The sequence below is a fragment of the Schistocerca piceifrons genome, chromosome 4, assembly GCF_021461385.2.
Source record: "Schistocerca piceifrons isolate TAMUIC-IGC-003096 chromosome 4, iqSchPice1.1, whole genome shotgun sequence".
NCBI classification, from domain to species: Eukaryota; Metazoa; Arthropoda; class Insecta; order Orthoptera; family Acrididae; genus Schistocerca; species Schistocerca piceifrons.
This window is the reverse complement of record NC_060141.1, coordinates 259471303-259615481: the sequence shown is the minus strand read 5'-3', so window position 1 is coordinate 259615481 and position 144179 is coordinate 259471303. Positions and strand designations below refer to the sequence as shown.

Here is a 144179-nt window from a genome sequence, read left to right as displayed (position 1 = left end):
GATAGCCATTCAAATTGCAACACCAGATAGGATAGTAAATAAGAAATTTATCTATTGTGCATATAATAGGAGGAATACATTATTAACATGAACGATCGCCTTCAGTCAAAATTGTGAATTTACTTCAATAGATGAAGCAATTTTAGCTCTGGGGGCTCATCTTCAGGTGTTTTGACAGTCCTCATCGAATTGTTCCGCAAATTTAGCTTAATTCTGTTGCTGGAAAGATTACATTGGTATATTATAAAGTGGCACATGAATACATGATTTTGTAGTACATTATGACTAGACATGTTCATGTACAGTCGTGCTCAAAAGTATCCGAACGACCAGAATTGCATTTCGCCTGATTCGCATGCAACCCGCATAACACAGCTGTCTAGCAGGTCCTCTAATTGCTCCTCGGTACAGTCGTTTGACTGTTGAAAATGGTTCCAACCAGTCACTACTAGAAAACACTGCTCTGTATCGCAATAACTCAAGATGTAAAGTAATACCACGATACTACAAATATCAGGGAACACCTTATCACAGATAAGACTATCCTTAAGGCTTGTAAGCTCACATTTATTACAATAAATGACATCCTGAAATGTTACCACTCTCATTATTACGTCAGATAGGTAATGCACGTAGTAAGTTCGTCGTATTTATGATTTCCTCTTCAAAGTAACATACAGTACTTATTATTTAACACAGAATGACATCAAAAACTTAAGTTATTCACGAGCAGCTAGTTGAGAATATGTATGAACTTCAAATGACACCACGAAACGTCTCGTTCTGCATATGGATTCAAACCCAGGTCATGCAGACTAAGCAAAGATTTCGTGACTGACAGAAACTAAGTCATTCTTAACTAGGCATACAGAGAGTGATATACCTCGATTTTAACAGTATCTGTTAGGAAATATCAACTTTAAATTACATAACGTAAACATTTTTAACGGACGCGAATTCCTACCCAGCATCTATTGTCCCTGTTAACGAACTACGAGAGGTGTTAAATATTGCTTTTTCACAAGTAACTTACTTGAAATGCCGTGAGGTGAAGCTTTGTGTTGGACAGGAATTCGAACCCAGAACCTAATCGGATTGTTATCGAAGCACAATCAACTGTGACATATCGGATTTTCTCGGCAGTAGCTAGATGTTTTAACTGAAATGACGAGACGAAACATTAAATTTTTCCTTCCCAGGACTCCAACCCGGCACCTATCGCTGTTATATTCTAGAGAAAACGAACGTTAAATATGGGTTTGTTACACCAGCAGCGACATGTGAGCAGGTTCGAACTAGAAATAATATGACGAAGAGTTCAGTGCTGACAGGTAATCGAACCCCACACATATCGTTATTGACTACACACAAAGAGACGTCAACTACCGAATTTTTCTCCACCAGCAGCTCGGAATAACATCCTTGAACTTACAGTGATCTCGCAAATAGTTCTGTGTCTCACTGGGAGTCAAAAACGTCAGATATCGTTAGAGTTCACAACGAATGAAAATACATTAAAAATCAAAATTATCTTCCACCAGCAAATAGGTCATAAATACATAATGAAAACTTTAGTGCCGGGCCAGGATTCGAACCCTTTCATGTGCAATATGTGGAGATGTTGAGGAATCTGCAGTTTTGAACAAACAACAAATTGTAGTCGAGCTGTATTGTCACCAAGGGATCAAATCCCGAGTTAAGGGCGGTCTGAGTTGCATTCTCAGTTCAGAACCAATTTTATTGACATACAGAGGCTCGTGTAAAAGATGGAATAAGTGTTCTGTGACCCTACATAGCGTTTGTTTTGTCACCAGAGATAAATAACTAGTATAAGAAAGATTACTGGTGATGGAGTATCTACATGTCGCCACTCCAGACTTTATCGTGGTTCAACCTAACGTCCACTTGGTAGAGAAGGAATATCATGTTTAATGTGAATTTCAGACCACAATGTCATTATACCTTCTTCACTTGGCGTAGCCAGAAGAGAATAGAATCTGCCTCTCCCTATCAAAAATCATCAGCAGAAGTTGGAATTGAACCCAGACCATAAGTATATGAACCTATCATCAATCAAACAGACCACCAAATCCTCTTCTCTATGACTTATTTTTCTATCGTAACGCTGTTACGCCACACTGGATGAGAATTCTGACACACAGGCTCCCTGTAGTGGTTCGCAGCATGTTCAGTACATTCATTTACTTGGTTGACCGAATCGCCATGAACTAGCTGCCTCTGCTACCCAGTGCATACATTCGACTCTATTTTGTAATCACCGAAATAAAATCACGTAACTGCCACCTACACAGAACTGCCAACAGTGTTAGGATGCAGACATTTAAATAGGAAGTGTTCCTTTCCACTTGAGCTACTCTATTGCGCTATCTGTTTGTTGAAAACATCGTGCAGTGCAAAAGAAAAGCTGTAACTGTCTGTCTCTCAGAAGTCTAGATCCGGCCACATGCATTATCTCACAGCACTGTGGAATTCGGAAGTTCTGGAGGAATTGTTGTTGACTTCTGGAGCTGCCATAGCTACGTGTCAGCTAGTATCATAACGGTAAGCGCCGTGCACCTGTAGATAAGATGTCGCGAGTTCGAGTACATTCACTGCTGACAACAACTGAAAATCACAACTTTTCCACGTTTTTCACTACACCATGAAATAATTCGTCGATTGGGTGTTTGATTCTGCTTATTTCTAACAATCCTTTTTATACTTGGTTTGCTGTCCACCAATGCATGTACTAAGTCACGTGACAGGTTCATTCAGTTCATCACTTTTAGTTTGTTTGCTAACGTAAACAAAAGTCTATGTTCACACCTTTAAGTTGTGTGTGGAAACGGTTTTCTTAAAGAGTTCTTTCTAATAATGATAGCTACTCATCACCGACCTTTCACTAAAATAGTACCAATTATATTTCAAGGAAATCTGTTTGGGGCACGTTCCCTTTTTGACGTAAGAATTTGTGCTTTCCGACGAGTTGCACTTTCTGGAAGTGTTCTTCATTCACAGAAAAAAAAACCGTTGCTATTAGAATTTATTAACGAAGAATATTGATAACTACTACCACTTGACTGACAGTAAAAGAAATAAATGTTCTCGAGTGCTGTTGCTAAAATAAATAAAATTTCTAAATGACGCTCTTATTGTATATGAAACTCGATGTTTATAAAGAGCTCGTATTACGGGACTTTTACTCACGATATTGAAACCTGATCTTTTAACACAAAAACCATTCAAAATTTGGAGCGCCTCAGCAATCTATGGAGAGATAAGCGTGGCAAATTACCGTCAGAGGCAGGAGAGCAAGTAAATGGATTAGTTAGTTGCACGTTCCATAGATCAAGTGAATGATTCTTTTATGGAAATGATGTGGAACGAGTTAGTTTACAGTATATGTACACAGTATATGATTAGTGTTAACATTAATGAACACATTATTATTTTAGTATCTAAAATTAAGAACATACTAGTTTTTAAGCAGAAATTCTCAATGGAATTGAAGCAGTTGTCCAGGAGAAATGATTTTAAATTAGATTTAAAATTTACTTCGCTACCGGTCTACCATTTTATGTTACTGGGAAAATGACCAAAAGTTCTTGCTGCTGCTTATTGAACGCCTTTCTGAGCCACTGATAACTTTAACAATGGTTAAAATTGTAGGTTTGAGCATCACTGTTCTTCTCAAATTGTGAAGGATTATTAATGAAAAATTTCATTAGAGAATGTATTTATTGTGACAGCGTATTAAAACGCCTAGCTCCTGGAAGAGATACCTACAAGACATTATGGAACAGACTAGAGTGGAAGGCGTTGCTATGACAGAGACGAAAAAAAGTGGAGGTGGGCTGGACAGTAGCCGGGCACGAGCAACAGGGAACCGTACCGGTCAGGATCGCAGCGCATGGAAATACCTAGAGGGAGCTTTTATCCAACAGTAGACGTCAAATGGCGTATGAATATCCTGATTCATTCATGATGGTCTCCCGTAATAGTGACTACTTTAAAAAAATCATAGTAGTCACTAAATCATCATTGAACCCATTTTGGCCTTAACTCTCAGAAAATTTCGTTTTACTTTTCAGGGGATAATTATTCCCCAGGTTGGGAGCCAGTGCTCTACACCGATTCAGTCCAGTCTTCGATATGGAACAGTTGCGTTTCGAATACAGTATTTGCATTTCTCATTAAAAAAATGTTGTGGGTGGGAATAAAGAAAACCTTTCTGATTTAGGCGGTGGAACCCATAGAGAATTCATACTGTCATCACTGCTCTCCCTACTTGCTAAACGACTAGTCTTTATCCGCATTACGAGATAATCTGTCAGTTTGCTGAGAAACTAAAAAGGCAGACAGAGTTTTTCTTAGAAAACGACTGTGCATGAATATTGAAATGACATTCTCCATGTGTGCCACTGGGACAGTGTCAACAACTCGAAAGGGCATTCCTATTGAGCGAATAGGCCGACGCACACTAATGCTTACGCTGAGAATCCATTAAAAGCACGGCACGGCAGGCGGAAGCAAATTATGTACAAACGTGGTTCACGCACTGCATTCCTGTACGGGAAAAAAGGCCTGGATTTGATGTCTCGTCGACAACGAGATTATAAGAGACGGAGTTGAAGCTGTGATTGGAGAAGTATGGGGAAGCACACCGGTGGTCGGACATGGATTTGTACCGGTGTCCTCCCGAATGCGAGTCCCGTCTCTTACAATGTGTCACATCGTTCGAAACCTGTGCGGGAAGACCTGGTTTAAAATCCTGGTTAAGCTATTCACTGACATATTGCGTGACCACCCTAGGGAATACTGGGACGGTTCCCTCTACAAGACTTGTTTCCCCGGACTTGCGCATCTGATTTTGTTCTGTGAGCTGTCTCTCGTGACGAAGCTGTTGCCGAACGATAAATCTGAAAACATCTACATCTACATCTACATTGATACTCCGCAAGCCACCCAACGGTGTGTGGCGGAGGGCACTTTATGTGCCACTGTCATTACCTCCCTTTCCTGTTCCAGTCGCGTATGGTTCGCGGGAAGAACGACTGTCTGAAAGCCTCCGTGCGCGCTCTAATCTCTCTAATTTTACATTCGTGATCTCCTCGGGAGGTATAAGTAGGGGGAAGCAATATATTCGATACCTCATCCAGAAACGCCCCCTCTCGAAACCTGGCGAGCAAGCTACACCGCGATGCAGAGCGCCTCTCTTGCAGAGTCTGCCACTTGAGTTTATTAAACATCTCCGTAACGCTATCACGGTTACCAAATAACCCTGTGACGAAACGCGCCGCTCTTCTTTGGATCTTCTCTATCTCCTCCGTCAGACTGATCTGGTACGGATCCCACACTGATGAGCAATACTCAAGTATAGGTCGAACGAGTGTTTTGTAAGCCACCTCCTTTGTTGATGGACTACATTTTCTAAGCACTCTCCCAATGAATCTCAACCTGGTACCCGCCTTACCAACAATTAATTTTAAATGATCATTCCACTTCAAATCGTTCCGCACGCATACTCCCAGATATTTTACAGAAGTAACTGCTACCAGTGTTTGTTCCGCTATCATATAATCATACAATAAAGGATCCTTCTTTCTATGTATTCGCAAACGTTCCTCTCAATTATCCTTTGAGAAAAAAAAGAGTGCGAACGAAACAAAGACGAGAGAATGTGAGTGCAGAAACGGGTAATCTGTCTGATCTGTGCCGGCCGGGGGTGGCCGAGCGGTTCTAGGCGCTACAGTCTGCAACCGCGCGACCGCTACGGTCGCAGGTTCGAATCCTGCCTCGGGCATGGATGTGTGTGGTGTCCTTAGGTTAGTTAGGTTTAAGTAGTTCTAAGTTCTAGGGGACTGATGACCTCAGCAGTTAAGTCCCATAGTGCTCAGAGCCATTTGAACCATTTTTTTGTCTGATCTGTTTCTTCTTTTGATTTCCTGATATACAGGCAGATGGAAATGTCGCTCTTACTGGGTTATACTCTTCGACATTCGTGCTGTGATGACGTAAATGGGCTGTAAAGTTAGCTGTCCAGAATAGCTTAGGCACAAGTGGAAGGTAATTACCGTAGGAAAATTGGGCCTTCAGTATCGAATATCCGTCAATAATAACATTTGTCTTGCACTTCCAAAAAAATCTGTGTAAAACTTTATTCTCCCTGGTTAAGGTTCTTTACACACCCTCCTCATTTCCACCTTAATCTTTGTCAACCAGTGGACCTGCTTACTGCATTATTCAATGTGCATGGTGTTTCTCAACTTTCTCCTCTCCTTTTCTTTATGTTTACGAGTACCTGGCGACATCCGCGCATAGTACGCTAATTTTAGTCAGTAAGTCTATGGTTTATTTCTTTTTAAACTGAAGAATAAGTCAATCACGAATCTTGCCAACATCCTATTTGCATACATCTATAGTCTACCATCCATTTTTTGTCTCATTTACTTTGTTTCTTCTCCCTAAGTCTATAGCGTGTAGCCGTTAATGTTTTAAAGTTTCTAAGCATAAACGCCTTTTATTAAACTTTCAAACATGTCACACCATACGTAATGTCGAATCACTTCACGAGACCTACAAATAATTACAAATATAACTTAAAGAAAATCGACTCCCTCCTTGCTGACCAGTGTGACTACCCAACATCGATATCCCGACTGTTTCTGAACGCATCAAACTCTTCTCATGCTGTAGGCTCTTCTTATATAAACTATTTATCATCCATGTTTCACTTCCATACACGACTACCCTCTATACAAATACTTTCAAAAACGACTTTCTGACACTTAAATCTATACTCAATGTTAACAAATTTCTCTTCTTCAGAAACGCTTTCCTTCCCATTGCCAGTCTACATTTTAAATCCTCTCCATTTTGGTCATGATCAGTTATTTTGCTTTCCAAATAGCAAAAGTCATTCACTACTTTAAGTGTCTCATTTCCTAATCTAATTCCCGCAGCATCACCCGATTTAATTCGACTACATTCCATTATTCTCGTTTTGCTTTTGTTGATGTTCATCTTATTCCTCCTTTCAAGACGCTGTCCATTCCGTTCAGCTGCTCTTCCAGGTCCTTTCCTGTCTCTGATAGAATTACAATGTCATCGGCGAACCTCAAAGTTTTTAATTCTTCTCCAAGGATTTTAATACCTACTCCGAATTTTCCTTTTGTTACCTTCACTGCTTGCTCAATATACAAATTGAATAACATCGGGGATAGGCTACAACCCTGTCTCACTCCCTTCCCAACCACTGCTTCCCTTTCATGTCCCTAGACTCTTATAACTGTCATCTGGTTTCTGCACAAATTGTAAATAGCCTTTCGTTCCCTCTTATTTTACCCCTGCCACCTTCAGAATTTGAAAGAGAGTATTCCAGTCAACATTGTCAAAAGCTTTCTCTAAGTCTACAAATGCTAGAAACGTAGGTTTGCCTTTCCTTAATCTATTTTCTAAGATAAGCCGTAGGGTCAGTATTGCCTCACGTGTTGCAACATTTCTACGGAATCGAAACTGACCTTCTCCGAGGTCGGCTTCTACCAGTTTTTCCACTCGACTGTAAAGAATTCGTGTTAGTATTTTGCACCAGTGGCTTATTAAACTGATAGTTCGGTAATTTTCACATTTGTCAACACCTGTTTTCTTTGGGATTGGAATTATTATATTCTTCTTGAAGTGTGAGGGTATTTCGCCTCTCTCATACATCTTGCTCACTGGATGGTAGAGTTTTGTGAGGCCTGGCTCTCCCAACGCTGTCAGTATTTAAAATGGAATGTTGTCTATTCCCGGGGCCTTGTTTCGATTTAGGTCTTCCAGTGCTCTGTCAAACTCTTCACGCAGTATCATATCTCCCATTTCATCTTCATCTACATCCTCTTCCATTTCCATAATATTGTCCTCAAGTACATCACCCTTGTATAGACCCTCTATATACTCCTTCCACCTTTCTGCTTTCCCTTCTTTGCTTAGAAATGGGTTTCCATCTGAGCTCTTAATATTCATACAAGTGGTTCTCTTTTCTCCAAAGGTCTCTTTAATTTTCCTGTAGGCAGTATCTGTCTCACCCCTAGTGATATGCGCCTCTGCATCCTTACATTTATCCACTAGCCATCTCTGCTTAGCCATTTTACACTTCCTGTCAATCTCATTTTTCAAACGTTTGTATTCCTTTTTGCCTGCTTCATTCACTGCATTTTTATATTTTCTCCTTTCATCCATTAAATTCAATATCTCTTTTGTTACCCAAGGATTTGTCTTTTTACCTGCTTGATCCTCTGCTACCTTCACTATTTCATCTCTCAAAGCTACCCATTCTTCTTCTACTGTATTTCTTTCCCTCATTCTTGTCAATGGTTCCCTAATACTTTCCCTGAAGCTCTCTACAACCTCTGGTTCTTTCAGTTTATCCAGGTCCCATCCACTCTAATTCCCACCTTTTTGCAGTTTCTTCAGTTTTAATATACAGTTCATAACCAATACTTTGTCATCAGAGTCCACATCTGCTCCTGGAAATGTCTTGCAATTTAAAACCTGGTTCCTGAATCTCTGTCTTACCATTATATAATCTATCTGATACCTTCCAGTATCTCCAGGCTTCTTCCATGTACACAACCTTCTTTTATGATTCTTGAACCAAGTGTTAACTATGATTAAGTTATGCTCTGTGCAGAACTCTACCAGGCGGCTTCCTCTTTCATTTCGTACCCCCAATCCATATTCACCTACTATGTTTCCTTCTCTCCCTTTTCCTACTCTCGAATTCCAGTCACCCATGACTATTAAATTTTCGTCTCCCTTCACTACCTGAATAATTTCTTTTATCTCATCATACATTTCATCAATTTCTTCATCATCTGCAGAGCTAGTTGGCATATAAACTTGTACTGCTGTAGTAGGTTCTGGCTTCGTGTCTATCTTGGCCACAATAATGCGTTCACTATGCTGTTTGTAGTAGCTTAACCGCACTCCTATTTTTTTATTCATTATTAAACCTACTCCTGCATTACCCCTATTTGATTTTGTACTTATAACCCTGTATTCACCTGACGAAAGGTCTTGTTCCTCCTGCCACCGAACTTCACTAATTCCCACTATATCTAACTTTAACCTATCCATTTCCCTTTTTAAATTATGTGACCTACGTGCCCGATTAAGGGATCTGACATTCCACGCTCCGATCCGTAGAACGCCAGTTTTCTTTCTCCTGTAGATTTAACATCCCTTAAATAAGAGCCTATTACAGTCTCAGTTAAATGGGTACTCTCTGCACAGAGACCCATAAGTACGCTTAGAAGAAGATTCTCATATTTAATTAATTAGAAAGCACTCAAATGTATGGCGAAATTCCTGTTATCGTAGACAGTCAACGATTGAGGGACCAGCAGACAGCGCTCGTTAAGTAGGAGTGAGACCACACACACAAGTGATCATGAACTAATGCGAATATGAAAACTGAACGCAAAAAATTGTGGACAAGTGAGAGAAATTCTTTCTTGTGATGCTACAAGGCAGCAGAACGTCCAAGATTGCATCTGTGGCGGCATACATACGTCGGTGAGGCAGATGCAGTCACAATTGCGAGTTGGCAACGTATTTATTTATTTATTTGTTTAGGGCGATCAAGCTCTCTCTCTTACATTGGGTTACGATTTCACACATGCGTATATTTCTACCTTATAGGTACCTAAGAAATAACAATACGAAAAACAGTAAATATGATATTAGTGTCCATTAGGACAGTGTGATTAAATACTACTGACTACGAACTAATAAAGTTAATACTGGCAGTCCTTCTACTACTGATGCTGCTGCCACCAATAGTGATGATAATAACAATAATAATAACAGTAATAATAATACTGACAATAATAACATTACTAGTAGTGGTAGATATTAACAGAAGTTATAGGTGTACGAAACAGATGTTTTCTGAAATAGCAAGAAGTTCTTGGAAACAAGATTCAAGGAGGCTGCACCAACTAAGAATGCAGGGAAATGAGGAAGTTCTGGTTGGAAAGTAGGATGTTCAGGAGTAACGAGTGCGACAGGGGAACGGTAATCATTATTGTTGCTTTAGTAGATAAGTCATTAACTGCCTTCTGAAAAATGGTTCAAATGCCTCTGAGCACTATGGGACTTAGCATCTGAGGTCATCAGTCCCCTAGAACTTAGAACTATTTAAACGTAACTAACCGAAGGACATCACACACATCCATGCCCGAGGCAGGATTCGAACCTGCGACCGTAGCAGTCGCGCTGTTCCAGACTGAAGTGCCTAGAACCGCTCGGTCACCGGGGCCGGCCCTGCCTTCTGAAGCTGGAGGCGTTACTCGGCTCTCTAATATAGTGCAGGAGGTTATTCCAGAGTTGGGTTGCCGCTACTGAGGACTTCGAGGAAGTGGCTGAACGATGGAGTGTAACAGAAAGGGATTTGCTCTGATGTAAACGAGTGTTTCTGCCATGTTGTTCAGACAAGAGCGTTAAGGCCGAGGAGACATACGAGGAACAGTGTTCTTTGATAAGACAGTAGAGAAGACAGCGTATGGAAATCTCTGCACACGTTGCACCCAGGACAGCTGTGTATATGATTGTGAAATATGATCAGAAAGTCGAACATCACAGATTGACGAACACAGGCATTCATGGCCAATTCCGGGAGTCGAGAGCTTTCCTGAGAAAGATCTATCAAAATAACGTCGCTGTAATCAAAAACTGGAAATACAAATGTTTGTACAAATTCTTTTCAGATCAAGAGAGAAGAGCTTTTTATATTTCTACAGGGCTTGGAGAGATGCCGATGCCCTCTTGCACACTACGATTAAGTGCTCTGTCCAATTTAGATTTGCATCTAGTATTACTCCTAGACTCTTTGCTGAGGGAGAGAAGCTGATATTTGTTCCATTTAGGGTTAAAGATGGTATGGATTGCCGATACTTCGGGCTAATGAACCGAAAATGACCAGTCAGTTTCACTTGGGTTTTGGATGGGTTGAGCTTTACCCCTATATTGTGCACCAATTTTGAAAGTGCGAACACTTCGGTATTGAGATCATCAAAGTTGTCTTTAGTTTTATTGGTTTTCCACTTGGACACAACTGGAAGTCATTAGCGTACATGTTCTATTTGCAGTAGGACAAAACTGATGGTAAATCATTGACATACAATCGAAAGAGTATACGATCTAATATCGAACCCCAGGGGACTCTTGCTACTACTTGCCTCCATTGTGACTTCATGGCGCCGGACATGAAGCTCTCTTGGCGAGACGACAGGTATGGGTGAAACTATGCACTGCGCTTTGCGAGAAATTTGGGCTGCTAAGTTTGGCAAGTAAAATGTCGAACTCGACAAGGTGAAAGCTTTTGCTGAAGTCTAAGAAGTACATGATAGTCGCCTCTTGTCCATCCATGACAAGCTTCAGGTAATCTGTTACATTTGTTAAGGCAGAAGTTGCGCTGTGATGTTTACGGAAATCTGATTAGTTTTCGTCTAGTAGGGTGTTTGTAGTTAGATAGTTTGCTAGGCGGTCGTGGTCTTTATATTCTAAGGCCTTGGACAGTGCAGGAAGCATACAAATAGGTCGGAAACCAAAGGGTGCTGTGGTGTGCATCTCTTTGTTGTGACCAACAAGCAATGAGATTGTAAACCGTTTTACTCGACAAAATCGGTATCCTTCCCAGAACATGTGAGGCTTTAGATACAATCATCTAAACTCCTACTGCAACCTGGCGCCTAAGCTGTAGGTCTATGTGGCCTGGAGGCTGGCTGTACTAACCATTGCCTGTAGACAATACCCACCAAGCTGAAAGTGAGTGCTGACACCGGGTGCTATTTAAAACCTTGGCATTAAAATAAAAAAGTTGAATGTTCAGAGGGAGACAATATCCTACAGACAATCTAACTGAATTCATTTTTACAGCTTTTTGGAAAGCTACTCAGACCCTGTAAGTTGGCACACACAGACGTCTAACTGCTGAAGCGGACTCTCTGTAATACCGTGTGCGAGGCCCCAATCAACTGGGAGTTGCTTTTAACAGAAAGTTCGAAAATGACTAACTTCTTAATTATGTGCAATAGGATCCGCAAAACAGATGCGGGGTGGGAACTGTAGTAATGCTTCATAGAGCAATATTTTATTCTTCTGAGACCTTCTCAAAGTTCAACTTAAATAAAACTATTTCAGTTTCACAAGAAGTGCATAGATTGCACATTCGTTATCGTCTCTGAGTTGACTTGGGCGCCTCGCATTTGTTCTTAAAATCTATGGTCTACTACTATTGTTCTATTGTACCGTGTCGAGAACGAATTGAGAAGAGCAGCTATTGTAAAAATGTTTTTACATTTGTTCTGAAATAACAATTAACATTTTAATTTCAGGGGTGTCATTAATTTGAACTTGTCACTTGTAGTCAATGTGTCAGTTGACTTAAGTGTGTAATTGGATTCGAAGTGTGTTTTAGCAGACTGTAATTTAGTTAAGAGCCTGTTTGGTGTTTGCGAGCGCATCATCACTGATAATTCGCCTCGGAGGCACTAATGTAACACTGTTAATCGAAGCTACTACCCGTTACGTAAGTGTCTGAAATACAAAGCTCGATTACTATTCCGCCAGCTCACTTTCTCACTTGTGACTATTTTATATTCCTTAGATAACGCAACATCAAGCTGGTTCAGCCGGTTGTTATACTTCATGACGTCTATTGATTTTGTTCACAGAGCAAATAAAATTATCCGGTATCTCTAAATTTACCCTCGTCTCTACTCTCTTTGCCGCCACAGAAAAGATAGCATCATAAAACAGAGTCAGCGTTTTGTAGCATCGTTCCCACCACCGATCGCCGTATTCTGCTTTGGAATCGCGTGGAAGGCTTAAAACAAAGGCTCAGACGATTGTTTGACGATCTTGGATGCAGCTTCATCGACCTCTACTATCAAGCGGAGAATTGTAGACCCCCTACTCCATTTGTGTGCACATCTGGGTTTCTTAGGACAGAGTAATCCCTCCATAGCCCGTTGCGACACGTTGCGATTTCAGACAGGGAAGAATACTATCCTCATTAATTAAAGAGAGTAGCATTCGCCATGCCACTTAGGACAAAGAAAATGTTAATATAGTATTAGTTAACGGCAGGAGCGCCTGTGGAAAGGTTCCAAAACTAGTTTCGTTTGTACACGGTAAAATGCCTCGTAGTAACAGGGACAGAAAGCAGGCTAAAATCGGATGTTAATAGCAATGAAATTTTTAATTCAGATTGTATTGTATTTCGCAAAGACAGGTTAAAAGCAGACGGTGGAGGCGTGTTTATAACCGTACAAAAATACAAGGAGGACCTCCAACAATTTTGTCAATCAATATGAAGCAATGAAATTTTAAATTCCGATTGTATTGTATGTCGCAAAGATAGATGAAAAGCAGATGGTGGAGGCGTGTTTATAACCGTACAAAAATACAATAATATACTAAAAAATTAAACTCCGCCCAAACAGGCCTTGGAAGTTTATCAGTAAACACTTCCGGGCTAAGTTGCCGTGGTCGATCTGTAGAAATTCTTCTCCCTGACGTTTCGTTCTCAACTACGGAGAACATCTTCCGAGGTGAGTCGACTCATCTCGGAAGACGGGCCTGTTTGGGCGGAGTGTATTAGAGTCCTGTGAGCTGAGGATGACACGGCGGCCGGTCGGTACCGTTGGGCCTTCCAAGGCCTCATCCCATGTAGGCTTTCACGGCCGGCGTCTTTATCAGAAAACACTTCCGGGCTAAGTTGCCGTGGTCGATCTGTAGAAATTCTTCTCCCTGACGTTTCGTTCTCAACTACGGAGAACATCTTCCGAGGTGAGTCGACTAATACACTCTAAGACAAAAAAAGAAACGAAGTATCACGAAGGAATTATCCGAACGGGACGGAAATAGGTAGATGTGATGTACATGTACAGACAAACGAATTATTACAATTTCAGAATTATTGGATCATTTATTCAAGAGACATAACATCATAAACTGAGCGTGTCGATAACGCTTTGGTCCACCTGTGGTCCTTATGCAAGCAGCTATACGGCTTGGCATAGATTGACAGAGTTGTTGGGCGTGCTTCTGAGGGATATCGTGCCAAATTCTGTCCAATTGGCACCTTAGGTCGTCAAAATTCGGAGATGATCGGAAGTTGGGGAGAGATCCGGCGATCTTACTGGCTAAAATTGGGTTTGGCAAGCCTGAAGTCAAGCAGTAAAAACTCTTGCCGTGTGCGCGCGCGGGCGTTTTCTTGCTGAAATGCAAGCCCAGGACGGGTTACCAGGAAGGGCAACAAAACTGGGCGCAGAATATCATCGACGTACCGCTATGCTGTAAGTGTGTCGTGGATGCCAACCTCAAAAGGATCCTGCTGCGAAAAGAAACTGCACTCCAGACCATCACTCCTGGCTGTCGTGTCGTATGACGGGAAACAGTCAGTTCGGTATCCCATCACAATCCAGGGCGTCTCCAGATACATTGTCGCTGGTTATAGCGGCTACATTCGAGCTGAGACTCATTACTGAAGACAATCCTATTCTAGTCAATGAGATTCCAAGCCGGAGATGTGTCTGGAGACACCCCAGTCGGCAGTGGGGTAACGACCTGACTGTCGCCGGTCACGGTCGCAGGTTCGAATCCTGCCTCGGGCATAGATGTGTGTGATGTCCTTAGGTTAGTTAGGTTTACGTGGTTCTAAGTTCTAGGGGACTGATGACCTCAGAAGTTAAGTCTCATAGTGCTCAGAGCCATTTTTTGTCTCCGGTCAAACGGCCCGAAAACCAAGACTGATGGTCTGGGGTGCCATTTCTTTTCGTAGGATGTCGCCTTGGGTTGTAATCCGCGCGACCCTCACAGCACAGTGATACGTCGACGACGTTCTATGTCCCATTTTGTTTCCCTTCATTGCAACACATGCTGGGCTTACATTTCAGCTAGAAAATGCCCACCCCCAAGCGGCGATTGTTTCTACTGCTTGTCTTCGTCCCTGTAAAACCCTACCTTGGCCAGCAAGATTGCCTGATCTCTCCCCAACTGAGAATGTTTTGAGCATTATGGGCAGACCACCCCAACCATCTCGAGATTCTGACTATGTAATGCCCCAATAGGACAGAATTTGGCACGATATCTCTCAGAAGGGCCTCCAACAACTTAGTCAATCATTACGAATTCGAATAACTGGTTGAGTAAGAGCCATACGTGGGCCAACGTGTTACTGGTTCAAATGGCTCTGAGCACTACGGGACTTAACATCTGAGGTCATCAGTCCCCTAGAACTTATAACTAGTTAAACCTAACTAAAGACATCACACACATCCATGCCCGAGGCAGGATTCGAACCTGCGACCGTAGCAGTCGCGCGGTTCCGGACTGCAGCGCCTAGAACCGTGTGGCCACCGCGGTCGGCCAACGTGTTAATGACTTGATAATCTGTGAAGATCTTTGTCTTAAATAAATCATTCAACGTATCTGAAATTGTAATCATTTTTCTGTACATGTACAGTCCGCCCCGATACCTGAGTGGTCAGCGTGACGGATTGCCGTCCTACGGGCCCCGGTTCGATTCCCGGCTGAGTCGGGGATTTTCTCCGCTCAGGGACTGTGTGTTGTGTTGCCTTCATCATCATTTCATCCCCATCCGGCGCGCACGTCGCCCAACGTATCGTCGAATGTAATAAGACCTGCACCAAGGCGGCCGGACCTGCCCCGCAAGGGGCATCCCGGCCAATGACGCCAAACGCCCATTTCCTTTAAAAAAAAAAAAAAAAAAAAGATGTACACCAATCTGCCTGTTTCCGTCCACTCGGATAATTTCTTCTTAGTGCGGCGTGTATTTTGTCTTAGATTGTATCTTGTTAGGTTAGTACAGATTACAAATGCGAAATAATTTCGCTGAAGATAAGTGTTCGAGGTGGAGCAAACATAGTCGTAGGGTGTTTTTATAGATCCCCTGCCTCAGGAGCTGTAGTGGCAGAAAATTTTAGGGGAAATTTAGGGAACGTTTTGCGTATAAACTTCTGATCATGTTATAGTATTACGTGGAGATTTCAATTTAACAGCTGTAGACTCGGACAGTCAAGTGATAACGGTGGATAATAGGGATAGAAAATCACTTGAAACTGTTCTAAATGATTTATCCGAAAATTACCTGGAGCAGCTTATAAAAAAAAATGGCTCTGAGCACTATGGGACTTAACATCTATGGTCATCAGTCCCCTGGAACTTAGAACTACTTAAACCTAACTAACCTAAGGACATCACACAACACCCAGTCATCACGAGGCAGAGAAAATCCCTGACCCCGCCGGGAATCGAACCCGGGAACCCGGGCGTGGGAAGTGAGAACGCTACCGCACGACCACGAGCTGCGGACGTAGCTTATCAGGGAACCAACTTGTGTAGGTAACTTTTCGTCTCAGCTTAGGACAGGGAATCCGTGGTTATAAGGCCATTACCACATCACTGAATACGGCTGTAAACGGGACTGTAAATAAAGGTAGGACGATACTGATGTTTACCAAGAGCAACAACGAACAGATCTCAGATTATCTGAGCAGTCAACATAAAAGTTTGATCTCCAGGACAGAAAGTGTTGAGCTTCGGTGGACGAAGTTCAAGAGAGTTGTACACCGCAGACATGTATGTGCCGAGCAAAGTTGTAAGGGATGAAAAAGACGCATCGTGATTCAACAGTTACGAAAGGAAAGAGAATTTCTCTGCAAATTTAAACGTATCTAAAGCCTCAGAAACAAACACAAACTGTACGAAACCAAAATTAGCGTAAAGAGACCCAACTACTTCGCAAATAAAACCCTATTTACCGACCTGACAGAAAATCAGAAGAAGTTTGTTCTTAATTTAAATCAGTAAATAAATCGAAGGCATCTGTCCAGACACTCAGTAAGCTTAATGAATCGAAAAAAAGAGAGAAATCCAAAATCCTAAACGTCTTTTTCCAAAATTGTTTCACTGAGGAAGATCGCACTGTGATTCCTCCTTTAAATCATCGCACGAAAGTCAAAATGACAAGTGTCGAAATAAGTGACAACGGAAAAGAAAAGCCTCAGAAAACTCACAAAGGAAAGGTACTGGACGTGATGGGATACCAGAACGATTCTCCACAGAGCATCCGAAAGAACTTGTTTCTCTTCTAGCAGCAGTGTGTACCGTAGGTCGCTGGACGAGCGAATCTTTGAAAGTGACAGGAGAAAAGGGCTAGTCATTTCCGTTTTCAAGAAGGGTCGTCGAATAGACGCATCAAACTTTAGGGCTATGCCCCTGACCTCGGTCTGTCGTAGAATTTTGGAACACGTTTTATTCTCGCGCATTATGACATTTCTTAGGACCTAAAACTCCTCTGTTGGAATCAACATGGGTTCCAAAAACAACGATGGTGTGGAACACAATTCGCTCTGCTCTTGCACGAGATCCACAAGGCGCTCAGGTAGATCCCGTGTTCCTTAACTTTCGGAAGGTGATCGATATAGCTCCGCACTGACGCATAATGAACAAAATACGAGCGTATGGAATATCAGAAAAGCTTTTCTAGCAAACAGAAGACAGCAAGTCATTGTCAACGGAGAAGAATCTTCAGTCGTAAAAGTAACTTCGTGCATACTCCAAGAGAGTGTTACAGGACCATTACCTTTCATAGCATAAAATATCAATTACTTATTGCATAACGTTGGAAGTTCCATGAGGGTGCTGTCGTTTAAATGTTCACATGTGTGTGAATTCCTAAGGGACCAAACTGCTTAGGTCATCGGTCCCTAGACTTACACACTAAGTAAACTAACTTAAACTAAGTTACGCTAAAAACAACACACACACACACCCATGCCCGAGGGCGGACTCGAACCTCTGGCGGGAGTGGCCGCGCAGTCCGTGACATGGCGCCTCTAACCGCGCGGCCACTCCGCGCGGCGGTGCTGTCGTATACAAAGAAGTTGGAACGCTATAAAATTGTAGCAAAGCACACGAAGACCAGCCGAAGATTGACACTTGATACAGGGATTGTCAATTGACCGTCAACAAACACAGTTATAACGCATTGCATACAGATGTGGGGGAGAGTCAAGTTGCAACTGAACACCCACCACAAAGGGATCATGGAATCGTTCCATTCAAAAATAATCACCGCACACATTAAGACATTTAGCCCACTGACATACGAAACAATCAATTCCTATTTCGTAGAAAGCGGTCGGCCGCTGACTGATCCACAACCGCACTCCCCCTTGCACTTCCTCATCCGAATACCGAGCGAGGTGGCGCAGTGGTTAGACACTGGACTCGCATTCGGGAGGACGACGGTTCAATCCCGCGTCCGGCCATCCTGATTTAGGTTTTCCGTGATTTCCCTAAATCACTCCAGGCAAATGCCGGGATGGTTCCTCTGAAAGGGCACGGCCGACTTCCTTCCCCATCCTTCCCTAATCCGATGAGACCGATGACCTCGCTGTCTGGTCTCCTTCCCCAAGCAACCAACCAACCTCATCCGAATGAAACCAACTTCCACGGACGTCTTTCTTCACGTTGCCAAAGATGTGAAAATCGCATGGTGAAAGATCCTGGCTGTATGGAGGATGTTGCAGTGTTTCCCAACCAATTCGCTGAAGCGTAGTCTGCGGTGTGGGGGCGCATGTAATCGTGCAATAGGATGCTTCCTTACAATAGCACTACCAAGCGTTTTCACTTTATGGTGCGTCGCAGTTTCTGCAAAATGTCTCCATAGGGCTGCGCATTGATAGTGGCTCCACGCTCGAGGAACTCGACGGCCACAGGGCCCCTGCAGTCGAATAGGAAAGTCATCATGACCATACCGGGACTTGTGTGAACTGTTTTGGATTTCTTTGGCTGGAAGATGTAGGATATTTCCATTGTTGGGTTTGCTGTTTGCCCTCGGGCTGTCGGAATGCTGTCGGATAGAATCGTCGTGTTGCATGATAAAGCCGACCCCCACATTGCCAATCAGAAGAAGCCTGCGATTTGTTTGGGGGCCGGCCGGAGTGGCCGAGCGGTTCTAGGCGCTTGTCAGGAACCGTGCGACCGCTACGGTCGCAGGTTCGAATCCTGCCTCGGGCATGGATGTGTGTGATGTCCTTAGAGTAGTTGGGTTTATTTGTTTGGGAAACATTGCAACATACTCTATACATTTCGGATCTTTCACCGTGTGATTTTGACGTCTCTTACGAACTGAAGAAAGACATACGTGGGTGCCGGATTCAGTTGGATGAGGAAGTACAAGAGCGCGATTGTGGATCCGTCAGCGGTCGACCATCTTCTACCAAACAGTGAAATAAATGTCTTAAGACGTATGTTGATTATTTTTTAATGGAACCATTCCACGATCCCGTTGTGGCGAATGTTGGGTTTTTTTTTTTGACTGCCCCTCATATTTCACTGCATTCAGGACTAGACCAAACTAAAGACAGATCAGTGCTATACAAGAATTAACTAATGCCACACACTATCTTCATACTACAGTTAAATATTTGTAAAGTCGCTATAAATAAATTATTGTCATTTATTGCTAATCTGTGTTACTATCATTTTGTCGTAGCTATTGCTTAATCCTGTTTGGCCCTGTGAAGAGACTGTAGAGTTAGTGCGTGCAAACAGATCACCTAATAGGCCTAACAGCAACTACAGTCTGTGGTAATGCGGACTCTTCCTGCCATATATTTATGCTTGGCACCAAGAGTATTTGTTGAATACAAGAATATGCTTGGCACCAAGCGTATTTGTTGAATACAAGAAGAACAACAACTGGAAGCAGCAACTTCCAGAAAATATTTAGGAGTATACGTATGACTCGATTAAAGTGGAACGGCCACACAAAACGAACCGAAGGTGAGGCAGATACCAGACACATTCACTACAATAATCCTTATAAAGTGTAGTCCACCCACAAGTAAAGTAGCTCGCAAAACCCTCATTCAACTAATATTAGAATGTTGCTGGTGGGTATGGGTTTCCTAATAGGTCGGTATGGGACCTCTAATGGATAGGATTGAAAGAGGAAATATAAAATATTCAAAGAAAAGCAGCGCGTTTCGTTACAGGTTTGTTGAGTAAGCGTGAAAACGTCATGGTGATACCCAGCGATCTCTAGTGGCAGACTCTGCAAGAAAGGCGTTCTGCTTCACAGCGTAGTTTAGTGTTGAAGTTCCGATAACATACGTTCCCACAAGGGTCAACCAATACATCGGCTCCTTCTACATACATCTTGCAAAAAGGCTTGAAGATAAAATTAGAGGGATTCGAGCTTACACAGACGCTTGCAAACAATCGTTCTTCACACAAACAATTCGCGACTAGAACAGGAAAAGAAGGAAGTTACAGTGGTACACAAAATACCCTCCGCCACGCACGGTACGATGACTTGCGGAGCGTAGATGTAGTTGTAGATGTAGAAGAACTCTTCCATACCTGCATATTTATCATTACTTATTTAGTATCCTCGTCTGCCCTCGCACCAAATAAATGGTTCAAATGGCTCGAAGCACTATAACATCTGAGGTCATCAGTCCCTAGACTTAGAACTACTTAAACCTAACTAACCCAAGCACACACATCCATGCCCGAGACAGGATTCGAACCTGCGACCGTAGCAGCAGCGCGGTTACAAACACAAGCACCTAGAACCGCTCGACTACAGCGGCCGGCCACCAAATAAAATTAATAATAAAAATTAAACGGTCATTGACAAATTCAAGTTTCTACGTTATTTCTGGTCTATTGGCGCCGTGTTTTATACGCATCGGAAACAGCACTGAGTTCTAAAGTTCTGATTATGTATTTCTTGTTCGTTTTAATCCTGTCAACGTTCACTAGACTTTTTTTGATTCTCCTCTCTGTCTAGGAAATTTTACGTGATACAGAAAAGCTGGTTTTACTAATGAATTCAATGGTCAGAATATTAGGTAAATCCAACCATTTACAAACCACATCAAGCCTTAAAGTATAAATTTGTTGACTAGTGTTGTTAATTACGTAATATTTACACAACACGTTTTCCTCGCGCATACGTATACAATAAAATACTCTGCACTAACTTGCATGAGGTATTTCGTTGAATGATAGAAGTGTTACTTACCGATCTGCACCACTTTTGGTTCATTTTTCCGATTTGTACTATGACGCCCACAAACATTCACCACATTGTTGCTTTCCAGCGTAGGGTTCCCATGTGCAAGAAATCCACGGCATTAAAATTTAGGCGAGCAGATTTTGTTCACCCCGTTGTCAAATTCATAGTGAAAAAGTAAGTACAAGATATCTAACGTTCTGCTACAATCTTATCAAAATTTGTAATACGCTCCGTAAATTATTTGAATCAACATACAAATTAAGTTTAAATTCGTAAACAATATAGCTATTATAAGTTTGATTACACTGTCCAGAGACAAATCATCAGCGATTTCCAAAAAGGATCCTACGACTGTAGTGGCAACACCTGCCCAAAAACAGCGTTTTGGAAGAAGCAACAGCAACGAAACAAAATAGCTGATTATGTGCGTACATCGTCTGGCGCTGTGTCTGAATTCCGTCCCTTAAAGTAAATCGGGTATTCCCGGCTAAAACTTTCCCGAAGAAGACGAGAAGCGCAGCAGAAACTGTACAAGGATACTCTGAAGACTAATCCGAATAAATAACAAATCGGCATCGAAGACCATAAGAATATTGTTTCTTATTTCCCTCTTAAAAGTCGTAACGATAGGCTGATGCGTGAAAAACAGTTGCTGAGTGATGGAACAGGCACAGTAACAGGGAAAAAGCCTTTCATTAACATTTTGAAAAATGCAGGGTGTAACAGGTGTTAAGTGCAAATATATTTATAAGCAATACCTTAATAAGTATACATATCAGTGTTTTGGTTGGTTTTTTTTGTGTGTGTGTGTGTGTGTCGAAGAGTCTTCGTGCAAACAACCCACAAATCAAACTTTACGACCTGACGTTTTCTGGACGGTCGCAACTGCACCACAAAGTGGACTATCCCTGACAGTACAGACTACCCATTGGCATCTACCCGTGCACACTTCAACACCTGACGGGTCGTCCAGGGACAAATAAGCATCAACGGCTTGCTCCTGCTGCATGCACTTGGAGGCACTAATCAATCTAAAAACAGACGTAAATACTCTCGTAATGTTGTTCAGTGCACTGCCTGCCTTCAGTCGCCAATAAAAACACTTATACTCATTACATCCTGTACATTTCATGTCAGCATCGATGAGTATACGAGATGCTACGCAGCACACGTGAGGGAACACGGTACGCAGCTGAACAATGCGGATGCAGCAGAGGCGCAAAACAGTCATGAAGGAGCTAACAACGTACACAGAGACGACAAAAAGTCCTGAAACAGCGATATGCACGTAAACAGATTGTGGTAGTATCAAAAATGGTTCAAATGGCTCTGAGCACTATGGGACTCAGCATCTGAGGTCAGTCCCCTAGAACTTAGAACTACTTAAACCTAACTAACCTAAGGACATCACACACATCCATGCTCGAGGCAGGATTCGAACCTGCGACCGTAGCAGTCGCGCGGTTCCGGACTGAAGCGCCTAGAACCGCTGGGTCACCGCGGACGGCGTGGTATTATCGCATGCACAAAGTATAAAATGGTAGTGCACACTGGCTGAGCCGTCATTTATACTCAGGTGATTCGTGTGAAAAAGTTTGCTACATGATAATGGCCACGCGACGTGAATTAACAGACTTCGAATGCGGAGTGGTAGTTCGAGCTAAACGCATGGACATTTCATTTCGGAAATCATTAGCGAATTCAATATTCCGAGATCCACAGTGTCAGGAGTGTGCCGAGAATACCAAATATCATGCATTGCCTCTCACCACGGACAACGCAGTAGTCTATGGCCTTCACTTAACGACCGAGAGCAGTGGTGTTTGGGTAGAGTTATCCGTGCTAACAGACAAGTAGCACTGTGGAAATAGCCACAGAAATCAATGTGGGACGTACGAAGAACTTGTCCGTTAGGATAGTGCAGTAAAATTTGGGGTTAATGGGCTATGGCAGCAGATGGGTGACGCTAACAGCAGGACAGCTGAAGCCAACCTCCTGGGCTCTGACCATATCGATTGGACACTAGACGACTGGCCAGAGCAGATGAGTCTCGCTTTCAGTTGGCAAGAGCTGATGGTAGGATTCGAGTGTGGCGCAGATCCCACGAAGCCATGAACCTAAGTTGTCAACAAGGCACCGTGCAAGTTGGTGGTGGTTCCACAATAGTGTTTACGTGGAATGGACTGGGTCCTCTGGTTCAACTGAACCGATCATTGACTGACACAGCGGACTGTGTAATTTCTGCCCTTTTGTTCGTGTCACGTAGACGTTCACATTCTTATCTGACACTAGCACTTTACTTCTTTAAATCAGTCTACACAAGTCAGTGCGTACTTCCTTAGTAGTCACTATTGTGATGAAAGTTGCGGCACATCAGGAGCTCCCAGAGAAATGGTTGACTTCTGTTCCGGGAAAGCAAAACAAGCACTTGTACATCTTCGCATTATCAGTCACGTGATATTCGATGAATTACGTGCGACTCACTCTCACAAATTCAATCTACAAAATTTATTGCAAGCACTGGGAAACTGTGGCCTGACATGTACCAAATGTCTTTATGTTCAGTGGCCCATTACTTTCTGTACTTTGTTGTTCTTGAGAACTGCGCATAAAGTATTCCCTCACTGCTCACTATCACACATGTTGCTTTATTCGCTGTATTCCACTTATTGACAGTGTTCCTGGATGGTGGTGATAAAGTATCGGCCATAAAGATGATTCAGTTGTGAGTAAGCAAAGTCCATACCGTCAACATATATTTTATATTAACCTATATGGCTTGTATAACTCCGACTGCGGGAACAGAGACAGAACAAAGAAGACAACATTAATATATAGGGTGTAACGGATATAAGTGGCCGGCCGCTGTGACCGAGCTGTTCTAGGCGCTTCAGTCCGGAACCGCGCTGCTGCTACGATCGCAGGTTCGAATCCTGCCTTGGGCATGGATGTGTGTGATGTCCTTAGGTTAGTTAGGTTTATGTAATTCTAAGTCTAGGAGACTCATGGCCTCAGATGTTAAATCCCTTAGTGCTTGGAGCCATTTGAATTTGGGTTTAAGTCCAGATATTTCTATTGGTGACTGAGGACGTTACACTGAACAACATTACATTAGTATTTTCGTCAATTGCAGGGTAATAATTATAGCTATTACGAGTAGTGCGTTTTTAGGTTCGTCAATACCACCGAGTATATACGACAAGAGCAAGCCATTAACGCATATTTTCTCCTTGACAGCTGATCAGTCGGTGTTGAAGTATGGACGCAAAACGGTTAGTCTATACTGACAGGTGCAGTCCACTTACTGGTGAAGCTTCCCCATGCAGAAAAGTCTGTGATGTGTTCATAGGATGACCGACGCACAGGAAAAAGTAACCAACAGACTTCTGTGTGTACACTTTGTGGTACCACATACAAAAAAATATCTGCACTTATACCCGTTGCACCCTGTGCGTTCCACCACACGGAACGCTATATCTCAGTAAATTCTTGGCATCTGGAGTTAGTCATTTCCACCAATAACGACATCTGGCTATCTCTAACTTAAGTAGTCTGAAATGTGACCTCTCGTCTGCAACGACTTTATAAATTCTGTGGAGCCCACGTATCGAAGGCTACCAATGAAAAAGACTTGTTGTTTAGTGCAGAGAAGCGAATCTCTTCATGGAACACAAACCTAGTGGCTGCGCATGATTCACTCAAGGATTTTAGAAGTCTACCTGGACGTTAAGAGCTTTCAGTGCTGGGCAAGATAGCGGAATATCTCAGCCTATCACGCTTTAGTCACCACTCCTGTCCACGACTGACAGTTGCATCATATCATGAATGTAAACAAAACTGATAAGATTCGACGCAGAAGACAATTATGTGGCGGCGGCTCACGTACACATTCTCCGAAAAGCAGTGAGGTGTGTTAGGGGCGCTGACGCCAAAGAGTCTCGTTCTTCACAGGAGAATCGCTGAAAACAAGTAAACATGATAAGGTGGGAGGTGCGACTCTTCGTTAAAACATTCAGCCTAAAGAAATGTTTCACAAACAGTTCCTAGGAACAACAACCTGAAATCTGCGACAGAAAACAGTTTAACTTGTAGCGACCACTTGCTCCGGTTTGCATTAAATAATTTCAGCTTCGTATTATCAATTTTTGAAATTACAATTATTTCAGAAACTTTTAGTTTAATTAAATCCGTAATAAGCATATACAGTACATTCATCTCGAAACATGCTTCGCTGAAAGCATAAAGAAGTTTGGGTTGGTGGATGCACCATAAAATATGTGTATTAACATTCAGTATATTTGGTATTCTTCACTGAGCAGTTTAACAAAATTGATTAAGTTTCATCCAGGAAACTGATTTATAGAAGCGGAGTTGACAGATTTTGTTTTAAACATTACTCAACATTACTCATTTTCATAATGAAAAACAATAAATCTTTCTATCGACAGGACATAACTAAAATCAAAATACTAAATATTAAGGGGACTGATGGCCTCAGATGTTAAGTCCCATAATGCTCAGAGCCATCTGAACCATTTGAACCATTTGAACTAAATATTATAAATGTGGATGCCACCTACGACTCGAAACCATGACTTCTGTGATAATGAACAATTTTGTATACACACTATAGTACTCGTAACTCTGACACTAAGTGCACGTAAGTGGCCAAATAAGGTAACGGAAATTGTATTTAATTAACTCATTTCTGGAATAATGAAGTAATTTCTTTAACTTCCGAAAGCTTCTACAGATTCATCAAGCGTTCTCTACTTCTGATTGGCTTAGATGTACCCAAACAGGTCTCGCAGACGACGTGACAATCTTTAAACCCGTACAAAACTGAAACAAGCTGGCAGATTAAAACAGTGTGCCAGACCGGAACTCTATCCCAGAACCTCGCCTTTCATGGTTCACGTGTAACGCTCTCATGCCATGGCTCACGATCCCACACTCTCACCAATCTCTCACAGCTACTGCTAGCATCTCTCTCCTGTTCTTCAAATTCCAGAGAAGTTTTCCTACTTATCTCGCTGGACTAGCACTCCTGAAAGGAAGGATATTGAGGATAAACGACTTAGTTACAGCTTTGAGCATTGTTCACAGTGTGACTCTTTCACTTTGCAGCTGAGTGTGCTGTTTTTAAACTTACTGGTAGTTTAAAATGAGTCAGGAAGTTGGAACGGACTATAAAGAACTTTCTCTCCACAGCTGGCTTACATGATTCATATCTGCTCTAATACACACTTCAATCAAAAGTAGATTCACAAACAATCCACGAAAACAAATACTGTTTGAGAGGGGCTGCCAAAGCCCTGTGAGTCAACATTATTCCCCATAAGGAGTCAGTTCAGGAACTCCTCTCCGAAATATCATCCGTCTTTTCTCCGACCCTTCTTTCCATTTCTTCGCTTCATTTCCAACAGTTTAAATGGCAATGACAGCACTAGATTTTTAGCTGTATTTTAGAACTTGATACTGAAACAGCGAATTAAAACCACCTTTTCCCCTGAGTTTCTTTGTGGCTCTCCCTGCGGTATCCAATCTGGTCCAGTTGCGACAGATCCGTCCGCGTCCTGACTGAAGGCGATGTTGAAACCTAGTTCTCAAGGCGAAGGAATGACAACAAAAAAAAAAAAAAAAATCGTATACCACACTGACCCATGTCCAGAAATTTTGATTTGTTTACAAAGTTATGGCATTTCGTAAGCTGACATTTCTGTCGTGCTAGAAGCAAGAAACCAACCTCTTTATATATTTTCTAGAGCTCACGAACTTCAATAAATGCTCTCTTCAGCCAAAACTCCTCAAGTCCTTTCCTAAAACAAGACGCTTTCTGCAGTTTTTGCTCAATGAGTAACAGGTCCTCTGAAAACAACTTCAATAGAGATTCCGAGAAGATTTTTGTGTTGGCTCAAAATGTGAAGGGGATAATTAGAAACGCTAATAAAAAGTTGCTTGACATAGAGTTATGGAATATGGAGAGCGGATTGGGATATTCCAAAGTTTTATTTTAATTGTTGGCGGGATTCTGGGAATTGATTAGGCGGCCAGTTTCAAAGTGCCTCTCACAATTATATTAATGAGACGTGTTTTCTAAAAATCGAAACGTATTGTAACGTCTTGTGTGTATATCTACATTGTACGCGTATGTCTCTATACATATTACAAGTGCAGGTGCGTGGAAGGAATGTTGGAAGGATGGAACCGAGTTTATGACATAACGCCCCGTCAATGCTGAGCTCATTATAGACAGTGTACAAACTCAGATTGGACAGTGGTGCTATGAGACGTTGACTGTGGTCATCTTGAAAGAGCTATCCAAGCTATCTCTTTTAGTGAATGTGCAAAACGACGGGAAATCTAAAGCACAATGGCCAAAATGGGATTTGAACTCGGTTTCTCCTGAATTCGATTCCAGTTGCTGTGACCCCATGATCGGTAGTTGCGTACATTTTTTGTATTGTTAGTGCAGACGGCAATGAGTGAAGTCACAGCACATCCCTAAGAAAAATGAGAAGCCAATGGCTGACTCACCACTAGTAATGTGATGGTTCAAATGGCTCTGAGCACTATGCGACTTAACTTCTGAGGTCATCAGTCGCCTAGAACTTAGAATTAATTAAACCTAGCTAACCTAAGGACATCACACACATCCATGCCCGAGGCAGGATTCGAACCTGCGACCGTAGCGGTCGCTCGGTTCCAGACTGTAGCGCCTAGAACCGCACGGCCATTCCGGCCGGCTAGTAATGTGAAATCGATTGTAAAGCTTATTATCGATTACTTAGTGGCGCGTACCTACTTATTTGTTCCACTGAAATGCATGATTGTGTGCTAAAATTCTTCATGTATTCTTGCACAGAACAGGTATAGAATATAGATGTCTTCTAACTCAGGCAAGGGAAATAATTATGATTATTAAGAACTCTTATGAAACAGAATGAGTTCTATATCATTCATTATTCGTCGTATTACAGATTCAAAAATGATTTGAGTAAAATTTCGAAATACATAAACCGTAAGTCAATACTTCTTTCAACCAGAAATAGTATACCTGTATTGTAAAAATACGAGTATAATCAAGAGACAGAGATGATCAGAGGCAAAAACAGAGACAGCAGATGTCGGGTGAGTTGGCAAACGGAAGCTGCGCCCGGCCAAGCACATACGAAAGGCAAGACCACTACAAATTTAATCAATAGTTGATTCGCTAGATCCCTTGGGGCACAGAGGAAGCACCAGAAGAACTCTGAAGAGGTGGCTTGATGGCGTCAAGAAAAAAGTTGAAACCCCTTGATCCTGATGGCACAAAACCTCGTGATATGCAAAACTGTGAAGGAGGCTATAACGTTGCAGTTGTGATACTGTTGTTACAAACACTGAATGTGCATTTCTTACGTTAAATAAAAATAAATCTTACGGCAAACGTTGCCAACAATACATTAGCTGTTCGCTATTCTGTGTTTCGCCGTCTTCCTGTTTACTAATAATCGCCTCTCTCCAAAGTATGTGCTTTCGAATTTTTGAAATCATTTCCAGTTGAGAGTAAGTTGCTTATTTGATTAAGTCTGAGCATCCAGATTTGGGCAAGAGCGCGACGATTCCTTTTTAACAGTACACAGTCGGCTTCCTTCCTCACGCCTCTCCACAACTGCCGTGTTATCCGTCTCTAATGACCTTGTCGTCGACAGGACCCTAACCCTTCTCGTAAATCCTTCTTTACCTTACTTTTGATGAGAAATTCTTGTTCACAGTTGAGGTAAGGTCGCTGAGACGTGAAAGAGTAGTTTCGCACAGTAAAATCCCCACGCTCCCCTCCGTGTCGTAAAACAAATTATGCCCACGCGGGCTGACCCGAGGCTCCTGACGGCTGGTGCAACCGACAAGCGACAGCACGTGTGTACTTCGCCGAGTAACCTTATTCCTGTTTCCGCAGCAATCCAGGCTAATGAAAGCAGTTCGTCATCGGTAGTCAGAGGAGCTAGTGAATTATCCAGCACTTTTCAGGTCAACTTGTGTTGGCAGTTTTGGGGCCCGTGTTACGTTGCCACAGAGGCGTGACCCACGTAATGATCTGTGAGCTGTGCGTAGGCCTATATAAGCTCCGTGAACCTGGTGCAAGGCATGTCGTCCATACCTTCGTGGACAACGGGAGTCCTCTTCGAGGTAAGCGCCGCAAATTATTTCTATCTCTCCCCACACTTTTCGCAGTTTTAACCGGCTGAGTATCAGTCTAGCAGCGGACATCGTTCTCAGTAGCACAGAATGTCTCTCATTCTGCTCCCACGTAAGTTATTATCGAAAACCGGTCTTTGACAGCCGACAGAATGTCTCTCATTCTGCTCCCACGTAAGTTATTATCGAAAACCGGTCTTTGACAGCCGAGTGAGATGGTGTAGTATGTGACGCGATTCTCATGAATTAAAAGATTAATTAAATCAAGATTAATAAAAAACATCGAGAGCAAAAAGGAGATTGATAACGACTAATAGCTAACTCGTTTTCTAACCTAAATGTACACGTTATAGAAGTTGATACTGACATAACATAATATACATTTTAGATTACTGAATGAGACAACCTGCTACTTCCCCTTTCTTTCAGTATCAAACATTTTAAAAATATTTAGTCTGTCATGTAAGCTCACCGTAAAAAAGTTATGACCCCAGAAAAACATTACAAATATCATGTTGCTGTTTTTGTTGTTGTTGTGTTGTTGTTGTTGTTGTTGTGGTCTTCAATCCTGAGACTGGTTTGATGCAGCTCTCCATGCTACTCTATCCTGTGCAAGCTTCTTCATCTCCCAGTACCTACTGCAACCTACATCCTTCTGAATCTGTTTAGTGTATTCATCTCTTGGCCTCTACTGTTTTTACCCTCCACACTGCCCTCCAATACTAAATTGGTGATCCCTTGATGCCTCAGAATATGCCCCACCAACCTATCCGTTCTCCTAGTCAAGTTGTGCCACAAATTTCTCTTCTCTCCAGTTCTTTTCAATACCTCCTCATTAGTTATGTGATCTACCCATCTAATCTTCAGCATTCTTCTGTAGCACAACATTTCTAAAGCTTCTATTCTCTTCTTGTTCAAAATGGCTCTGAGCACTATCCGACTGAACTTCTGAGGTCATCAGTCGCCTAGAACTTAGAACTAATTAAACCTAACTAACCTAAGGACATCACACACATCCATGCCCGAGGCAGGATTCGAACCTGCGATCGTAGCGGTCGCTCGGTTCCAGACTGTAGCGCCTAGAACCGCACGGCCACTCCGGCCGGCCTCTCTTCTTGTCTAAACTATTTATCGTCCACGTTTCACTTCCGTACGTGGCTACACTCCATACAAATACTTTCAGAAACGACTTCCTGAGACTTAAATCTATACTCGATGTTAACAAATTCGCCGGCCGCGGTGGTCTAGCGGTTTTAGGCGCTCAGTCCGGAACCGCGCGGCTGCTACGCTCGCAGGTTCGAATCCTGCCTCGGGCATGGATGTGTGTGATGTCCTTAGGTTAGTTAGGTTTAACTAGTTCCAAGTTCTAGGGGACTAATGACCTGAGAAGTTGAGTCCCATAGTGCTCAGAGCCATTTGAACCATTTTTTGTTAACAAATTCCTCATCTTCAGAAACGCTTTCCTTGCCATTGCCAGTTTACATTTTATATCCTCTCTACTTCGAACATCATCAGTTATTTTGCTCCCCAAATAGCAAAACTCATTTACTACTTTAAGTGTCTCATTTCCTAACCTAATTCCCGCAGCATCACCCGATTTAATTCGACTACATTCCATTATCCTCGTTTTGCTTTTGTTGATGTTCATCTTATATCCTCCTTTCAAGACACTGTCCATTCCGTTCAACTGTTCTTCCAGGTCCTTTGCTGTCTCTGACAGAATTACAATGTCATCGGCAAATCTCAAAGTTTTAATTTCTTCTCCGTGGATTTTAATTCCTACTCCGAATATTTCTTTTGTTTCCTTTACTGCTTGCTCAATATACAGATTGAATAACATCGGGGATATGCTACAACCCTGTCTCACTCCCTTCCCAACGACTGCTTCCCTTACGTGTCCCTCAACTCGTATAACTGCCATCTGGTTTCTGTACAAATTGTAAACAGCCTTTCGCTCCCTGTATTTTACCCCTGCCACCTTCAGAATTTGAAAGAGAGTACTCCAGTCAACATTGTCAAAAGCTTTCTCTAAGTCTACAAGTGCTAGAAACGTAGGTTTGCCTTTTCTTAATCTATTTTATAAGATAAGTCGTAGGGTCAGTATTGCCTCACGTGTTCCAACATTTCTACGGAATCCAAACTGACCTTCCCCGAGGTCGACTTCTACCAGTTTTTTTCCCATTCGTCTGTAAAGAATTCGTGTTAGCACCATGTAATACGTGTAATTCCGCCCCCGGATACGGTTAGGAAGTGGTTCCACAAAGTTGTGCTGGTACGTCGCGTGTAGGTTAAGCTATTCGCTGAGGATCTGATCGCTCACTTCCACCAAATTGCGGGGATGTCGATGTTTGCGTTTTACCCACTGTTACAACATGTTCCACAGGTTTTCTATGGGGTCCTATTCAGATGGTTTTGCAGGCCAGTCGAGACGTGATAGCGTAGCGGAGGGTTCAGAAAACCAGTCACATATTCTTCCAGCCCGATGAGCTTTGCTTTGCTATCGTCGCCATTCTATGCGTGTGTGAGCAGTGGCCTTTTTCGAGGAGACCGGTTGACCGGCTCCAAAGGTTCGTTGCATGCACTCGCCGTCACAATGCTTTCTCGCCAACAGGTTGGGGTGGAACTCCATCCACCTGCTGCCAGCGATTACTGTCGGCCTTGAAAGCGATTTTGATTCACAAGTTTTGAAACGCGTCTCCAGCCCCTCTCATTCAGGATTCCTGAGGGACCAAACTGCTGAAGTATCGGTCCCTGGACTTACACACTACTTAAACTAACTTATGCTAAGAACAACACACACACACACACGCATACCCGAGGGAGGACTCCAACTTCCGGCGGGAGGGGCCGCGTGATCCGTGACGTGGCACCTCTAACCTCGCGGCCACTCCGCGCGGCTCTGACGTCGTGTTTCGTGGCCGTGTGTGTTACACCACTGCTTGTAGACACGTTGAACAATCCCTACCGCGAAACTCCAACAAAGCTAGTAACTTCACACATCATATGGCCAAGGGTACGGCCTAGGATGACTGCCTCTTTTTGCCTCTCTGTCACGTCCTTACATTTACCCATGTTTACGTACAATGTTCGTTTGAGAAACATAAATGTCTCACTGATCGTTACTTCCCTGTGCTCACGTAGAGGCAGAGAGCGAGCGGTTGACCACGTGACTCGATCGCTGCACCCTGTGTAAAGGCGTAAAGACTCATCTGTGTGTGCGCAGTGAGGTGATTATTTTTGTGAGCCTAGATTCACATTTGATTTCCATTTTGGAAATAACGTCCTATGTTACTAACATTTATGAAATTCTCTGTCGGTGACTGACAGAACGTGACAATTACAGTGAAAAGGACTCAATTTTCCTGGTGTTCTGAAAATGCTGTTTATTTGATCACAAACCGGTTTTCGAATTCGTCAAATGAGAACCGACAATTGCCTGGCAAGCCCAAAACCGGTTCGCGCTCAAACAAATAGTATTGTCACAACATCAAGAAAGTTTTTCCTTTCCGATATTACTAACATTTACTGAAAGTCAGAGCGGGATAATGTGTTTGGTGAGTGATAACTGCCGTGAGCCATCACACAGAATCTTATACGGAAGCACTGCGCCAGTCCGTTTTTAAATACTTGTTACAAACAGGTTCTTTACATAATCGAAGTAACTCGATCCATGCATTAGGTTAAAATATTTCGGTTCAGATACCTAGTTTTCCGCACAAGATAGTATTTTAAGTAATATCTATTACTTAAAACATTAATATGAAAACGTCAATTACCTCTTATGTTCTTTGCCTAGATAATATAAATCCCACATTCATATCAAACAGATAAAATGCTATCATTTTATGCTTAGTGGTACAATCAAATTACTTTTTATTTTGGTAATATTATGGTAACATTTTCTGTTTTATGTTTCTAGTTCTACCATCCTTATTTCAACTTATTTCAGTTGCTGTCTCTCACACACGATATGCATGATTAAAAGGATAGGTACGCTTTGAGGAACTCTCTTTTATATCATTAATTACTGAACTATACAGTAAATTGCTCTTCAGCCTAAATTAACAGTACATCAAATATTAAATGACTCTTAAAGCATTGCGTCATTGCGACACTAGAACAAGACGTCACGAACTCCAGAGCATGAGAGCCTGCTTCAGCTGCCGAAGGCTGACATGATGTATGCGACGCTTAGCACTGGTGTATCTGCCAGCGTGTGTGTATTACATACAAGTTACAACACAAATATCAACCATATTGGATTTTTCATTCGATGTCAGCACTGAAGTTTGCTTTCATTTTGAAGCCATAAATGAACAAATCTACGGCTTGATGCGATGTACCTCATTTTATTCATTGGCCTTTTGGTGAAACAAATCCCCAAACCTACAGAGAACTTCACGATCTTTCAACTGAGGATGAGCATAAATAGTAAAAGATACGTTTACTGTTCAGTGAGGCTGTGGATTTGTTGATGAATTTACATGAATGTGAAAATTATTAAATAAATGTTAGATGGATTGTAAGTACTCTAGTTGGGGCTCAGTACTCTCTTCCCGAGATCGGACGGAGTTCGAATCACCATCTGACCATCCAGGTTGAGGATTAAGTTAGTTACCCTGGGTTACTTCAGACGAATACCGCGTCGGTTCTTTGAGTAGTCCACGGTCTGTTTGGTTCGTCATCCTTTTCCAACGCGAACTTGTGCCCCTTCTCTAATAATCTAGACATCGAGGCGCATTAGACACAAACTTACTTCCCTACTTCCTATGTAAAAAGAAATTTTGATTACATACACTATGTGATAAAAAGTATCCGGACACCCTCAAAAACATACATTTTTCATATTAGGTGCATTGTGCTGCCACCTGCTGCCAGATACTCCATATCAGCGGCCTCAAGGCCTCAATAGTTATTAGACATCGTGAGAGGGCAGAATGGGGCCCTCCGCGGAAATCACAGACTTCGAATGTGGTCAGATGATTGGGTGTCACTTATGTCATACGTCTGTACGCGAGATTTCCACACCCATAAACATTCCTACATCCAGTGTTTCCGATGTGATAGTGAAGTGGAAGCGTGAAGAGACACGTACAGCACCAAAGCGTACAGGCCGAAATCGTATGTTGACTGACAAGAGACCGCCGACAGTCGAAGAGGGTCGTAATGTGTAACAGGCAAACATCTATCCAGACCATCACACAGGAATTCCACACTGCATCAGAATCCACTACAAGTACTATGACAGTTAGGCGGGAGGTGAGAGGCTGCTCATAAGTCACACATCACGCCGGTAAATGCCAAACTACGGCTCGCTTGGTGTAAGGAGCGTAAACATTGGACGATTGAACACTGGAAAAATGTTGCGTGGAGTGTCGAATCACGGTACACAGTGTGGCGATCCGATGGCAGGGTATGGGTATGGCGAATGCCCGGTGAACGTCATCTGCCAGCGTGGATAGTGTCAACAGTAAAATTCGGAGGTGGTGGTGTTATGGTGTGGTCGTGTTTTTCATAGAGGGGGTTTGCACCCCTTGTTGTTTTGCATGGACCTATCACAGCACAGGCCCACATCGATGTTTTAAGCACCTTCTTGCTTCCCACTGTTGAAGAGCAATTCGGGGCTGGCGATTGCATCTTTTAACACGATCGAACACCTATTCATAATGCACGGCCTGTAATGGACTGGACTGACCTGCACAGAGTGCTGACCTGAATCCTACAGAATACCTTTGGGATGTTTTGGAACGCCGACTTCGTGCCAGGCCTCACCGACCGACATCGTTACCTCTCCTCAGTGCAGCGCTCCGTAAAGAATGGCTGCCATTCCCAAGAAATCTTCCAGCACCTGACTGTACGTATATCTGCGAGAGTGGAAGCTGTCAACAAGGCTGAGGGTGGGCCAACACTATATTGAATTCCAGCTGTACCGTTGGAGGGTGCCACGAACTTGTAAGTCATTTTCAGCCAGGTGTCCGGATACTTTTGATCACACTGTATAGGACAGGGTCTTCATCATGAACGTGCATACAAGCGAGATAACACACAGCAAGAGGAATAGCACTCCAGTTACAGGGTCTTCATCGTGAATGTGCATACAAAGGAGATAACACATAGTATCAGAGACATATCCGTCATGTCGACAACTATCTAGTAACAAAGTACACGTTATGAAAAGGAATGAACTCTAAAATCGAACAGCTGATTGTCATTCCTGGAAAGAGCTTTGGATAGGTCGATACAACTAGGCGAGAGGAAGAACATGATTTTCCAACGTTTAATAATTTATCCAAAATCTGCTCCTGGTGGAGGCGATCTTTTGAAGGCCACGCAACCCCGCTTTTGCATAACTTGTTGCCCTCCGTCTGGCGGCTTCAGAATGTCTTCCAGGTAGTTCTCTTCAGATCGCCATCCTGGTCCGTATTTCACTCTGCTTGCCCTTCTGCAATGAACAGTGGAGGTTGGTCAGTGAACAAGTTGCCCTCTGAAATGGTTCTCTTCGCGAAGATTATTTACTCTAAGTATTACATTTGCAAGCTAAACGTATTGAAAGTTTGATTAGAATCGACAGTGAAAGTTGGTCAGTAAATATAAGCACGAACAGTTTCCTCATTTCCCACTGAAACGGTTCTCTTCACGATGCTGTTATATTCTACATAATCCATAGTGACGGAAAAAATAGCAATACCAAATAAAGTTAATTTAGGGTAATGAAATTTCGGGAATACATTCGTCTAGGTAAGATATTTAAGTGAGTAACACTGCAAGATCACATAATAAAATATGCGCGTCATAAGCCACTGCAATTGTGAAATTCTGGTACATAATAACCGGTGTAACCCCAGAATGTTGAATGCTGGAATCCAAACGTGCATGCATTGTGTTGTACAGGTGTCGTATGTCAGTTAGTGCGATGGTAAATCAATACAGGATGGTTAACGCAGTTTGTGGATGTCCCTGGAGTTGTAGTCCGATGATACCCCATATGTGCTCGACAGGAGACAGATCTGGTGATGGAGTAGGCCAGGCCAACAAGTCTATACTCCGTGGAGCATGTGTGTTACAATGGCGGTATATGGGCGGGCCATATCCTTTTGGGCAGCACAACAGGTCGAATCACCAGACTGACGTAAAAATTAGCTGTCAGGATGCGTGGGATAACCACGAGAGTGCCCCTGCTGTCATACGAAATAGCAGCCCAGACCATAACTCCAGCAGTAGATCCAGTGTGTCTAACACAGATTGGTTGCAGGCTCTCAACTGGCCTCCCTCTAACCAACACACGGCCGCAGCTTGTACCAAGGCAGAACCAGCTTTTATCACGAAAACCAACAGACCTCCACCCTGCCTTCCCATGAGCTCTTGCTTGACACCACAGGAGTAGCAAATGGCGGCGGTTTGGGGTCAGTGGAATGCACGCTACAGGGCGACCAGGTCGGAGCTGTTCTTGAAGTAACCGATTTGTAACACTTCGTTGTGTCACTGTGGTGCCAACTGCTGCAGATGCAGTACGATGCGCCAGGACCGTACGCCAAACACAATGTACCTCCCTTGTGCCATGGCCATCCGGAGCCCGGTCTTCTTGAGACCGTACGTTCTCGTGACCACCGCTACCAAAATCAGGTACAGTGGCTACATTCCTGCCAAGTATTCCTGCATTATGACTGGACGTACATCCAGCTTCTCATAGCCCTATTAAACGACCTCGTTCAAACTCAGTGAGGTGTTTATAATGGCCGTCTTTGTTGCCTCACAGACATTCTTGACTAACATCAACCCAACATGTCCAATCTCAAAGGTAAGTCACGCTCACAACCGTTACAAGGCGTATTTAAGGCAAACCTGATCCGGATCCTCATTGTGGCGCTACTAGTGCCACTCTTATATGAATCGCGCGAGATCTGAATAGACATCGTTTTTCAGATGTAGAAACACGCCTACCAACTCTCGTTTATGTCGCACGTTTCCTTCTTGGTGTTGCGATTTTCTTTACGTCAGCGTATTTAGAAGATAAACATACTGAAAGCTTTATTATATTGTTAGCTTACAGAGGAATTAAACAAATACATGTACGAGGGTAATCCCAAAAGTAGTGTCACATATTTTTTATAAGTACATAGACCTGTTTATTTGTACAATGGTTTACATCAGTTTACAGCTTGAACATATAGCTATTTTTCGACATAATAACCATTTCTGTCGATGGATTTTTGTAGACGCTGTGGCAGTTCTTTTTATACCCATGTCATACCAGCTAGCCGCCATGCTGTTCAGAAAGTTATGAACCTCTTATTTCACCTAGTCGGCAGAGCTGAATCGCTGGGACCACAATTAATGCTGACATGTACTGTGAGACTCTGAAAAAACTCAAACGGGCAATTCAGAACCGGAGAAGAGGAATGTTGAGCAAGGGCGTAGACATTCTCCATGACAACGCTCGCCCACACATCGCTCGGCAAACCGTTGCTCTCCTGCAACAGTTTCAGTGGAACATAATCACCCACCTACCCTATAGTCCTGACTTGGCGCTCAGTGACTATCACCTGTTCCCTAGGTTGAAAGAACATTTGGCCGGAAAGCGATTCAGCTCCGACGACGAGGTGAAAGAAGAGGTTCATAACTTTCTGAACAGCACGGCGGCGAGCTGGTATGACATGGGCATACAAAAACTGCCACAGCGACTACAATAAAGTATCGACAGAAATGGTGATTATGTCGAAAAATAGCAAAATCTTCAAGCTTTAAACTGATGTAAACCATTGTAGAAATAAACAGGTCAATGTACTTATAAAAAAATAGGAGACCTTATTTTTATGATTACCCTCGTATGTTTGACATACACTGTAGTTCATCATAATTGCAGTCGCATATAGCTATAGAGAGATTGTCTCTATCAACAATTTCAGTACCTAGTACCTAGCGCTACATAAAGACGTTCACGGAGGTGTGGAGAGACATTGTGCCACGCCTCCTCCATCTGCAGTTGCAGTCGGTCAACGGATACAGATGGTGATTCATTATCACCACAAAATTCCGAGACTGATTTTATTACTGGCATATAAGAGACATCAGCGCTGTAACTACGATGGCAGTTTAAACTGACATCTGTGAACAACAGATGCACATTAGACCAGTCAGTTGCGAGCAAGCTGTGCTAAGTAGCAGTCGGGTATTCGTAGCGTGTCAACGATGTTGATTCAGGTCATCAAGACGTTCTTCAAAATGTTTTGAAGAAGAGAAGTTTGTGTGTTGATTCCCGAATACAAACAAAGGTGCGCTGACTCCTGACTCCTGCCGCGACTTGATTGAATTGTAAAATGCGAACAATTTTTTTCTGGGAAAAAATCATCAGGGTGCCGAGACTTGGTGTTATCAATACGAACCTACCAAAAAACGACAAAGTGCAAAAAATTCACATGAAACGTCAACGATTTGACAACATAACCGTCATTCAAACCAATATGATGCGCCAAATAAACCACATTCCAAAGAATGTCTTTCCTAACGATTTCACATGGTTGTATAAACGTTCTGTGCGTTGTACTCAAGAAGGCAGGAGAGAGATTATGTACAAATTCTCAAGCATTCGTACCACCATCTTTACTTTTCTCTATTTTTTATTAATCCAGTTTAGAAACTTTTTGGACTGACGGAGTGTATATCATGGCAGGCAGGTTTTGCAATATGCTGACATTTGAACAAAGGGAGAAGTGTTTACGCAGGTATTGTCCTACTAGAAGAGCGCGTCTCCTTTATGACTGGCAGCAGAGTGGCCTGGATTTCTCTGGCAATATTCAATGTTCGCACAGCAAATACTTTACTACGTGCTTAAGATTGAATATGTAGAGAACAAGAAATATCGGAACCCGACTGTAATATGTAGACGAAGATTAACAATTTCGATACATTTTATCTTTATTACTGGCAATGTTATGTATTTCACTTTTTGAACAGCAGTGGCATAACATGTATTTTATGTTATTTGACGCCACAGTGCTAATATTGCCTTGTAAACTGCTGTAATGGCTAAGATACCTGACGATCTTCAGCTGTGAATATAATGGTACCATTAATAGCTCTTTGCGGTTGAACTACAACTCAACCTTTTCTTTAGATATTGACGATCTGTCGGGTACTACCTTCATTAAATGTAAGAAAATTCAGGAGCAGAGGGGCACAATCGGACACTAACAGCAGAAAACTAATGAGAAAACTGTCGGGTTGCAGTACATGTTGGTACCAGCCGATGGTAAGTTCCTAACACGTGAGAAACCAGATGAGGTGACATATTCCGCTAGCCAACAGTTCACAGTTCAAATAGATCTTGGAGGTATTCTCGAATGGGTTTACAAGATGTGAAACGAGGTTTGATACGTCTCCCATCGTCTGTAACCGACGAACAATGCAGGAACGTACTATTCGTTCACATATATTAGTTTCTTTGTCTACAGCAGCCTTCATGTGACGTGTGCATTCAGCAGGACAAACTGTGTCAGAATACTCCATTAAATTTCGGGCGAGCAGCCGTATGAATTCCACTTCTTCTTCTTCTTCTTCTTCTTCTTATGATATTTTCGGCTGTGTGTCGTTCAGCCATCTTGAGAGTCAGCCTGTCATTCGGCTCACCCTGAAGATAGCTGAACGTTAGCCAGCCGAAACATCAGAAGAAGAAATGGAATTCATGTGGCTGCTCGCCCGAAATTTAATGTAGCAGCCACTGCGCCGCGAAAACGTGAAGATGTGTCAGGATATTTTGAGAACACTGCATGCAGACGAGTGTGGTTGTGTGGGGCCAAAGGCCACACGACCAGAATCGAGCAATACGGACATCATAGGTCACAACGGCTCTGCAGAACTTCGGGTGCTTGTGGAGTCCAAGCCCCGACGAGTCGCTGACGTTATCGAGCCAACTGGGAGTGCTACACGCTCCTAGTTAGATGTCTCTAATTGTTAAACACGATACACCGAAAGTAAGCGAAAACATTGATATGTGTGCCACGGGTAACAACCATAGATACTATTCAAAAAACACAACTCCACCGAAATTGCCATGAACGCATATTTTTACTCGAGGAGCGGTCGGAAGCCAAGAAGACGGTTCAACTCTCAAGCAGCTTCTTGTAGACCACTGGCAGAGCTGTAGCTGTTCCCGTTAAAAAATGATGGTATACTCTTGCAGCTGAGGAGCATAGAACATGCCGGACCATTCAGCGCGAAAACGCTCCTCGTGACTACGGACATCAAGATTTTCAGATTGTTGTCGAATTACGTAGCAGGGTGGAACTGGAATTCTGGCGGTGCGTAGCTGTTCCATCAAAGGAAGGCAGGATCTGAAAGGAGCTGTAGCTCATACATTCATGATTTACTAATAGGATACTGTATCCTTTTATAATTTATATGTGTTATTATGTTTGTACGAGATGTCATCAACTTAGCCTGTACGTCATGGTAAACTCGCCACGCGAATTCGTAAATCAAATGGTTTGTGTGACTCGAATATGTGACAGTGTGATCGTCTGAGCAAACAACAGTATTATCCATATACTGTAGATGGCCATATGATTGTAAATATCACGGCCAAAGACATAATTATCACAAAAATCTGAAGGTACCTGAGAGTTAAAAGGAAACCGTGTTGCCAGAACCAAGTACTCAGACACGAAATAATACCCATCCTGTATATTTTAATGTCGAGAGTCCGGAAACGTGAGTGTCGCTGCCGGTACACAAAACGGCCAATCAAACTGTTTTAGGAACCTTCTTCTGTCTTTCATTTAACGTGCACACAAAATATTCAAATTTTCGTCTACTGTACAATACACAGTTATACTGTTTCTTTTAATCCGGTATTTGTTGACTGTAAATTTATATTTGATGAAAAAGCCATTTTGATGTCCTTCACACAGGACTCCTCAAACCAAGATTGCAGACAAAAAGGTCACAATGAAACTGATTTCTGTACGTTACAGACAACTTGGTGCAAAATCATTTCAAAGTACTTTGTTAAAATGGACATGTTACTACACTTCAGCTGAAATTTACCAAGTTCCGTAGTGTTCTAGAAAACGTATTTAACATTGGATGAGTATTACTTTGCTCGCAGACGTGAAGATGTAGCTGATGAGTAGTATTTACTTGTTTTAATCGTTTGGTTGGAAACTCTCATATTCATATTTTTGCACTAAATATTACGAATTTTCCCATATTTCTTGTAATAGACATGTTTCAAAACTTTTTAATCTGCAGACATTATTTGCTTCCCAGATAGTTTTCCAAGCCCTTATGTGTCACAACATTTATTTTATCCGCGTTACTACTGTTCCGTTTGAACAACAGATTTTCACTTAAAGAAGATCGACTGTAGTTTCGAACCCACGCCACTAGAAACCACAGTGTGAACATCATTTCGAGTCTGGAATCTTTGTCCAGCAGAAAACGTTGCCTAACGAGTGTCATTATTGCGGCTGTCACCTTGTTTGATTAACTGTGACCGATACAATCATCACCCTTACTGGAAACGATCTTCCTCCTAAGTTTGCTTCTCCGATGATGAATCTTTTCATTCTAGGTATCACTTAAAAAAAACATTTCCGTTCGCAAATAGCGCAATTGTTTTCTTTCCCGAGATTAATTCCCGGTATCTAGATTGTTAGTCGAACTGGCTTGAGTGGGTGAAGATGTTCCCACCACAGTTTCGCAATAGGCTTCTCTCTTATCAACAGCGATTGTTTCTTGTATATAAAGCACACCGTTAGTCCTGTGTTGCATCTTGCGGTTCGTGTTCGTTCCACCAGCTTTTCCCGCTCTGAAGCACCGGTAATCGTCTTATACCTACGGGTAGCGCGGTCTTCCTTTTTTTTTTTATCAAACAAGCCAGCTAAGTGAAAGTTTCTGTTTGCAGATGTCGGCAGCGTGGCTCGCTTTGCTCCTGGTTCTCTGGGCTCCACACGACACCTGTGGGGCCAATGAAAGTGAGTAATTTATTCTACACAACAGAATAGTATGAATGAATGATTGGATGTCTACATCAAATGTAGCCTCGGTAATCCAGATCGTACAACACTCAGAGTGTACCGTTAAAGAATAACGTCTATATAAAGACTTTAAGGAGAGATATTGTTAAGTTTATTAACATAGGTGATTAACCAAAGTGTTCACACAATATAGGGCTATATGAACAAGTAAATCAGGAAAAGCTAATTAACCAACTACATGTAGTAGCCTTCTCAACACCATTCGTTAGCGCCTGGTGCATTATTTTCCTCAGTCCACTTGATAAAATAGCGTTGTACACTCCTGGAAATGGAAAAAAGAACACATTGACACCGGTGTGTCAGACCCACCATACTTGCTCCGGACACTGCGAGAGTGCTGTACAAGCAATGATCACACGCACGGCACAGCGGACACACCAGGAACCGCGGTATTGGCCGTCGAATGGCGCTAGCTGCGCAGCATTTGTGCACCGCCGCCGTCAGTGTCAGCCAATTTGCCGTGGCATACGGAGCTCCATCGCAGTCTTTAACACTGGTAGCATGCCGCGACAGCGTGCACGTGAACCGTATGTGCAGTTGACGGACTTTTGAGCGAGGGCGTATAGTGGGCATGCGGGAGGCCGGGTGGACGTACCGCCGAATTGCTCAACACGTGGGGCGTGAGGTCTCCACAGTACATCGATGTTGTCGCCAGTGGTCGGCGGAAGGTGCCCGTCGACCTGGGACCGGACCGCAGCGACGCACGGATGCACGCCAAGACCGTAGGATCCTACGCAGTGCCGTAGGGGACCGCACCGCCACTTCCCAGCAAATTAGGGACACTGTTGCTCCTGGGGTATCGGCGAGGACCATTCGCAACCGTCTCCATGAAGCTGGGCTACGGTCCCGCACACCGTTAGGCTGTCTTCTGCTCACGCCCCAACATCGTGCAGCCCGCCTCCAGTGGTGTCGCGACAGGCGTGAATGGAGGGACGAATGGAGACGTGTCGTCTTCAGCGATGAGAGTCGCTTCTGCCTTGGTGCCAATGATGGTCGTATGCATGTTTGGCGCCGTGCAGGTGAGCGCCACAATCTGGACTGCATACGACCGAGGCACACAGGGCCAACACCCGGCATCATGGTGTGGGGAGCGATCTCCTACACTGGCCGTACACCACTGGTGATCGTCGAGGGGACACTGAATAGTGCACGGTACATCCAAACCGTCATCGAACCCATCGTTCTACCATTCCTAGACCGGCAAGGGAACTTGCTGTTCCAACAGGACAATGCACGTCCGCATGTATCCCGTGCCACCCAACGTGCTCTAGAAGGTGTAAGTCAACTACCCTGGCCAGCAAGATCTCCGGATCTGTCCCCCATTGAGCATGTTTGGGACGGGATGAAGCGTCGTCTCACGCGGTCTGCACGTCCAGCACGAACGCTGGTCCAACTGAGGCGCCAGGTGGAAATGGCATGGCAAGCCGTTCCACAGGACTACATCCAGCATCTCTACGATCGTCTCCATGGGAGAATAGCAGCCTGCATTGCTGTGAAAGGTGGATATACACTGTACTAGTGCCGACATTGTGCATGCTCTATTGCCTGTGTCTATGTGCCTGTGGTTCTGTCAGTGTGATCATGTGATGTATCTGACCCCAGGAATGTGTCAATAAAGTGGCCCCTTCCTGGGACAATGAATTCACGGTGTTCTTATTTCAATTTCCAGGAGTGTATTTAACGCGTTACTGCACTCATCTCCAGAAATGAAATAAGCAAATGGAGTAATAAAACTAACTGGCATAACGTATGACATCTGTGAACTTTATAAAAAACAGGGTCATCTTTAAAAACTCATAGTACGTTTGTAAGCTGCGGTATGTACACTGTTTAGTCAGCACAACAAACTGCCGTGTGGTAACATGAATCATTTGTTTGTGAAGTTGACAAAATTCATACGTCACGCTAATAATAAATTTAGAGAAACAAACGCTTATAATTTCTAGTGATTTGCGGCACATGCTGATAATGTCTCGTTATTATTAGCCATATGACTCAATTACGTTGGCCACATGATGATGATAATACTGTTTAAACTAGTTGTTCAGTAAAGTAAATTCATACCGCAATTTACCGGTGGTCATGTCTTTCTTTTCCAAATACTTTGAATCTCTGGACCAGCACTTCCAGAAAACATATCAGAACCGAATTTCGTACGCAGTGCTATCAATACTATTTTTTGCTTGCTGGTCGATGAAAGGTCTGTTTGAAAGTATCTTTTAATTTGAGATTGGTCTGAACTGTTGCAGCTTTCCTCTCTATGTAACTGTCTCAATACTTCAACGTGATACAAGTTTTTCATTCCAGAAAAAGTGGTGTGCTACTTAGGTAGCTGGGCTGCCTACAGAAATGGAAATGGACAGTTCGAAATAGAATACATCCAACCGGAACTGTGCACGCACCTGGTTTACAGTTTTGTTGGAATAACTTCTGCAGGAGAGGTCAAAATTCTGGATCCATGGCTGGATCTTCCAAGCGGAAAAAGTAAGTCCAATCTGCAAGGATATAAAATGTACTGTAATCATTTATATCCAGAGTTTTGGTGTGCGTTCTTTTGTGTGTGTGTGTGTGTGTGTGTGTGTGTGTGTGTGTGTGTGTGTGACAGAGGGAAAGAGGAAGCTTTTCACGTCCTTAAGCTTCTACCTTTTACTAGATTCTTTGCTATTTCCTGGATATACCGGTGACAAATTTCTTACCTCTACAACAAACGTTTTGAAATGGTACATACGTGCTCCAACTAAGCTACACTAGTGAAACAGAATATCATCTTACGTAGAGTTATTGATTGTCAGTTATTTAAATTGCATCAGCAACTCCAAAACTCGGATGGTTCCTTAAGGAACGCCTTCCCTTCCCTTTCCTCCTGCAATCCAAGCATATACTTCCTCCTCCGCTTCTACGGAACGTAAAGCTTCACTCTTCCTTCCTAATTTTTTTAGTTGCTATACAAAGTAACGTTCAAGATTAATAAATACTACTTCGAGAAGTCGGCAAACACACTCAGCGATTCGATTCTCAAGGCGAATACGTCTTGTAGACTTATCACAGAAACTTAGAGGGATATACATCTACATCTGCATCTACATGGATACTCTGAAAATCACACTTAAGTGCCTGGCAAAGGGTTCATCGAGCCACTTTCACAATAATTCCCTATCATTCTAGTATCGAATAGCGTGCGAAGAAACGGAGCACTTATATCTTTCCGTGCGAGCTCTGATTTCTCCTACTTTTTTATGATTATCGTTTCTCCCTATGTAGGTCGGTGTCAACAAAATATTTTCGCATTCGGAAGAGAAAGCTGGTGACTGAAATTTCGTGAGAAGATTCCGCCGTAACGAAAAATGCATTTGTGAGAAATCCACGAATGCTTTTAGTATATAGAATAGGCAGACAATTTCTTCTCACTATTTTCATGCAAAGACACAATCACTGTTGTTAGAAACGTTGAAGATTAGTGGAAAGTACATTCGGGCGGAATAAGCTTATAGGCTTGCTGAAACAGCTACAATTACACCAGTCCAAAATCGAAACGAACATTCCAGACAGGACATAAAGAAATATCTTCAAGATGACGCTATGGTCTCATCAGTGACCATGACATCGGGTGTTCTGTACCAACTGATTCTTTCTCTTCGCAAATTCACGACGCATATTAGATGATACCACGGTGACACACGCATAGTGGAGCGTATGCTTGAAGGTTGTTATGGGATGCTTCAACATTAATGCATCACGCTTTTAAAGAATAAATGTTTGTAAGGAACGGTCCCAATCCATGGCTAGTCGTAATCGATTATTTGAATTTTTTAAAAGACATCATATTCGCCGTTGACTGTAGAAGTTATTTATTTCAACTACTGCAATTTACACCTTTGGACCATTTTCAAGTGGTGGTGCAGCAAAGGATTTTGCTTCAGCGCGAGTCAGACTTCAAAATACTCCGACATGTATACTTACCCTCGTCAAAAAAAGGCCATTTCACTGTAGAAATTCAGTATCATCAGACGAGTGCGAAGCTGTGTACGCAGTGAAAGACGTAAATTACGTGAAATGTTACCAATGTTAACATCATTCGCATGAATCGTTACAAATCGATGCTATCACACTATTTTCACGTGAAAGTCACATCTTCAGATAGCGTATCACGTTATGAAATGGTATGACTACCAACTACATAGTGAATGTAGCACCCACTTGCTTCCTTGGACAAATACAAGTGCCATCTTTAAGCAGTCTTCTTCGGAATGCGAGTTCAGTATCTCAATCATTCCGCCATCTCTCTCGGCGTCGCGATTCGGTACTTAATTATGACTCATCTTGTTCGTGGAGACGTTGTTGCTCTCTGCTGAAGTAGCTGAGTCACTCTTTATCAGATGTGAACAGTTTTTATTCGCCGTACTCAGTCAGTAGTGTGACAACCCAAAAGAAACGCTGTACATTTTTATTGAAACTGTCAGCTCTAGAAGTTTACTTTGTCGCTAAGTCAAATTAGCTTCTCCATTTATTGGAGAAGTAGAAAGATATTTCCTGTCTTCACCAAAAATGTTTACGTGTTTACGTTAAAACTCGTTTGTTTGTAAAGTCAGTTTCCAACCCTTAAACTTTCACAGAGTAAGCCAATCGTTGCAAACTAATCGCCTAGTATCCTTCGTCCGCAAGGTGTCTCTCCAAAGAATCGTCAGGGGCCCTTGTGTTCCAGCAGATATTGGCAATTAAGTTTTTTGTAGCTGAAGTCACCCCAAACAAATAGTGCTCACACATCTTTCGTGCGACTCCCAGTGTCGAGGGAATACGTCGGTTTGTTTCCCGTTGCAAACAAAAGAATTTTTTATGCGGAATTTTACATGCAGAGTCGATACAGCGGTCCCAAATTAGTCTTGTGTGATATTTGTTTCATCGATATGTATTAACAGGGACAGTACAGAGTGAAGAATAACCAATTTTCCAAGCAGCGACAGCACTGCCCTGGCCAACCCTGATTGCTGCCGCCAAGCATGCAGCGCTGCTGAGTCGCTGCTGTTTGTTTACTTGTGATAATATCCTCCACATAATAATCGTAATTTTTCTGTTTTTACAGACGGGTATAATCGGTTCAACAGCTTGAAATCAGCGAACACAAAAACTCTTATTGCTATCGGTGGCTGGAACGAAGGGTCAACGACTTTCTCAGCTGTGAGTAACAAGAGCGCACCACAAAGCTTCTAGCACAGCCGGTGCCGCGCCTGGAAGGTGAACTCATGCTGTTCCTTTTTGTGACTGCAGGTTGCGAACGACCCCACACTGAGAGCGAGGTTCGCGCAGAATGCAGCTGCTTTTGTGGGCAAATACGGCTTTGACGGACTCGACGTGGACTGGGAATACCCGGCGAATCGTGGCGGAGCTGCCTCCGACCTGGTAATTCAGAATGTCTTAACAGTAGCACTTCTGTTCAACTGTGTCGCACAAAAGCATCCATTACTTGTTTTTGTGTTAAGCTACTTGTGCCAAGAATTGATGCTTTTGTACGCCTTACCAGGATTTATGATTAATTGAGGCTTGGAGACTGATCTTGAATATAAACATTGCAGTTTTTGACGTTGCCTGTTTGTCTATTTCTAGTGATTTTTCTGACAGTTCTTCTTGTGACATATAGCAAAAATAATTTCTTAAGTTTATGATCTGATGGATCATTTTTGTCTTATTTAGTATGCTTTCATTTCTGTGATTTCTACGTACAAGTCAGTTCTCTGTTGCACTTAAGAAAAAGTTGGAGCACTTTCGTCCGTCATTTTCGTAATTTTTCTGTTAAAAATTATCGCCTAGGGCCATTTGTCTCTGTTAAACGGTGCAGCAAATACTTACTTCTTCCAATCACAATCCTTTCTCTTTACGCTTCAGCTTTTTCCCTTTTTCCCCCTTTCTTTATTATTTCTGATCTCACGCTTCTCCACGTCCTCCCCCCCCCCCCCCGTCTCCTATCTTTTCTCTCACGTCCATTGCTGTTCCACCCGACTGTTAATTAACTTTCATCTTCTACTCTTCACGAACAAATATAAACGTCGTTCTTTTTCCGTTATAGCTATTCCAGATTTTACTATTCTCTCTTAATTATTTGTGAGCGACTGTTAGATTTCATTCTAAGATTTTTAACACATTTGTCATAATAATATACTGATAAAATATGAAGAATGCCCGGTTAGCTTAATAGAAGGCTTTATGCCCTAATCTTGGCAGGGTAAATATATCAACAAATAAAATGTACTCTACAACATTATCTACGTAGGCACCTCCATAAACAAAGGCTGACATGAGATATACTTGAAAAAATCTTTTTTATTTCTTTTCATTCTAAGAACCTGCCTCCATTTATTTCGTAGCGCCGTAAACGTCGTTGCAGTTAATATCTAGTTTACATCCAGTTTTAACACACCTGAAATTCGTTTCGAACAGCAACTTCATTCCAGAAAAAGTCAGACTTAAGGTCAAAATGTTCTACCCCAGGTGGCGTTTGTTGAGCTGCTGAAGGCGCTGAGGACGGAGTTTGACAAGTACGGCTACATCCTGAGCGCCGCCGTCGGAGCTGCCCGCAACCTCATCGGGACTGGATACGACGTGCCGCAGCTGTCCAAGTGAGTTCAAATTCACACGTCCGGCTTACGTATTAGATTCGTAGCAGCTTTTTTGTTTATTACCATTACAGTTCACTGCTAGGACATTATTTACCGTGCGTCATCTGTCATTTGGTGCCGGCCGGGGTGGCCGAGCGGTTCTAGGCGCTACAGTCTAGAACCGCGCCACCGCTACGGTCGCAGGTTCGAATCCTGCCTCGGGCATGGTTGTGTGTGATGTTCCTAGGTTAGTTAGGTTTAAGTAGTTATAAGTTCTAGGGGACTGATGACCTTAGAAGTTAAGTCCCATAATGCTCAGAGCCATTTGAACCATTTGTCATTTGGCATTGGGGCTTTTGCGCTTGAATCTACGGAGTAGCGATTTTCTGTCTTATTTCAGTGGCTTATTGAGCGAGGGATAAATCACTTCCTACTTGTCCTAATCCCTCTTATCGCACTCTTGCAGCCTCTTCCTGAGGTACGAGATACTGTCAGCAGGACTGTGGCACTGTCTTCCTCGAATACCTGTTCTCTAAATTTAGCCAACAAGCTGACGCGAGAGCCAGATCGCTTTTCTTGAGAAGATTCCCGATGCGGTTGGCCAAGCACCTAGGTTTTGCGACGGCCATACCATCCTGTTAGGGTCTTCGCTGTGCGCCTCTCATTTCGTTTGATGTCTACTGCCATACTTACTCATAAGGACTCCAATCGATGGACTAATACTTCAGAATTGGTCGCACTAACGTCTTGTACGCCACTTACAGTACATACGCAATGAACTTTCCCATAATCCTTGCAATGATTCTAAGTCTTCCAATCGCCTTCTCTAATATTTTGCGTGTTCGTACCATTTTATATCTCTTTTTAGTGTTACCTTTAAATACAATTGCTATTTTTTCTTCAGTGTCCGACCTGTCGCGAAATGGAAACCACAGAGAAAAATAACAATTTTTATTTGGAACATTTAACTACATCTTCCAGATAACGCGTGGTACCAACTTTCCAATACCCTCGCCATAGAAGACGGCCGCCTGTGCATTCTGCCAATTCTCTACGCTGGTCTGCACCTAATTGTCTGTGCCAAAACACTGTCCTCATAGTCAGCGGTTCGTATGAGCAAAGAGATGAAAATCGGAGGGAGCCAAGTCTGGGCTTTATGGTGGGTAATCAAACACTTCCCATCAGAAACGCTGCAGGAACTTCTTTGTTACAGCTGCAGCGTGTGGCCGAGCATTCTCGTAAAGGACAGTTCTTAATGACATCATTCATCTTCGCATCTTGTTAACTACCGTTTTTAGATGATTTTCTTGAATCGCTGAACAAGATCGTCGGCTGACACTCACTTCCTTCCCTGACCGCCTGTGTCATTTAACGTCTGAACGTCCCGCTTCAAAGTTGCTGCACCATTGTTGTGCTTTGCTGTCACGCATGACAGTTACGTTATGTGGGCTGCATGAAACCAGGCGGAACTCCTCAGTATGAAGAAACTGAATGATGGGACGCGCTTTACGCTTGGTGGGAGACGCTGTTGTTCTAGGAATCTTTACGTGCTCATTGTGCGCTCAGGACTGAAAAGTGCCGCGTGATGTGATAGCCTGGCGTACTAGAGACACTGCGTAACACTTCGGTGCAAAGCTTAATCAGATTTTCACCGTGGTTTTAATCTAACGATCGATCGGACCTTGAAAAAAAGAGCTAGCCCTTATAAAACGATGAGAATTGTTTCATGTTCACCACTAATGGTGTAATTGGATACTATCGGGTCATTTCTCTTTGTTATGAAGATTGTTTTACATTTATCCCTATTTAAAAAGAGCTAGCAATCATTACACCATGTGGGTATCTGTTTCAAGTTTTCTGCCTGTTCTTATGATTGTTCAACGACGATGCTCGACTGTAGACAACAGAATCGTTAGTAATAATCTTATAATACTGCGTATTCTAATTGACTGTTTATGTATATTGAGAACATAAGGTGTCTCATTACTCTGCTTTGAGGCACAATCGATGTTATTTTTGAGCCTGTTGATCATTCGCCACCTGGCAACGCCTTCTGGATCCTAGTAGTCAGTTGTGGTATGTATGGATGATTGTATCTCGATTAATAATCAGCGACATGGTAGTGTCGAAAGCCTTTTACAAATCTACACTCCTGGAAATGGAAAAAAGAACACATTGACACCGGTGTGTCAGACCCACCATACTTGCTCCGGACACTGCGAGAGGGCTGTACAAGCAATGATCACACGCACGGCACAGCGGACACACCAGGAACCGCGGTGTTGGCCGTCGAATGGCGCTAGCTGCGCAGCATTTGTGCACCGCCGCCGTCAGTGTCAGCCAGTTTGCCGTGGCATACGGAGCTCCATCGCAGTCTTTAACACTGGTAGCATGCCGTGACAGCGTGGACGTGAACCGTATGTGCAGTTGACGGACTTCGAGCGAGGGCGTATAGTGGGCATGCGGGAGGCCGGGTGGACGTACCGCCGAATTGCTCAACACGTGGGGCGTGAGGTCTCCACAGTACATCGATGTTGTCGCCAGTGGTCGGCGGAAGGTGCACGTGCCCGTCGACCTGGGACCGGACCGCAGCGACGCACGGATGCACGCCAAGACCGTAAGATCCTACGCAGTGCCGTAGGGGACCGCACCGCCACTTCCCAGCAAATTAGGGACACTGTTGCTCCTGGGGTATCGGCGAGGACCATTCGCAACCGTCTCCATGAAGCTGGGCTACGGTCCCGCACACCGTTAGGCCGTCTTCCGCTCACGCCCCAACATCGTGCAGCCCGCCTCCAGTGGTGTCGCGACAGGCGTGAATGGAGGGACGAATGGAGACGTGTCGTCTTCAGCGATGAGAGTCGCTTCTGCCTTGGTGCCAATGATGGTCGTATGCGTGTTTGGCGCCGTGCAGGTGAGCGCCACAATCAGGACTGCATACGACCGAGGCACACAGGGCCAACACCCGGCATCATGGTGTGGGGAGCGATCTCCTACACTGGCCGTACACCATTGGTGATCGTCGAGGGAACACTGAATAGTGCACGGTACATCCAAACCGTCATCGAACCCATCGTTCTACCATTCCTAGACCGGCAAGGGAACTTGCTGTTCCAACAGGACAATGCACGTCCGCATGTATCCAGTGCCACCCAACGTGCTCTAGAAGGTGTAAGTCAACTAACCTGGCCAGCAAGATCTCCGGATCTGTCCCCCATTGAGCATGTTTGGGATTGGATGAAGCGTCGTCTCACGCGGTCTGCACGTCCAGCACGAACGCTGGTCCAACTGAGGCGCCAGGTGGAAATGGCATGGCAAGCCGTTCCACAGGACTACATCCAGCATCTCTACGATCGTCTCCATGGGAGAATAGCAGCCTGCATTGCTGCGAAAGGTGGATATACACTGTACTAGTGCCGACATTGTGCATGCTCTGTTGCCTGTGTCTATGTTCCTGTGGTTCTGTCAGTGTGATCATGTGATTTATCTGACCCCAGGAATGTGTCAATAAAGTTTCCCCTTCCTGGGACAATGAATTCACGGTGTTCTTATTTCAATTTCCAGGAGTGTAGAAAGCCGGAATCTACCCATTAAGCTGCATCTACTGTTTGCATGACATCGTGAAATCAGTAAAACTGAAGAGAGTTTATACTATTTGACATTTAAGGAGTACAAGATGAAGTTTACGGTATATTGACATCAAAAGAATGCTACAAGCATCTGCATCAGCCCAGTAGAACAGATGAGGCACGAAACCAAATGAACCATTTTTGCAGGTATCTTGACTTCATCAACTTGATGGCATATGACTTCCACGGTTCCTGGGACCAGAAGACCGGTCAGAATGCCCCTCTGTATGCCAGCTCAGCCGACACGACCGAAGCCGAACGTCAGCTCAATGTGGTGAGTTTCTGTTCGGTTAATGTTACATATCAGAAAATATGATACGGGATCAATGCAAAATACTTATTTTTTGTTGATTCCAGGACGCCAGCGTTCGCTACTGGATACAGAGTGGTGTCGATCCTTCTAAGCTCATACTGGGAATGGGGACCTATGGGCGGACGTTCACTCTGAGCAGTGCTGCCAACAGTGGCGTCGGTGCGCCTGCCAGTGGTCCTGGAAACGGTGGGCAGTACACCTACCAACCTGGCATGCTGGGATACAACGAGGTAAGCACCCACACGTTTCCGGCTTTGTGGAAGAAACACCTGCTAAGCGCAGTTTTCGAGGCAACTGTACCACCAGTACGGTATAGTCGATGCCAAGTTTTCATTTTCTCATCTTGAGGATCCCGGCAGGTTGATATATTCCCTTTATATTTCACCAACTGGCCTAGTGGACGTTTTCCCGTAATGCAAGCGATCGCCTTCTAGGTGATCGCTTACATGGGCTCTAACCTGGCGGTTTTGATGGCACGACACTAAAACGGAATAGACACCCGCAAATATGTCTTCCCTATTAAGTCGTGAAAACCTCAAAAATTACGTTTTATTAAACTGTCACCCACTGTACCTGCAGCACCAATCGACTCGGAATTTTGCGAATGACCCCAGAGGACATCAATTATGGAGGAGCAAAAACATGATTCAACCATTCAGTCACGTTGAATGACTGTCGGAGGAACAGAGATCTATTGTTCGAGTTGTTGAAGTATGTTTGCTACCTGTCCATTTGCACTCAGGACTCCAACTGATCTAAAATTAGGCAAAACTTGATCAAGCAGATCATGGGCACGCGTTTCATTTCTCGGAATCCATATGTATGTCTCATGGTAGACGTAAGGGAACAATGCTGGTAATAACATGGATCCTCTGGCACGAAAATTTTGGAAAGTATACCGCACATGTCCACTTTCCATTTTGTCATTTTAGTTATTTGCCTCCACCCACCATTCGCCTCGCCAAGGACTCAAAGAAATCTGGTACATGAAGACCCAGGTTCCGCCCCGAGATCTCCATTGCATTTTTCTTGTTTGAAATTGCGGTAATGGTTCCACTTTAAAACTCGACACCGAAGGCCGAAAACACGTCCTGCTATTTCGCTGCAAGTCCCACATTCCAAAATGCTTGCGGCAAGGAGTGAGCAGCACTCGATCGGTAGGCCAGACAGGATGACAGCAGTGTGTGGCACATTTCTTTTCACTGTGTCTCTTCTAACAATTAACGAACTTCAGTAGATGATCACCACAGGATACGTGCCTCTGTAGCCGATGTGGTGTTATATCTGAACAGTTCGAGTCCTGAAACGAAATGAACTTTCAGTGTGGGCAAGGGGAAGAGAGATAATGGTACAAAACCGCTGATCTCCAAAATGCAAATGGCTCCAAGCACTATGGGACTTAACATCTGAGTCCATCAGTCCCCTAGACTTAGAACTACTTAAACCTACCTAACCTAGGGACATCACACACATCCATGCCCGAGGCAGGATTCGAACCTGCGACCGTAGCAGCAGCGCGGTTCCGGACTGAAGCGCCTAGAACTGCTCGGCCACAGCGGCCGGCGCTGATCTCCAGAATTTCCTCCAACGTCCGGAATGAAATTCCAATTCACTCTGCAGTGTCTCAAGGAGTGAGGGCATGTGACACTGTTGATGTTAATCCCTCCTCCGGAAGGAGACATCAAGCAGCCTTGGTGCTATACGAGAAGATTAGGCTACGAGGCGGCACCAGGTTTCATTCTCTCTCTTCTCTCAATCAGCGACATCAGTCATCAACACTAAAATACGACACCAAAACTTGACATGCACACATCACAGTCACCTACACTCAACAGATATACGTAAAGATACCAACTCCACACTTCCGTGAAGGAAAGGTCCCGTTATGAACGAAGAAAGAAAACTTTCCAGTTAGGAGCTGAACCTATTTCTAGGAACCTCCCACGAAAATGCCGTAAGAATGTACTTCACTTTACCGGAAAATCACTGTACTTGATAGCCAAAGGCGTTAGGAGCTTCAAGTATTTGAACTAATTAAAATCCTAGAATAACCAGAATTTCACAACATAGAGCAGATCTGATAATGGTATATCATATAAATAAAGAGCTATTTCTCTTACAACATCTTGAACCTGAAATTGAGTCAGCATATGGAGAGATATCATATATAGCCAGTTCTCTTCTACCTAGCTCAAATTCAGATTTTAAAAATGGAATCATTAGATTTTCAAAATTCCATAATTCACCGCTGATTGCTGCGTATTCTCTTAACCTAACTGCTGATTTAGGGAATCGATTCCAATCTAATCCAGGTTATCTACTGCAGAATAACTTGTATTTTGCGTCGCCAACTTGAATTGTAAAAAAGAAACGCCCTCAGTTATCAAAACAAAAGAACCAATTCTTCAAAGATTTTGCTTCACTGTTTAATTAAACGAATGTTTATGCGTTTAAAAGACACACCATCAAAGTCTGTCAGCTGCTGTAGGACAATGTCAAGACGCTCAGTATAGTTCTGTAGAACTTCTCGAGTTACGGATAGAACCGCCTTTGTGGTTAACCAATTAAATACAGCTGTGTTCAGCTATAAAATATAGCCATTTAAGGCAAAGTAGTGTTAAAAACCTGTTGAAGTTCATTCGAAGCTTGTGATTTTAATCTAACTGATGCAAATTGTTTATGATATCTATAGATTGTAACTTCTAAGAAAACTGTTTCGGGGTTTCACCCAGCGTAGTTCACTTTATTTCAAAGAGAATTTCACGCAATATGTATAAGATACGTATAAATTAGAAACCGCTAACAAATTAAAGCACTTCAAATTTTATGAAATATTTTACCGACCTAAAAGTTGCAATACTTTTGCACAAAGCATATCTTTCATTATTAGCAATCTGAAACTCACGTTACATCAAAAATTCCTCTCATTTTTAATGAATTGCTTTATCTCGTATTTGTATAGTAAATAATTAATTTCAAACGGAAAAAGGTGTGAAAGGAGGCTAGTCAACGACAGTTCCATTATTTAAACCGGCGAAGCATACACGCGACCAGACTAATTTTCATTTAGTGCCAGTGCTTCCCAAAGAACTTTTTATTGCCTACTTTTGTTTTCTGACCTCAAAACGTTGAACACGTTGTAGTAACACTGTTTTGCGATTAATTCTTGCAGATATGTGAGAAAATCATGGCAGGAGGCTGGACGGTAACGTGGGACGACCAGCAGAAGGTTCCATACACGGTGAGCGGCAACCAGTGGGTCGGCTACGATAATGAAGAATCCATCAGAATAAAGGTAAGCTACTCTTAGTATAAAACCAAGTGTCCGGTCCTTCTTTAGTACTTTTGTTACAAAAAGCACACGGTAACTGAAGCTACAGTCTTAGTTGTCCAAGCTTACTACTTCTTGCGGACTTCCACATTATGTCCCATAAGTAAACTATCTAGTGACTTTTAGTCACTTGAGAGCATATGACAGTAGAACTTCATGTGAGCTGTTTTTGAAAGCTTTACAGAGAACGTATCTGTTTGTTCACACAGACTATGAATATAATATTATCCCTCTCACTGCATCGTCTGTCGTTACAGAAAACCCATTTATAAAACTGGAATTTTACGGGGAAAAAAACTGACTGGATTCTTGAAATGCAGATGTAGACACATTGAAACAGTGTTTTCTGCGAGTTAACGTTCCAGCGACCAAGAAGCAGGCAATATATCTGGCTGTCATTCGTTTTCTATCGATTCACCTGCTCCATTAAGATAGAGTGCATGGTATCTATGGACTACAAGCATTTTTCATTGGTTCTACGACGTCCCAACCAGAAGTTGGTACTTCTCACAGCTACGTGTCACTTGTATTACTTCTGGTGACTGGAATTTTGACCCCTTATTGTAACATATTAGTCTTTGTAACATGTCCCATAGAAATGTTGCGTTCATTGGACATGTACCGATCAGCAACAGTCTGTAGCTGATAATATACTCCTAACCTGCTATATCTTCACACAACAATATTCCGTCTCTAACGACCTAGATTTCGTTGGGACTTTAAAAACTCTAATCTTCCTTGCTTCCTACAACAATGCTGTCTTATCTCAAGGAGTAGTGCACTCGGTAAGTTCACACGCATAATTTCATAGAACAGATACACTATGTGATCAAAAGTATCCGGACACCTGGCTGAAAATGACTTACAAGTTCGTGGCGCCCTCCATTGGTAATGCTGGAATTCAATATGCTGTCGGCCCACCTTAGCCTTGATGACAGCTTCCGCTCTCGCAGGCATACGTTGAGTCAGGTGCAGGAAGGTTTTTTGGTGAATGGTAGCCCATTCTTCACGGAGCGCTGCACTGAGGAGAGGTATCGATTTGGTCAGTGAGGCCTGGCACGAAGTCGGCGTTCCAAAAAATCCCGAAGGTGTTCTACAGGATACAGGTCAGGACTCTGTGCAGGACAGTCCATTACAGGGATGTTATTGTCGTGTAACCACTACGCCACAGGCCGTGCATTATGAACAGGTGCTCGGTCGTGTTGAAAGATGCAATCGCCATCCCCGAATTGCTCTTTAACTGTGGGAAGCGAGAAGGTGCTTAAAACATCAATGTACGCTGTGCTGTGATAGTGCCACGCAAAACAAGAAGGGGCGCAAGCCCGCACCATGAAAACCACGACCACACCATAACACCACCGCCTCCGAATTTTACTGTTGGCATTACACACGCTGGCCGATGACGTTCATCGGGCATTCGTCATACCCACACCCTGCCAGTGGATCGCCACATTGTGTACCGTGATTCGTCACTCCACGCAACGTTTTTCCACTGTTCAATCGTCCAATGTTTACGCTCCTTACATCAAGCGAGGCGTCGTTTGCCATTTACCGGCGGGATGTGTGGCTTATGAGCAGCCACTGGACAATGAAATCCAAGTTTTCTCTCCTCCCGCCTAATTGTCATAGTACTTGCAGTGGATCCTGATTAAATTTGGAATTCCTGTGTGATGGTCTGGATATATGTCTGCCTATTACACATTACAACCCTCTTCAACTGCCGGCTGTCTCTGTCAGTCAACAGACGAGGTCGGCCTGTACGCTTTTGTGCTGTACGTGTCCCTTCACGTTTCCACTTCACTATCACATCGGAAACAGTGGAGCTAGAGATGTTTAGGAGGGTGGAAATATCGGGTACAGACTTATGACAGAGGCGACACCCAATCACCTGACCACGAGTTCCGAGGAGCGCCCCATTCTGCTCTCTCGCGATGTCTAATGATTACTGAGGTCGCTGATATGGAGCACCTAGCATCAGGTAGCAGCACAATGCACCTAATATGAAAAATGTATGTTTTTGGGGGTGTCCGGATACTTTTGATTACATAGTGTACATAACGGACCAGACATGCCGTTAGGAGAAAAGTAATAAGATAAACTAATGCCTCAGAGCTGTCATTTCTCTTTTAGTTTTGAATGCGTACAATTTTCCATACATCTATGCATCTATCTATCTGTCCATCTATCTTCTTCTACCTTCTGCCTATACAGATATGAAATAAAGGCTGCCCCCGCGATTTCTGTTGTACGTTTGGGTTAATCTCAGGTATTATTACAGGGATACAGTTTTCTCTAACAGATAGAGTGATTTACGAGGAATATTTGTGACTGTGTGCTGTCCAGTCACATTAATGTGGCCACCTGTCAAAAGGCTAAATAACCACTTTTTGTATTGCGGACCGCCGCGAGACGTGCAGGAAGAGTCAATAAAGTTCTGGATGGCACCGACAGGAATGTGGAGGCATGACGACCCCAGTGCCGTGGCCAGTTGCTTAGGTTTCCGGTTGAGGATCCATGACGCGAACAACTCCATCGAGATGATCCCAGATTCACGATTGGGTTTTAATCCAGGGAGTTTGGTGCTCAGGGGAATGCGGTAAACTCATCCTGGTCTCCTTCGAACCACGCACGAACACTGCGAGCTGTGAGGCGCGTTGCATTGTCCTGGTGGTAGATGCCATCATGCCGACGAAAAAACAAACTGCACATAGGAGTGGACATGGTCCTTAAGTGTAGATGCATACTTGTGTGGTCCATTGTGCCTTTCAGAACGACGAGTTCGCCCAGGGAATGCCACGAAAACATTCCTCACATCATAACGCACCCTCCTCAGACCTGGACCCTTCGGACAATTTTGGAGGGCCGTACAAGTCAACGATCAGTTCTCCGATGCATCATAAAATATGATTCGCTGGGTAAGGCCACCTGTTGGTGCTCTTCGATCGTCCAGTTGCGGTGCTGGTGAGCTAATTCCAGCCTTCGTTTCTGAAACAGCAGTTAGTGCCGTTGCATGACCCAGCGCCTGGACCATGCGGAGCGCCATATGCAGCAAATGTTCGCTGAACGGTCATTGAGGAGGACGCTTTTGGTAGCCCTTGATTCATCTGGACGATTAGTTGCTCAACTGTTGCACTTCTGTTCGCCCTCACACATCTCTGCAGATGTCGTTCACCTCTGTCATCTATGGCCTGTGGTGCCGGTTTTGGATAGCGCCATTTTGCCATTGCACGGTATACTTTAACCACGTGGGCACGTACACAATTTACAGCTTAACCTTTTCGAAAATTCTCCAACCCTTGGCGTCAGACAAATAGCCCCGCTTCTGCATTGTAACAATGACTGCGTCCCTCCCGACACGCTTTATATACCCTCCACTGCTAGTGCTACCACATGCCGTCTGTGAGTGGTTATTGCACGTTTTGGTCGAACATAGGTCGTGGTCGCATTAATGGCACTGGACTGTGTACAAGGGGAAGTCAAATGAAAACGAGACACAGGGAAAAAGTAAAGTGTTTATTATTTCAACAATAATCGCTGTAACTGTTAATACATTTATCCCACTGTGAGATAAGACGGTAAGTGCTTTCATGGAAAAATGTTCGCAGTTTCCTACCGAACAATGGCTGTACTAATGCGTGCACCTCTTCGTCCGAAACAAATCCTTCGCCACAAATTTCTTTGTTAAGGGCTTCAAAAATACGTAAATCTTAATGGGAGACATTGGCCCGCTATGGAGGCTGTATTAGGGGTTCCAAACGATAATTCTACAGCGTAGTCGAAACAACGTTGGCAACATGTGGGCGGGCCCACTGTGGAAACGATGTCAGTGGCATCTAGCACTAAAGGACAGAAGACGCTGAGGCTGTCCTACTGCAGCACATAGCCCGCGAGGGCTACCGCTCCAGGTAGCTTGCGCGAGATCCCGCCTACTTCCTAAATGTACACTGCTGGCCATTGAAATTGCTACGCCAAGAAGAAATGCAGATGATAAACGGGTGTTCATTGGACAAATATATTATACTAGAACTGACATGTGATTACATTTTCACGCAGTTTGGGTGCATAGATCCTCAGAAATCAGTACCCAGAACAACCATCTCTGGCCGTAATAACGGCCTTGATACGCCTGGGCATTGAGTCAAACAGAGTTTGGATGGCGTGTACAGGTACAGCTGCCCATGCATCTTCAACACGATACCACAGTTCATCAAGAGTAGAGACTGGCGTATTGTCACGGAGCCAGTTGCATGGCCACCATTGACCAGACGTTTTCAATTGGTGCGAAATCTGGAGAATGTGCTGGCCAGGAGAGCAGTCGAACATTTTCTGTATCCAGAAAGGCCTGTACAGGACCTGCAACATGTAGTCGTGCATGATCCTGCTGGAATGTAGGGTTTCGCAGGAATAGAATGAAGGATAGAGCCACGGGTAGTAACACATCTGAAATGCAACGTCCACTGTTCAAAGTGCCGTCAATGCGAACAAGAGGTGACCAAGACGTGTAACCCATATCATCACGCCGGGTGATACGCCAGTATGGTGATGACGAATACACGCTTCCAATGTGCGTTCCCCGCGATGTCGCCAAACAAGGATGCGACCATCATGATGCTGTAAACGGAAGTTGGATTCATCCGAAAAAATGACGTTTGCCATTCGTGCTCCCAGGTTATTCGTTGAGTACACCATCACAGGCGCTCCTGTCTGTGATGCAGCGTCAAGGGTAACCGCAGCCATGGTCTCCGAGCTGATAGTCCATGCTGCGGCAAACGTTGTCCAACTGTTCGTGCAGATGGTTGTTGTCTTGCAAACGTCCCCATTTGTCGACTCAGGGATCGAGACGTGGCTGCACGATCCGTTACAGCCATGCGGATAAGATGCCTGTCATCTCGACTGCTAGTGATACGAGGACGTTGGGATCCAGCACGACGTTCCGTATTACCCTCCTGAACCCACCGATTCCATATTCTGCTAACAGTCATTGGATCTCGACCAACGCGAGCAGCAATGTCGCGATAAGACAAACCGCAATCGCGATAGGCTACATTCCGACCCTTATCAAAGTCGGAAATGTGATGGTACGCGTTTCTCCTCTTTACACGAGGTATCACAACAACGTTTCACCAGGCAACGCCGGTCAACTGCTTTTTGTGTATGAGAAATCGGTTGGAAACTTTCCTCATGTCAGCACGTTGTAGGTGTCGCCACCGGCGCCAACCTTGTGTGAATGCTCTGAAAAGCTAAACATTTGCATATCACAGCATCTTCTTCCTGTCGGTTATATTTCGCGTCTGTAGCACGTCATCTTCGTGGTGTAGCAATTTCAATGGCCAGTAGTGTATATGGAGGAGAGGCCAGCTATTAGCCTGATAAGAACATACTTTTGATGTAGAGTTAATCTTTAAGGGGCGTCAAGGGAAATGTGGGAAAAAGTCACACATAAAAGTAGGTCGCACCGGACTGGGCTGGAATCGGGCAGCCAGCAAGTGGCTGTATCCGACGCTACCTACACTGACGCTAAAGTCGGTCGGACTGGGCAGCGTGCAAGTCGCACCTCCCACCACTGGCACGAGATGTCACTCGAAGCGTCGACTAAATAACATTTGTACCTCCTGAGAAATTTTCTGACGTACGCTGAACGGTTAAGCTATACCGAAGTAATGATTTTCAGCTACTTAACGTTGTCCTCTGACTTTGAATCGTAACTCTAGTTTGTCTTTTAGTCGCAGTACGCCCTCGCGATGAACCTGGGCGGCGCCATGATCTGGAGCCTGGAGACAGACGACTTCAGAGGTCTGTGCGGCGCCGGGAGGTACCCTCTGCTCAGCACCATCAACGGCGTGCTGCGAGGAGTCAGGTCACACAACAGCACTGCTACCGCGGTAAGTCTGCGGGTCCCCCGTAACTCGAATTATTTTGCTTTCACGGGTACTAGCTTACTTGGCATCAAATCTCATAACATTCTGGTTCAAATGGCTCTGAGCACTATGGGACTTAACTTCTGAGGTCGTCAGTCCCCTAGAACTTAGAACTACTTAAACCTAACTAAACTGAGGACAGCACACACATCCATGCCCGAGACAGGATTCGAACCTGCGACCGTAGCGGTCGCGCGGTTCCAGACTGTAGCGCCTAGAACCGCTCGGCCACCCCGGCCGGCCATAACATACTAATTCAGTAGCCTCCGTCTCCAACTCAGAAATAAATACGAGTGCTAACCAGTCAATACCTGAGGGCAACAGACGCACATTGTTAGAGCTGCAGGTATCTTCCAGGATGACCAGCAAGGTATAGTCAAAAAATTACTTTGAACATCACAAGCGAACTAAAAGTCTAATGAAGTTCATACTGACATTTTACTTTAGCGCTCCGAAATGCCAACAGTAAAACTTTATTTAATTTCTATAATAATGAGTAAGATCACCAACGAGTGCGATCTTTTTACAGTTGTCAACACTTTTCAGCCACACTGAGACATATACCGTTTCATTTATTTTACGATGATTCCTGGTCCTGAGGACCAAAGGCATAGTCGACATGTAATACAATAAAGGAAGATAAGGATTAAGGATAAGGAAGGGAACTTTATTTAATTTCTATAATAATGAGTCAGATCGCCAACGAGTGCGATCTTTTTACAGTTGTTAACACCTTTCAGCCACACTGAGACATATTCCGTTTCATTTATTTTACGATGATTCCTGGTCCTGAGGACCAAAGGCATAGTCGACATGTAATACAATAAAGGAAGATAAGGATTAAGGATAAGGAAGGGAACTTTATTTAATTTCTATAATAATGAGTCAGATCGCCAACGAGTCCGATCTTTTTACAGTTGTTAACACCTTTCACCCACACTGAGACAGATTCCGATTCATTTATTTTACAACGATTCCTGGTCCTGAGAACCAAAGGCATAGTGGACGTGTAATACGATGAACCCTTATCTCTGTTGTACACTTCACAGATCTGAAATGTCCGATAAGCGATGACGTCACGTGAATTGAAATTATCTAGCCAGTTTACTTTATCGACTGTTGGTCCACGTACAAGAGCAACGGTAACCCAGCCGTTACCGTGTTCATTCGTATCCTTGTTAGCGAGAGTGAAGTTCAAAACTCCACCGCAAAACACCGACGGACCGTGCAAGATGACTTGGGCGCCTACTAAATCCTTGTTAGTAATAGAAATTTTGTCTATTGCTTTAAAAACTGTAGCACGCGCACGCCTACTCCTCCTAAAGTAGCGTGGCATAACTAACCTATCTGGATGCCGCTGCACGCGCGGCTGCTCGACGATTGACGCTGTCTTTCCAGATTCATTACTTATATAGCTGCCAGTTATCAAACCACACGGAAAGAGTCAAGTGTATTCGGTGTGGCATTCAGACGCAGTTTCTTGGGGTGCCCACACTTTCCACCCTACTTACTGACAGTTTCCGCGTTCGGGAGGGGCGGGGTTCAAATTCTTTTTGTTTCCCGTGGTTGTCCTGAATCGCTTAAGGCAAATGACAGGAAATTCCTTCGAAAAGTATGCAGCCGATTTCCTCCCCTATCCTAGTCTAATCCCAACTTGCCGTGAACGAGATATTAAATCCATATCGTCATTCTTTTAGTGGTTACTGGTCATATCCGAAAGGAGGAATGGTTAAACATCAGCTAACTATGTGTAACAGACACACGATTATGTTCACCAGTGATTATGTCTCCATAGTTTTGGAGAAGTACTTCACATTTATCTGTCACACTGCCGTGCACCACTCAGATTTTCCAAATTCCCGTCGTATTCTCAGAACCAACACAGCCCGTCTTCACGAGACGTAATTTAAGAAATGAGGCAGGTGTCCGTATACACAAGGAGCTGAATGGTGAACACTATGGAACTTGATGATGCATACACATGTTGACGCTTGTTCGTTAGGAATATCTACTCAACATCTACTAAACATCGTCCTCACCCCACCCCATCCCCCGCCCCCCAAACACACACACACTTTCTAGACATCTAGACATACCATCATCACAAAGTGAGGGGATAGGAAACAACAATTAAATCCTGAACGCACTGTTCTTCGACAGCAGCAATAGTAACTAGTCGTTCTGTGAGCAGTCGTCCGTCCTGTGAAGCCATTACTTGTGTAAATAAACCGAATTATTTGGACTTCCTTTTCAACAATGTTCTACTGTTCGCAGAAAATCAGATTCCTCAGATAAATTAATTTTTCTGATTTTTTTATATATCCGTAAGCCTTTCTCTACGCGAGAATGGCTGGCCGATTTGAAGATAGTTATTGCACTTAACGTCACAGAAACAGCTGTATCACGACGAGTTTATGCTGTTAGTCAACAGAATATGTAAACATTTCTCCTAGAAATACATTCAGTCATTTTTCCAGAGGTACTCTATTTTATCCTTTACTAGCTATTGTTCAACGGTAACGGCGAGTCAATACACACATCCTTCACCACATATAATGTGATAGCTTTGTAGGCACTGAAAAATTAAGTGCCCCACTGACGCTCGCATTCCGCTGTACTTTGTCACTTAACCAAGTTTGGTTCCTACAGTGGCAGAGAATACCCCTGGACAACACATTTGTCACTCATAACGGCGTGGTGAAAGTGACATTGAGTGACACTCGAGAACTTCACGTTCGATTCCCAGTATCCCAGAGACCATTTTTTGGTGGAACAACACGTCATTCGACCTCGTAACTGATTAGCAACCTGAAGGAAGCACATTGGCTCCAGTTTCGAAATATGACAATAACAGCTGCGAGAGCGGTCTGCTCCAAAAGCGAAGTGCAGTGACGACTTAGGCAGGGGACTAGAAGTGAGCAGTCAACAGAACAGGCCAGTTTTCTACAACTACGGTAAAACTACGGACTTAAGTATCAAAAAAGTAATTGTCCTTCACCTTCTACGTCTCCTGTGTTTCCGGTGGAGAAATTTACACTTCTGGCCATTAAAATTGCTACATCTCGAAGATGACGTGCTACAGACGCGAAATTTAACAGACAGCCTATCGCGATTGCGGTTTACCGTATCGCGACATTGCTGCTCGCGTTGGTCGAGATCCAATGACTGTTAGCAGAATATGGAATCGGTGGGCTCAGGAGGGTAATACGGAACTCCATGCTGGATCCCAACGTTCTCGTATCACTAGCAGTCGAGATGACAGGTATGTTATCCGCATGGCTATACCGGATCGTGCAGCCACAGTTCGGTCCCTGAGTCAATAGATGGGGACGTTTGCAAGACAACAACCATCTGCACGAACAGTTCGACGACGTTTGCAGCAGCATGGACTATCAGCTCGGAGACCATGGCTGCGGTTACCCTTGACGCTGCATCACAGACAGGAGCGCCTGTGATGGTGTACTCAACGACGAACCTGGGTGCACGAATGGCAAAACGTCATTTTTTCGGATGAATCCAACTTCTGTTTACAGCATCATTATGGTCGCATCCGTGTCTGGCGACATCGCGGTGAACGCACATTGGAAGCGTGTATTCGTCATCGTCATACTGGCGTATCACCCGGCGTGATGGTATGGGGTGCCATTGGTTACATGTCTCGGTCACCTCTTGTTCGCATCGACGGCACTTTGAACAGTGGACGTTACATTTCAGATGTGTTACTACCCGTGGCTCTACCCTTCATTCGATCCCTGCGAAAGCCTACATTTCAGCAAAATAATGCACGACCGCATGTTGCAGGTCCCGTACGGGCCTTTCTGGATACAGAAAATGCTCGACTGCTGCCCTGGCCAGAACATTCTCAAGATTTCGCACCAATTGAAAACGTCTTGTCAATGGTGGCGGAGCAACTGGTTCGTCACAATACGCCAGTCATTACTCTTGACGAACTGTGGTATCGTGTTGAAGCTGCATGGGCAGCTGTACCTGTACACGCCATCCAAGCTCTGTTCGACTCAATGCCCAGGCGTATCAAGGCCGTTACCACGGCCAGATGTGGTTGTTCTGGGTACTGATTTCTCAGGATCTATGCACCCAAATTGCGTGAAAATGTAATCACATGTCAGTTCTAGTATAATATATTTGTCCAATGAATACCCTTTTATCATCTGCATTTCTTCTTGGTGTAGTAATTTTAATGGCCAGTGGTGTATATTTCCATCAGTTACTTTTTACTACATCCATTTTTTGAAACTTGTTTGTCAATTTTTGGCCGTTTTCGTAACATTAAAATCTGGTTCCAGGTTTGGAACACACCGACCGCTAGCAGCAGTGGCGGTAGCAACGGCTGGGGCTCCAGCAGTACTCCTGGAACAAGCGGCCTCGGCAGCCTGCCTGGAAGCAACGTGACAGCGGCGACGCCGGCGACGCTGTGCAGGGCGCCGGGCTACGTGAGGGACCCGTACGACTGCGGCGTCTTCTACTACTGCTCCGCCTCGTTCGGCGCCTACGCCGCCAGCAGGTTCCAGTGTCCCGCCGGACTCGCCTTCGATGCCCGCACGTCGATCTGCAACTACAGAAACCTCGTCTCCTGCTGACGAGCTCTGCGGTTTTCCGCGATTGTACAGCAACACGCAGTGTGAATGACGGAACGACAACGTGAAAAAATTGTCCATCAAAAACAGAAACCAATTATTTATTTCAGTATGAAAACTGTATGTGGGATACTTCACTGGCATAGATCGAGTTTCTTTATTATTGTTAAGATAAATAAATACGATTGTTAAAGTGAGTACCTACAGTGAGAATTATGAATATAGATAGGTCGTAGTCACGGCTATGCAGATCAGAAGTCATTTTCCGATGATTCCATTATCAGAAAATTGCAAACTTTTGGTCTAATGATCGCAGGAAATACATCAGTACCAACGGCAATCTATCATTTTCGATTCCTATAGAATAACACTTTTCCTATTACGTGAAGTGTGTTTCTTCTACTTTCAAAACAAACATAAAAACGTAGAAATACTAATTGTGGGAACATGTCAATCGTTATTTGGAGTACACCTATGGAACATACATTCATTAGCAAATATAGCTGAGTAGTTACACAGTGTCTCTGTTTTTGGCTATTAAAACATTTATGTAGTTATGTATTATGATTGAGATGTTCTTTTCCTACAATTTTAACTCGTATCTCTGTTTTAAAATTGTAGTAATAGATGCAAAAAGGAAATGAGTTTTCATACACTTCTAATTTTATGGCAACTTTTTTTTTTTTATTTTGGGTACTGAGAAAAACGGTGTGTTGCGTAACTGGCGGACCTCAAATCCCAAAAATTTTAACTGTAAACAGGGCCAATACAAGGACCTGCAAATCAAAATATGGATATTTATGGCAACTGTTGCAAATCCTTTCTGTTTTCTGTAACTTTTGTAGCATTTTTTTCTGAATCTCTTTTTTTGTTTTTAATGATTCTGTATTTATATTGTATTTAATATAATTATAATAAAATATTTTTCTTTCATTTTGTGTTTTTCCTTGTGAAAATTGTTATTGTTGAAATTATTACACTAACCTCTAACGCACGGCGTTCCGGGCGTGAAGGAGCGCCGGTTCCCGGCACGAATTCGCCCGGCGGATTTGTGTCCAGGTCCGGTGAGCCGGCCAGTCTGTGGATGGTTTTTAGGCGGTTTTCCATCTGCCTCGGCTAATGCGGGCTGGTTCCCCTTATTCCGCCTCAGTTACACTATGTCAGAGATTGCTGCGCAAACAAGTTCTCCACGTACGCGTACACCACCACTACTCTACCACGTAAACATAGGGGTTACACTCGTCTGGTGTGAGACGTTCCCTGGGGGGTCCACCGGGGGCCGAACCGCACAATAACCCTGGGTTCGGTGTGGGGCGGCGGAGAGGTGAAGTGGACTGCGGTAGTCGTGGTGGGGTTGCGGACCACTGCGGCTGCGGATAGGACGGAGCCTCTCCGTCGTGTCTAGGTCCCCGGTTAACATAACATAAAATAACCTCTAACGACGGAAACCCGATTGCCTCATAGCACTTACTTTGCAGAATTGCTGGTAGTTGACGCATTCCTCTGAAAGACGTTGCTACATACCCTGTAAAGAGACCAGCACTTAACAAATATCAGGCCCTGCTCTTTACAATGCCCGCCTCTGAGCGTTCAGTGCGTCTAGCTGCCATGCGAAAGACCCGGGTTCAATTCGCGGTACCGCCAGGAATATTTCCTTAGGGGAGGACTGGAAAGTGGTGCATTCATCCGCGTGAGGCTACCTGAAGAGAAATTGGAATGAGAAGTAGCAGTTCCAAGGTCTGAAAACCACACAACGACTCTCCTTTGCATATCCAAATGACGCCATCTGGCAGAGGATGATACGGCGACAGTTCGGCGTCGTCTGCTGCTCTGAGCGTGGTCGCCGCGTTGCTTTTTACGATTTACGGCGGATTTGCTATTAACTGCTTGGAGAGCAATTTTATAAATTTACCATCACCTCTTTGCTTAATGTTTTGGGTACTGGTGAGGATACATACAGTTGTTACTATCATTTTCTGTAGGTGAATTTCAAAATGAACCAGTCTTCAACCCGAAGACAGATGTAACGCCGCTCATTTGACGTGGTCCTAAGGAAGGTGATGCGCGCTTGTCTTTCTCCGACTCGGTCAGTCAGCTACAGAGGGACTTCGTGAAAAATTATACGATGCGTTCAAGTAAAACAAATACACAACATTGTTGTAGTGAAAGTCATAGTAAATACCAACCAACTATATCAGAAACTGAGGTCCCTGTTGTAAATCATTCATTTCGTCCCCAGCAGCCTTTTACATAAAAAACAACACAGTATCGAACAGCTGTGAAAGGATAGATCATATTTTTATCCGATGGAACATACATTCATTACCAAATATAGCTGAGTAGTTACACAGAGACTCTGTGGAAAACAGACTTGTGACCAAATACACTAACATTTGTGAAATTAAAAAAGTATAGCAGAGATTAGTTACATGACAAAACCTAAATGATTTGGATTACAGAATTTTACTCAATTCTGACACTGAGCATTCACTACGCAGTGACAGTTACTAGCTACAATCAGAGACACTGTTGACATAAAATCAAAGAGGGCATAAATATGTGCCTGGGGTATCTCCCTCCAAGTAGTTTGTATGAGAATCCACAATGCATCAACATTATTTGTTGAAAGTCAGTGACTCTCTATTGCCGAAACATACACCTTTCAGATGCGATATTTCTGTTTGGCCCATCCGTTAGAGTAGGTGGCGAAATTCTACTTGCGTTGTGGGGGTGCATATTCTATTTCTGGCACAATGAACACACAAACACAGAGAAAAACACGAACAGAGTGTGACAAGAATGTCGTGAAGCGATATTTTTGTATTCAGTATGCCGAAAGTCGATTGCATACTGTTACAATGCAGGCGACATTTCGCCACCTGGCCTCTGTGCTTCACCTAACAGAAATAACTCACCTAAAAGGTGTTCAGACAACGCTACAGAATCTAACGTATGGCCTCTTGAACATGTCGTGCTGTCGGAACGCTTCCTACCAAAGTATTAGCTGAAAAAAAGTTGATAAAAGAAGCGGCCAAATGTTTTGTGAAATGATTTATCTAAAAGTAAGATATAAAACAGATTAGAAAAATAAATGGTTCAAATGACTCTGAGCACTATGGGACTTAACATCTGAGGTCATCAGTCCCCTAGAACTTAGAACTACCTAAACCTAAGGACATCACACACATCCATGCCCGAGGCAGGATTCGAACCTGCGACCGTAGCGGTCGCGCGGCTCCAGACCGAAGCGCCTAGAACCGCTCGGCCACAGCGACCGGCGGAAAACATTAGAGAAACGTTTTGCGCGCCTTTGAATGTTGATAGAAATCATGAGCAGCAGATTGCGTATCGGTTGAGAATATCAAATTCAGTGTTTAGTCCACTAGTGGATATTTACTGTACATGTTTAGGAGCATGATGCAAAGGCAAGTTAAATGTTTCCCTAATCTATTTTATTTCTTACTTTTAGGCAAATCAGTTCACAAAACACTTGACCATTCTTTTTCCAAAATTTTTTTTTCAAGTTTTGTTCAGAAAGAATGGAATATAGCGTATTTTTGACACTTCATTTACGTAATGAGCTGCAGTAGTTCGTGACATTTTTCAATTTTGCCACAAATCACGAAGTTTTATTAATAATCCTAATTACAGTCTAATACCCCATCTTCCGTTAGGTTCTGACCTCTCGAACAAAACTTCTTCCTCTAATCAGTAATTAATGGTTTTTTAATTACTCTGGTTACTTTCAAGCAGTTTTATTTCAGTTATTTATTTACCGTATGGCAATACACATACAAAGTTTACAAAACTACTAAATGTCGACATTTAAACCTAGCTCTGCAGGATAAAATAACGCAAATGACAAAATATACAGATATCAATGTCCTTTAAGTATTTTGTCACACCACTGGTCGCTGTCATGGGATCTTCAACAGGACACCTGTAAGCACATGAGGGGCATGTTGATACAACATGAGCAAGTGTCTGTCGTTCCGCACCACATCCCAAGGTATTTTGGATTCATGTTGTGATAAAGTTTATCTCTCTCAAAATAAACATATGTGTTCCCATCTACTGGACAGGCAAAAACATCCAATTTCTGTTTTACTTGAGTTTTGGTGTAACTTACAATTACTGAAATATTGGCTTAAGATGTCCACATCAGAAGTTAGGATTTCTTCAGTTGTTTCAAAGGTTTTGTGTTGGGTGGCTATTGCCCAGTCGTCCGCTTAGCCAAACTTCTGGATTGGAATATCAGGTATATATAAATTAAACAAGAGAGGAGCAAGGACGGATCCCTGTGGTATCTTAACCATATATGTGTCTTTGTATGTGTATACATCAGGCACACGCGAAACTGCGTAAGGTTTCATGTATGTACGTAATTAAATTGTATACTGGAAAGGAGTAATGTAGCTCAGATGCACGCAGGGCAGTCTATGTCAACACCGTACATAGACTGTGTGATCAGGAAATACTGAAGTGGTAATACATTCTGTGAATTAAGTGCCGCGCGGTATGGCCGCGTGGTTTGAGGCGCCATGTCACGGATTGAGCGGCCCCTGCCGTCGGAGGTTCGAGTCTCCCGCAGGAATGTGTGTGTGTGTGTGTGTGTGTGTGTGTGTGTGTGTGTGTTTTGCTCTTAGCATAAGTTAGTTTACGTAGTGTGTAAGTCCAGGGACCGATGACCTCAGCAGTTTGGTCCCTTAGGAATTCATACACATTTGAACATTTTTTATGAATTAAGTATTACTTTGTGGAACAGTACACAGTACACAGAGCTTTAACAGTTGCAATAGTAATTTCAGAGGCAGGCCAATACGCAAATCGTGAACATTGTCAGGGTTACCAGTGGAAGGAGATTTATTATATGAATGTTATTCATAATAGTCCGACGCAGTACTTCCGAAGCACAACATACGAATGGAACGTGAAATGGGAGAAATGCTATTTATACCGAAAATACCAAAGTAAGGCGGCTTGCGCATTTTACATGTAGATGCAGATGCGCACCGTGCCAGAGACTTTATAACTCTGGAATCAAATGAAGATAGACAATGCCAACAACGTATTTGCAACATAAGGCTAGGAGATCGCGTATGTGGTGATGTCAATCAGTACACTTCAAAATATTCAGAGCGATGTTTTGGCATACGGCAGCTAGAAACTCTTGGTTTCATCGAAGCTACAGAACATGGCTGGCTTTTCTCGACGTAACTAGACAAAGGCCGCTACACTGAGAAGCTGATGTTTATTCCAAGGCCAGCTACGGATACATTTACAGGTCTCGGACCTCTGCCATTGTGGTTTTACTGCTATGTACGGATGATCTTCCTTGAGAACCCCGTTCTCTTGTAAACGTTAAATTTGTATCGTCACGCTTTGAAACGAAAGATTTCTCAAGGACGCCTCATCGTCAAGGTTCCCGCCACAGCAGGGCACAGAGGCCTCGTCCACGCAGTCACAATGCCCAGTACGTAACGAGCCCTTGACATCAAGGCACTGGACGGGCTGAACTGCACGCAATCACTGATGGGCTACGGGCTGGATTGTGAGCCGAAGTCTGTGAACGGCGAGTAGGGCCAGTGTTTGTTCGGTGCGCCGTAGTGTGTAGGCTAGTTTACATCGCCATCAACTTTTCCTCTTTTTGCTATCGTAGAAAATGAATGCAGAATATAAGGGAATACTTTCTTAGATGGCGCAGTCGAATGTGGGAGCGACCATGTCCGAGCCCCGAAATTCCACGAAATTGTTCAAATATTTTCAGGAACAGAATATGTGGTTTTGTTTTCAGTGACACTTTCACATTTACATGCTGGCGCTAATTTTCGGAAGGGTATATTAAAATGTCTTTGAAAGACAAAGAAAACGACGCACTGCGAAGGAATCTTCCGAATGGGACGAAAATCGGTAGATGTGATGTGCATGTACAGACGAACAAATGATAACAATTTCAGAAAAAAATAGGTGGTTTAAGAGGAAGAGCTTCACAAATTGGGCAAGTCAGTAACACGATGGTCCACCTCTGGCCCTTAAGTAAGCAGCTATTCGGCTTGGCATTCACTGTTAGCATTGTAGGATGTCCTTCTGGTGTATGTTGTGCCAAATTCTGTCCAATTGGCGCATTAGATCGTCAAAACCCCGTGGAGGACCCTTCCCATAAAGCTCTTAATTGTGGAGAGATCCGGCGACGTTGCTGGCCAAGGTTGGGTTTGGCATGCACGAAGACAAGCAGTAGAAACTCGCCATTTGTGTCTGAAATGTAAGCGCAGGATGGCTTGCCAGGAAGGGCAACAAAATGGTGCATAGAATAGGTGAAAGACTGCCGTCGACAACCAAAGGGGTCCCGCTACGGAAAGAAATGGTGCCCCAGACCATCACTCCTGGTTGTCGACCTGTATGGCGGGCGACAATCAAGTTCCTATTCCACCGCTGTCCGGGGCGGCTACACAGACATGCCACTCCTGTCCGGGGCATCTTCAGAAAAGTCTTCGTTAGTCGTCGGAACTCAGTTCGAAGCAGGGCTCATCACTGTAGACAATTCTTCTTCACTATTATTTAGAATGACTTAATAGTGTAGCAATACTGAGTCCGCCAAGAACGTTTCCCAATAAATCTGTGGAGCAGTACGCTCGTATAAGGGGTGGACAAAAATGTGGAAACAAAAACACGACACACTGCCATGCATAATAAGGTGTAGGAAAACCGTTGATATTCAAAACAGCTCCCAGTCGTCTCGGAATGGAAAAATACAGTCCCTGTGTAGCTTTCAAGGGAATCTTATAGCATTTTCCTGCAAAATACTGGCAAGTTCAGATAATGACTTCTGTCCAAAGTAGACCACAAAGACTCAATAATATTGACATCTGGTGACCGTGGTGGTCAGGGGAGATGCGAAAATTCATCCTCGCCCTTACAAAACCAGTCATGGAGAACGTGAACTGTGTGAACAAAGATCCTTTCGTCTCGGAACAGAAAATCACCATTGGGGGAACAAAGATAGCACCATGGGATACACCTGATCAGCCAGAATGGCTACAGTATCTTCTACAACAGAGTGACTACGGAACCCACACAATACTGCAATACGGCTGCCCAAATCATCGGCGAACCCCCCGCAGTGTTTTCAGTCTTGGGACGTAAGCTCAGCGGGAAGTTGCAAACTGTGTGAAGCAAGACTCATGCGTTCCTTCCGTTGCTCCACACCACGTTTCCCTCTTACCGGCATTTGCATCACTGGTGAGTGGTTTTGGAACTCCAGCTCGCCCTGGAATCCCCTGCTTCTAGAGCCCCTTTGTGTTGTTTCGGTAGTGTGACATTCAATGCCGCAGTCCGCCCCGGTAGCTGAATGGTATAGCGCTCGACAGCCGCCGACGCCGCCAGCAGCTGATCACGGACCTCATTTTGCCCGATGGTAGGGTCGTAATGACTCAGGCAGCGATTGCAGAAGCCTTTTCAGATTATTATCGCCGGTTTTACGAAGAGGTGACTACGGAGGAAGCGGACGATCACGGCATACTGCAGCACGTGTCGCACACCCTCGACAACGCAGCAGCGGCGTCGCTTTTAACTGGTCTTAAACGGAACGACATCAAGGACGCGCTTAACAAGGGAGCACTCAACAAGTCGCCCGGACCAGACGGACTGCCACTCGAGTTTTATCGGACTTCCCGCGATCTAATGATGCCCCGATGGATCACCATGTGCCAGGAACTGATGACCCCCGGTTTCCACATGCCACGTGGATTAATCGAAGGTATCCTCATACCGATACACAAGTCTTCCAGAGGTCGGAGGGTCGACGCCTACAGGCCAATTCCATTGCTAAACTCGGACTATAAAATCTTCGCCCGACTACTCGCCGGCCGCTGTAACGTCCCTTAGCAAAAGACATATTTTGTAGTAAAGAGAAAATATTGTGTATCATGTTTTGTTATTGTATGGAATTATGTATTTTTTTAATTATTATTTATTTTAGATAATATCTGTGTCGGCGAGTACTGAAACCGCACAGACGATAAATATCATACAAAGATGAAAAAATACCACTAGTATAAATAATACAGAACGAACATTAATTTCTCTGTCTTCTTCTTGGAGTTGTACGAGTAAGATAGCCTGTGACGTTGCAGTAAATGCTAATGTAGTCTTCTTTTGTCATGGTCAACAGATGTACGCCATTACGTAATCATTGTAAAAGGTGTGTATTAGTTAACATATTTGAATGTTTTGAATAGAGTTATTTAATGAAACCTTGCATTATTATTTCTAGTAGCTTGCTTGGTATATTATCCCATCCTTTTAAGAAATTTTCAGTTATTTAAATATTATCCGTGGTGCAGAGCTGCGCTACGAACGAACGAGCCGCTGCCGCGGCGCATTCAAACTGCATTAAAAGACATCGATCATACCGCAAAGAAGCGGGAAGGTAATAGTGAAATAAAATCATCTTTTTCAGCTTCCGGACTTGCAGAGCAGCGCGGCAGATTTTATGATGTGTTTTGCAGGTTGACGCGGGCTGCTGATAATATATTGCTCACAGTACAAAAAAGATAATTTACCTTCGTAACACAATAGGAATTTTGCTGTGCTTAGTTCTGGTCTGGCAAACCTTATAGTAAAAACGTATTTTTCTCCGACAATAGTCTCATGTTCTTGTGCTGGTCGTAGTAATTATTGGTGTTTTACTCTTAACAAAAATCCACTGCAAAATTTTGATGTTGAACAATCTTCGTGAACTGTAACATCAGTATTTCATAACAAAGTAATTTTCATTTTCAATAACGATAAAGTAGGGAAGATATGTTGACTTTTATAGTGAGTTACAGTAACGGAAAATGTTCCTTTAATAGAAAGCCAGATACAGAACAATAAGAATCCAATATATTCTGTTTTGTTGAAAATTAATGATTATAAAGAAATTCATGGCACAGCATTACTAAAAGGTATTTCGCGGCTCTTTTCGTATATGCGTTATTACGCGAGCAATGATAAAGCAAATAATAGAAAAGAGTTTTTACGAAAAGTGAAACAGACGCGAAACCGCACAAAGAAGGCTCTGCCAATACTCCTATCCCTCGAGCAAACGACAAGGGCGGAGTGACCAACATGCAAAGGGCAACCAGCGAATGCAGGGATTTAATAGCCATCGTCACATCCTGTCGCCTTCGAGCTGCTCTGATCTCCATTGATTTGGACCACGCCTTCGACAGAGTTCATCGCAAGTTCCTTCTGTCAGTTATGGCCTGCATGGGCTTCCCGCCTGACTTTCTCATCTTTCAGCGCCTTTTCCGTGGAGCTGCATCCCGTGTACTGGTGAATGGACGGATTGCGGGTCCTTTGCCGATCCGACGGTCAGTTCGCCAAGGGTGTCCATGATCCTTTACGCGATCGCACTAGAACCACTTGTCGGAGGGTTGAAAAACAGGCTCTTGGGCATGCCATTAAGGGATCACACCTTTCACTGCAGGATATATGCTGATGACCTATTACTTGCCCTGGTGAGGAGGTACGCTCGATGATACAATGGAACAATCGATACGGATTGTCAGTGGGCAGCCTCATGAATGTGGCCAAGTCGGCAGCGATGCCTATTGGGAGAGGTCTGCAGGAGGGCGCTTTAGCCCCACTCACACTAGTCAACAAGATCCGTTTCTTGGGCATAACATTTACACAGGATGTGCGCCGCACAGCTGCCATGAACTATAAATGATTACTACAGGCAATACGCACAGAAGTTCGCCAGAACCTACTTCGACGGATGGACATTCTAGAGCGTGTGGAGTACCTCAACCTTCACGTGGCGACTAAGATGATCCACATGTCTCAGGTTCTACCAATATCGACAGCGATGGCACACAGACTGCAAGCAGCGTTTGGATATTACCTTACCGCCGGACACCTATTCAAAGTCCACTACGAAACACGCACCCTCCCTCCGCGTGACGGTGGACTGGGACTTATAAATGTACGAACGAGAGCTACAGCGTTGTACTTGTGCACAATGCTGAAATTGTGGACCCATCAAGATGCTTCCCTTATAGGACGTCTGTTAGGGGAATTGCTGCCGGCGTCTCTTCTGCCACCTGTCACGATTACGTATTACCCTCACTCTCGCACCTCTCGGCATTTATTCTTGAGTTTAGTTACGTAGACCCAGACCTTACCAACATTCGCACTCCCAAGGCGAGCGATATTTACAGGTTGCTGCTAAGGTCCATCCCACGCAATGTGATTGAGAGGAAAAGAGCGGTCCAGAAGCCGTTCCTCCACACGCGGGTACGAGCCACGTGGTACCAGGTTGTGAACGGGAAAGTTGTAACACGACAAAGGCTGTATGCTATTGGGATGACGGATTCCACCCTTTACCCACGTTGCCACCTCGTGGATACTAACGAACACCGTTTCACATGTGGATCGGCGTTAGAGGTATGGCTGCTAGTGCAGAAGATCCTCGCCTGCTACCTACGTATCGCGCCTCGCACTATTGAGCCACGGCTCCTCCTTTGTCCAGAGGATACTTATTTCCCGCCTGCGAAGACACACGCTCTTACATGGTTTAAAAGCATGTCCATATACTACCTCTTTCGAGATGATGAGAAGATGGACCTTGATTACTGGCAATTTCTCCAGGACAGTCATAGCACACTTGAGTGTACACCCCGATACCGACAACTATTTGCGCAGTGTCTTCGATAACCCCCCTCACAGTTGGGGAGTACCGGGCAGAGAAAGACCGCCGCCATGAAGCTCCACACGCTGCGAAATGTTTATCAACTTGGAACATGGAATCTGTGCGCAGATGGGCCATGCACATGGAATGGAGTGCAAGATTTGCTTACATTTCTTTTTCTATTATCTATCATTTTACTATTAGTTTCAAATTCTATTTCATAGTTTTGAAGGTACTCTTGTTTTGTTATTGATATGGATGTAAACTCTAATTTTGCTTGTCGTAAGTGAAAGACGCCTTTTTCCTAACACAAAAAAGTGGTCTGAGCATAAAAAAAATTCCTTAGCACCCTGGCTACTGTGTTATAAGTCGCCAGTTCAAAGCCAAACGCTGGCAATTATTTGTTCCCTAAAATAAAAAAAATAAAAAAAATTAAAAATAAAAGAAAAGAAAGTGGCACGCAAGCGAGACTCCCGTCCATGCGACCCTGGTTCGAGACCGGTACACGCTACTTTTTTCCTTTTTTTTCAAATGCACATTGAATGTAAAATTTTGTTTCAATCCTTCGCGTTTTTTTAACCGGAAAAAATTGGTAGAGCACTTGCCCGCGAAAGGCAAAGGAAAAAAGTAAACAAAAAAGAAACAAAAAAAGAATAAAAAAAGGGTCAGCGTGGCGGATTGCCGTCCTACGGGCCCGGGTTCGATTCGCAGCTGGGTCGGAGATTTAAAAAAAAGAAGAAAAAACAAAAAAGAATAAAAATGGTTAGCGTGACGGACTGCCTTCTGAAGGGGTCCGGGTTCGATTCCCGCTGGGTTGGGGATTTTCTCCTCTCAGGGACTGGGTGTTGTGCTGTCTTCATCATCACGTCATCTCCATCCGGCGCGCAGGTCGCCCAGTGCGGCGTCGAATATAATAAGACTTGCACCTAGGCGGCCGGACCAGCCCCGTAAGGGGCCTACCGGCCAATGACGCCAAACGCTCATTTCCATTTTATTTTTTATTTTTTTTATTTTTTTTTTCAGCTGTCGTCAATTTTTTGTCAGAATCCTCTTCAATGACCGTCCGTCACGACCATTCAACACGTACTTTCACCCGTGTTCTGATTTAGCAGATAAAGTTTTCCCGCTTTCCGCGTATGCGGTATAAATCCTCGATACGGTGCAAGACCAAATCCTTGTTACGAAAGCACCCGTCATACCATTAACGAACAACCAACCGGCATATGATCGATTCACTTAGCTCTGACATAATCCACTAAGAGCTACACAGAACACTGTTCTTACCACGATTGACACTTCCGAGGTGTTGAGGAGATCGCAGAGGTACCGTTTGTGGTGAAATACGAGAGCACAACCTGCAGTTTTAGCTAGCATCTAGATCTACGTTCGAACATGCATTTATCGCAGGTGTTTCGATATTTTTATCGAAACCCTATATCTGTCTCGTGCACGGCACAGCGCCAATTGTGCGGCGATCTTGGCCCCATCCGCGAGTGTGATTTCATTCATTGCCACAGCCTGATAAACAAAGTAAGAGCGTACGGAATATCAGACCAGCTGTGTGGCTGGATCGAAGAGTTTTTAGCAAACAGAACACAGCATGTTGTTCTCGATGGAGAGACGTCTTGTAACGTTCCATGGCAAACTCGCACTATTAATAAACTAAAATTTAATTGTACCACATACGCCGCTATGAAGCAATTTGTATATACTGTAATTATTTAACAAAAATTATTATTTAATTTTGTGTAAAGGACATTCGTTATTATTGTAATATTTTCTGTAGTAATATTCTCGATGTATTTAGAATGGTAATATTTCTATACTCATAATGTAATTGCGAAATGGGTCAATATCTGCGCTAACAAAAATGTAAAATTCAGCCACAGAGGAAAATAATGTTGTAAGATTACAAAGAGATGTTAATGGTCAGCAGTAGTATAAAAACCACCACGTAGTGTGTATTCTTTGTCGTCTCCCTGTAGAGCTGAAAGTGAGAGCAAGCTGTGACCAAGCATTTTATGAATGGGTAGACTTCTTTTGTCTGTATCTAGATTTAGCCGCCATTAGAGGAGAAATTACAAACTAATGTAAGTTTAATTATTATTGTGGTCTAAATACACTATAATTTATCAAAAGTGTGTATTATTAATGGAAATTAGCTTACCCATGTCATCTATAATATTTGTTTAAAGAATTTTCAGCATTTTTAGCGGTGTTGCTGGGCTGTGCCGCGACCGAACGATTTGCAGCGGCGGCACATTTAAAAAACTGTCCCGCTGGGAAAAATTCACCACACCCGTAAATCGGGAGCAGATAAAAATTAGCAATGCATTTAAGAAAATGTTTTTCTTTTACAGCGATCCTGAGACTGACGGAATTTCTACATCTACATCTACATCTACATTGATACTCCGCAAGCCACCCAACGGTGTGTGGCGGAGGGCACTTTACGTGCCACTGTCATTACCTCCCTTTCCTGTTCCAGTCGCGTATGGTTCGCGGGAAGAACGACTGTCTGAAAGCCTCCGTGCGCGCTCTAATCTCTCTAATTTTACATTCGTGATCTCCTCGGGAAGTATAAGTAGGGGGAAGCAATATATTCGATACCTCATCCAGAAACGCACCCTCTCGAAACCTGGCGAGCAAGCTACACCGCGATGCAGAGCGCCTCTCTTGCAGAGTCTGCCACTTGAGTTTATTAAACATCTCCGTAACGCTATCACGGTTACCAAATAACCCAGTGACGAAACGCGCCGCTCTTCTTTGGATCTTCTCTATCTCCTCCGTCAACCCGACCTGGTACGGATCCCACACTGATGAGCAATACTCAAGTATAGGTCGAACGAGTGTTTTGTAAGCCACCTCCTTTGTTGATGGACTACATTTTCTAAGCACTCTCCCAATGAATCTCAACCTGGTACCCGCCTTTGTGCATTCATAGGCGGATAGTTAACGTTGAAATTTAACAGTTTTGGTTCTTTCAAATAACTTAAATGTATAGTGAAGTGTGTTTTATCAGTGATAATTAAACGTCGGCTTGGCAATATTTAACCATTTTCTGCTAATAGAGACAGTCTTGTGTTCCATAGCTAACGCCGGGAAAGAATTCAGTAAATATTTAAAAAAACCACTGCATTTAGAAAATGAGTGCCAAGGCCGAATTATATAAAGGATTTAATTCTCAACTAAACATTCTTAATCAGTTAATATGAATTCACGTAATTTTAAATGTACTTAATTCTGTGTAAACGAATTTTTATTACCACACGTAAATAAGAGGTCCTACAACAAAGTTCGTACGTACAGAAGGAAAGAAAGGCATAATTAACTAAAAACAAATATTTAAAGAAAAAAGGTAACTGTTGATGATGATTATTTTCTTTTTCTTTTTAATGAAATTTCATTAAAGTCTACAGAAGTTAAAGTAACCTCTGGCGTGACACAGGGGAGTGTTACGGGACCATTGATTTTCACAATATATATAATGACCTAGTAGATAGTGTCGGAAGTTCCATGCGGCATTTCGCGGATGATGCTGTAAAGTATACAGAGAAGTTGGAACATTAGAAAATTGCAGCGATATGCAGGAAGATCTGCAGTGGATAGGTACTTGGTGCAGGGAGTGGCAACTGACCCTTAATATAGACAAATGTAATGTATTGCGAATACATAGAAAGAAGGATCCTTTAGTGTATGATTATATGATAGCGGAACAAACACTGGTAGCAGTTTCTTCTGTAAAATATCTGGGAGTATGCGCACGGAACGATTTGAAGTGGAATGATCATATAAAATTAATTGTTGGTAAGGCGGGTGCCAGGTTGAGAGATTCATTGGGAGAGTCCTTAGGAAATGTAGTACATCAACAAAGGAGGTGGCTTACAAAACACTCGTTCGACCTATACTTGAGTATTGCTCATCAGTGTGGGATCCGTACCAGGTCGGGTTGACAGAGGAGATAGAGAAGATCCAAAGAAGAGCGGCGCGTTTCGTCACGGGGTAATTTGGTAAGCGTAATAGCGTTACAGAGGTGTTTAGCAAACTCAAGTGGCAGACTCTGCAAGAGAGGCGCTCTGCATCGCGGTGTAGCTTGCTGTCCAGGTTTCGAGAGGGTGCGTTTCTGGATGAGGTGTCAAATATATTGGTTCCCCTTATTTATACCTCCCGAGGAGATCACGAATGTAAAATTAGAGAGATTCGAGCGCGCAGGGAGGCTTCCGGCAGTCGTTCTTCCCGCGAACCATACGCGACTGGAACAGGAAAGGGAGGTAATGACAGTGGCACGTAAAGTGCCCTCCGCAACACACCCTTGAGTGACTTGCAGAGTATAAAAGTAGATGTAGACGTAGACACATCAACTGCGAAGCGCTATAACGGTACTTTGCGGGCAGGCGTGTCAATTGGCATCATATTAATTTAAATCGGGGAAGAATTAAAAAGGGGAAAGTAATACGAAACTTTAATAACTGCACAGTATTACTAAGAAGCAATATAATGAAAAGTAATAAAAAGCAAAGTAGCAAAGACCAAGCGGGACAGATAGATATAGGGGCGCGTTTGTTTTTTAATACATATAAAAGAACATGTAACAAATTATTGAGCTCTCTACCTTCAGTTATGGCGATCGGGCTAGTCGATGAAAAAGTGGTACGCGACTGCGAAATTCGTTAAGGAGATTATTTAAAGACTCTTCAAGCACGTTTAAAATACATTACGTGTGACGAAGTGATCAGAGAGGTTTATTGTCGGGTGAAGTGAAAATGATTTCGACAACGTAATTCGAACTTTGTGTTAGCTGGGAAAAATACTCTTGGGAAACTATTATGGTTGTGGAACCCACGAAAGTTGTACGCAACAGAAAGCTGTAGTCTACGTAATTCTGCATTTTATAAAATTGTGAAACGCGTATGCGCGGAACATTAAGAGAATCTTATCCTTGGACGGTTGCGGGGATAACTGATACAAACAACGCGCCAGCATAAAATTAGTTCGCTTATTAACTACCAGATATTAATTAATGGGAACTTAAAATACTAAAAACAGTGCATACACTGTTAAATTGAATCCTGTGTGTGAAAGACAATGACATCGAACATTTCGAGAGCGAAGAATAGACATTTAGGTGTCGAATTGATAGCCTGGGTCGTGTCGATATTTGGACATTATGTGACACGCGTTATTCAGAACACGATATCGACCATTCTAATACTGAAAAGAAGGATTGGATCATCACTTGCAATCCCGATTCATATTTCATATTTAGTTAGTGAATAGAAAAGTGCTAATAGACGAACTACATTTCAATTTTATCCACGATTTTGGCTTCATTACGTAGTCTTGACTACATGATAAACAATATCTGTGGAAGTTGTATAGAACGTATCGTCATAATATTTAGCCAACCAATATTGTGTGACACCAAAAAATGTATATGCATGAAATTGTTCTTACAGCGGATGTACAATGTGTCAGTGCGACGAACTACACTCCTGGAAATTGAAATAAGAACACCGTGAATTCATTGTCCCAGGAAGGGGAAACTTTATTGACACATTCCTGGGGTCAGATACATCACATGATCACACTGACAGAACCACAGGCACATAGGCACAGGCAACAGAGCATGCACAATGTCGGCACTAGTACAGTGTATATCCACCTTTCGCAGCAATGCAGGCTGCTATTCTCCCATGAAGACGATCGTAGAGATGCTGGATGTAGTCCTGTGGAACGGCTTGCCATGCCATTTCCACCTGGCGCCTCAGTTGGACCAGCGTTCGTGCTGGACGTGCAAACTGCGTGAGACGACGCTTCATCCAGTCCCAAACATGATCAATGGGGGACAGATCCGGAGATCTTGCTGGCCAGGGTAGTTGACTTACACCTTCTAGAGAACGTTGGGTGGCACGGGATACATGCGGACGTGCATTGTCCTGTCGGAACAGCAAGTTCCCTTGCCGGTCTAGGAATGGTAGAACGATGGGTTCGATGACGGTTTGGATGTACCGTGCACTATTCAGTGTCCCCTCGACGATCACCAGTGGTGTACGGCCAGTGTAGGAGATCGCTCCCCACACCATGATGCCGGGTGTTGGCCCTGTGTGCCTCGGTCGTATGCAGTCCTGATTGTGGCGCTCACCTGCACGGCGCCAAACACGCATACGACCATCATTGGCACCAAAGCAGAAGCGACTCTCATCGCTGAAGACGACACGTCTCCATTCGTCCCTCCATTCACGCCTGTCGCGACACCACTGGAGGCGGGCTGCACGATGTTGGGGCGTGAGCAGAAGACGGCCTAACGGTGTGCGGGACCGTAGCCCAGCTTCATGGAGACGGTTGCGAATGGTCCTCGCCGATACCCCAGGAGCAACAGTGTCCCTAATTTGCTGGGAAGTGGCGGTGCGGTCCCCTACGGCACTGCGTAGGATCCTACGGTCTTGGCGTGCATCCAGGTCGAAGGGCACGTGCACCTTCCGCCGACCACTGGTGACAACATCGATGTACTGTGGAGACCTCACGCCCCACGTGTTGAGCAATTCGGCGGTACGTCCACCCGGCCTCCCGCATGCCCACTATACGCCCTCGCTCAAAGTCCGTCAACTGCACATACGGTTCACGTCCACGCTGTCGCGGCATGCTACCAGTGTTAAAGACTACGATGGAGCTCCGTATGCCACGGCAAACTGGCTGACACTGACGGCGGCGGTGTACAAATGCTGCGCAGCTAGCGCCATTCGACGGCCAACACCGCGGTTCCTGGTGTGTCCGCTGTGCCGTGCGTGTGATCATTGCTTGTACAGCCCTCTCGCAGTGTCCGGAGCAAGTATGGTGGGTCTGACACACCGGTGTCAATGTGTTCTTTTTTCCATTTCCAGGAGTGTATATTGAGAAACTGAACATCCATTACGTACTTGCATCTTTATCTGCGAAAATGGTCCTTGTCGGTACATCAGCATAGAGTTCGAATAGAATCGCTGGAACATTGCAAACCATTCAGATTAATCGAACATCTAAATACGCATAATGCTAGTATCACCAGGATGTGTTCTTTCTCCTCACCCCCGTGGCAGTAATTGAATTAAGAGTCAGCCGGGAATAACATTTGAATCAATTGACGACCATTGAGCTAGCGTCACGAATTTTCAAACGTCCACTGCCATGTATGAAGGCGAGTGACACCACGAGTGCTAACGTGGATCGAGGGATGTCGTCGTGAACGTATTGAATGACACTGAGCGGTCACAGCGCGGAGGAAAGAACTTTTCACACGGTAAAAGTACTTTACTGATTTACTAGAGGGAGACGGGAAACATAAGGTGAAGTGAGGCGGCGCCGGCGTCAGGGGTTGTCCTCCCGCAGGAAGAAGGCCATGACGAGCGGGGAGTTGCGCTTCCGGAAGGAGAAGGCGGGCGTGTGTCGGCCCCAGGCGTAGCTTGGGTAGTAGGCGTCCGGGCCGGGGCGCGCAGACTGCGGCATGGGCGGGCGGCGGCCGCCCACCGCGGGCTTGGCCGCGCGACGCAGGTACACCTCGGGGGGAGGCGGCACGTAGCCCGCGGGGCCCGGACTCGACTCGTACAGCGGCTCCGTCAGCCAGCCGCGCCTGCGCATGGGCACAACGCTCATCCGCCACCGGCTCCTTACGGCACGGGACGCCAGCCACTGTGTCACACGCTACCGTTCGCCAAAAGCGCAGCGCCCACAAGCAGTGTTCCGAATCACTCCAAAATCGAAGGGTGTGGGGAATAGTGGAATCATAAAACTGATTAACGCTGACTCAGCAGCGTCCTCTTTTGTGCGACCAGACAGGACAGTGTTCTGCCACGCTCAGTCTGTGCGGAGACGTCAAATCAGCAAGGGGACTGCGGCTACTCGACATCACCGTTTTCTTCCAAGCAAGCTGGACAGAAATAAAAGAGGCAGACCCGGGGGCTCCAGATGGCCAAGCGCTTCCAAGAAAAAAATAGCATTTTTGCTTAAGGTGCGCAAGGTACGAGCCGTTTATCTAATACAATATAATATAATACAATATGCTAATTCAGGTGAGACAGGTTCGAAGTATTTACTGAAGCCCTCCCATTTGAAATACCCAGGTAAAGGAACCTCTTTTTCCATCAAAATCTTTCCTACCGACTATTATTTTCTTTTTAACAACATAGTGAAATTTGTTTTCCTTTACCAAAATTTACATTGTGTATCACTTTTTTTTCGACTAACAAAGCTGTTTTGTAAAACGGATAACTAACACCACTGAAAAAAATCTACATAAAAAGACGAAGATACTACACTTCTGGCCATTAAAATTGCTACACCACGAAGATAACGTGCTACAGACGCGAAATTTAACCGACAGGAAGAAGGTGCTCTGATATGCAAATGATTAGCTTTTCAGAGCATTCACACAAAGATGGCGCCGGTGGCGACACCTGCAACGTGCTGACATAACGAAAGTTTCCAACCGATTTCTCATACACAAGCAGCAGTTTGCCGACGTTGCCTGGTGAAACGTTGTTGTGATGCCTCGTGTAAGGAGGAGAAATGCGTACCATCACGTTTCCGACTTTGATAAAGGTCGGATTGTAGCCTATCGCGATTGCGGTTTATCGTATCGCGACATTGCTGCTCGCGTTGGTCGAGATCCAATGACTGTTAGTGTGGTGTCACCGCCAGACAACACACTTGCTAGAAGGTAGCCTTTAAATCGGCCGCGGTCCATTAGTATACGTCGGACCCGCGTGTTGCCACTATCCGTGATTGCAGACCGAGCGCCGCCACACGGCAGGTCTAGTCTAGAGAAACTCCCTAGCACTCGCCCCAGTTGGACAGCCGACTTTGCTAGCGATGGTTCACTGTCTACATACGCTCTCATTTGCCGAGACGACAGTTACGTCATTTGCTGCGACCTAGCAAGGCGCCATATTCAGTTACTGTTCTGAACAGATAATATTGTGAATCATGTACCGTCAAGAGCGACGTTCATCATTAATGGATTAAAGTTAGGTATCAAACTAATTACGTCCACTTTCTGAATTCTAATTCCTTGTCATGCTCCAGACCTCACGTCAATAGAGTCCTTCCCTCCTCATGCCAGCCTGCGTGAGCTAAAACGCGTTTATTTCGGCCTCCTCTTGTAACACGGAGTTGGCTCTTCTGCCAACACAACAGTTAGCACAATTTTGAATCGGTGGGTTCAGCAAGGTAATACGGAACGCCGTCCTGGATCCCAACGGCCTCGTATCACTAGCAGTCGAGATGACACGCATCTTATCCGCATGGCTGTAACGGATCGTGCAGCCACGTCTCGATCCCTGAGTCAACAGATGGGGACGTTTCCGAACACGAACAGTTCGACAACGTTTGCAGCACCATGGCGCCTGCGATGGTGTACTCAACGACGAACTTGGGTGCACGAATGGCAAAACGTCATTTTTTCGGATGAATCCAGTTTCTCTTTACAGCATCATAATGGTCGAATCCGTGTTTGGCGACATCGCGGTAAACGCGCATTGGAAGCGTGTATTCGTCATCGCTATACTGGCGTATCACCCGGCGCGATGGTATCGGGTGCCATTGGTTACATGTCTCGGTCACCTCTTGTTCGTATTGACGGCACTTTGAACAGTGGACGTTACATTTCAGATGTGTTACGACCCGTGGCTCTACCCTTCATTCGATCCCTGCGAAACCCTACATTTCAGCAAGATAATGCACGACCGCATGTTGCAGGTCCTGTACGGGCCTTTCTGGATACAGAAAATGTTCGACTGCAGCCCTGGCCAGCACATTCTCCAGATCCCTCACCAATTTAAAACGTCTGGTCAATAGTGACCGAGCAACTGGCTCGTCACAATACGCCAGTCACTACTCTTGATGAACTGTGGTATCGTGTTGAAGCTGCATGGGCAGCTGTACCTGTACTCGCCATCCAAGCTCTGTCTGACTCAATGCCCAGGCGTATCAAGGCCGTTATTAAGGTCTGAGGTGGTTGTTCTGGGTACTGATTTCTCAGGATCTATGCACCCAAATTGCGTGAAAATGTAATCACATGTCAGTTCTAGTATATTTGTTCAATGAATACTCGTTTATCATCTGCATTTCTTCTTGGTGTAGCAATTTTAATGGCCAGTAGTGTATTAACAACATGGTTAAATTTGTTTTCCTTTTCCAAAATTTATTTCATGTATTACATTTGTTTTTTTTAATTAATAAAGCTGTTTCGTGGAACAGAGAATAACTAACAGCATTGAGAGAAGCTATAGAAAAAGACGATGAACTAACCTCTGCAGGTTTGTTACTGGTTTTTAGTGACAAATAACTCACTATGATTACAAAGGCGGTGGGCCACTCTGTAACGTTAATAAAGAAACAAATAAATAAAAATGAGGCATTATGAGAATGGTCGCGGGTCGAGTGCGTTATGAGCCACTTATGTCTCCGGTAAACAGAGTGTTGTAGGCTCGAGTCCCTACACAGGAGCTTTTGTTTTAATTTTCAGTTTTTACGCCAGCTACACTGTAAATAAACCAAAATGTTCAATATAACCAGTTCCTTAATATTTTTATAAAAGGCATGAAATGGAAAGGCAAAGGTAAGTTTAGAGTAGTAAATAAATCTTCCGGTCGTTGTGGCCGAGCGGTTCTAGGTGCTTCAGTCCGGAACCGCGTTGCTGCTACGGTCTCAGGTTCGGATCCTGCCTCGGGCATGGATGTGTGTGATGTCCTTAGGTTAGGTTTTAGTAGTTCTAAGTCAAGGGGACTGATGACCTCAGATGTTAAGTCCCATATTCCTTAGAGTCAATAGAACCATTTGAAATAAATTTTCAAGAATTGATTGTACTTACAGCGTCCACGACAACTCTGCAAATAACTTTCCAACAAGGGATTGTAATTGCAGCGTACAGGAATTTCGCCCTTCCAGCAGCGTTAGGCGTGGTTTGCTGCATACCGTGCAATGAGTGACAACCTCTGATGAATTTAAGTGAAGTTTGTTTTCCTACAGAAACTTTAAAAATAATCCCATAACCGTAAAACTGAAGCGTTAGTAACATGTGTAAGATGCCTTGTTCTACGATGAATGAAACCCTAGGAGTGTAAATCATCAACAGTATAATAATAAAAGGGTCTAATTTTATGTACGAATTTGTCGTGTACTCCTTACAATCCTGTGCTGGAAATTTGATCGCTGAGTTCTCGTGGATGCTATAACTACATTTCTTGGCAATGGATTTGCTACCCCAAATTTTCCTCTGCCTCTCCTTTTCATGCCTTTCGTGTAAATATTAACAAATACAATATATTGAGAAATATTTATGTTTACTTTTCAATATATGTGACGTAAAAGTTGAAAATAAAAGAGCTTTTTGCATAGGGACTCGATCCCACGACCCTTTTTACTACCATACTGTACTTTTTCCGCTGTGCCAACCGCTGCCCGGAAACACAAATGGCTCATGCCTCCATCGATCCGCGCCAGAAATGCTATTTTTTCCTACACACTTAGCCATTTGGAGCTCCCACTTCCGTCATTTCCATAATCTCGCCAAGCCCTACACATGCCATAAATCGTGACGAAAGCGATTATGCTGAGAAGGCGCGGCCTCCTTATAAGTGAAAACGTTCAAGCGTGTGCCGGTATGATTCGTCGATAATCAGACGGCGCATTATCAGCACATGTGTTCGAACGGCACAGAGTGATTGGCGTTCGGGAAACGGGTTTGTCCTACCGCGACATTGTGGCACGTACAAGGCACACTGTCAACAACAGTGATGTGTGTGTGGAAACCGGGGCCAACGAAATATACGGGCCCCCCAACGAACTTGTGACGTCACCTTAGTAGGCTTTTCCGTCACACTTCGGGAAGGCTCGGCTGCGTGCAGGGCCCATGGGAAATCAATATTTAATTGAAAGGTACCGACCCAAGTCGCGCTATCAAGATCTACCATGCATTTAAACTCGCAATCAAGAATTGTTAAACTCGTTTGAAATAGTTATTCTCTCCTCACTCGAAATGATTGCTGGGATTTGTAAGACCTTCTCATAGCACGTTGTGTGACGATCGCGCCACAGGCTGCGGGATTTGGTAGAACCAGCGAATAGGAAAGGGTAGCTTGTATCAACGACCGGACGCTGGACAAGAGTGTGACCACACCTAGGATGGCAGCCATATGGAGTGATTGACAGAACAGCATCGTTCACAGTGCCGGCTCGAATTGCTGTGGATGTGGACATGCCTGCACCGACGATTCAACAGTCTGCTGAAGGCCATGCTTGTCATTAGGTCGGCTTCCATTGACAACAACTCGCCAGACTGCGATGGACACGTGAACGTCCTCGCCAACGTGTCCCACATCAGCTGGCCCTACAGTGACGGCGAACGTATTAAATTTTGCCGCGATGGAAGCAATCGGCTATACTGCATTGTTCAGCGGCATGGCGGACAAACGCCAAGTCTGATGGTTTGGGACACCCATTGCCTATAAGATAATATGATCTCATCTCCTACGTATTTAAGGCAATCTGATCAGCAACCAAGGCACTGTCCCTCTTGCAGGAAGCTCCATATGCCATATTTCAGCATTATAATATCCATCCAAGCGTGGTGAGGCAAGTGCATATCTTCTTCAAAGAACAGCACATTCCACAACTTCCTGGCTTGTACGCTCACCTGATCTGTTGCCCATCGAATATGTCTGGGATATGGTCGGTTCTTCTCTTCCTGTCTTCCTCCTTGACATGGCGTCTTCCACCGCACTGAATCCTCACCATCAGAGTGCATGTAGAGTTCTGTAATTATAATCACATGTATATTGTCTTGCCCCTAATCTGTGTAATAAATTTCTTTGTAATCATATGTCTCCCTCTTGGTGCTGTAGTTTTCACAAACAGTAGCGTATATCAGTTCCTGGCTGTGACCAGTGGCTAGTATTGATTGCTGTTGTGAACATCAGCGCTAGTTTTCAGAGGAAGAGAGCTATTTTCTAGACTGTAGATGATAATAATAACAGTATTAGTAATTGTTGTTACAATAGTAGTAGTAGTTTAATTGGTTCAAATGGCTCTGAGCACTATGGGACTTAACATCTATGGTCATCAGTCCCCTAGAACTTAGAACTACTTAAACCTAACTAACCTAAGGACACCACACACATCCATGCCCGAGGCAGGATTCGAACCTGCGACTGGAGTGGTCACGCGGTTCCAGACTGAAGCGCCTAGAGCCGCACGGTCACACCGGCCGGCAGTAGTTTAATTCATCTGTAGGTAACTTTTATAAGGATAGTGTATATGTCATGGTGTTAAAATCTAAGAACAACAAAAATAACACCGTTCATATACGTGGGCATTTATATATTCCAGAATTCGAATCAGGAACAGCTGCCAACATGAGTAACGTAGCAATAGATATCCTCGGAGTAGCGAAGCAAGTTATATTACTTAATACAAGCAAGTCTTCTGCTGGTCCAGACTATATAATAATTAGGTTCCTTTCATTGTATGCTGATGCAATAGCTCCATACTTAACAATCATATACAACCGTTCGCTTTACGAAAGATCCGACCCAAAGACTGGAAAGTTGCACAGGTCACATCAATATTCAAGAAAGGTAGTAGGAGTAATCCACTAAATTACAGGCCCATATCATTAACGTCGATATGCAGCAGGATTTCGGAACATATATTGTGTTCGAACATTATGGACTACCTCGAAGAAAACGGTCTATTGACAAACAGTCAACACGGATTTAGAAAACAACGTTCTTGTGAAACACAACTAGCTCATTACTCGCATGAAGTGATGAGTGCTATTGACGAGGGATTTCAAATTTATTCCATATTTCTGGATTTCTAGAAGGCTTTTGACACAGGACCACACAAGCTGCTTGTAGTGAAATTGCTTGCTTGTGGAATATCGTCTCAGACATGTTACTGGGTCCGTGATTTCCTGTCAGAGAGGTCACATTTCGTAGTAATTGACGGAAAGTCATCGAATAAAACGGAAGCGATTTCTGGCGTTCCCCAAGGTAGTATTATAGGCCCTTTGCGATTCCTTATCTATGTAAACGATTTGAGACACAATCTCAGCAGTCGTCTTAGGCTGTTTGCAGATGACGCTGTCGTTTATCGAGTAGTAAACTCATTAGAAGATCAAAACAAATTGCAAAACGTTATAGAAAAGATATCTGTATGGTGCAAAAATTGGTAATGACCCTAAATAACGAAAAGTGTGAGGTCATCCACATGAGTGCTAAAAGGAATTAATTAAACTTCTGTTACATGATAAAACAGTCAAATCTAAAGCCCGTAAATTCGGCTAAATACCTAGCAATTACAATTACGGACATCTTAAATTGGAAGGAACACAGAAAATGTTGTGGGGAGGGATAACCAAAGACTGCGTTTTATTGGCAGGACACTTAGAAAATGTAACAGTTCTTCTAAAGAGACTGCCTACACTACGTTTGTCCGTCCTCTTTTAGAACAGTTCTGCGCGGTGTGTGAGCTTTACTAGATATTATTGATGGAGAACATCGAAAAAGTTCAAAGAAGGGCAGTACGTTTTGTATTATCGTGAAACAGTGTCACTGAAATGATACAGCATTTTGGATGGACATCATTAAAAGAAATGCGTTTTCCATGGCGGACGAAATTCCAATCATCAACTTTCTCCTCCGAATGTGAAAATATTTTGTTGACGCCGACATACATAGGGAGAAACGATCACCATGATAAAATAAGGAAAATCAAAGATGGCACGGAAAGTTATAGGTGTTCCTTCTTTCCACTAGCTATACGAGATTGGAATAATAGAGAATTGTGAATGTGGTTGGATGAACCCTCTGCCAGGCACTTAAATGTGATTTGCAGAGTATCCATGTAGACGTAGTGTAAGGTGTCAGGCAAATCCAACACCTTCCATGAAAACCCTAACATGATAGCAAATCCGGCAGTATGTCACATAGCTCCGAATAAATCCTGACATTAAATTAACCAAAGTAATACGATCAACGAGTGAGCAAATGGAATACCACAGACTAACACAAGAACGCCTAAATGCATGTCATACCTTCCCACCGTGAAACAGACGCCGTTCCATGGGAAGAAACGAGAACAGTAGCCGAGAGCAGAGTCGTGTAGGCTAGGAGGCCCTACGATAAGGGACGGACACCCACGTACCAGCCGACCGCCAGGACCACCCCCCCAGCCCATGTTAAAAGATAGAGCCCTCCAGAAGAACAGTATAGATCTTACACTAACACTAAAATGACCACACCAGCTGAAAGTTTTAGCGTGAAACTATACGCGTTTCTGTTATGTTGCAAACGTTAAAAACATTGCCCCACCACGAAAAGTATAACGTTTTTCATTGGATAGACAGAATTTTTGTAGGCGGAGTTTAAAGTTAACATTGAGACCCTGATTGGTCAGTTGAAAACACAGCCAGATACCTTTTTTTAAACCAACTTCGGTAAATTGTAGTAAGGAGAAGTTAAGATAGGAGTTGCTTCCGAGACGGCGAGGTGCGTGGAGCTGCACCGCCCGCCGCCCCCTGACACTGCCTAAACACCGACAAGGTAATGAACGTACGCGGTGCCGCCATAAGGCTTCACTCAGAACTGCAGAAGTCTCATCTGTTACATCCCCTTTTTACGTAATACAAGTGTCGATCGTCAATTAAACTTCGTGGTATTCACATTTGCTACTAGAAGTTAAAATCTGAAATGCGATGATTTTTCTGTTGTATAATTATTGAGAAGCCACATCAGCCACTGTAATTTACGACAAGTTAGATAAGTAATTAAAGATAATTGAGAGTCACTGTAGACCATTTCGATAGTTTTCTCTTTTATGAAACTTAACTTAAATCTAGATTATAGATGTGATATGGCATAGGTCATCCTTCGATCCATTGTAGAACTTGGAAACCCATTCAGGGGATATTCGTTCACATTTTTGTTGAACGCAGTTGGTTTTTATCATCCTGTATTAAAATATTTACTTTTATCAATACTGCAAATTATAAACAATGTTTTGTGAGTAGACTACAATTTCCAATGGTAAACGTAACTGCTTTTTCGACGTTATTTTACCAGCTAACTAAAAATAGGAAAGCCTTGAACCCCTTCCACTAAATTTAGTTAGTATTAAGATTCTCTGACAGGGAGTGCAGTGGAGCTGACGCTGAAATCATTAAGTATTTGATTATATCATCGCTAGTCTCACTGAACTCTTCTAAACTGTACATGTCACGTGCGGTCTGGCGTCTCCTTACCAGCAACAGGTCACAGGTTCAAATTAGTCAATTCCCTAAACAAGGCGCTCAGAGCGTCGTTGCGCGAAATTGGTAGGGAGACACGACTGAGAACAAACAGAAACCATGCAGAATGTTAGAGACTGGCGACCCTGCCAGGATGGTAAAATACCATGATTGAAGGTCGACCACATGCCCAACTAGATCAGAAAAATATCCTGTTAAAAAATTTTCGTAATAAAAAATTATTTTGAAAGGCATAAATAGTTGAAAACAGTAGCTGCAGCGATAGATAGTAAGAAAGTATTCAATAGAAAGTGAGACATTCTAGCAGAGACAATGGCATAATTACGTTATGAATTTTAATATTGTTAGAATTAAGTTTTCTCTCCAATGCAAGCGCATAGGTGGCAGATACATCGTTGACAAGTTGGTTATGAGCCAACAAGTAAGTGAATGGATTATCAGTCTTGGGTATAATAAGTGTCAAGTCGTGTGAGCAAAATGTTTATGAAACGCGTGAGATCGTATGAGCTCATGTTGACGCGAAGTAGGGTGCGTGAATTGCTTTTAAAAGAGAAAATAAGGGATTCGGAAAGATTAGCAATGGCAGATCGAGACATTGACCGAATTGAGGTAGAGACCCAGCATGAAGATGGACAGAGAATAGAGGACAGTACAACAGACGATGCAGTATCGCGAGAAATAGGACAGATAACGCACCATAACGAGGATAACGTACGCCAAGACAGAGAAAACGTAGGTCAGCATACGACAGAGGAGCAGGAAAGTAGAGAGACAGTCGATGAGGATTCTAACTTGCGTCTTGAATACGTAGAACCCATAGTACAAGTAATCAGAGCTCCCTCACCACAGAGTACAAGGAATTCGAGCAGAAACGTGTCACTGCACAGTTCAATGCAATCGGTTGCGAACCAACACTTGGGCGAAAACACAGAGCGCAGGGCGTCGGAACAAAACGTAATAGGACCCACCAATCTGGCAGAATTATTACAACAAATGACGGAAACCATGACAAGGCAAAATAAAGAAATTGCGAACCAAATTAAAATTCAGAATGCAGAAACGACGAAACAAATTGCAGAAACCACGAGACAAATGCGTGACATTAAAGAACAAAACAAAAAAAATCAGTTACGCCTAAGTCATATTGAAGACGAGGCAAAAGAATCTCGAGAAGTGATAGGAAACTTAATAACAGGTCACAGTCAGTTGAGAACAGACATTGACAAAGTACAAGCGGACGTACAAACATTGCGTAATGACATTCAGGACGAGATCAAATCATTACGTAACAACACCCAGGGAGAAGTCAAGAAACTAGAGAAACAGATAAACGTAATTACTAGACAAGCAGCAGGTACAGCGCGTGAAATTGTTGAAAACAGTGTGTTACACAAACGTATCACAAAAGCAGCGCTGACAAGATATGATAATCGCATAGTCAAAATAGAAGCGCAAACGAAGCAACAATTTCAGAAATTGCAAACAGAGTTGTTGCAAACTATTGAAGAGCGTAGTAAACAGGATCGAACAAGCACTGAGTCTGCAACCACATCCGTATCTGTAACAGCACCGGAAAAACAAGCAATTAACAAAGATATTACGCATTTGCGATTCCAATCACAGGCGGAAAGTAATATATGTGAAATCAGACCGCCTGCACAGCAACAAACACGTTTCGTAATTCTTGATGAACAAACGGCACCACAAACACATGCAGAACCACAAATGTATGTTTCAAGACAGTCTGGATCGTGCAATGAAGCGGCAAGGTTAGCCAGACAAGATACCGAACTAATACGTGACAATGGAAATCCAGGTTGCGAAGAGTACAGTGCAATGCATTCAGCTACACGTTCACAACCGATGGAAGAAAATTATTGCGTACCACTCCAACGATACTACGCAAGGTTAGGCGAAAGTTACAGTGGACAATATCCAATGGATCTACCACAACCGGAAATAACGACGGGAGAAATGATCAGAAACAAAAGTGGCGAAAAATCGCGAATTTCATATGGAACTATGACGAAGTACGACAACGATCATTTCCTCACAGTCAGAAAATTTCAACACTTTCGAGAAGGAAACTCATTACATCCACGAACTTTTATTGATCAATTCCGAGTAGGATTACCAGAACACTGGACGCTAGCAAACAAATTAGACTTTACATGTGCACACATGACAGGAACAGTCGCAGAAACCATGCAGAATGTTGCAGCGACATGCCGATCGTACGAAGATTTCAGAGAGAAGTTTCTCTCACGATATTGGTCCAGCGAAGCACAGAACAGAGTGAAGTACGAATTATTACAGAACCCATATTTTGAAAATTCAGGAGAGAGGAGTCCCGTGAAATTTTTCGAAGTAATGGCAAAGAAAAATCAATGATTAGATGTACCATACAGTGATGGAGAGTTTATTAAATTATGCACGACGAAGTTACCATTGAAATACCAGCAATCATTAGTAGGTCGCGGAGGCAATGACGTCGAAGCATTTAAAGGAATTCAAAGGGAACCAGAGTTTATATTTTCGGAAGATGACGCAAGAAAAAGACGAAGCCCACGTGAAAACGAAAGCAAAAAGCAGTGGAATCCACAAGACACAGTACGAAGAAACAATAATTACGAACCACGTGATAACTTCGCACCAAGAAACGACAACCGATTTCAACAAAGAAACGGTTATGGATTTAGAAGAGAATACGGCAATAACTATAATTCAACCAGGATCGGCAACAACTATTACAGAGGGAACAGTGACAACCGGAACGGGTATTGGAGAACCAATAGACCGACAAATAATCAACAAAGAAACCAGTATCAACAAGCTGAACAAGAAAAGAGAATACAGACAGAAGAGGTGCAAGTAAGATCACCAAACCCCGAAAAACGTTCGAATTGACAGCTAAGCGCCCATGCCAAAGAGAATGGCGCACCGACCCATGATAATTGCAGCACCTTGAACAGAGAAGTAAATACCTTATCACGAGAAGAGAAGAAGGAGGAAACAAAACCGCAGGGACCAGATGAAAACGAAGACAGGAAAATAACAATATCGTGTTCGGACGAAATTAATTGGGAGAATACTGACGAGGAAGATGAATTACCAGATGCATGCACAACGAATGTAGGAGGAAAGGACGAAGTAATGAGTATTGCAGAGCTATTTGAGATGGAAACCAGGGAAAGTGAATTCAATGAGGATAATGCGCAGTCGACAGAAGTTGAAAATAAGTTACTAGTGGGCACACAACCCAACGTATATAATGAAGGAAGTTATGAAGCGATAATCAGAGCATTTAAATGGGATTATGTGGAAGTAGCGACGAAGAAGGAGAAGATAGACGAGGATGAGGAAAAAGTAGAGGATGTTGAAGAAAGCGTAAATGAAGGAAGAAATAGAGAAGAGGAAATAAAAGAGAGGGAAGTAGCAGTCGAAGCATATCCTACAGAAAGTTCGAATTCACAAGGGAAATTCCTGAAAAGACTCATGTATGATTCAGTGGAAGATTCGTTGATGCAAGAAGAAGAAGAAGAAGAACAGAACCAACCCTTTCAAATTCAACCAATTGTGAAGGCCACGGTAAAGCATATCCCAGTCAATATTGTAACTGATAGCGGAGGTGAACTGACCGCGATCTCAGAAAATTTATTCATGCAGTGTAATGCCAATGAGGAATTGCCAGTTCTGAAAACACGTAAGATTAAAGTAAGAGGTCCTTTTTTTGGTCATCAGTCTACTGACTGGTTTGATGCGGCCCGCCACGAATTCCTTTCCTGTGCTAACCTCTTCATCTCAGAGTAGCACTTGCAACCTACGTCCTCAATTATTTGCTTGACGTATTCCAATCTCTGTCTTCCTCTACAGTTTTTGCCCTCTACAGCTCCCTCTAGTACCATGGAAGTCATTCCCTCATGTCTTAGCAGATGTCCTATCATCCTGTCCCTTCTCCTTATCAGTGTTTTCCACATATTCCTTTCCTCTCCGATTCTGCGTAGAACCTCCTCATTCCTTACCTTATCAGTCCACCTAATTTTCAACATTCGTCTATAGCACCACATCTCAAATGCTTCGATTCTCTTCTGTTCCGGTTTTCCCACAGTCCATGTTTCACTACCATACAATGCTGTACTCCAGACGTACATCCTCAGAAATTTCTTCCTCAAATTAAGGCCGGTATTTGATATTAGTAGACTTCTCTTGGCCAGAAATGCCTTTTTTGCCATAGCGAGTCTGCTTTTGATGTCCTCCTTGCTCCGTCCGTCATTGGTTATTTTACTGCCTAGGTAGCAGAATTCCTTAACTTCATTGACTTCGTGACCATCAATCCTGATGTTAAGTTTCTCGCTGTTCTCATTTCTACTACTTCTCATTACCTTCGTCTTTCTCCGATTTACTCTCAAACCATACTGTGTACTCATTAGACTGTTCATTCCGTTCAGCAGATCATTTAATTCTTCTTCACTTTCACTCATGATAGCAATGTCATCAGCGAATCGCATCATTGATATCCTTTCACCTTGTATTTTAATTCCACTCCTCAACCTTTCTTTTATTTCCATCATTGCTTCCTCGTTGTACAGATTGAAGAGTAGGGGCGAAAGGCTACAGCCTTGTCTTACACCCTTCTTAATACGAGCACTTCGTTCTTGATCGTCCACTCTTATTATTCCCTCTTGGTTGTTGTACATATTGTATATGACCCGTCTCTCCCTATAGCTTACCCCTACTTTTTTTCAGAATCTCGAACAGCTTGCACCATTTTATATTGTCGAACGCTTTTTCCAGGTCGACAAATCCTATGAAAGTGTCTTGGTTTTTCTTTAGCCTTGCTTCCATTATTAGCCGTAACGTCAGAATTGCCTCTCTCGTCCCTTCACTTTTCCTAAAGCCAAACTGATCGTCACCTAGCGGATTCTCAATTTTCTTTTCCATTCTTCTGTATATTATTCTTGTAAGCAGCTTCGATGTATGAGCTGTTAAGCTGATTGTGCGATGATTCTCGCACTTGTCAGCTCTTGCCGTCTTCGGAATTGTGTGGATGATGCTTTTCCGAAAGTCAGATGGTATGTCGCCAGACTCATATATTCTACGCACCAACGTGAATAGTCGTTTTGTTGCCACTTCCCCCAACGATTTTAGAAATTCTGATGGAATGTTATCTATCCCTTCTGCCTTATTTGACCGTAAGTCCTCCAAAGCTCTTTTAAATTCCGATTCTAATACTGGATCCCCTATCTCTTCTAAATCGACTCCTGTTTCTTCTTCTATCACATCAGACAAATCTTCACCCTCATAGAGGCTTTCAATGTATTCTTTCCACCTATCTGCTCTCTCCTCTGTATTTAACAGTGGAATTCCCGTTGCACTCTTAATGTTACCACCGTTGCTTTTAATGTCACCAAAGGTTGTTTTGACTTTCCTGTATGCTGAGTCTGTCCTTCCGACAATCATATCTTTTTCGATGTCTTCACATTTTTCCTGCAGCCATTTCGTCTTAGCTTCCCTGCACTTTCTATTTATTTCATTCCTCAGCGACTTGTATTTCTGTATTCCTGATTTTCCCGCAACGTGTTTGTACTTCCTCCTTTCATCAATCAACTGAAGTATTTCTTCTGTTACCCATGCTTTCTTCGCAGCTACCTTCTTTGTACCTATGTTTTCCTTCCCAACTTCTGTGATGGCCCTTTTTAGAGATGTCCATTCCTCTTCAACTGTACTGCCTAATGCGCTATTCCTTATTGCTGTATCTATACCGTTACAGAATTTCAAACGTATCTCGCCATTCCTTAGTACTTCCGTATCCCATTTCTTTGCGTATTGATTCTTCCTGATTAATGTCTTGAACTTCTGCCTACTCTTCATCACTACTATATTGTGATCTGAGTCTATATCTGCTCCTGGGTACGCCTTACAATCCAGTATCTGATTTCAGAATCTCTGTCTGACCATGATGTAATCTAATTGAAATCTTGAAATCTTCCCGTATCTCCCGGCCTTTTCCAAGTATACCTCCTCCTCTTGTGATTCTTGAACAGGGTATTCGCTATTACTAGCTGAAACTTGTTACAGAACTCAATTAGTCTTTCTCCTCTTTCATTCCTCGTCCCAAGCCCATATTCTCCTGTAACCTTTTCTTCTACTCATTCCCCTACAACTGCATTCCAGTCGCCCATGACTATTAGATTTTCGTCCCCCTTTACATACTGCATTACCCTTTCAATATCCTCATACACTTTCTCTATCTGTTCATCTTCAGCTTGCGACGTCGGCATGTATACCTGAACTATCGTTGTCGGTGTTGGTCTGCTGTCGATTCTGATTAGAACAACCCGTCCACTGAACTGATCACAGTAACACACCCTCTGCCCTACCTTCCTATTCATAACGAATCCTACACCTGTTATACCATTTTCTGCTGCTGTTAATATTACCCGATACTCATCTGACCAGAAATCCTTGTCTTCCTTCCATTTCACTTCACTGACCCCTACTATATCTAGATTGAGCCTTTGCATTTCCCTTTTCAGATTTTCTAGTTTCCCTACCACGTTCAAGCTTCTGACATTCCACGCCCCGACTCGTAGAAAGTTATCCTTTCGTTGATTATTCAATCTTTTTCTCATGGTAACCTCCCCCTTGGCAGTCCCCTCCCGGAGATCCGAATGGGGCACTATTCCGGAATCTTTTGCCAATGGAGAGATCATCATGACACTTCTTCAATTACAGGCCACATGTCCTGTGGATACACGTTACGTGTCTTTAATGCAGTGGTTTCCATTGCCTTCTGCATTCTCATGTCGTTGATCATTGCTGATTCTTCCGGCTTTAGGGACAATTTCCCACCCCTAGGACAAGAGAGTGCCCTGAAACTCTATCCGCTCCTCCGCCCTCTTTGACAAGGCCGTTGGCAGAATGAGGCTGACTTCTTATGCCGGAAGTCTTCGGCCGCCAATGCTCATCATTTATCAAAATTTAGGCAGTGGCGGGGATCGAACCCGGGACCAAAGACGTTTTGATTATGAATCAAAGACGCTAACCCTAGAACACGGGTCCTATTAGAAACAATGCTGCGGAGTTACGAGACAAACAAGGTTAACTCTTTCGTGCCAAGGTCAAAAGATAGAAGCCAACTTCGTGATTATACCTAAACTAACTGTAGATTTGATTATAGGTGCAGATTGTTTAAATGAGAGACTAGCGATAATAGATATGGGGAAAGGTAGCGTAACATTCGGGAATGTCACACTTCTCTTTGAGCACAAGCTAAAATTAGAAGAAATACCAGTTATAAACAAACAATTAAGAATGATGCGAGATAAAGAGGATGAAGAATTAGAATGGTATGCACAAAAGGGGGAATCGCCTCAACTCATGTTAGAAGTCCATAAAGAAATCTACGAAACATTGCAATAAGTTCAAGTTATTTCGGAACACAGTAAAAGATAATTAGAGAGTATTTTACGAGATAAAGCAGCGCTATTTTTACCTAAGACTGGCAGTATTAAACACTTTCAGTACAAGTTCGAAGTAAAACAGCACAAACCATTTAGAGTGCCACCCTATACAATCCCATTAAGCGATAGGAATAAAGTATTCCAGGAGATATCTAAAATGTTAGATGATGATATTATTGAACCAGCTACCTCCACATGTAACAGCCCGCTCCATATTGTACAAAAACGAGACGGGAGCATCAGGTTAGTGCTTGATTCCAGACAGACCAACACAATCATAATCACTGAGACAGACCACCCAGAAAAATTAGAGGAATTGATACAAAACCTTCACGGTGCTAAGATATTTTCATCAATTGATTTACGGAGTAGTTTCTGGCAAATAGAATTGGCCCCAGAATGTAGAAAATTTACAGCATTTATCGTACTCGGTAGATGTTACCGATTTAAACGATTGCCATTTGGTTTAAACATAGCATCAGCAGCGTTTATTAAGGAATTTAATACTATATTCAGTCCTGAAATTTTACAAAAAAATACTTGTTATGTTGATGATGTGATTGTAGCAGAACCCTCTTGGGAACATCACAACGACATCAGTTTTTACAGATCATGAAAGAGCATGGGATCACAGTAAATATAACAAAATCCAAATTTGGAAGGCGAGAGGTCAAATTTATAGGACACAATTTCAGAGAAAGAGGTAATGCCCGACCCAGAAAAACTAACGGCAGTCAAAGAATTCTGTACTCCATATAATAAGAAAACTCTCAGAGGATTTCTAGATCTCACCGGATTCCATAAAAAATTTATTTGGATCGACTCTCTCGCAACACCACGCGTATGTGCATTGACTGGAAAAAACACGCCATGGGTATGGGATCAACAAGCCAATGAAGAATTTTTAAAAGTGAAAAACGCACTAACAACAGCACCGATTTTAGAATATCCTGATTTAACGCAAAATTTTTGTATGGCCACTGATAGCGCGAACACAGGTTTAGGAGTTGTTTTATTCCAAGAATACAAACAGGCAGGGCTAAGATCATATAGAACAATTGTATTTGCCAGTCGTGTACTCACAAAAAGCGAGAAAAACTATTCAGTCACGGAGCTGGAAGCATTGGCCATTGTATGGGGCTTCCAACGTTTTCGATACTTCCTGTTCGGAAGAAAAACAAAAGTATACACTGACCACAAAGCATTAGAATTTCTGTTATCCGCCAAATTAACTCATGGGAGGTTAGCCAGATGGATGTTAATACTACAAGAATTTGACTTCACTAATACACACATACCAGGACCAGCGAATGTATTAGCAGATGCTTTATCACGATGTCCCCAGGGTGCATCCAACAACATAGGTTTGGAAGCAGCAGAAGACCAGTTTACAATGTACTATATGAAACAAGTACCTTTCGAAAACTACATTACGATAGCATTGAAAAACATAGGCAAAGAACAAGACAAGGATCCCGAAATACAAGTGGAGAAGTAAGTATTTCCCAAACATTTGACAGCACTATCCCGTAAAAAACAATGTTTTATTTTTTAGACGAAATGTTGCAACGAATAAATGGTTAGTTTATATCCCAGATGAACTAATTAATAAGTACATATGGTATACACATTTAAGTAATGGCCACTTTGGACCAAAGAAATGCTTTTTAAAAATAAAACAAACAAGCCATTTTCCTGATATGGAAAGACGAATTAGAACAGTATTAGTCAAATGCAAAAAATGTATGACGGCTAAACAAGCCACTTTCCAAACCAAACCACCTATGTTTCCAATAATCCCTAAAAAATTAAAACAAATAGCTTCAACAGATTTGATGGGACCCCTCCCACGCACAAAAAATGGATATATTTTCATATTTGTCGTTTTGGAACTTACTTCTAAATATGTTACCTTGACACCATTAAAACGGGCAACAGGTCTTACTATTAGTAAAGCATTTAGACAAGATTTTCTCAGACAAGTAGGTCGAGTGGAACGAATAATTTCGGATAATGGCCCACAATACAAATCAGTGCAATGGCAGAACACGTTAAAACAACACAAAATAAAACCCATCTACATATCTACGTAACAAACCTATCGTTAATCCAGCTGAACGATCTATGAAGGACATAGGCACTTTATGCCGATTATATGCAGGCAAAAGACACAACACTTGGGATATATACCTTAAAGATTTTCAAGAAGTAATAAATGAAATGCCACAAAGCACTACACTACTACCTCCAGTTACTGTACTTAAAAATATTGAACCCACAAACATAACCAAGGAAATTTTAGATTTCCTATTGTACCATGTAGACAGCACAAACAAGTCATAGCAACAGCACTTTCCAACATCAGAAAGGCAGTCGTTAACAGAAAAGAAAGAGGAGATAGAACAGCAATTAAAAGAACATTCTCAGTAGGCAAGAAAGTATTTGTAAAAACACACCATCTCTCCAGCAAACAGAAACACAAAATACATAAGTTTTACGCTGCATACAAAGGACCGCTCAGAATTAGCCGAATTGCTCATGATAATGCTGTGGAACTAATGAACCCAAAAACAAGCAAAACCTTATGACTTCACCATGTGAGCCATATCAAAAAGTTTGAAGATTAATTTTATTACTGTAAATAATTAACACAATATTTCAAGTTTATGTTGCAGATAAGATCGTCAGGAGAAAGAAGAATGAAGAGAGAGGAAGGTGGGGAAAAGAAGGTAGTTTCAATAAAAACAAAAACAAAAATAACACCAATAGTTGCATAGATTAAGGTGAAGGGATAAAGCATAGATAGCCTAACAGCATGAAATACTACAATGCTATACACCACGACACTACACAGAAACAAAAAACGAATTTGAGGATTCTTGTAGAAGTTAAGACTCAAAATATCTTAGAATTGTAACATGAAAGGGCGCTGAAATTTGTAAAGCTTTTTAAAAAGGCATAAAACAATGTAGGTACTAGACATATGTTAGATGATTATAAGTAAAACTTTTTGTAAGAACCATTGTAAAAACTCCAGCAAGAAGCAAATGCAACGACCCACAAGTTGCAACGAGAGAAGTATCAAGAAAGGAAAGGACGTAATTAGCAAGACACGATTCCTACAAGCCAGAAGCGTCGAGAGAAGGGAAAGGACAGCGAAACCAACAAAGGGCACTTGTATCCGAAGTCAGCAGTAAATCTACAGCTAAGGCGAACCCTAACCCTGCTGGAACATGACACAACACGGAAAGCCAGAAAGGTCCCACGACACCCCGACTCAGTGGAGCAAGCAAAAAACGGCCAGACGAGAAGACCACTTGGGCAATCCACCACTGGCAAAAAAATATGTGTAAAAGTCACACTACTGCTATTAAACAGCACGCTGATGCACGAAACTGAAGAAAACTTCCACAAAGTAGAACTGACACATCCAAACAATTTATCAAACTGTCACTAAGAGGAGAACTTCAAAACGACTAGTTATCACTAAATATTCCCATATCCTGCCCAGAGAAGAACCAAGAATCAAGTAAGAAGCAGAGAAAAAGCAGGAAGAACAGAAGTTGAAGATTCGCAAGATTGAGACCAAGAAAGAATATGGGTGAAGAATATACGACATACCTTCCCAAATCCCTATCCTATTGTAATCTAGTCGTCTGCGAAGTATTACAACGAAAAACGACCGCTTTCAGCGACACATAACGATGACTTTCATGCATACAAATCCAGTAAACCACGAAATTCTGCACTCACAGCTCCATTCCATTATGGGACCTCCACAACAGCAACACACAGTTGCAAAGCCAACAAGGAATGATGAACGAAGCTGTACATCAAATACTTTCACACATCCATCTCGCTCAAGTCCATAAACTTCATGCAAAAACATTCGCCAACCTCATGCATAAACATTCATAGGATAATGGAAAAGTGTGAAATCGTGTGATGTAGGAATTGTGCAAAAGACACGTGTGAAAAACTAAATAAGTAAAGCACACCAGACAGCTAATAAACTTCAAAATAACAGTCATTGACTATGGACTTAACTAAAAATAGACTGTCGATAAAAATAAGGCATTAGTTCTGAAATGGACAGTATATAAAGAACAAAAGTAAGGCATAATAATCACTAAAACTATATGCCACTAATTTTCTCCTCATAAAAATAAAAGAATAACTACATTTTACTTATTTTCTCCTTATAAAAACAAATAATAAAAAATTATCTTATTGGATGTTTTACCTTTTTTTAACATTTGTACAATTTGTTAGGATAATATCTCAATACTTGTGTATGTATATTTCTTTGTCAAAGCAATTCTTGGAAATAATTCTTATTTGTTAGTGTAACAATGTTGAAATGAGTGTCTAGAAACAAAAATATTTTACTTGTACATGATATTTAGAAAATGTGTTAGGAATAGATTTTACTTAATTACTACATTTATAAAAAAAAAAATTCTAAGAAAATCGATGTGAAAGACTCCTCACTTTTGATAACGAACTTCTTAAAAAACAAACTTCACACTTAAATAAAGAAAGAAAATAATTAAAAATTAATAATGATAATAGCAAAAAATATTCTTCTCTTGTCAATATAAACATATTTTTGAGAATAATGTGGAAGAATATAAAAATATAAATTAGTAATACAAACTAGCACAGAACTAGAATAACGTGGCTGAACAGTAGGCAACAAAATTTAGATAAAGGAATAATTTTTGACTGACTTAGGCAACGATTCAATCATTGCCTAACTTCAGTGCAAAAATTAAGTTCAAAGGGTGGTGATTTGGAAGGTGTCAGGAAAATCCAACACCTTCCATGAAAACCCTGACATGATAGCAAATCCGGCAGTATGTCACATAGCTCCGAATAAATCCTGACATTAAATTAACCATAGTAATACGATCAACAAGTATGGAAATGTCGTGTGGCTAGGGCCTACCGTCGGGTAGACCGTTCGCCTGGTGCAGGTATTTCGATTTGACGCCACTTCGGCGACCTGCGCGTCGATGGGGATGAAATGATGATGATTAGGACAACACAACACCCAGTCCCTGAGCGGAGAAAATCTCCGACCCAGCCGGGAATCGAACCCGGGCCCGAGCCAATGGAATACCACAGACTAACACAAGAACGCCTAAATGCATGTCATACCTTCCCACCGTGAAACAGATGCAGTTCCGAGGGAAGAAACGAGAACGGCAGACGAGAGCAGAGTCGTGTAGGCTAGGAGGCCCTACGACAAGGGACGGACACCTACGTCACCAGCCGACCGCCAGGACCACCCCCCAGCCCATGTTAAAAGATAGAGCCCTCCAGAAGAACATTATAGATCTTACAATAACACTAAAATGACCACACCAGCTGAAAGTTTTAGCATGACACTATACGCGTCTCTGTTACGTTGCAAACATTAAAAACATTGCCCCACCACGAAAAGTATAACGTTTCTCATTGGATAGACAGAATTTTTGTAGGAGGAGCTTAAGGTTAACACTGAGACCCTGATTGGTCAGTTGAAAACACAGCCAGATACCTTTTTTTTTAACCAACTTCGGTAAATTGTAGTAAGGAGAAGTTAAGAGAGAAATTGCTTCCGAGATGGCGAGGTGCGTGTAGCTGCACCGCCCGCCGCCCCCTGACACTGCCTAAACACCGACAAGGTAATGAACGTACGCGGTGCCGCCATAAGGCTTCACTCAGAACTGCAGAAGTCTCATCTGTTACATCCCCTTTTTACGTAATACAAGTGTCGATCGTCAATTAAACTTCGTGATATTCTCATTTGCTACTAGAAGTTAAAATCTGAAATGTGATGATTTTTCTGTTATATAATTACTGAGAAGCCACATCAGCCACTGTAATTTACGACAAAGTTAAATAAGTCATTAAAGATAATTGAGGGTCACTGTAGACCATTCACGGAATATTCGTTCACATTTTTGTTGAATGCAGTTGGTTTTTATCATCCTGTATTAAAATATTTACTTTTATCAATACTGCAATTTATAAACAATGTTTTGTGAGTAGACTACAATTTCCAATGGTAAACTTAACTGCTTTTTCGACGTTATTTTACCAGCTAACTAAAAATAGGAAAGCCTTGATCCCCTTCCACTAAATTTAGTTAGTATTAAGATTCTTTTACAGGGAGTGCAGTGGAGCTGACACTGAAATCATTAAGTATTTGATTATATCATCGCTAGTCTCGCTGAACTCTTCTGAACTCTACATGTCATGTGTGGTCTGGCGTCTCCTTACCAGCAACAGGTCCCAGGTTCAAACTAGTCAATTCCCTAAAAAACACGCTCAGAGCGTCGTTGCGCGAAAGTGGTAGGTAGACACGATTTAGAACAAACAGAAACCAAGCAGAATGTTAGAGAAGCAGGGTCGCCATTCTCTAACATTTATAAGGGTGGCCTGGGTGGCCGAGCGGTTCTAGGCGCTACAGTCTGGAACCGCACGATCGCAACGGTTGCAGGTTCGAATCCTGCCTCGGGCATGAATGTGTATGATGTCCTTAGGTTAGTTAGGTTTAAGTAGTTCTAAGTTCTAGGGGACTGATGACCTCAGCAGTTAAGTCCCATAGAGCTCAGAGCCATTTGAACCATTTTGAATTTATCAGATTTACAGAGGATTTTCTGTCAGGTTTGAATTTTACAAAAGCTTAATCACTATCCCAGAAGTAATTTATAACTTACAGCAAAAAGGCACCGAAATAAACGTAACATCCAGTTATTTTACTACAACAAAAGAGTGCAATTTCCTCCATGTTGTTCTCTCTCGACAAGCGAACTTGCTGATTGAATTTAAAGTGCATTTAACTGAACATAATAAAAATTTTAGCTGCTTGTTATGCTGTGGTTGCAAGAATTCCGAAAACTATGTGACGGAGTAACTGAAAGAAAGTCGTGAATAACCAAGCTTCTTTCATCGGATCCAGGGAACTGTGGCAGCAGACTTGGCGACATCAGAAAGGACTGGAGAGAGGCGGATTAGGAGAGGGCGCGAAGGAGAATCACCCGTCCGACAGCGACTTCGAGATAGACGACTATGCGACTTCGCTCCCTAGTTGCAGCCTTGGGCAGACAGCTAAGAGGCTTGGCTTCCTGGTAATGGCAGTCGGGCGCTGTAGACGACGAGATTTTGTGTCCAGGTCGTAGCAGCCGGGTGCAGACATGGACTACGAGTCAACGCGTCCTGGTGATAGCAGCCGAGCGCAGTCAACGATGACTTATCGCATCCGGAGGCAGCTAGGGACGGGAAAAACCGACAAGTAAAAATTGATACCGATATTTCCGTTCTGAATAAACGGTATTTTTCGGTATTTGTTTGGTCTCTGTTGTAATAGGGGTTTTTTAAGTTTTACTAATAACCGAGTAAAAAACCGAAATATCAATTAGCCATACTAGCGGTATTAATACTTCCCATTTTCGAATAAACCTTTTTTTTTTAAAAAAGAAGGAGTATTGCTTATTTGTAAGATTTGCACTGGTCTGAAATATCTGCAAGGCGTTATTATGGAAAATGAGAAAAGTGCTGTGTGCTATTTTAATAACAACACCGATAGAAAGCAAGACTTTCCCCCATTGTATTGCAGAATGGCGCTAACCCTAGTCTGGAAACATTTTTACGAAGTGGTGTAGCAATGAAGTACAATTCTTCATTCGCTTTAAAAGATTAAAGATTTGGTTCAAATGGCTCTGAGCACTATGCGACTTAACTTCTGAGGTCATCAGTCGCCTAGAACTTAGAACTACTTAAACCTAACCAACCAGAGGACATCACACACATCCATGCCCGAGGCAGGATTCGAACCTACGACCATAGCGGTCGCTCGGCTCCAGACTGTAGCGCCTAGAACCTCACGTTCACTCCGGCCGGCATTAAAGATTTGTCTGCCATTTCTATGAGATAATGAAAGAGGAAGGAAATTATAGTAACAGTAACAATTTAAACGCCTAAGAACAGTTCATTCATAGTGTAGAATTAAAGTGGAAAGTAGCTCATCATATACTGTCTTGTGTCTACACAATATGCCTTTATCAGCTTGTAGCCCTTTAAAAAAGGCAAATTAACACGAGAAACTGCGTTATTCAACCTCAGTTTTCACCAAGTAGTACTAATTATTCGTTTTGCCCGATTAGTGGTAAGATCCCCGATTACAACATGATTGTTGAACAGAGTTTCAGAAAATTAGAATCAATATGAGAATATTGGTGATGTTTGCAGTATTCAACAACTTACCACTTTCGGAGAAAAGTAGCGAATGATGAATTAAGTTTTCTTTTATTTGCCTGTTTAATTTCTTTTTTATTCTATGTGTCTTGAAACTGAGAGAGTGAAAATGTTTCAATCTTTGTTCCATTTCTACGTTTATCACAGGAAATAAAAGGAATAAAAACCGAAAATGGGTTATTCCAGAAACCAGTTATTTTGAGAGGTTTTAACAGTCAGGTTAACCTGAAAACGACATAACTGAAAACCGGTTGTTTCACCAATAACCGACGTCCCTACAGGCAGCCGGGAGCGCACAACTACCACGAGATGTCGCGTACTGGTGCCGGCAGCCACGCTCCAGAAAACCATCGACTGTTACGTTTTAGCTGTGTGTTCAATTCGTGTTGGGTGAGTAAAGGCGAATTTGTGGTTGTGAGAATACTTACGTGACGTGTTGTAGGACTGTTGAACACATTTTATTGGAGTAGTATGCAGAACCAAAGAAACTGGTATAGGCATGCGTGTTCAAACACAGAAACATGTAAACAGGCAGAATTAATTATCAAGTGTGCTGCATTAGTGTTGTGTTCGGTGCCGTTATACAGTGTCATCACGTGATGTGGTTTTAATTGTGTGCTCGACCTGTATATAGCCCATGATTGTTTGTGTGCTTTTTATACTGTGGCCGACTTTTAACTTGTTTTTGCCTCCAGTGTTTTTTAAGTGCGCTACACATCGTCAGCTGTGTTCTTTTAAACATTATGTCGACTTTTTAACTGTCTCCCAGTGCATGTCCCCATATTAGTGCGTATTTTAACTACCATCATCGCCATTTAGTGTTTTTTATGTCCCCCTTTTACGTAAGAGTACCCCTTCTATATTTGCAAAGCCCTTTGGCTGAAGAGTGGTGGACTGTGCCGCTGCCAGCCCTCCCCTGCCCGTGTGGGACATGGGAATGAAATTCCAATAAAGAAAAAAAAAAAAAATACAGCAGAATACATCACTGCGGTCGGCAACGCCTAAACCAATATAAGACAACAAGTGCCTGGCGCAGTTGTTAGATCGGTTACTGCTGCTACAATGGAGGGTTATGAAGATTTAAGTGAGTTTGAATGTGGTGTTACAGTCGGCGCAAGAGCAATGGGACACAGCTTCTCCGAAGGAGCGATGAAGTGGGGATTTTCCTGTATGACCACTTCACAAGAGAGTGCCATGAATATCAGGAATCCGGTAAAATGTCGAATCTCCGACATTGCTGCGGCTAGAAAAAGATCCTGCAAGAACGGGACTAATGACGACTGAAGAGAATCGTTCAACGTGACGGAAGTGCAACCCTTCCGCAAATTGCTGCAGATTTCAATGCTGGGTAGCAACAAGTGTCACCATGTGAACCTTTAAACGAAACATCCATATGGGCTTTCGGAGCCGAAGGCCCACTCGTATACCATTGATGACTGCATGACATAAAGCTTTATGCCTCGTCTGGGCCCTTCGACGCTGACACTGGACTGTTGATGACCGGAAACATGTTGCCTGGTCGGAAGAGTCTCGTTTCAGATTGTATCGAACGGATGGGCGTGTACTGGTATGGAGACAATCTCATCAATCCATGGACCCTGCATTTCAGCAGGGGATTGTTCAAGCTGGTGGAGGCTCTGTAATGGTTGGGGCATGTGCAGTTGAAATGATATGGGACCCTCGACACTTCTAGATACTATTATTACAGGTGGAACATACGTAAGCATCCTGTCTGATCACCTGCAACCATTCACGTCGATAGTGCACTCTGACGGACTTGGGCAATTCCAGCAGTACAATTCGATACCCCACAGCCCAGAATTGCTACAGAGTGGCTCCAGGAACGCTCTTCTTAGTTTAAACACTTCCGCTGGCCGCAAAATTCCCGAGACATGAACATTACTGAGCTTATCTGGGATGCCTTGCAATGTGCTGTTCAGAAGAAATCTTCACCTCCTCGTACTCTTATGGATTTATGGACAGCCCTGCAGGATTCATTGGTGTCAGTTTCCTCCAGCACTACTTCAGACATTAGTCGGGAATATGTCACATCGTGTTTCGGGGCTTCTGCGTGCTCGTGGGGGCCGTACATGATATTATTCTTTGGCTCTTCAGTGCAACTGTGCTCTGTAGGATTAAAGGTTTAAACAGTATTAACAATATTAGAAGAAAGTTCCGAAGATGAGGGCGTGCCATTAGGGACTCGATTAACTCTGAATACAATGGACGATCCCAAGTATGAGTTAACTAGTCAATTCGATAATATAAAAACTCAACCGAGTACTTAGGCTGCGAACACGTATTCGAAAGCGCAAATCGAGAGGTGGAGGTGGTTCATATGAAACAAGACACATTACAACTCAGTGAGCAGATAGGTAATATAAAAATCAAAGTGACAGATGAAATAAAGATGGATAATATTATTATTAGACAACAAATTGTTGAAAAAATAGAACTAGAGCGTTAAGAATCCTCGGAATCTGTTCAGGAGGTATTGGCGGAAATCGTGTGAACAACATAATAGTACATATATATTTGAACCCGACACTTAACCAGGTAGAAGAAGGGCAAAAAGAGCTAAAAAATTGGAAGTCTCAGGCTAATGAGGAATTCAATGCATGAAGAGCATTGTAAAAAACAAAGTGTGTTCACACTGTGGTGAGAGCATAGTGTTGAAAAGTCCGTATTATTAGGAAAGATAGAACGGGCAGAGGGCCGATTGCACGTACAAATGAGTCCAAATATTATAAAGGCTATTACTGGTAATCGACATGGTGGAAATAAAACCGTATTAGTTTTTACAAGAGGTACGGCTGATGCGCTGGATCCTGAGATACGTAACAAAGAAACGCTGTGTCCCTATCCAATTAAAGGAATATTGCTATATTTCATGAGTGACTGGTGAATGAAATTGAGTTTAATAAGTGGTAGTCGCGTGGTAGGTCGTCTCCCACTTTCAAGCCGGAGGGAGAGCTATGTCCGATTGTATTTTAAGAACGTATGAAGAAGCTCTACCTAAAGAAAATTCAATTTTTGATAGGACATTTAGAGGCAGAAGCCGCGAAATAGACGATTCTGCACAAGTAAGATTTTAAGAACTGAGCTGACTTTTCCCGGTAATTTATGGGCCAATGTTGGTCGGATTGTGAATAACAAAAACTAACGTTGTAACTAATAGATCTAGGACCTTAAAATGGACAAAAATGCTTTTAACGGCATTAGAAGAAAGTTCATTGACGAATCGATTATTGAAAGTCAGTTAATGAAGGTACTTATTAGGCAACTGCCAGTATATTTGAGGGAAAAGATGATGGGCAAAGAATGGTCAAGGATCAGTGCCCATCTTCAGTTCCAGGAGGAAGCCTCTTCAATTTTCCCAATGTTCTCCCCAATGCAAGCGCCCCCCCCCCCCCCCCCCACCACCACCACCACCATGTAGTGAAACATTTCTACGGGACTGGCAACAAATCTCCCTACTCAGCGATCTATAACAGCTCCCACATTTCTCACTGATTGTCAAAGTACAAGGGGACTTCTAGGTTACACATTGTATACCATGCTAAGACCACTGTGCTACAAGAATGGCGCATTGTCAGAAGAGAACACTTGTTCTCGGTTTCCAGCAGATATAATTGTGCTGCGGTGCAGGTAACAGGAGTGAAAGGACACGGTAACTGGAAGCGTACTCCGAACTTAGGCACGAAAGGCAAAACGACTGTGTTGACAAAAGTCTAAATTGCACCTGATTTACTGTGAAACTATTAGCACCTTTTCAGTACGACTGAACGCGATATTGCATTTATTTCAGATAACGGAATAATTTCAAGGTGAATCAACGTGAAAATGAGACGTTTTGCTCACAAGAATCGTACTGTCCCGCGTGTTTCAACTTTGGAGCACGTCTCCTGTTGCCGCACCATTTCACTCCCACACAGCGATGCGTGTGTTATCTGTACCGCATCAGAACTGTCTCTTCGGGAACCCCGGAACAAATACTCTGTTCTGAGAATGTGTCACACTTGTGACTGCACAGCGGTCTTAGCGTCGGACAATACGTAGAACTTGGCAACATGTGGGCGGACATTTTGTTGGCAGGTTGTTTCAAGTACGCTGCGTAAGTGTCGCTGGGAAGCCCTTACACATCCACGTACAGTCCTGATGTCTCCCCAAGCGATTTTCCTGTTTTTGGAGCCCTGAAGAAAGATATTCGTCTCCACCGATTTGCTTCGGAAGGAAGAGCGGACGCCGGGGTAGAATCACGGTTCCGTAGGCAACCGCAAACATGTTTCGAAGAAGGCACTGACTGTCTTGTATCACAGTCGGATACATGTGTTAACAGTTATGGCGATTACATTTGAAGTATTAGAAAGCTTACTTACCTTTTTTTTATATGTATCTCGTTTTCATCTGACCGTTCCTTATACATGTATATCGTGTCATTTAGGGTGTGATGCTGTAGCCCTGCTACCCTTGTTTTAGATGTACAAAAACGCGTATTTATTTTGCTATTGTTTGATTCAACTATTACACACGCATTTCCCGTGTTTCATCAGAAATTTACAAAGTTTCTGTCGTGTGTTCACGAGTTGCAAAAGCTATATGATGTTCATTTGTGTCGTTGCGTGTTTCTTTGATGAGTGGCACGCGATTTCACTGTTGTCATTTGACATGTGTGTGTGTGTGTGTGTGTGTGTGTGTGTGTGATGAAGAGGCACAGAGGCTGACAGACAGGCAGAGAGGGAGATAGTAAGAATTTTTAAATCAAGTCGTATGTTTGTTGTGTAATGGTCCATTGCCAACAAGTGCTTAGCAAATTATGAGTGATAGCTATCACTTTTCAGTGCTGTAAGATGTTCCATATACCTCGTTCTAAAATTCTAACATGTTTGGCTCACAGCTACACACTGATTTGTTTAAAATTACCTAAACTTTAACAGGAAGAAGAACAGCATTGTAATAAGAACTGAATAGTCTTCTCACAGCTGTCCAAACACAAGGTAGAAGGTGATACCTCATCTTTTTGTAGGTGAATGCTATCTCATCAAAAATTTAAGAGGATCCAAACTGGAATGTAACTGAAAGGTAGGATTTTGAAGATAAGATCGCTTCACTCCAAGTCCCTTATAAATAAGCACGACAGGTTTTGCAGCATTTTAGCTGCATCATCAGGTGCAACGTGTACAAATTCATCTACATCTACATCTACATGGATACCTTGAAAATTACATTTAAGTGCCTGGCAGAGGGTTCATTGAACCACCTTCACAATTCTCTGTTATTCCAATCTCCTATAGTGCGCGAAAAGAATGAACACCAATATCTTTCATTACGAGCTCTGATTTCCCTTATTTTTTCGTGGTGATCGTTCCTCCCTATCTATGTAAGTCGGCGTAATAAATGAAAACTCTTTTAAGGTAAGCAATGTAACTTAAGTACAAAGATATGCGGAGTGAACATGCTCACAAAATCAAGTCATGTTGCGATCGTGAAAAGAGAATGGGATGACCCAGCGCTCATAGTCAACAGTTCCTTCGCTAAGTAGCGGACGTTAAATATAAAATAGGATAAAAAAACGTAAAACGCTTCCGTGACATCTAGAAAGGACGAAAGCTAAAAATAAACAATTCCTAAATACCTATCAAGTATATAAAATACTACTAAATTCCTCTCACTATGAGTACCAGTATCCAGTGAGTTACCGGGACTCCATATGCCGAAAAAGTTACCAAAAACCTACCGTACAAGATCACCTACTGCATTAAATAAAATAACACAGCTCGCGGTTCTTCATTACCTAAAAAGAAATGAAAAAAATATAGGTAAAAACTCCAGTTACTCATTCTTAATTTGTGGTTCATTCCCCAAAAACTCCAATGTAAAACTATGTTAAGGCTTAGCACGAAACTGGCATTAAGTGAAACAAGACTGAATATCGTGTCGTACATAAAAAGCTCAATCGGAAGAAAGCAACGCATTGCAAAGCCATATCGGAAGAGGCTGCACTTAACCACGTCAAGCGCGCGCACTGGAATGTGTACTTCTAGGCTGCGTCAAGATGGAACTGTGGAGGCGCCGTTTAGTGCCGTGGAGAGTCGGACACGGCAACACGATTCAAGAAAACTGTAATCTCGGGCTGTTGTTTTAGCAGAGCAGTGGTGGCCGGCACACAGCCAGAGCATTCCATTTACAATGATGTGTTTTTTTCCTTGAGGGAGCAATTACAGACCGGGTATCACTCTTCCTCTTCACCCCACAGACCTCCTTCCCCATCCACAAGAAAGGGAGATTCTGAATGTAAAGAGGAACGATAGAAACAGACTATGATGTGAAATAACGAGCTGTAAATTACGAGTTATTAGGGTGGTGGGCGATTGGAAGTTTAAAAATATTATATTAAAGGGAGACTCACATTGTATGCAGATTATATAATAATTTAGAATTTTGCAAGATGACGTGGTCAGACGTGTGGTGAGGGATCTGGCGAAAGCCAATTAGCTCCGTTCAAAATCGTGCAGCTGGATGCGATACAGTCGCCTGCCTCCCAAAGCCATTGTATGGGAACTGACTCTTGACTGCGACTTGGAGGAAGGATGTGTCCTAGGTACTCCACGAGATTTGCTAAACACGGCTGAGCACGAGCAAAAATTTCATGGAAGTACGTTAGCACTCATGGGTGAGTACCTAGGCTTAGAAAGTTTTTGTCAGTGCGTGGCACTAAATTTATTTGAATTAAATCTCAATCAATGTTTATTGTGCCTCATGTACGAAACTATCAACATAACTTATAAAATGCTCCTGTTGACACATATGCTGTTAGTAAAGCTGATTCGCAGCTCTGATGCAGAGAGGAAGAGAACAGGGCTTCTTTCTTGTCTACGTAGTAAAGTCTAGTGGTGACTGTGTTGGACAATATTTAATTTATTTTTGTCATATTCAAGAGTTAACAGTTGACTTGCCACAGGCCTTAGTTACACTACACACATGCTCATAAATTAAGCATAATTGCAGAATGTCGTGCCACACAACGTGGCACTACACAAAACTGGCGCTAATAGCATAGGCACATAGGGAACACACACGTCACAGATCTTGGTGATAAGTTGAGAAAATAGTCCCTAAACACATGTGCTACCAAACACCACTGTTTCCTGCGCCTGTACCCCGACACGAATGTGGGATATGATCACCGTGTACACGTACACGTACACAACTATGGGTTGGCATGGTCTGGATCAGATGGTTGAGCAGCTACTGGGGTATAGCCTCCCATACTTGCACCAGTGTTTGTCGGAGCTCCTGAAGTATCGTAGGGGTTTGAAGAGGTGCAGCGATACGTCGACCGAGAGCATCCCAGACGTGCTCGATGGGGTTTAGCCGGCCGGAGTGGCCGAGCGGTTAAAGGCGCTACAGTCTGGAACCGCACGACCGCTACGGTCGCAGGTTCGAATCCTGCCTCGGGCATGGATGTGTATGATGTCCTTAGGTTAGTTAGGTTTAAGTAGTTCTAAGTTCTAGGGGACTTATGACCACAGCAGTTGAGTCCCATAGTGCTCAGAGCCATTTGAACCATTTTTTTTTTTTTTTTTTTTTTTTTTTTTTTGATGGGGTTTAGGTCTGGAGAACAGGCGGGCCACTCCATTTGCCTGATATCTTCTGTTTCAAGGTACTCCTCCACGATGGCAGATCGGTGGGGCCGTGCCTTATAATCCATCAGGAGGAAGGTGGGACCCACTGCACCCCTGAAAAGGCGGACATACTGGTGCAAAATGACATCCCGATGCGCCTGACCTGTTACAGTTCCTCTGTCAAAGACGTGCAGGGGTGTACGTGCACCAATCATAATCCCACGCCACACCATCAAACCGCGACCTCCATACAGGTCCCTTTCAAGGACATTAAGGGGTTGGTATCTGGTTCCTGGTTCACGCCAGATGAAAACCCGGCGAGAATCACTGTTCAAACTATACCTGGACTCGTCCGTGAACATAACCTGGGACCACTGTTTCAATGACAATGTACTGTGGTCTTGACACCAGACTTTACAGGCTCTCCTGTGACCAGGGGTCAATGGAATGCACCTTGCAGGTCTCTGGGCGAATAAACCATGTCTGTTAAATCGTCTGTAGACTGCGTGTCTGGAGACAACTGTTCCAGTGGCTGCGATAAGGTCCCGAGCAAGGCTACCTGCAGTACTCCGTGGCCGTCTGGGTTCACTGATGACGAGATATCGGTCTTCTTGTGGTGTTGTACACTGTGGACGTCGCTTACTGTAGCGCCTGGACACGTTTCCTGTCTGCTAGAACCGTTGCCATAATCTTGAGATCACACTTTGTGGCACACCGAGGGCCCGTGCTACGACCTGCTGTGTTTGACCAGCCTCCAGTCGCCCTAGTATTCTACCACTCATAACGTCATCGATGTGTGTTCTTTGAGCCATTTTCAACACACAGTCACCATTAGCACGACTGAAAACGTCTGTACACTTACTCGCTGCACCGTACTCTCACACGCACCAACACACCTCTGCGTATGTGGACTGCTGCCAGCGCCACCGTGCGACGACCGCAGGTCAAATGCACCGCGTGGGCATACCCCGAGGTGATTTAAACCCGCAAACCACCAACCAGAGCGTTGTTTCACCATGTATCATTATACTTAATTTTTGAGCAATAGTGTATAACGTAACAAGCTGTGGACATGGTGGTAATGAAACAGAGTGAGGTGTAGCGCCTTCGCATCGCTCCTGTCACTTGTTAGGACGATATCGTTATAAGCATGAGTCATCGACAGATGTCACCAGCGGACATGAACCTGAGTTACAGAGCCGCATGTAGTTGTACTAGTAGGCGGCAGAGGTCAGCAGTTGACGGACAGTGCTAGCAGTCGTAGTCAAACAATGTTGTAAAGTTATGTTTGATTAATATTTAATGTACACTACTGGCCATTAAAATTGCTACACCAAGAAGAAATGCAGATGATAAACGGGTATTCATTGGACAAATATATTATGCTAGAACTGACATGTGATTACATTTTCACGCAATTTGGGTGCATAGATCCTGAGAAATCAGTACCCAGAACAACCACCTCTGGCCGTAGTAACGGCCTTGATACGCCTGGGCATCGAGTCAAACAGAGCTTGGATGGCGTGTACAGGTACACAGGCCCATGCAGCTTCAACGCGATACCACAGTTCATCAAAAGTAGTGACAGGCGTATTGTGACAAGCCAGTTGCTCGGCCACCATTCACCAGACGTTTTCAGTTGGTGAGAGATCTGGAGAATGTGCTGGCCAGGGCAGCAGTCGAACATTTTCTGTATCCAGAAAGGCCTGTAAAGGACCTGCAATATGCGGTCGCGCATTATCCTGCTGAAATGTAGGGTTTCGCAGGGATCGAATGAAGGGTATAGCCACGGGTCGTAACACATCTGAAATGTAACGTCCACTGTTCAAAGTGCCGTCAATGCGAACATGAGGTGACCGAGACGTGTAACCAATGGCACCCTTTACCATCACGCCGGGTGATACGCCAGTATGCCGATGACGAATACACGCATCCAATGTGCGTTCACCGCGATGTCGCCAAACAAGGATGCGACCATCATGATGCTGTAAACAGAACCTGGATTCATCCGAAAAAATGACGTTTTGCCATTCGTGCACCGAGGTTCGTCGTTGAGTACACCATCGCAGGCGCTACTGTCTGTGACGCAGCGTCAAGGGTAACCGCAGCCATGGTCTCCGAGCCGATAGTCCATGCTGCTGAACACGTCGTCGAACTCTTCGTGCAGATGGTTGTTGTCACGCAAACGTCCCCATCTGTTGACTCAAGGAGCGAGACATGGCTGCACGACCCGTTACAGCCATGCGGATAAGATGCCTGTCATCTCGACTGATAGTGACACGATGCCGTTGGGATCCAGCGCGGCGCTCCGTATTACCCTCCTGAACTCACCTATTCCATATTCTGCTTACAGTCATTGGATCTCGACCAACGCGAGCAGCAATGTCGCGATGCGATAAACCACAATTGCGATAGGCTACAATCCGACCTTTATCAAAGTCGGAAACGTGATGGTACGCATTTCTCCTCCTTACACGAGGCATCACAACAACGTTTCACCAGGCAACGCCGGTCAACTGCTGTCTGTGTATGAGAAATCGGTTGGAAACTTTCCTAATGTCAGCACGTTGTAGGTGTCGCCACCGGCGCCAGCCGTGTGTGAATGCTCTGAAAAGCTAATCAGTTACATATCACAGCATCTTCTTCCTGTCGGTTAAATTTCGCGTCTTCGTGGTGTAGCAATTTTAATGGCCAGTAGTGTATTTGCATAATTATAATTATTTTATATGCGTAGTAATTAGGAGTGTGGGTGTTGTATGAGTGAAGAAGAAGAGAAGTAAATGAAAATTGTTTTGTTTATTCACGAAGTACCAGTTAAACTATACAGGGGATTTACTATAATTAAATGTGCAGTCAGTTTATGGTACTAATAAATCGTGAGTAGAACACAAATTAATCGGTAATTTCAGAAGGAGTAATTGCATATTTGATAGATTTCTAAATTTATTTATGTAGCAATTGCCATAGAAAGAAATGTTTTACTATGATTGGTCATTGAAGTAAAGCGCGGGTTGGCGCGGGATAACACTGCAACCTTATTTACTGTTTGTGATATCAGCCATTCAGAAAAATGCAGGCTCGCGCCAATCTATGCTGGGAACAAAGCCTTTGGTGTGATCTAGGGGGGTCGGGGCTGAGGGTTCGAACTAGTAACATCTCATTGAAAGCAGCTCCGACGAAAGTACTGTAAAATCGCGGAAAAAATGCTAATTACGAGTTCGCGAAGTAGTAAAAAGTGTTACTTTTGAATACATTACGGGAAAGGCAGTGATCAATGTCTTACAAATATTTACTATTAAAAACAGTCTTGATCACAATTTATTTATCAAGGTGACCGGTTTCGACCACTACTGTGGTCATCTTCAGACCATTGAGTAGGAACCTCTTTCTCGAACTGAAGATGACCACAGTAGTGGTCGAAACCGGTTACCTCGATAAATAAATCGTGATCAAGACTGTTTTTAATAGTAAACATTAGTAAAAAGTGTATTTAAGTGAACGGTATAGTGGAAGTCGTGTGGAATGAACATTGCTGGACACTGGCAGGGCGGTAAAAAAAGTAACATGCCGCACGTCAAGAGGTGTTGGTGTAATAAAGGAGTGATGAGCAACACGTCACCAACGCCAGAAATCGCATAACTGCACAGCGCGACTCAGTAGAAGTGTTATTTTAGTAATTCGGCTAAATACCGCCATCGCTGTAGCGCAGTAGTGGTCCGCACTCACATGGTGTAGGCGGGCGCGGCGGGCTTGTCGGAGACGCGTCGGCCTACGGTGGCGGGCGGTCGGTAGGCGGCGGGCCCCGGCAGGTGGTCGAGCAGGCGCGCCGTCGTGCGCGACCCCATGCTGAAGACGGGCGCGCGCGGCCGCGACGCGTCCGTGCACTTCTCCGGCTGGTAGCTGCCCGGGCCCGGCACGTCCAGCTTCACTGCCGACCCGTCGTCCTCACGTCACATCCCACCCCGAGCCTCACCGCTCTACAGCGCACGCATTACACCGGCCAACATCGCGCCATCAGACCGCTATTTACGTTCTTTACTGTTATTTCATTCCCTCACCCGTCAAGGGCTAGCAGTGACACATTCTACACCTACATCTACATTTATGCTCCGCAAGTCACCCAACGGAGTGTGGCGGAGGGCACTTTACGTGCTATTGTCATTACCTCACTTTCCTGTTCCAGTCGCGTATGGTTCGCGGGAAGAACGACCGCCGGAAAGCCTCCGTGCGCGCTCGAATCTCTCTAATTTTACATTCGTGATCTCCTCGGGAGGTATAAGTAGCGGGAAGCAATATATTCGATACCCTATCCAGAAACGCACCCTCTCGAAACCTGGCGAGCAAGCTACACCGCGATGCAGAGCGCCTCTCTTGCAGAGTCTGCCTCTTGAGTTTGCTAAACATCTCCGTAACGCTATCACGCTTACCAAATAACCCTGTGACGAAACGCGCCGCTCTTCTTTGGATCTTCTGTATCTCCTCTGTCAATCCGACCTGGTTCGGATCCCACACTGATGAGCAATACTCAAGTATCGCTCTTCACCTGAGTTCTTGTTGCTATCTTCTTCAGTTCGAAGAATGGTTTCATGCACCTCGTAGCGCTAATCTATCCTAAGCAACGCTCACTGCAACCTACGTCCATTTCTGTCTCCTTATTGTGTTCAAGACTTGGTCTCGCTGTACAATTGCCCCTTGTACCGCTCAAAAACACGCACGCTCTCTCTCTCTCTCTCTCTCTCTCTCTTACCATATTAACAATCCCTTGATGCCTCGTGATGTGTCCTGGCAAACAATCCCTTCTTTCAGTCACAAATTTCTCTTTTAGACTAACTTCATTTTGTACCTCATCATTAGGCACTCTACTTACCCATCTAATCTTCAGCAGTCTTCTGTAGCACCACATTTCTAAAGCATGTAAATGTTTCTGAACAGATTACTGTCCACGTTTCGCTTCTGTACAAGGCTACACTCTAGACAAATACAATCGGACAAGATTTCCTGACACTCAAATTTATACACTGTCCAGTCACATTAAAATGGCCACCTGTCAAAAGCCTGAATAACCACCTTTTCCAGGACAGACCATTGCGAGACGCGCAGGAAGAGAGTCAATGAGGCTTTGGAAGGTACGAAGACGGACGTTGAGCCATGCCGACTCTAGTGCCGCGGCGGGTTGCGCTGGATTTCTTGGCTGCAGACCTATGGCGCGAACAGCCCGATCGAGGTGGTCACACAGATTCTCGATTGAGATATTATCCGGGGAGTTGGGTGGCCAAGAGAGTACGATGAACTGATCCTGTGCTCCTCAAACCATGCATATACACTTTGTGTGATATGTTGCATTGTCCTGCTGGTAGATGCCATCGAGCTGAGGGAAAACAAACTGCATGTAGGGATGGACATTGTTCCCGAGGATAAATGTGTACTTGTGTTGATCCATTGCGCCTTCCATAACGACGAGATCACCCAGGGAATGACACGAGAACATTCCCCAGACTATGACGCCCCCTCCACCAACCTGAACACTTCCGATGATTGATGGAGGGTATTTGCTTTCAGTCCTATACAGCATAAAACGTGATTAACCTGAAAATGCCGCCTGCGGGCACTCAGTGGACATCCATTTGCGGTAATGGCGTGCAAATTCCAGCCTTCATCAGCAACGAACAGCAGTCAACATGGGCGTATGAACCAGGCAACGTTCGCTGAACAGTCGTTGAGGAGCCACTATTAGTAGCCCTTTGGTTAGTCTGGGTGGTCATTTCTTAAACAATTGCACGTCTATTCGATCGTACATATCTCCGTAGCAGTCGTTCACCCCTTGACCATGGAGCACCACAGTTCCCTCGCTACCGGTTTTGGATGGCTCCATTTTACTGCAGCCATGGCCACACGCGGACAGTTTGCAAACTTAGCCATTTCGTAAGTGCTTCCATCCTTGGCCCAGAACCCTGTGATCATGCCCTTTTGGACGTCAGATACGTAAATCGCTCCGTTTCCTCAACACGAAAACAACTGTACTGTTTTCCGCGTCCCGCCGAACGCTTTATGTATCTTCCACTGCTACTGCTGCCACTTGACGTCTGCCAATGGTAATTGCACGTTCACGTGGAACATAGGCGGTGGTCACATTAGTGTGACTGGACTGCGTGTCTGACTTTCACAAATTCCTATTTTTGCTAGTAAGCACACTGGAGAAAAATAAGTTGATTCCAAATTGACATTTATTCACGAACTTGACCATACATCTCGACTTCAGAAAACTTTAACACATATGACATTCTAGCACTACGGCCAGGTTCAACACAGCCGGGCATGTTTTGCCTCGATGAGCCACGATGGAGCACTTACCAGGATTGAATAAAGCCACGGCCTACGATATCACGATTTGGGTGAGTGAGACTATTTTGTACTTTCATGGTGACAAACATGGGTTCGAGTATTGTAGAAGGTATACAATAGTGAGCGAGATAAGACTGAAATATATCGTTTATAAAATTTGTGGCAGCAAGGGGCCGGCTGAAGTGGCCGCGTGGTTCTGGCGCTGCAGTCTGGAACCGCGAGACCGCTACAGTCGCAGGTTCGAATCCTGCCTCGGGCATGGATGTGTGTGATGTCCTTAGGTTAGTTAGGTTTAACTAGTTCTAAGCTCTAGGGGACTAATAACTTCAGCAGTTGAGTCCCATAGTGCTCAGAGCCATTTGAACCATTTTTTTTTTTTTTTTTTTTTTTTTTTGTGGCAGCAAGCATAATTTTACGGCGACACGAAAGAGCAGCAGTGCGAAATTGAAGCGAAGCAGGAAATATACAGTGCCTCCCAGAAACATTGCGACAAACTTGGAGGGGTTGTGGATGGTGTCTTGAGGAACAAATTGAGGATAGGAGGCTACAGAGCATCGAAGTTATAGGTGCCCACTCCTCTGACAGCAAACGTGACTTTGTACGGTGATGACTCGTAGTCTCATCGTCTCGCAATGTTGTTTGTTATTCAGTGATTGCGACTGTTCGCCGCAATCGCCAGTGGAGAAGATGGTGCTAGCTGCAGCATAGAAAATGCCTTGTCTCCTACGAATGCAATGCTCTGTTGCCTTGGTGAATGACAATTTCGGACACAGATTTCTATCTGTAGTTTATTTTTCTGCCGTATACCGAAAAATATTGGCGATTTTAAGCAGTTATAAAGAACCTTCACGAGCAGGTGAACTTTAGTGATCAAAGTTGATTTTTTTTCTTTGCGTAAGACAACAGTTGTCACTCAATTTCTTCATTCAGAACTCCAAGAGAATTGTGTGGTATTAGCCAGTTCTGGTTTTACCCTTTGCAAAATAATCAGTAAGAAAAGTCTAATTTGCATCCCATAAACTGAAGAAATGCAAATGAAATCGACTTCACTCTTTTTGGTGTACGATTATCAACTTTCCTATCGCTTTGGTTGCTTTTCATTAACAGGAAGAAGAATCAGCTCACGTCTCATCAGTGGTAACAAATGACGCACAGAATCAGTTGAATCCTCTTCAAAATGATCCTAACCTTACCGATGAATTCTTTTCTTAATTTTCTTTTTGCCGGGATCAAACAATTGCGACACTTACATTGCACAAAGCCTTTTCATAGTTAATTCTTCTTGTACAACGTGCCGCTCCATTTCTTTTCACACGTGTATGGCGTCAGGTAGTCATTTATCTTTCATTCGTTCAGCATCATTTTGCATACTTCGTCGATGTTTTATCTGATCTTTCTTCATGTAAACTGTGTTCAAGAGACGTTTGGCCAGCTTTGAGATCGGTCACTTATTTCTGAACTGTTGAGTGCTTAGGTAAACATAAATCTTCACCTGCTTTGGATGAATTTTAGCTGGCAGCAAAGGAGCAAAAAAGCCACGGTAATGCCTTTTATCCGCCAGAGCTAAACACAACCACGATTCCTTCAAAAAACTTTGTAAACCAGTCTGCAAATGTGGTTGGCGCTGGACTATATTCATAGACACCAACTAGATTTCACCGCCTGTACGAGTGGCTTTCATCTCGTTCTCTGCCTTGGAAACAAAGTACTGAGGAGGCATCCTTGAAGCTCTTTCATCGGCTTTAAGTGTACTCTACATGAGATCCACGTGTAAGGCAACACACGTCTAGGCAGTAGTCGTGTTCATACAAAGACACTCAGGTATTTGTGACGTGACGTTTCCAATGAATGTGGCGAAGCACCTTTCAGCTGAAGCTGGTTTTTTTAATAGAGATGGGGCCCCTCCACGCTCAGTCCAACGTGGTGACCAAACCAAAAGTTCTACTGTCACCTCCGTAAACATGTTAGTTACCTAGTAAGTGGATCACAGGATGCTGGGCTGTGATGTTATCCGTGCGTCTGGGTAAGACTACGCATTAACACGGTCCATCAGGTGATAGACAGTGGACGAAACGCGAGTGAGGGTAGCGATTTGAAGAACAGAGGGAAAAAAGTGCCATGGCTCGTGCCGTGGGAAAAAACTTCTACGACAGTGGGATGGGAGTAAGAGCAGTAGTGGCTTACTAGCTGCGATAGTTCATGCAAGGTTGGATTTGTTAGTATGGGTATCATGCATCATTACCGTGGCAAGCGATGGCGATGTATCCCAGTTGCTGCTGCCGCTACATTCCTGGAACAATCAAGATCGTTATACAGTGGTGGGAGATCGGCCATAGATCATCTCACTGTGTGGGGGATGTGTGGAGCTTGTCTGCATGCAGTGTACGGTACGGCTTCCCTGCGTGGTGCCAGTTATTCGGCAGTGTAATCCAGCTGGATATCCAGTAATGACGTCTGATTAACAGGGGCTCGCCTGTACCGTTATGTTTGTGTATGCTTGGCCATAGATGTTAGGTCCTTACAAGTGTGTCTTTTGGTCTTTTATGTTTCCATCTATGGTTGTGATCGTAGTTCCCCAGATTCAGAATAAATGGGTTTTGCGAATGTCTGGAGTTTCTGTATAGTCTTGTGGTGAGTTCGTGGATTATCTCCATGAGAGTCTCAAGTCGGTATTCCCGGTGAAGGTCCGCGATACGTGTGTATCGTGAACATAAAGTTCATTCCTGATGAAATCTTACAGAAATGAAACATGTGCTCTGAGAAAACGGAGAAGGGGCATAATTTCTGTTTGTGATTGTTGGACAGTTCCTCTGCACCTTTGCAACGAGTGACGTGAGAGGTAGATTCGGTGCTCTCACCAAATGCACTATTAAGTATGTCTTCTGCATTCAACAGACAAAACCAATACACGTTGTACACTGACTACCTAATTACCCACGGGCCCTTCGTTTACAGTCGTAGGCACCACACAGGACTATTCTTACTCCAGGCTCAAGCCAACCATTGTCAAAAACGCCTTATCCACAGTGGCGATCAAACCAAATACTGCGAAAACGCAACAACTTGCCTCCATTAAGAATCCAATCATGTAATTAAAGAACGCCTTATCTTGTATTACTCGCCCAAATGTAAACATCTCCAATCATCCCCACCGACCTATTCCTATTGTGAAAGGCAAAATCCCCCTTCCAAAAAACATGAAATGGTTGCCCTCATCCGCCTCATATACTCTTCATTCTATCTTAAGGAGTCCCTACATTCCCCCTCCCTCCCCCCCCCCCCCCCTCACACAACACACAGACACACAGAAACATAGAAGATATAATCCGTTTTGTCACAAATATCCTCCAAAATATCCAACCTTTTGAGCGACGCTATAAACTTTATCAGATCATATTGGTTGCCTATTCCACATTTCACCTACATCACAACGCCACATACTCCCAGAACCACTTCCATTTCACTTCTCCCCCTCCCCCCACCTCTAGATATCCTCGCCTGAACCCACTGCAAGTCTTCAGCCCAACTGGGCCAAATTCCCCTCACAATCACAACCAGACCCTGTCCCATCATCCTAAGCATCTGAATAAACCTGCTCCAACTCCTTACACCAGACGCCCCTCCCCACATCCTACCAGCAGTTTTTTACATTTGATCTCACTGCATTCATCCACCCACTCAGAATTAGTCATCAGGTCCCCTAAACATCATTTTCCAGCCCACGTATAAAAGCACCAAGTAACCTACATTGACGCAACAACGCTCACCTATCATAGTAATAATTATCACATCAACATCACCCATTACAATTGTGTCGTCTATATGTTTTCGATCGTTTACGATATTGTTTTCAATCCCGTTGTATTTGAGAAACTTGTAGGAGTGAAAACAGGTACGTTCCACTGCCAGCCCACCACCTGCAGAGGGAATGAAATAACAAGAAAGAAAATAAACAGGCTGACTTTATTCAGAACTCTGAAAGAATCACTAATAGATACCAATGCATGGGAGCTCTTAAAAGAAATACTAGCAAATATGAAAATTAAATACAAATTGGCTGAAAAAGTATAATCCCAAAACTGACTGTTTAGCATTTACAGTTGATTTAGAAAACCTGGCGGATAGAGTATAAGTAGCACAAAAACAGACATAAATTTAAAAATAGAGGCAATGACGAACAAGAAGGCTGCGCCATCAAAATTAATCACAAATCGTGTAAAAATCAGAAGGACAGACAAATTTAGATATTACGAAAAGTTATTCAGTAAAATGGATGTGGGAAAGAAGTTACCAGAGGAAAATCATGAAAGATGGACTTCGCATTTAACTAAACAAAGGATATTTATAATGAAAAATAGTTCTCTATAAATGCAGAAATTCATCATTGAAGACAGTAATTCGGCCTAAAAAAGCACATATGCAGCAGAGAAATTAAAATCAGGATTAGTAAAAGAAGATGATGATATCTGCAAACGGAAAGAAAGCTTAGGAGAAAGACTTTAGAAAATAGGAGAATAATAGAAATATTTAAATCAAGAAGTAACAGAGAAGTGTGCAACACGTAGAAAAATGTTACTGATGAAATTAGGAAAATCAGACTATTGTTCTAGGGAAACATGCATGGTATGTATCCCAGCAGACTGACGAGAAAGAATGTACAGTATTTTGAAAAATTAAAAGGCGAAATGGCTTAGGAAGCATATGGAGACCTATAACAAACTAGCAAGAAATTGAAGATAGAATTAAAGACAGGTTCAAAGTTATGATTTCGCATGGTTTCCAAGACAGAGAGAACACTGACTTCGAGGCTTGGTTCTTCCACTATCAATTTTTGCGGAATGGAAGACATTAATGTGTGGTTATTTTAATTAATGTCAAAGTCAGAAGTAACAGTAAGGAAAAAGTATTTCTCCCCGCGCATTTTGCAGCATGGGAAGGGGTGGAACTTCTGGGGTATTGGTTAAGTACCTGTGGGGTGTCATAAGATAACTCGGCAAAAACCACAAGACCAACAGAAAACAGACACACATCAGTAGATAATCTCCCCACATTTTTAACTCACAATACAAGTTCTTAATACAATCACCGTTTGTAACATGACAGAAGTCAATGTTTTCGTGCAGCTTATAGACACAAACTGTCCCGGAAAGCGTGACAGCAACCTACTTTTCAAATCTGAGAATTGCTTTGCCTATGTGGAGGCGTGAACCAATTACGTACTACAAAACACATCGGAGCAAAGCGCTAACAAAGAATCTTGAAGACAGCACAGCCGACAGGTGCAAGCTGTAGTTATAGGAATTTTGCACACCATTGTCAATGGGTCACTGATAAGAGGGACGTCCAACAAGTAAGGCAACACACTTTCTTTTCTCGGCCAATTTCGGTTAAAAAAACGCATAATTTGCTGCAGGACATAGAGGAATGTTCTCGCTTCAGGTCCTACAGTTTCATAAAATTCCAATAGGCGGCTGCGCTATACATAGTCTTCAAAGCGGAGACTGTGACAGAGGTGCGTTCCAAACAGAGAACTGTCATCGAGTTTCTTTTGGCGGAAAACCAGATTACCGCAGATAGTAATAGGCGCTTGCAGAATGTCTACAGAGACTTGGCAGTGAACAAAACCACGGCGAGTCATACAGCAAGACGTCTGTCATCATGGCAACCAGGTTGCGCACACCTGCCCAATCTCTGGCATGCCGAGTGGCCGCACGCATCTGTGACTCCTGCAATGTTGGAATCTGTGAACACTCTCATTCGAAGTGGTCGGCGGACCACAGTCAGACACCTAGCAGCTCAGCCGGTAGTCTCCGTTCGTACTGCTGAAACACTCGTCCACCACTAAAAGTGTGTGTCCGCTGGATTCCTCGCTGCCCAGCAGAAGACCGTACAGAGCAACGAAGGACCATCTGGGCGGAATTGTTGGCGCGTTACGAGGTTGATTTTTATTAACATCGTCACTGGAATGAAACCTGTGTTCATCACTTTGAATCGGCAGCAAAAGGGCAGTCCGTCGAGTGGCGCCACACCACCTCTCCTCTGAGGAAAGCGTTCAAAGCCGCAACCTTTGCCCGTAAAATCATGGCGACGTTCTTCTGGGACTCTGAAGGGGGTATTCTGCTTGTTCTCCCTCGTGGTGCAACGGTCAACACTGAAGCATATTGTGCTACTAGCAGGACTCTCAGATTAACAGAAAATAGCGAATACGTAAATAAATCTCAGGAAATTGAAGAAACGACTTCAGCGTGTTCGTCACTACAAAAACGGAGAGGAACTTCTCATCGACGATAACGCAAGGCCTCACACAAGTGCACGTACGCAAGCGGAGCTCACAAAACATCATTGGACTGTTGTTCCTCATTCACCCTACAGCTAGGATCTCGCTCATTCCGACTTTCATCTGTTTGGCCCAGTGGAAGATGTACTCCACAGAAAGCAGTACATTGATGATTAGGAGATTATTGATGGAACAACACTTTGGCCCAGAGAAGGATGCATTCCACGGAAAGCAGTACATTGATGATTAGGAGATTATTGATGGAGCAAGACTTTGGCCCAGAGAAGGATGCACTGCACGGAAAGGAGTACTTTGATGATTAGGAGATTATTGATGGAGCAAGTCTTTGGCCAAGTGAAGGATGCAGTCCACAGAAAGCAGTACATTGATGATTAGGAGATTATTGATGGAGCAAGACTTTGGCCCAGAGAAGAATGCATTCCACGGAAAGCAGTACTTTGATGATTAGGAGATTATTGATTGAGCAAGACTTTGGCCCAGTGAAGGATGCACTCCACAGAAAGGAGAACATGGATGATTGGGAGGTTACTGATGCAACAAGACTTTGGCTCCAACGTCAACCAGTAGAGTGGTAGCATGCGGACATACGGGCCCTCCCAGTAAGATGTAAGGCCCTCGCATTGAGCGGAGACTATGTTGATAAATAGGGTTTTGTAGCCAAAACAGTGGAGAATAATAAGGTTTACTGGAATATTGAACAAAACGAAACTGTTTCCAGAAAAAAATGTGTTGCATTACTTAGTGAACGCCCCTCATACATATCAATACTCCGTGCGGACAGGCCTCGGAAGGCCAAACGGTACCGACCGACCACCGTGTCATCCACAGCCGATAGGGGTCACTGGATGTGGACATGGAGGTGCACGTATTCAGCACAAAGATCTCCCAGTCACTGTTAGTTTTCATCACTGGAGTCGCTGCTTCTTAAGCAAGTACACTACTGGCCATTAAAATTGCTACACCACGAAGATGACGTGCTACAGACGCGAAATTTAACCGACAGGAAGAAGATGCTGTGATATGCAAATCATTAGCTTTTCAGAGCATTTTCACAAGGTTGGCGCCGGTGGCGACACCTACAACGTGCTGACACGAGAAACGTTTCCAACCGATTTCTCATACACAAACAGCAGTTGACCGACGTTGCCTGGTGAAACGTTGTTGTGATGTCTCGTGTAAGGAGGATAAATGTGTACCATCACGTTTCCGACTTTGATAAAGGTCGGATTGCAGCCTATCGCGATTGCGGTTTATCGTATCGCGACATTGCTGCGCGCGTTGGTCGAGATCCAATGACTGTTATCAGAATATGGAATCGGTGGGTACAGGAGAGTAATACGGAACGCCGTGCTGGATCCCATCGGTCTCGTATCACTAGCAGTTGAGATGACAGGCGTCGTATCCGCATGGCTGTAACGGATCGTGCAGCCACGTCTCGATCCCTGAGTCAGCAGATGGGGAGTTTGGAAGACAACAACCATTTGCACGAACAATTCGACGACGTTCGCAGCAGCATGGACTATCAGCTCGGAGACCATGGCTGCGGTTACCCTTGACGCTGCATCACAGACAGGAGCGCCTGCGATGGTGTACTCAACGAATCTGGGTGCACGAATGGCAAAACGTCATTTTTTCGGATGAATCCAAATTCTGTTTACAGCATCATGATGGTCGCATCGGTGTTTGATGACATCGCGGTGAACGCACATTCGAAGCGTGTATTCGTCATCGCCATACTGGCGTATCACCCGGCGTGATGGTATGGGGTGCCATTGGTTACACGTCACGGTCACCTCTTGTTCGCATTGGCGGCACTTTGAACAGCGGACGTTACATTTCAGATGTGTTACGACCCGTGGCTCTACCCTTCATTCGATCCCTGCGAAACCCTACATTTCAGCAGGATAATGCACGACCGCATGTTGCAGGTCCTGTACGGGCCTTTCTGGATACAGAAAATGTTCGACTGCTGCCCTGCCCAGCACATTCTCCACATTTCTCACCAATTGAAAACGTCTGGTCAATGGTAGCCGAGCAACTGGCTCGTCATAATGCGCCAGTCACTACTCTTGGTGAACTGTGGTATCGTGTTGAAGCTGCATGGGCCTGTGTCAGATGAAGGCGCTATGAGTTTTCTGACTGGAGTGTGGCTGGTGCAGCGGCGGGCCCGACGCACTACCGGCTGCCGCCGAGCTCTGTTTGACTCAATGCCCAGGCGTATCAAGGCCGCTATTACCGCCAGAGGTGGTTGTTCTGGGTACTGATTTCTCAGGATCTATGCACCCAAATTGCGTGAAAATGTAATCACATATCAGTTCTAGTATAATATATTTGTCCAATGAATATCCGTTTCTCATCTGCATTCCTTCTTGGTCTAGCAATTTTAATGGTCAGTAGTGTAGTTCCTCAACTAACCTCAGAAGGGCTGAGTACACCCCACTTGCAAACAGCGCTCATGAGACTTAGGTGGTGACTCATACAATAGCATGCAGTAAATTCTCATTGGGTCTCTGATAACCTACTGTGGGACACATACGTTCCAATTGTAGTGAAAGCGTTAAATGGGGTTGCTAGCTTAGCTTTGGCGAAAGAAGAAGAAAGAAAATGTGGAAAACGACTGAAAATGACGATATTGGAGGACAAATCGAATAGGAATTGAAGTGTTTCTTGTTGATGTACTCACGCCCTAGAGGCAGCCTCTCTCGCATGGTGTAGGCCGGCGGGTCTCCCGGCCCGTGCTGGGTGAGGTTGGGCCGCAGGCCGTACTTGGGCCCCGGGCCGAGCAGCCTGAGCGCCAGCGGCGTGCGCCGGCGCATCGTGTAGGCGGGCGCGCGCTCCTTGGTCACGTCGTGGCCCTTGTAGCCCAGCGTCGGCGGCAGCCGGTAGTGCGTCGGGCCCGCCGCTGCACCGGCCACACTCCAGTCAGAAAAGTCATAGCGCCTTCATCTGACACCCGCGTTGTAGCAGGCCGATAACTTCAAATTATGTGGTATTGTAGCAATCTGGGACACTTTTTGCTCACACGCCATGGCCCTTCTGGAGGTGGTGTTCGACAACGACCGACCACGCTCCTATGGTGCCACAGTCCGTTACTGGAAGAATGTAATAATTCCAATCCCAAAGAAAGCAGGTGTTGACAGATGTGAAAATTACCGAACAATCAGTTTAATAACCCACAGCTGCAAAATAGTAACGCGAATTCTTTACAGACGAATGGAAAAACTAGTAGAAGCCGACCTCGGTGAAGATCAGTTTGGATTCCGTAAAAATATTGAACACGTGAGGCAATACTGACCCTACGACTTATCTTAGCAGCTAGATTAAGGAAAGGCAAACCTACGTTTCTAGCATTTGTAGACTTAGAGAAAGCTTTTGACAATGTTGACTGGAATACTCTCTTTCAACTTCTGAAGATGGCAGGGGTAAAATACAGGGAGCGAAAGGCTATTTACAATTTGTACAGAAACCAGATGGCGGTTATAAGAGTCCAGGGACATGAAAGGGAAGCAGTGGTTGGGAAGGGAGTGAGACAGGGTTGTAGCCTCTCTCCGATGTTATATTGAGCAAGCAGTGAAGGAAACAAAAGAAAAATTCGGAGTAGGAATTAAAATAATTCTGTCAGAGACAGCAAAAGACTTGGAAGAGCAGTTGAACGGAATGGATAGTGTCTTGAAGGGAGGATATAAGATGAAAATCAACAAAAGCAAAACGATGATAATGGAATGTAGTCGAATTAAGTCGGGTGATGCTGAGGGAATTAGATAAGGAAATGAGACACTTAAAGTAGTAAAGGAGTGTTGCTATTTGGGGAGCAAAATAATTGATGATGGTCGAAGTAGAGAGGATATAAAATGTATACTGGCAATGGCAAGGAAAGCGTTTCTGAAGAAGAGAAATTTGTTAACATCGCGTATAGATTTAACTGCTAGGAAGTCGTTTCTGAAAGTATTTGTATGGAGTGTAGCCACGCATGGAAGTGAAACATGGACGATAAATAGTTTGGACAAGAAGAGAATAGAAGCATTCGAAATGTGGTGCTACAGAAGAATGCTGAAGATTACATGGGTAGATTACATAACTAATGAGAAGGTATTCAACAGAATTGGGGAGAAGAGGAGTTTGTGGCACAACTTGACTAGAAGAAGGGATCGGTTGGTATGACATGTTCTGAGACATCAAGGGATCACCAATTTAGTATTGGAGGGCAGCGTGGAGGGTAAAAATCGTAGAGGGAGACCAAGAGATGAATACACCAAGCAGATTCAGAAGGATGTAGGTTGCAGTACGTACTGGGAGATGAAAAAGCTTGCACAGGATAGAATAGCATGGAGAGCTGCATCAAACCAGTCTCAGGACTGAAGACCACAACAACAACAACAACAACCACCTTAACAGAAATGGAGCATTAGCACCTCGACTGAGCTATAAAAAATATATACTCCAATATTTCTGTCCTTATATTAGCTTATTTTCAGAATGAGAATGATGTAAGTACGTGCTGGCTATTTGGTGTGTCTAACGTTATTGTAACTTGGTAGGCAGAAACGACAACACAGAATGCCCTGAGGAGGTGCATTGCATGCCCATCTTATCGCCGGTGTTCAGACTTTGAGAAAGGTCGAAACATTGGCACGACAGACGCAGGACCATCATACGGACAGATTGCGGCGCACAGCTGGCTGTAATGCACGGACAGCTAAATGAGTGGTGATGAGAAAGACTCAGACAGTGTAGCTAGAAGTTTAGTCACTGATCCTTCCAGAAGGACTACAATACTACAAGGTCAGCGGATCGTACGACTGGCTGCAACAGACAGATACACGGTACAATCACATCAACGTGACCACCTGCCAAAAGCCTGAGTCACCATGTTTTGCAGCATGAGCCGTGCAGGAAAAGTGTCAGTGAGGTTCTGGACGGTGCCGACAGGGATGTGGAGACACACAAACTGCAATGGCGTGGTCAGCTGCGCCAGGTTTCTCTGGTGAGGATCCATGGCCGTCGCCTCGGGCCCTGGGTGCTTATACTCCGTCGCTCGAGCTGATCGCGTTGTGTTTCATCCGTGCTCGTCTCTATGCAGTGTTCGGACCCTCTGCTCAGCCGTAGATGGACTCGCACGGAGAGCTTCTTTCTCTCTTCCCGGATTCAGTTCTCCGGGCTTTTAGTCGAGCCAGCGCCGGCAGGTATAGTAGTACAGTGTTCGAACAGTGACGCTACCGCAATGTTGTCAAGCCTGTCTAGATACAAAACACACAACCAAAGTATTTGGGGTAACATACGGGATAAACCACAATTACACTACTACTCTGTAACGACGCACTGGAGGCCATGGACCCCTTATACCAGAAAACTCAGAAAATATCCCCAAACAACATATGGTATTTTGTCGGAGGGTTCAGATTCATGCTGCAGAACGAAAGAGAGCGTGCTTAAAACGTAAAGCCTCCGATTGTTTTGTATGAAAACCATTAAACCTTTTTAAATAAAACAGACTTCATTAACCTTCTACGTCTTTATTCTTCATGTCTACATGTTTATTTCTTATTATAGTCACCCTGGCGACGAACCCAATTCTCCCAGCGAGAGATCAGTTTGTTGATACCGTCACTGTAGAATGTCGACTTCGTTGACGAAGCCACAATGTCACCTCTGTTTGCACCGCTTCATCAATGTCAAAATGAAGTTGTCGAAGCTGTTCTTCAAGTTTTGGAAATAGATGAAAATCTTATGGAGCCAAGTCAGATCTCTGTTGGAGGATGACTGATGACAGTGAACTCAAGGCGTCGAACTGCTGCAGACGTTGCACCACTCGTACAAGGTCTCACACTGTCATGTTGAAGGAGAGGGTACCCACGTGTGGACGAACGCGTCGAATTTCAAACTCGGCTACGGCGCGCTGTTTCTCGCCCACCGACGTTACGGTACACAACGCCATGTTACGCGCTACAATTCGGAGCCCCCTAGCGGCAGAGGGCTGTAAATATGTACACTTAAATAATAAAGATGTGCAGTGTCAATAACGAATGTTTTCTTTAAAAACCCTTAAGAGTTTTCACATAAAAAGTTGGGAGGCATTACTTTCCAGCACGCCTGTTCGATGCCAATCGAAGAGTTGGTTGGCTCAAATGGCTCTGAGCGCTATGCGACTTAACTTCTGAAGTCACCAGTCGCCTAGAACTTAGAACTAATTAAACCTAACTAACATAAGGACATCACACATATCCATGCCAGAGGCAGGATTCGAACCTGCGACCGTAGCGGTCGCTCGGCTCCAGACTGTAGCGCCTAGAACCGCTCGGCCACTGCGGCCGGGGAAGAGTTGGTCCCCGATGGTGCGCAGACGGCGGCAGCAGTGTGGGGAGACAGATGGAGTTGACTGCCTTGTGGTGGAGCATTCGCCATTCGTCAATTGTGTGGTAGACATCACTGAGCGCACTGTTTCTAGATGGCTAGACGCTGATCTGAGCTGTCATCCCGGACACGAGCCTTGTGTTACCAGCAGGCCATCTTGCTCGGTTCCTAAGTCCTGTGATTGACGGTTACCTCTAGGAACAGTTAAAAAAGCATGCTTACAGTGGACTCAACAACTTGGCACCACACGGTGCACTACTGATATACACTCTAAGACAGAAAAAAAGAACGACGCATCACGAAGGAATTATCCACATGGAACGGAAATCAGCAGATATGATGTGATATATGGACAAACAAATTATTACGATTTCAGAAAAATTCTATGATTTATTCAAGAAAACGAGCTTCACAAATTGAGTAAGTTAATAACGTGCAGGTCCACTTGTGGTCTTTATGCGAGCAGTTATTCGTGTTGGAATTGATCAATAGAGTTTTTGGGTATCTTCCTGAGGGATATCGTGCCAAATTCTGTCAATTGGCTCGTTAAATCGTCAAAATCCTCAGGTGGTTGGAGGATCCGGCCCATAATGCTCCACACTTTCTTAACTGGGGAGAGATCCGGCGACTTTGCTGGACAAAGTAGGGCCTGGCAAGCAAGAAGACAGGCAGTAGAAATTATCGCCGCCTATGGGTGGACATTATCTTGCTAAAATGTAATCCTAGGATAGCTGGGCATGAAGTGCAACAAAATAGGGCTTAGAATATCGCCGATGTATCGCTGTGCTGTAAGGATGCCTCAGTTGACAAACAAATGGGTCCTTCTATAAAAGGAAGTGGTATCCCAGATCATCACCCATGGTTGTCTGGCCGTAAGGCGGGCATCGGTCGGGTCGGTATCCAAATGGTGTCCGGGGCGTCTTCGGACACGTCTTCGACCGAGAATCTCATTAACTAGAGTAGAATTGTATTCGGAGATGAGTCCCGCTCCCAACTGAGCCCCAATGACAAAGGAAGACGTGTCTGGGGATGCCCCAGTCAGAAGTGGGATACCAACTCGACTGCCGCACGCCTTACGGCCCGCAGCCAGGAGTGACGGTCTGGGGTGCCATTTCTATTCATAGAAGGACCCATTTGTTTGTCATACGCGGCACCCTTACAGCACAGTGGTACATCGACGATATCTAAGCCTCGATTTGTTACCCTTCATGGCAAGCCATCCTGGACTTACATTTCAGTAAGACAATGGCCGCCACCACACACCTTGCCAATTTCTACCTTTTCCAGTTCTCCCCAACTGGAAACATTTGGAGCATTATGGGCAGGGCCCTCCAACCAGCAAGTGATTTTGAGGATGTAACGTGCCAATTGGACATAATTTGCCACGATACACCCAGTAGGACATCCAACAACTCTGTCAATTAATGACAAGCCGAATAACTGTTTTCGTAAGGGCCAGAGGTGGACCAACGCGTTACTGACTTCCAGAACGAAATTATCAATCTGCAGAGGAGTGTTTGCTGATAGGGAAGTTCCTGGTAAATTAAAACTGTGCGCCAGACTTGCTCAATCTGCGAAGCTCTTTTTCTTGAATCAGTCACTCAATTTTTCTGAAACTGCAATCATTTGTTTGTCTGTAGATCTACAGCACGTCTACCAATTTCTGTTCTACCGTCATGTTCGGATAATTCCGTCATTGTGCATCACTTTTCTCTTAAGGGGATATGACGTCAAAGGGGCCGACTTGGAGCAGGAGAGGCATCACAGGACATTTCAATTTCCACTGTCTATACTTTTACAAATAAATTCATAAAACTTTGTCAGTATGACCAGAAAGCATTCAGGATTCACACTCATAGCAATGGAAGCTCAAGAACATAAAATCATAATTTTTTTACACGTGAAATTTCATCATTTTTTTCACTTATTATTAGCTGCTATTTGTTGCCATATGTACACTTTTCTTCAAAGTAAGAGAGATTCTTCGATGACTTTTGCACACCATACAAACCATACTTACAGGTGTGAATCTTCAGGTTTTCGCGGCGCAAAGACTGCTCCATTAAATTTCGGGAATGCAGCCGCATAAATTCTGCTTCTTCTTCTAATATTTCGGCTGAAAGATATACAGCCGAAATATTAGAAGAAGAAGCAGAATTTATGCGGCTGCATTCCCGAAATTTAATGGAGCATACTTACAGGTGTATGAAACTGTAGAATTTTCCAAATATATTAAAAACTGCGATAAAAATTGAGATGATTAACTATAAAACTTGAGTTTTTCTAAACATGAAGTTTAAAATGTAACAGCTCATTCATTTTTTCATAAATTAAATAAATGCTAGAGTTACATACACCTGTAAGTATACTTTGTATGCTGTGCAAAATTCATCGAAAACTGTCTTTTTACTTATGAAGAAAAGTGTAGCTATAGCAACAAATGCAGCCAATAGTAAGTGAAAAAATGATAAAATTTGACATGTAAAAAAAATTATTTTGTTATATCTTTGAACATCCACTGCTATGCGTGTGAATCCTGAATCCTTCCTTGTCGTGCTGACAAAGTTTTATAAATTTGTTTGTAAAAGTATAGACAATGCAAATTAAAATGTCTTGTGGTGCCTCTCCTGTTCCAAATCGGCCCATTTGACGTCCTACACCACCTAAAGTGTATATACAAATTTTTAAACCATCCTATGAGCAAACAACGAAAAATGTGCGAAGGGCGAATGTGTGAGCCACAACAACTGCCACGAAAATTCACCATCTGGATATGAATTTGAGGAACAATGGCCACGCCAGCATGGATATCAGAAGTATCACAAAGGCTGACTTTCTGGGAGATGATGTCGAAAGGAAGATACTTCGGCCAAAACCCTTCTGCTGTACATCTCTAGGCCGGCAAAAAGGGTCCGTTATGTGTTACGGAAAGGCAATATAAGATCGATATAAAAACCGATTAAGATCGATTAATGCATCGGCCTAGGTCATCTGGAACCTACTTTCATCGTTTGTGTATATCATATATCACGCATTTGTTACGTAAACGGTTCCTGTTAGTACGGTGGGAAGTTCCGCTGGACAAGAATCACAGAACATAAACGTCACTGCAAGCTGAAACACGCTGACAAGTCGATTGTGAATGAGTGAGAGCTGAGTAACCTAGAGCACGAATGGAATTCAGCTACTAACAACTTCTCGCTGCAGAGGGAATTTACCACTCTACTTTATTCAAAGGAGCGATTGACATCCTTAAGCACGGCACCAAATGTCTGTATTCTCAGCTGGCAGAGAAGAAACATGGCACGTAGACAGCTGTGCACTGCATTAGTGTGGAAGTGGGGAGCTCTGTAGATCCCTCTGCGGGCGATGGCATTTACTATTAATAATGGAGGATGTATCTTCGAAAATACGAACCATTCATGACGAAGTCCACAAATCATCTAACCAACAGAACGAATGGAATCGTAACAGGCTACGTGACGATACCACGACGGTCTTCATTTCCAGTATCAGTCTTAGTTTAAGCCATAATGGCGAGCCATGAAAAGACGAAGACACCGTTTTTACAGAACTAATTGTCATAATCCAAAGCTTCCATGTTTACCTTAACTGCTTTGTGTACGTGTAGCATTGTATACGGAATGGAACTGAAAAATAATAATATTTCAGCAGCTTGTTATTTCTATTACGGTGCGATGCCCGTGGGAAGTAGTAAAGGACTAAAAACGCTGAGAAACAAGTACTTTCACTGGTATTCATTGTCTTGTAAACAATGCGAAATAAATTTATAGTGTATATAGTGAGTAAATGTAAATATGATTGTAAATACTGGCATAACTTCAGTCCGCTTTATAGTTCAATAACAGACAAATTCAGAATGAAAACAGTAGAAGTAAAATAAAGGGTACCTTGCAACAAACTAAAACCCTTGGAACAAAGTTGAGTAGGACACAACGTGCAGAACTCAGATCAGACATCAAACAGGCTTACTCATAGCACTGCAGTGGCACTCACAAATCTACTCCCATTCAGCGCTCGCCTGTTCTATCCAATATTGCACCTATAGACCTCGGAAGAAAAGCTACCGAGCTGCAAGTTCTTAAGACGACAGAGTCTCATTAGAAGTTAGTTCTAAATAGCGCTTTCTATTATCCACCAACTATACACAAGCCACCTTTAGTCGATCTTAGGATCACAGACGATTTCGATGTCACCGATAAGTGGAAAAAACTCTGGAAAGGACGTCAGTTTCAGAACGCCCACCTTACTTAGAACCCATCGATAAAGGTTGCACTGTTTGATCTTCCCCGTCGCAAATAGTCAACACTCGATCGCACCCTAGCGGGACACATCTTGAAGGAGTTGGATTGTCGTGAAAGAGCTGCGTATGACTGCAATGCAGAGGAACAGCCAGTAAGACGTACTCTGGAGAAATGCCTACGCCATGCTCCGAAAAATTAGTAGGAAGTGACAGCGAATGCTACGATCTGATTGTTAGATTTTAACATTAATCTGTAAGCAGATCCTGTATGTATATGTTTACGTTCTGTAACGTCATACAACAACAACAACGACTACTACTACTAGAACTAATAATAATAAATATAATAATAATAATAATAATCTCAGAATGAGTGCACATAGAAGGAAACAGAAGGTAAAGACGAAAAAGAACGCTGAAGATGGTCTGGCAACAAGTGAGAGGCCGCAATGTTCAGTGTTAGTGGGAGACAGGGACCAATAGAGACAACCCACCTTACAAGAAAACGGCCATGATGACTATACACAGTTATTGACAGTACAATGAAAAGAGCTCGGATTCAGCGAATCAACTCTATGCCTCATGATAAACTTCCTCTCACAGGTATGATACCCATGTCCAGAAAGCGATTGTCATCAGACTGAAAATAGGAATTTTCGAGGACGTCAACACCAAAGACAGTCACTGCGCACTAATTTAACCCACAATTCTAAGAGCACATAGTATAATAAGACAAAAACATCGAGGTGCTTCACGACAGCTAGAGCTGTAATCTTCGGGCTCTTGGCCATCAGTTCCCAAGCAGCCTGCAAACCTTTTTAGCATCCAACTACATAGTACTCTGTCCGAACAGGCCTCGGAAAGCCTAACGGTACCGACCGACCGCTGTGTCATCCTCACCCGATAGGCGTCACTTGATACGGATATGGAGAGGCATGTGGTCAGTACACCGATCTCGCGGCCGTTCTGTTTTCGTGACCGGAGCCGCTACTTCTCTATCAACAAGCTCCTCAATTGGTTTCGCAAGGGCTGATTGCACCCTGCTTGCCAACAGCGCTTGGCAGACCCGAATGTTCACCTGCCCAAGTACTTGCCAAGACCGGCAACGCTTAACATGGTTATCTGAACGGAACCGGTGGACCACTGCAGTAAGGCTGTTGACCCTGCGATATAGCAACGTATAAAACACTGTACGAGTTTGTCAACAGTACCGACATCCGGTTATAGCTCCCTGCACTGCTAATACAATGCTCTTGGTAATTAAAATGGCAGGGGAAGGAGAATATCCCAAAGGTGTACAACAGCGATTTATCACTTATTATTGTGTTACCAGTAGGATTTTTATAGCATACTGTCTCGTGTATCCTAAGTGCTTCATTTTCGTCTTGTTTAATCGTTTCGGTATACTGTGGGCGTGAAAACTTGTTTTATGTCGGAATCTGTCCTTTATTAAGCCTATGTAACTTAAACTATTGTATACTCCGTGTTGTCAGAAACAAATTGTAGTACAACATTTTTGCGCACGTTCCGAAAGCGAATAAATTTAAAAAAATCATAAAGAAATATAACTCTAGCCCTTAACTGTCCCTGACATTATTAGAATTTTTTCATTACCACACAAATATCTAAATATTTACTTGAGTTCGCTCGACGAAAGATCCATACCCAAAGACTGGAAAGTTGCACAGGTCACACCAATATTCAAGAAAGGTAGTAGGAGTAATCCACTAAATTACAGGCCCATATCGTTAACGTCGATATGCACCAGGATTTTGGAACATATATTGTGTTCAAACATTATGAATTACCTCGAAGAAAACTGTCTATTGACACACGGTCAACATGGGTTTAGAAAACATCGTTCCTGTGAAACACAACTAGCTCTTTATTTGCATGAAGTGTTGAGTGCTATTGACCAGGGATTTAAGATCGATTCCGTATTTCTGGATTTCCGAAAGGCTTTTGACACTGTACCACACAAGCGGATTGTAGTGAAATTGCGTGCTTATGGAATATCATCTCAGTTATGTGACTGGATTTGTGATTTCCTTTCAGAGAGGCCACAGTGCGTAGTAATTGACGGAAAGTCATCGAGTAAAACAGAAGTGATTCTGGCGTTCCCCAAGGTAGTGTTATGGGCTCTTTGCTGTTCTTATCTAGATAAACGATTTAGGAAACAATCTGAGCAGCCGTCTTCGGTTATTAGAAGATGACGCTGTCGTTTATCGACTAATAAAGTCATCAGAAGATCAAAACAAATTGCAAAACGATTTAGAAAAAGACAGCTGAATAGTGTGAAAACTGGCAGTTGGCCCTAAATAACAAAAAGTGCGAGGTCATCCACATGAGTGCTAAAAGGAATTCGTTAAACTTCGGTTACATCATAAATCAGTCTAATCTAAAAGCCGCAAATTCAACTAAATACCTAGATATTACAATTAAGAACGACTTAAACTGGAAGGAACACACAGAAAACGTTGTGGGGAAGGCTAACCAAAGACAGCGTTTAATTGGCAGAACACTTAGAAAATGTAACAGCTCTACTAAGGAGATTGCCTACACTACGCTTGTCCGTCCTCTTTTAGAATAATGCTGTGCGGTGTGGGATCCTTATCGGACAGGACTGATGGGATACATCGAAAAAGTTCAAATAAGGGCAGCACGTTTTGTATTATCGCGAAATATGGGAGAGAGTGTCACAGAAATGATACAGAATTTGGGCTGGACATCATTAAAAGAAAGGCGTTTTTCGTTGCGGCGGAATCTTCTCACGAAATTCCAATCACCAACTTTCTCCTCTGAATGCGAAAACATTTCGTTACACCGGTCTACGGAGAAACGATCACCACGATAAAATAAGGGAAATCAGAGCTCGTACGGAAAGATATACGTGTTCGTTCTTTCCGCGCGCTATACGAGATTGGAATAATAGAGAATTGTGAAGGTGGTTCGATGAACCCTCTGCCAGGCACTTAAAAGTGATTTGCAGAGTATCCATGTAGATGTAGATCTGTGATGTGTAACATGTGCTGTTGCTGTCTCCTCAGGCCAAGACTTCACTATTTTAGGAATGCTCCTGTTGGCAGAATCTGTCTGCAGGTAAAGTTATCCAAATTTTTTTCACGCATTCAGTAAGTTTGACACATAAAAGAGTCGTATTTTTTTCCATTTTTCTGCAACGAACATGGCCAGAAAGTGTAACAGCGAGTAAAAGGAAGAGCGTATTGTTATTTTGTGTGATCGCACATATCGATGTAAGAGTTTCCTTTCTAATGTAAAGCATCGGTACCATAATTTAGGCCTAAATTCCACGACATTATTGTTTGAGAGAAAAAGGAACGCAGACTCATTAAAAAAATATTCATGGAGAGAAGAAGACCGTTTGCTATAATTTTACTTTACGTCTAAATTCCGCGAAGAAATAGTGCTTATAAGGAAAAAGAGTGTAGAAAATTGGCGGCATTATTCTTGGTGGGAAGAACTCGGAATTCGCCAGCAACTCGTACAACTTTCCGAACGCCTTCGCGAATTTCGATTTTGTTTTTAATTGTTCATAGTTAATAACTTCTTAGAAACCTACCTTTCTGTCTCTGTAGATCGATGATCGAAGGCCCCATATTCCTTAGCGGGAGTTCACTTCTGCGTTTTAGAAACGTCTTGGTTGCCACATAACCCTGGAAACGCATTACTGCAACAATTATGATATGTAGTGTACGACAGGCCTACTAGAAAAACCTGGAAGTGTAATGGTATTGCCAACAATAAAGCCCGCTCTATACGAGCGACTTTCTGGTCAATACCGACTACTCGAAGCGAATACACCTTTCGTGCCTACACGTAAATCAGCAAGCAACCACGAAGCGAATGTGTCTATGACGTCAATGATCCATAGACTGTTCCGAGTGTGGAGTTCTAAATTTCCGAATATGTTGCACACTTGATCTTTATAGGGT

The 144179-nt window shown here is 43.5% G+C and overlaps 2 protein-coding genes across 2 annotated transcripts; one reads left to right on the top strand and one right to left on the bottom strand.

The window, feature by feature from the left end:
- The first annotated feature begins 42179 nt into the window (after positions 1-42179).
- On the top strand, positions 42180-66760 carry LOC124795773 (chitinase-3-like protein 1). The gene is made up of 10 exons (XM_047259856.1): positions 42180-42249; positions 44620-44796; positions 47393-47487; positions 47578-47709; positions 48796-48923; positions 52679-52805; positions 52889-53074; positions 56017-56139; positions 61899-62057; positions 66398-66760. The coding sequence occupies exons 1-10, from the start codon at positions 42180-42182 to the stop codon at positions 66689-66691; spliced, it is 1491 nt and encodes a 496-aa protein (XP_047115812.1). The 3' UTR covers positions 66692-66760.
- A 17944-nt stretch (positions 66761-84704) lies between these two features.
- Positions 84705-132640, bottom strand: LOC124795772 (outer dense fiber protein 3-like protein 2). Its single transcript, XM_047259855.1, has 4 exons — positions 132634-132640; positions 132295-132513; positions 120698-120899; positions 84705-84966 (listed from the first exon to the last, which is right to left on the bottom strand). Exons 1-4 carry the CDS (start codon positions 132638-132640, stop codon positions 84705-84707), a joined length of 690 nt encoding a protein of 229 aa, XP_047115811.1.
- Positions 132641-144179: the final 11539 nt, after the last annotated feature.

Bases quoted from the DNA above. Each gene is read 5' to 3' on its own strand.
- LOC124795773 (XM_047259856.1), top strand. From the start codon at position 42,180: ATGTCGGCAGCGTGGCTCGCTTTGCTCCTGGTTCTCTGGGCTCCACAC. The intron at 48,924-52,678 runs GTGAGTTCAAAT...CCATTTTTGCAG, and splicing joins GACGTGCCGCAGCTGTCCAA to GTATCTTGACTTCATCAACT. The intron at 53,075-56,016 runs GTAAGCACCCAC...TAATTCTTGCAG, and splicing joins GCATGCTGGGATACAACGAG to ATATGTGAGAAAATCATGGC.
- LOC124795772 (XM_047259855.1), bottom strand. The intron at 120,900-132,294 runs GTGAGTACATCA...ACGGGTCGGCAG, and splicing joins AGAGAGGCTGCCTCTAGGGC to TGAAGCTGGACGTGCCGGGC. The intron at 84,967-120,697 runs GTGAGTGCGGAC...GCCCATGCGCAG, and splicing joins GCCGCGCCCGCCTACACCAT to GCGCGGCTGGCTGACGGAGC.